The sequence below is a fragment of the Coturnix japonica genome, chromosome 2, assembly GCF_001577835.2.
Source record: "Coturnix japonica isolate 7356 chromosome 2, Coturnix japonica 2.1, whole genome shotgun sequence".
NCBI lineage: Eukaryota > Metazoa > Chordata > Aves > Galliformes > Phasianidae > Coturnix > Coturnix japonica.
In genome coordinates, this window is record NC_029517.1 from 114,280,132 (window position 1) to 114,422,642 (window position 142,511).

General features: G+C 43.9%; 5 protein-coding genes and 1 long non-coding RNA gene across 11 annotated transcripts in view; 3 read left to right on the top strand and 3 right to left on the bottom strand.

Moving 5' to 3' along the window:
• Positions 1-825: 825 nt before the first annotated feature.
• VIRMA (vir like m6A methyltransferase associated) lies at positions 826-25,947 on the bottom strand. Its single transcript, XM_015855902.2, has 24 exons — positions 25,799-25,947; positions 22,943-23,058; positions 22,630-22,716; positions 22,190-22,238; positions 21,389-21,557; positions 20,978-21,100; positions 19,988-20,272; positions 18,052-19,204; positions 16,513-17,004; positions 15,220-15,374; positions 14,036-14,118; positions 12,750-12,843; positions 12,088-12,632; positions 11,337-11,572; positions 10,490-10,742; positions 9,385-9,602; positions 8,404-8,536; positions 7,501-7,653; positions 6,382-6,542; positions 6,064-6,160; positions 5,119-5,285; positions 4,653-4,984; positions 3,635-3,778; positions 826-3,193 (listed from the first exon to the last, which is right to left on the bottom strand). The coding sequence occupies exons 1-24, from the start codon at positions 25,859-25,861 to the stop codon at positions 3,036-3,038; spliced, it is 5,466 nt and encodes a 1,821-aa protein (XP_015711388.1). The 5' UTR covers positions 25,862-25,947; the 3' UTR covers positions 826-3,035.
• Positions 25,948-29,259: 3,312 nt separating this feature from the next.
• Positions 29,260-60,178, top strand: ESRP1 (epithelial splicing regulatory protein 1). Of its 4 annotated transcripts, none has more exons than XM_015855981.2 (15): positions 29,260-29,781; positions 29,979-30,107; positions 30,930-31,043; positions 33,601-33,715; positions 39,541-39,639; positions 39,736-39,790; positions 41,656-41,766; positions 41,855-41,987; positions 42,076-42,118; positions 43,305-43,606; positions 45,207-45,425; positions 47,331-47,529; positions 49,348-49,516; positions 57,583-57,688; positions 59,096-60,178. In XM_015855981.2, exons 1-15 carry the CDS (start codon positions 29,650-29,652, stop codon positions 59,153-59,155), a joined length of 1,986 nt encoding a protein of 661 aa, XP_015711467.1. In that variant the 5' UTR covers positions 29,260-29,649; the 3' UTR covers positions 59,156-60,178. The 4 variants fall into 4 exon arrangements, with proteins under 4 accessions (XP_015711467.1, XP_015711469.1, XP_015711468.1 ...); XM_015855983.2 differs by having other exon boundaries at positions 29,261-29,781; positions 58,549-60,178; XM_015855982.2 differs by having other exon boundaries at positions 29,261-29,781; positions 47,331-47,517.
• Positions 60,179-68,338: 8,160 nt separating this feature from the next.
• FRAT2 (FRAT regulator of WNT signaling pathway 2) lies at positions 68,339-69,719 on the bottom strand. Its single transcript, XM_015855990.2, has one exon. The coding sequence runs from the start codon at positions 69,390-69,392 to the stop codon at positions 68,871-68,873; it is 522 nt and encodes a 173-aa protein (XP_015711476.1). The 5' UTR covers positions 69,393-69,719; the 3' UTR covers positions 68,339-68,870.
• Positions 69,720-83,425: 13,706 nt separating this feature from the next.
• On the bottom strand, positions 83,426-85,559 carry LOC107310353. The gene is made up of 2 exons (XR_001553568.2): positions 85,389-85,559; positions 83,426-83,583 (listed from the first exon to the last, which is right to left on the bottom strand). It is a non-coding gene; the product is annotated as an uncharacterized LOC107310353 (long non-coding RNA).
• A 25,232-nt stretch (positions 85,560-110,791) lies between these two features.
• Positions 110,792-137,652, top strand: DPY19L4 (dpy-19 like 4). Of its 3 annotated transcripts, none has more exons than XM_015855935.2 (19): positions 110,796-111,253; positions 113,232-113,339; positions 114,280-114,404; positions 115,029-115,119; positions 116,800-116,921; positions 117,686-117,831; positions 119,714-119,837; positions 120,389-120,523; positions 121,153-121,284; positions 121,373-121,471; positions 122,753-122,826; positions 124,171-124,329; positions 126,035-126,154; positions 127,274-127,394; positions 128,168-128,224; positions 129,504-129,586; positions 131,598-131,730; positions 131,991-132,149; positions 134,436-137,652. In XM_015855935.2, exons 1-19 carry the CDS (start codon positions 111,118-111,120, stop codon positions 134,598-134,600), a joined length of 2,289 nt encoding a protein of 762 aa, XP_015711421.1. In that variant the 5' UTR covers positions 110,796-111,117; the 3' UTR covers positions 134,601-137,652. The 3 variants fall into 3 exon arrangements, with proteins under 3 accessions (XP_015711423.1, XP_015711421.1, XP_015711422.1); XM_015855936.2 differs by lacking the exon at positions 110,796-111,253 and adding an exon at positions 111,328-111,732; XM_015855937.2 differs by lacking the exons at positions 124,171-124,329; positions 126,035-126,154 and having other exon boundaries at positions 110,792-111,253.
• A 1,733-nt stretch (positions 137,653-139,385) lies between these two features.
• Positions 139,386-142,511, top strand: part of LOC107310350 (neural-cadherin-like) — a 30,031-nt gene continuing 26,905 nt past the window's right edge. Inside the window, exons 1-2 of the mRNA XM_015855901.2 lie at positions 139,386-139,950; positions 142,393-142,511. The exon at positions 142,393-142,511 is cut by the window's right edge and continues 67 nt beyond it. Coding sequence (XP_015711387.1) covers positions 139,386-139,950; positions 142,393-142,511 — 684 coding nt within the window. The remainder of the gene's footprint in view (positions 139,951-142,392) is intronic.

A 142,511-nucleotide genomic window follows, 5' to 3' on the forward strand; every position in this document is an offset into this window, starting at 1 on the left:
CAGTAGGTCTATGGTCATCTAAGAACAGGAGAACTCAGAAGTTGTAAGCTAGATAGGTAGGTATGTATGTATGTTTGTATGATAGATACATTGGTCTGGTGGTTGGTGACCTTGCACGCAGCAGGGGGGTTGAAATTAGATGATCCTTATGGTCCTTTTCAACTCAGGCCATTCTAGGATTCATTCCATGATTCTATGATTTGCTTAAATACTAGCAGTCAGGATACAGGGCAATCTAGAGCATGATTTAGTTTCATACAGTGCTCTGCATTATCTTAAGTACATTCTGTTACCTGATGGGAATAGTTAGTTACCCAGCAGGGAAAAGGCAGAAAACTTGCATATGACAACTACAAATAGTATTTGCCCGTGTCTGGCAGATAACACACTTATCTGCCCAGGCACAACCATGTTTCAGGCAGTACAGGATAATTAATAATAAAGGCTGAAGCTGCTGAAGATTTTGGAAACTTGTCTCACCCTTGTCCTATAATATATGCATCTGACTGTGCTTGACTATTCCATTAACTGAACCAAGGCAATTCTTCCGCATTTCAGCTGTCAGAACAGCCATTAATGACCAACTCCTTTCCTTACCCAACTCCTGGCACACGGACTGTGTACTCAGCCCCAGGACTTAGGAGGAAGAATTGTGTTGCACTGTGGATCTGCTCCACATTCTTGCTCATCCCAAGCGTTCTTTTCATTGGATGGGTGTGCAACTACTGAAGAGTGTTTTGACACAGGCATTAGCTCCACATAGGAAACCACCTGAATGCCTATTTTTGGGCACAGTATAAACAGCTGAATTTAATGCTTAGAATGTTATTTACTCATGGAAGGATTCCAGTTTAATAGAGTCAAACCAAATAAAGAGCATTATTTCAAGTTGAATTTATCCAAGAAAGGAACCACTTTGCATCAAAGGGCTACAGAGTTCACTAACAAAAAGAAAAAAGACACACTTCTTTTTCAAGTTTAACTAAATTTACAGATTGCATAAATCTTAAAGAACTTTACCAACCCTTTGTTTCTTCCCAGTCTGAAAATGATTAGTGTGACATGCCGTATACTTTAAACTTTCAAGAACAAGTACTGTAAATGTACACATTTATTCCATGCCCGACACTTTTCATTTCAAATTCCCTGACAGAAAACAAATGATTCGTATCCCTGCTAGTTTCAAACACAGTAAAGGTTTCTTACAACATTGAAACCCTTTTAAAGACATGGTCTGAAGGGGTTGACTTGAAAAAATATTTACGCAGTGCTCCTTAAAAAAATAGCATTAATACCTGTAATGCCTGAGAGCTCCGCCCGTTTTAGTCATTACAACCGCATCAATAGTAGAATTGCATCTTGCTGTTATTTTCACCGTTCAGAAAACTCTGTGAGTTCCAATCATTTTGTTTTGTTCATGTTTGTTTAATTGATGACAAAAATACACATTTATGTGAATGAATACTGTTCCCTTTAAGTGCACCCAATCAGTCAATAGAATCTCACCGCTTCCTTAGGTTATGTCAACTGACTTTGTGCCAGCTCATCAGCTCGCAAACCATGGCACGTTATGGCCCAGAGCCTCCTGCAGCCAGTCTGTTCAACTGGGGCCTTCTGTGATTCAGCTAAAAACCATCCTGATTTAGCCAACCAGTACAAAGGCAGAAAAAAATAAATTTGAAGCGTGATCGTAATACAGAAACACTTGAAATAGGTTGTTCAATTTATGACACTAAGCTGATTAGCTGTCCCCAAAGGAAGTTACGATTACTTAAAACGTTACAACTGCACCTTACGTAACCAGATGAAGAGCCCTTTATATCACTTTTGTAACACCAAGAGACCAAAGCATTAGTGAAGGTCACGCCTCGGTTAATGGATAGTGAAGCTCATGAAGTTCATGGCCATTTAAAGAACTACTACTCCTCACTCCACGCAACTGAGAAGGAACGCAAATATGTAAACGTGTTCCATCAGTCTGTGAATATAACATGAAAATAAATTCAGAGGTGAATCTACTGGTAACACTTCTCCACAACTCCAACTTGCAAAAGTTTTGCTCTTTGCAATATACCTGCCTATGAATTACCAAAATAAAAATCCAAGCTATCTATTCAAAGGGAAGTTTTAGTATTACTGCTTCACTACATGGTTGTTCAGTCCTCACATGAATCTATGCCCTTCCTTCAGCTACGCAAGTCAGCAGATGGGTAGGCACCAATTCCCTCCAGGCTCTCTGGCAGTATGGGTATCCTGCTGTTGAACCACAAAGCATGGTCTGTTTTCCAGCAAAATAAACATTTATGCTCCTGAATGCATGAACTGGAATTATAAAGGGAATTCTAGGATGCTGTCATATTCTCACCCAAGTCAGTGACAGATTTTCTATGAACTTTAACAGGTGCAAGATCTTGCTCAAGTGTCTACTCACATTACCAAAAATGTACAAAAAAAAAACCCTATATAAATTAATTAATCCATGAAAGAATACAAATATAACTGTAATTTCAGTCCATCTTCTATCACCTGCTACAACTTCTCTTGGATGTACCTCAATCGTTAGGAACTGAGACTGGCTAAGGAAAGGGCTAGTGGCTCTAAACCTGAGAAAAAAACTACAGTTGTCTTACATACATTAATATAGCATTTTCTTGCAATAATAAGTCACACACAAAACATCTGTACCTTGCTTTTGGCACAAATAATATTTTAGAAGTCTTTCAAGGCTTAACTCAGCGAGGTTCTTTACCGAATAGTCTATGCTGTCCACCAAAAAATTTAAACATTCTTTCAAAAGGAACAAAAAAAAAATATACAATTGTACACCAAAAAAAAAAAAAAAAAAAAAAAAAAAGTCTTGAATTTTATTGAGATTTCAAGTCTTGTCTCAAACAAAAACGCTTCTCTTCAGACAAAAATATTCTCTTGGTGTCCTCCAGATACCCAGCAACTCTGAATTGGTCCTTCAGTGCCTCCGTTTGCTTTGTCATCTTCACAGGTGCCCCTGTGGTTGGGCTGTTCCATTAGGTGTCATTTTATCGTGTGAAGGAACGTACATGACGACCTCTTCCACTGCCTCCACTAACAAACTTCCCTCTTGAGCCACCACTGCTACTACTATTAGCACTTGTCCAAGATGGTCCAATTCCTCCGCGGCCTCTGGAAGCACGATCGCGAGGACTCGGTCGGTAGCCTTAAAGCAAAGAAAAGTATACTCAGTTGGAAAAAAAAAGGGGAAAAAAAAAAAGCCTAGGTGCAGCAGGTGCTGTGAAAGCACAGGAAACAAAACCAAGACGAGACACAAACCGGATTTGTTTTCTCCTTTTAATTTCCGCCTTTCTTTTTGATTGGTTCTAAAATTACCGTGTAGTTATGAAGACAACTGAATTGCAAAAATCGGAATGCAAAGTTAAGGTTCTGCCATCGAGTGTTCAATTCAGCAAGTTTTAGGGGTTACAGGACAGTTCGTACGAAAGCATGTATTTGACAGTCTCAGTGACAACTGTTCATATATGCTTAAAAAATTTGCTGAATTTCAGGGTGTCTGCAGCATCCTTGCACGGTTTCATTTGTAAAGCAAAAATGAAATTCAAGGAATTTTCTATAGTTCGATGCCCATATGAATACCATGTACCTGCTGAACTTAATGGTCTCAGTGGTGGCAGTGGACCCCTGTTAAAATTGCTTTGACCACCTCTACTGTCATTGTAGGTTCCTCGCGGCGTACTCTGTGCGCTCCAACTTGATCCTCGAGCACCCTCACGACGACTGTAGTTCCCTAAATGGGGAGAGAACAGCCCATATGCTGTAAAGCAAATCTCACATTTCTTTCACTTGAATCTTCAAAGTACTCAGTGGGTAAACACAATATTTACACCATTCAAATGGATAAAACTACTCTGCATTAACTCAGTATTGTAACTCAAAGCCCACAAATTATTTTCCCCTGGTTTAATGCATAGGACAGAATCTACCTTTCAGATGCGATCTCAAGTTTTAAAAGATAGGCGTTATCTGCTGTACAAAGAGACATTCCTAATGCTTTTTGTATTTGTCGTCAAGCAAATCCCAGTACCACTGACTTCTCTAAATGGAAGTATTTTCCATTTCCACTGTGGCGACTTGCCTTACCTACAGTATGGAAAGGAAAGGAATGCAGCCTTGGCTGAATAGGAAAAAAGTTTAACACTGCAGCTAGAATCTTCAGCTTCAACAAAACCGCATTTTGCTTTCATCAAAATCTTCCATCCTTTAATTCAAACCCCACTGAAATCCAGAGGCGTACTGTGATGCTTGATTGCAGGAACTACTATATCAAAATGGTAGAGAGACCATATTTCTCTGACTGCGTCTCTGAAACACTCCCAAGAGTTGCTGTGCACAAGAGCGTGACATCGAAAAGGAAACAGCTAATTCCTTTTGTGAGAGTGAGGGGCAGAGAGGCAACACGGGAACTTTCCACGCTTCTGTGGTTCAGTTCCATAGCACATGAGAAAACCTTTTCTAGCACCAAACAACTTCTTTCCCTCCTGGATACACGATGACAGAAACATCTCACACCAGGAATGATTCATTTGTGGAAAATGCGGCTACTATTACTGCAGCATTTTTAGCATTCATTTACTCAAAATGGAATAAAAAAGAAAGCATACCTTTTGAAGCAGGTGGGGTAAAGAACCTGTTCTGACTGTGAAAAGCTCCCCGTCCTCCACGATTCCCTGAGAACCCACCACGTGAAGAAATCTTCTGTGATACTTTTGGTGGCCTTTTGGCCGGTGGAATCCCATCTGGAGCAACCACTTCTTTGCTCTCTGCAGCAACAAAATCATCCACGTGCATGGAGGGTGGTCTGCTTGTGTTCTGCTTCCTCTGACGGAAGATATCGTGCGGTCGAATTCCTTGTCCAAATCCTCCCCTGCCTCTTCCTCTTGGTGGTGGCACAACGTGAGCTCTCTTTGCGGGCTCTATGTACTCAGATTTTCCACTGTCATGACAAACCACAGTTTCTTTCATTAATGTAAAAATTGGAACAATGCCATTTTACAAGTATCGTGCATTTTGAGGATATACAAAACAGTGCTAACCACACCAGCTGTTTACTCATTAAACTCGTCTTACCTTGAAGTTATGAAAGTCTCGTGCTTGTGCTTGCCAAGTTTGAAACCTTTTGTGGTTTTTGTCCGACCAGGAGATGAAGGTTCTGACAAAAATGACCTCTCCAGTTCCGCTTGCAAGTCAAAGTCACTGCAGCCTTTCTCTGACAGCTCAATTAAGTCAACTTTTACCTGTAGTAATAGTTTTATGTCAGCAATCATTATAATGAGTCCCACTAAAAAAAAAACCATGCACCAGGACGGAGGAGAATCAGCACAGATCCTAACCCGGCCCAGCTCTTTCTGCTAGTGCAAAAAGCTCCATCCTCCCCCTTTTAATGCAGTACTGTGGCTCAAATAAAAGCAGCAGAAACAAAACAAACAAAACAAGCAGCAGAGCTGCAGCAAAATTGCCCTCATGCCTCTGAATCTCTACAAAAGGTTTGAATTTCAAGCATTTCTCTGCTTATGTTACATAAATTTATTAGTGCTGCTTTTATATGTGAATCAATTATTTGGTCTTAAGGAATTAAACTGCTTCTATCTTTGCATGTAAACATGGCATTCCTCACTTTTGTCACATAAGAGCAAAGATGGTAACACAGAGGTGAGCTGCTTTGAATACTACTGCAGTGACAGCAGAAGAGCATGCAAAGGAAAAAATAAATCATGTTCTTAGTCTACATTTAACACAGATTACTGAAAAGCCCCAGCAGCAATACAAATAAAAGCAGGTTAGGACTGACACACAACTATTCCTCTATAGGAGAAGACTCGTACATAAGGAGCGCTGTGGAAGGTGCCAATTTTGTGTCTGTCTGTGTCAATCTGAAGGCATCTGATAATAACCCTTTAACAAATGTCAGCCATCCTGCATCTGGGTCAGTCGCCCACTTGCCCACGTGAATCTCTATCCCAGGTTAACCCTTACTTTTAAACCCACTTCAGTAACGTTAATGAAGCTTTTTACCATATCCAGATCAGTGTCTATTTCTTCAGCCTGAAAGGGTGAGAACCACATGGACTTCAACTGGTCATCCATTACATCAGCCAACACATACGTAGTCCTGCAACAAAATAATGCCAAATGGCTGCTTGTTTATGAACTGCAACCAACTGCAAGCATACGCAGAACCTCACAACCTGCGGTGAATACTGCTGCCTTATCCTTCACACCTGCATGAAACTAAATATAATGGTACTAGTATGAAGTAGCAAATGCAGTTCTGTTTAGATTCTGCCTGTAAGTAAATCACAGGCCACGAGCCCACACACTGAACCATTTTACCTGTTGTTAAACAAATTCTGAAGAGAATCTGGTGCCGAAAGGATAGGCTCTACATCCTGGTCACTTAGTGGGCAAGCATCGCCTGCTGATTCCAACATTTGCCTGACTCCAACAATGTTGTCCAGTAAGGATTCAAGGCCATCATCTTCCTTAGAATGTTCCTAAGTCAACATATGACAAGACAGAATTTGTTATTGTCCTCAAAGAAACAAACATTTTGTGTTACTTATTAAAAATAAAAGACTACACTGAACAATCCATCTGTCCACAAACAGTGAAGCTGAGACACTTCAGCATGCAAACTACGTCAGATTGCTTCTCAGTGTGCCACCAAACAGTCAATGCAAGTACAATCCTCACTACTAGATGGCGCAACAAGCTCTGTAACATGGCTCTGCAGCACATGTATTCTCATGTCGAAATTAACAAGCCCTCTGCTAGAGCATTCCAACATCCTAAGAGTCTGTTACTCTTCCTTCAGCACTGCTGTGGCTTTTAGTCTTTTACCACTGACTTGGAGGCAGGGATGAGGGACAGCAGGAGAGCACACTGGAAAGGCATTACTGACCAACAGGATGTGGAGCAAATTGTAGAGCAGCTGTTCTATGGACTCTTCTAAATTAGCTGCATACTGCATGACAGTCAGCAACGATGCAGAATTAGACTGGAATATTAGAATTTGGTCTTTAATTAGAATCACAGAAACGCTGGTTAGATGGGATTCTGCAAGTCCTCTACTCCAACTCCCCTGCTTTAAGCGAGACTGCCACCACAGCTGCATCAGCTCAGCCCTAACTTTATCCTCTGATAACCCAGCCCACAATGAGGCACGGGGCTGCCCTATTCTCACTGCATTTGGCCTCACGACCCACACAAGCTTTCTGCTAAACAAGTCCTAAAAAGTTTATTGAGGCTCAATGGTTCATCATTTCAGCCACTCCCTCAGCTTATCTGAAGATGTATCCATCACTTAGGTCTCGACCCTATCTGAAACTTATAAAGAGCAAAGCATACAACATACCACCCCCTTCTCATCAGATACCACCCCCTTCTTTAAAGGCACAGTCAGATACAAGACTACAAGATTATTCAGTACAGCAATACTCAAAACTCTTTTACCATCACGTGTTTTTCCAGATCAAGCAGTAGGTTTTCTGGGGTTTCCTCTTTGCTCTGCAGTAGATGTTTTAACTCTGCAGTGGTGAGACCCAGCGTCCTGCCTGGATGAGATCCATCTACTTCCATAAGGCTCCCGTCATCTCCACAACATCCCTAGAAAACATGAAGAGCGAGAAATAAGTATACTTAAATGTTCACTATACTTATAGACTGCAAACTCCTTTGAACTTAAATATACATGAGAGAAATCTAGCATAACAAGAGTGATTTCTCCTGATTTAAAGGCATATAATGCAGAATATTTTTAATAAGTATATTCCAATCCTGCAACAAGATGAATCCAATCTTTTCCCGTACAAACTGAGGTTTGTATCAGAGAACTGACAATTATTTTGGAGTTCTTTCTATACTATCCATTAACAGTTTTAATATACTGCACTATATAGAATGCTTTTGATAGTACATGTTAATACAGCAACTCTCTAACACGGCATAATTAATCCAAAACCTGGATGCAATAGCACACTACTCACCCAGGAAAGTCAATGAACTAACTGACGGGTTAGATTTTTACTCAGGTAAAACCGATGTTCCATAAGTCTTCCTTGAGAGGAAGCCGTTCTACCATGACTTTTTTTTTGTGCTGCCAACGTCATTCAACCTAAAGACTCAAGATGCCTCTTTTTTCCTACTGAAAGCTCTTATTTATTACACGTGTTCTGCCCAACTTTCACAGATTTCATTAAAAAAAGAAAAGCGGCCCCGATGCTGCTGATGGAAAAGCCTTGCAGTGCAATCTACGTAGTAGTCTGCTTTCTGAAACAGTAGCTCCTGAATGCATCTCACACTGCAGAGTTCAGAGAACTGCAGCTCAATTGGTCTGTTCGGCACACGGGCACTCACCATTGTATCAGAGTTGAGAAGCTGTCGCATAAAATCCAGGAAAGAAGAGGCCAGTTCACCGGTGTCTTTGCTGAAACTGGTTATGACACGCCTCAGCACAGTATACAAAGCACTGCTGTGCTTCCTTAGAGAGCTGCATTTTCAGTTCAGGTGGGGTTTTTTTTTTGGAAAAATGAAAAAAAACCACTGTATTATTGCATACATTGTGACCATCGCACCATCACTTATCATAACAACACGTTACAAAGTGAATTTGCTACGTTTCATCATTACTGAGTTTTGATTACAAAGCTGGAGCTTCACAATTTTCTCTGCAACCAACAGTTCTCACCAGTGCTGTCCACAGACTGCTCAGACACAGCCATACACAGCACAGCAAGACCTCACAAACCTGCATAGAATGGCATTTATGTCTCGTGGAGGAAAAGAGAATCACAGGAATCACAGAAATCCCTTTCTCTGCACCTTACTTCAGTGGACAGAATTCAGTCCAAATCCAGGACAGGGAAAGAAGTCACAGAACAACTTAGTACTGCCCGCTGCACGTATACCACAGCACTAATTGCTGAGTGGTCAAGACATGAGAACTGTATCTCATTCAAATCCTCCAGCCTTTTGATGGCAGATCAGAGAATCACAGAATGGTCCGGGTTGAAAAGGATCACAATGATCATCCAGTTCCAACCCCCTGCTATGTGCAGGGTCACCAACCACCAGAGCAGGCTGCCCAGAGCCACATCCAGCCTGGCCTTGAATGCCTCCAGGGATGGGGCATCCACAGCCTCCTTGGGCAACCTGTTCCAGTGACATTACAGTTTCACATACAGTGATATTACAGTGATACTGCAGTTTCATATTACATCTATGACTCCCAGACAGAGAAGTAGGAATTTAGAAGCCTTCTAAGTCTTTCTCTGATTTCATATTGCAAAAGATTTTACTAAAATTTTAAGCTGTCAGAGATATCTTAGGATTTCATACCTCTTTAAATGATAGAAGCCATAGTCATGCTCTGTAAGGAACATCATTGTTCGGATACATGTCAGCAGACAACTGTAACTGCTCTCAGAGTTGGTTAACGTTTCCATTAGACAGTCACAAATTGATGGCATCAGATCCTTGTTTGGCAAGGAATTGGAAAGCTGCTCTAATTCTGACACAGAGCCTTCTGATGAACTGGGTAAAATGAGTGCAATATCCTACAAAAAGTGGTTATTATGCACACTGTAAAAATGCATTTGAAATACAAGCAGCAAGTATAAACCACACATCACATCAGGAACATTAGGCTCTTTCACTACTCCTTTATCAGCATATTCCCATATTTGGCAGCTATTAATGACCAGTAACACACTAACCCAATGTACCCTTTCTAATTTGGTTCTCTTAAGGACTGCAAACTATCACTGATTTTTTACAGCATAAAAGATACAAAGGGTGAGAAGTGGCAGCAAAGCCACAACTCAATGCCAGACAGCAAGGGAGTAATATCTTATCCTTGCAATTATGCCTTTTGCCTGGGGAGTCAAACTGTCCCTTAGTCTCAAAACATTCATCAAAATTTAGATGCTGCAAGCTCCACTTAGCAAAGCTAACAGCTACAGCTCCTTCATGTTTTATGTAACGTAACGCAAGACTGATCTTCACAATGAATTTGCATAGGCAAAGACTCCTGCTTAAATGCAAGCGGCTGACTGATCTCCACCAACCAACAGTGCCCAAAAGGCAGTTGCATAAATGGATTAAACCAAACACATGCAACTAGTGAGATAAGCAAAGCCATGCAAACCTATGTATACAACCCATGAGAAACTCCCTGGCCTGCTCCAAGGATCAGTTCTCAGATTTCTCACTTTGTTCTGTGGGTGGGGCTTTTTGTTGTTGTGAGGGGGTTGGTTTAGAACAGTGGTAGAAGTCTATCATACATATCTTCAGACTTGGAGTGCTATGTTGAAGAGATTTCAATTAGACTGCTAAGAGACACATGATTCAGCTGGGTAAAAAGCAAAGAGCAACAGCACAAGTTTTGCCAGTGGCCCAAGTTCCAAACCATCAAAACACACCTTGCATTAAGCACAACAAATACCTGATCGCAGAGGGACTGCAAAATGGAAGTCACGTATTCCGCACTTTGTTGATGAGTAACGTTGTCTCCAACTGACCGCATTAAAGCCAAAAGCTCCTGGAAAACTTCTCCGTACTTCTCATCACCTTTAGTAGTTCCATTGATAAGATGCAAAATGGCCAGTTTACAAGCCTTATGTGAAGCCAGGGCATCCAACAAAGCAAGCAATCGAGTAGTCTGTCCAGTGTATTGTTTCTCTTTATCTTCTGTGTTGCTGAAAGGATACCAACGCACTTTGAATATATAGGAAAAGCTTTCTAAAGTGATCTAAAAATCTAGAAAACCAACCTTTGCAGGAGCCATAACTCTACGTTATAAACAGAACACCTGCTGGACGCATTTATACTTTATTTTCTTTAACTTTCACTGAATAACTTTCAGTTGCATCACAATGTGAGTATGCATTTAAAGTAAACTGTACTCCTTGCTTCCATCTCCTGCACCTGACAAATACCTCCATATTTCCCTGCTGATACGCAAATCCCACTAACATGAACTTATTTAGTTCAGATAAGTCCTTTAGAAAAAGTTCAGTGAATAGAAAAGTCTTTGAAGGGACAGCCTGAAAAAAAGCCTTCCTAAAATACCTTCCGTACATGCACAGAGTGAAACAGTAGACAGGTATGATACCATTCAATACCAACACTAAGCATCCTCAGGACACAGGATATACTATTGGACTGAGAATTCATTCCATTCATAAATAGTATTTATGAAAGTATTTTTCTCTGGCTGAATCTGCTGCACAGAACCTGGGAGAGATTAACAGTCCATTAAAGAAATCTTTGCAATAGAAAAATGAGGGTACCTTTGTAGGTCTTCCACAATTAGATCCAGTACGGTCCTCATGATAAGAAGAGCAGTAGGTGAAGCCAAGTCACACAGCTGAACGCAAATACGTCTCAACATGTGCTGAATAGGCTGGCAAGATGAACCAGAGAAGGATCGAACTATCTCTTGTATCAGTTTGGCCTGAACATGAAGATGCATGCTCCACAGCTTCCTAGTGTTGAGTGCCACTGAAATATCATGTGGCTCAATTACCTGCAGGAACAGAAGAACAGGACTTTGATCATAACAACTCAGTTCCACTACAAGGCATAAACAAATAGTAAGTACTGATATTGTCCTCAAGAAAAAAGCCACAGCGCTATTTTCATTAATGTCACTGAATGACAGAGTACAGAGCCGCAAGTTAAGTATTCCATTGGGAGCATGGACTGCCATGCATCTTTTATGCTTACTTAAAGATGACAAATCTAAGACGCATGCCTTAATACACTGCGAGCTGGCTTTACCAGCCATTATTTCATTAATACAACGGTACTGCAGATAATCCAGATAAGAAAAACAGATAACTTTTAACTAAAAAAGATGCTTCAATCCCCCTCCCACCCCCTGTGAGAAACATATCTCTAAAAAATCTACAAGAACATAAATGCCTTATAATAACTTTAATCCACCCTCTCGTGTATCCGTTAACCCACAGCCAGGAAAATGGTCTAAACCAGCTTCAGAGAACTGAAATTCTTTAAAAACTAAATAAATCTAAATGATACCTGAGTTGTCTGCATGGGCAGCGGAAGAGGCAACAATTCTGAAAGCAGTATAAGTCCAGAGAAAAAACCCTCGGGAATTCTCAAAATGGAGGAGAGAACCTCTTTGAGCATTAAAGACCAAGTGTTGTTTGCCAAAGTTTCTTCAGAAATGGTGAGCTTTTCATTAACACCCTGTGTAAAAGTCAGCAGGATATCAACAATGTCATTCTGAATTTTCTGCTCATCGCTATCTAAGCGGCCTGAGAGAGGAATGGAACACAGGAGCATGTGTAAAGAAACAAGCGCCGACGGAACACGCATGTCCTTGAATTCAAAAGATCCGCCTCTCAGAAGTTCTGTTAGCATGGTTTTAAGTAGTGTGAGAGTACAGCGGGCCATAGAAATAGTAGTAACTCTGTGAAGCGTGGTGCCCATGTTGACATGGAGTCGCCAAGGCTGAATAAGAATGCTGTTCAGCTTCTGGAGAACACGAATGAAAGTGTCCATCCCCTCAGAAGAAAACAGTTGAATTACTGCAAGATTCCATTTAAGGTCTTTCTGTTGACCTGTATGGAAAACAAAGAAGCATTTTCTGAATTTCTGTTACATTTTAGATGTGTTTAAGTAAAAGACTTGGGAAACTAAGATTTCTGTGTTAAACAGTACAAACGTATCTACCATACCTTCTACCATAGGTGGTGGACAAGCAACGTGACAAAGAACACGAAGTGCCGTAGGAAGACCAACTCCATCTGGGGTCATCAAACTGTCGATGTTCTTAAAACAAAATAATAATTAAAAAAAACCTTGTATTACAAGAAATGACTTCATATCAAATGTATTACTTGCTTTGTATTCTGACACTGCGATAAACAAATAGCTGGGTCATCAGAATCTTATACAGATTCGCTTAATTACACAGAGAAGAAAATGTAACATAACTTACAGAGAACACATTTCAATTCTATTCATTTTCACCTTTTTAACAAGTGGCACATTGTGCATAAATGCTGATAATTTGCAGTTACATGAAGGAGCTCTAATACAAATGGGGGACCAATGCATCAGACCAAACCCTGGAAAACTTGCTATGGACAAAAGCTTGTTAGTGTTTGTGGTATATACACCTATTATATACGTACATAAAGACACACACAGATATATTTATCATGCATCACTCACTGTCTACCAAGCTCTACCGAAGGGAATGGAGGTCTTCAAGACCGTTCTCCACAAGGGAGGTTTTCATTTAACAAAGTTTCTGCTGTTTCCAAACATATAAATGACTGTTCTATATTCTGTACTTCCAGTGCAGGTATTCTTCTGTTTGATGTTTTAAACAAGAAAGGAAAATGAACTGCTAATGCTAAAATCTATTGCAGTGAACTTAAGGGGAGAATTATTCTCTGGGAGTGAGCTCCAGGAGAAAATAGCTGGAAGTCTCTTTCTGCTTTGCTGGTGAAACCCTGAATTTGGCCTTTCTAAGTAACCAAAACTGCAAAATGAACAATTGCTGCCTGCTCAGTGCTGGTAAAAGAGCAATTTGTCTCTGCCTGCAAAATTACTTCCCGAGAATTGTCAGCTGACAGATCAACTTGCTATGCTGATCACACCTGTTGGCCCCAGGCTCCCAGTGCACACGACCTGGATACACACTTCAGTGTTGGGATTAAAAACTCAAAATCAAGAATAAGGATAGAGAAAGATAGATGTAAAAGAAGGCTATGTTAATTTTTACAGATTACACTCTGATTGTTTCTATGATGATAGAAACTTCACTCAGCTACCTGCAGTTTGTTTCACTAAATATAACTGAAAGCAAATATTGGCCTAGATCATCAAACTTTAATAGAAATACCTATTTTTAAATATCATGTTGGCATATACCCAAGATAAAGTATCAAACTAGAAGAAGGCATAAGCCTATAGAGTACAACTAAAGGAGAGTACCCATATGTATTTTACTAACCTGTTTGATATATTCAATAAGATTTGGAATACAATTTATTTCAAATCTAAGATTTTTCAAGGGTTCCAGCCACTTGCTGAGCTCTGGGGAAAAAAAACACAACACTTTTAGTAAATCGAGTAACTTGTCAGTGCATTTATGAATACAGAGTTTTATGCAATAAAAATGTACTCAATCTACACAGCGGGTACTAAGTCCAAGTGTGAAATCCACAAAGCATGCTCTGTAGCAAGGTGAAAAGCACCAACAAAAGCAAGACTTGAAAACAATCAATATGCCTCATGAACTTCGCTCGTCAACCTGAGCACTCAAATAATTCTCAGCTTGTTTTGTGTTATTCGTTAGTAAATGTGTTTTATAAAAGACCCAAAGGGTCACACTGTCAGATAAAGAAAAAGCCGTTAAGGAAAATGGGTCCTTGTTCTTGAGGTACATAACAGGTTATTAATAACTGAAAATAAGCATTCCATAAATGCCCAAACAGAACCAATCTCCACACTTATTGTCTCTGAAAGTCTTTACACAGTAAGTTCCTCTTTAATCAGAATAAGGTGAAACCCAAACCTTTGGTAGAGAGATTTCAAGTTATTAAACTCATTGCTCCTGAAAATAGGTAGAAAATAGGCCCTCAGCAGCCTTCATCCGATCAACCTCATTTGAGTCAGCACCACTGAGGGAAGATCCCATAGCACAACATGGAGGTCAAAAGATTTAGTTACAGAAACCTGACTATTCCACGCTAGTTGGCCCCTGTGCCAGGAAACGGTCCCAGGAATATTTCCTTTATTTTGCATATACAGACCCTATTAGTCTACATCGCCAAAGAAAACACCACAAGTTAAGAGTCTGCTCACTAACCAGTTAGTCCAACTCTGAAATTTGGTCTCCTAAGTTATTTTCAACACAAAAATAATGTCATACTTCCTGCAATCATCCCAAATTCATGGTAGTTAATATTACTTGAAAAATAATTCTAACTATACAGAATCTCCTATTAAACTCTCATTAGCAGGAAAAAAAAATTACACATAATATCTGTGAGTCAACTAATCAGATGCAGCTGGAGAAGGAATTTCATTATATACATTATCCAAACCAGATGATTGTGAAGTACCAATCAGCCACACATAAAAGGTTTCTTCCATGCATTCAGACAATTCAGCTGATAATGACACATACTGTACCTTGCAATTTGGTGTTATTTTCGTCTGCCTTACAAAGCTTCAGCAAAGGTGCCGAATGCTGTTCCAGCATTTGGACATCACTGGAAGACTGAACCACCAGCAGAACAAGGATGCAGGCATAATTATAAGCAACTGACTTCTTAGACTTGGAGTCTCTGAAACAACGATAAGAATTTTCTTTAGATCCCAGCTAATGCAAATTTGCTCCATTTTCATACTTTAACACCTAAAAGTCCGTGTACAGAACCTGCACTTTCAGGAAGGCTTTCCCCATATAACTACCATAAGTAAAGAATTCTCTCCTACACCTTTTGAAGTTTTCATTTACTTCACACATATTTTGGCATCCATAAAAAATTAGAGCTGAGGGCACGGATAAGAGTCATCTAAACAGCAAATCTTTTTCTCTCTAACTTTGTCTCTGCTTTTAAATTGTTGCCTGGAAGTGCTGCTACCTAAAGGAACAACTGCCTACCCAGAGAACATGACTACGTTTAACACACGCAAGAACTGAATGAACTACGAGATTCCCACCCCTGAGAAGTGTGCATCTCCAGACACATCTTCCTCTTGAATGAGAAGAGCCTGATTACTTATTTTTTCACATAGCCAAATGTCTGATCTATATAACACCTTTATGGATGACCCACACAAATTTGGGGCATTAAATACTTGATCACAACTGTGAGGCCTGATTTTCATAGAATCACAGAATGGCCCAGGTTGGAAGGAACCTCAAGGATCATGAAGCTCCCGCCCCCATGCTGCAGGCGGGGCTGCCAACCTCCACACATAATACTAGACCAGGCTGCCCAGGGCCCCATCCAACCTGGCTCTGAACACTTCCAGGGACGAGGCTTCCACAACCTCTCTGGGCAGCCTGTTCCAACACCTCATCACTCTCATAGTAAAGAACCTCCCCCTGACATCCAACCTAAATAATTCCTCCTTCCAGTTAAAACCACTTCTCCTTGTCCTGCCATTATCTATCCCTGTAAAGCGTTGACTCCCATTCTGTTTGTAGGCTCCCTTCAGGTACTGGAAGGCTGCAATGAGGTCACCCCACAGCCATCTTTTCTCCACGCTGAACAAGCCCAGCTCCTTCAGCCTGTCTTCGTAGGGGAGGTGCTCCAGCCCTCTGCTATTTTCAATAACATTGTTCTACTTAAGATATTTCCAACACATTCACGGTCTAAAACGAACAGGAATTATTTAGTTATCCTGAATTATTTTTAGAAGATAGATACTTCCTAAATGTAGAAATCTAAAGAATTCAAATACGTGCATAATTACCCTAAAGCTTCTTTGGAATAATACTCCATTAAAGTAATAAGACTTTGGAGGTTTTTCTCCAGACTGAAAACATGAGCCACAGCAGATCTTCCCACAGGGTTAAAGGTAATCAAGTACAGGTTGTGAAGCGTTCCCAGCAGATCAGAATGGTCGGTTTCCTCACTGGCTGTGCACCGCTGAAAGTGGCAGAATAATTCAGAAATGCACTGTAATGTCTGTGTCGAATGGAGGAGCCACAGGGCAAACGTGTCCTCATTTGCACCATCTGACTGGAGACCTTCCTCTTGATCCGGATCAGAAAACTGACAGAGTGCTCTAATCAGCAGGTTTGTCGCCTCGTACTCAGAAATGAAGAACAGGAGACCCTTCTGTGACTGCGCCAGGAAACGCAACAGATCTCGGATAGCTTGGAGCACACCTGGATGTGCACCTGTCACTGGAATAGACAGCAGCAAAGTGATGCATTCCAAGAAATGATGACTATGAAGATACCTGGGGAAAAAAAACGTACAGGACAAGAATCAGTAACATTACAATCATCTGCCAACACTGTGCAACAACAGAATGTAAGGCTACGTGCCTCCTAGCTTCAGTACTTAACTGCTCTGTAGGCTATGAGAAATAATAACTAATAAAGCAGTAAAAAATTTTAAGCATACAAAACATAACTGTTCTAATATTTACACAGAATGGTTTGGGTTGGAAGGGGCCTTAAAGACCCTCTGGTTCCAACCTCCTGCTGTGGGCAGGGCCGCTACCCTCCAGCTCAGGCTGCCCAGGGCCCCATCCAGCCTGGCCTTGAACAACCCCAAGGATGGGGCACCCACAGCTTCTCTGGGCAGCTGTGTCAGGGCATCACCAGCCTCTGAGTAAAGAGTCTCCACCTAACATCTAAGTTAGATCCCTCCTCTTTTAGTTTAAAGCCATTCCTCCTTGTCATATTGTTACTTGAAGACTGTCTGCTTATAGATATATTAGCTGTAACTTGTACTGCTATTATCAAAGAAAACTGCTAGCATTTACAGAAATACTTTCTAGATAATAACTTGCTAACAGAGAAATAACATGGGATCCTATAAATAGCTGAATACAGACAAGCCTGAACTCCCCTGCCCATGCTCTGGAACACTGAGCCAGGCTGACAGAACAGCATGTTGACTTATATCCTGCCAGCTCAGCGTAGTGAGAGAGGCAATTCCAAACTCTTCAAGTATATGCATAGACATTTTCCAGGTTGAAAAAGGGAAAACACTTTAGATCTGTAACAACTTCCAAATACGTAGTTGCACAGCACATATGATAACAATCCATTGATTATTGATGATTGATGAATGCAACTGACATGCTAGCACAGCATGTTGTAGCAAGAGGTCAGCTTGCTGTTATGTGCATGGTAGGCTTGACCGAAAGCCAACAAGGTAACAAGTACATTAGCCATCAAATTCTCTCAGAACAACCCAGAAACAAGGTCATGCCTAAAAACATCTACGCCAGGCTGGAAGAAACACCTTCTAAAAAGTGAACTTGAAAGTACCATACCTAAAAAGAACAGGATAAGGATCATCCCTTTCTGGAGGGCCTGTAATGCGTGCCATGGTTGGGAAGGATTTCACAGGCGGCTGAATCATTGTATGAGGAGCTGTCTCCATCAGGTGGAAGATTTCTTCAAGAAGACTAACAAGTTTTTCCACCTCTCCTTCACTTATATTAGAAGATTCCAAAAGATGATCCATATCCATAGGAGCCTCCACATCATTTTCATATTCTTGGTTGGCTCTGTCAAGTCCTGCCAAGTCCTGGTCCTGTTCTGTCTCCGTGTGATTAGGAAGAGGAGGAGTGTTCTCGGCTAACTGATCAACCACCTTCTTAATATCTGACAGGATCTCATAGAAGTGACACTTCTGGAGAATGGCAGAACCAGCAGTAACTACTCTCACAGTCTGATCTAACAGGATGAGTTCGAGCAGTTTCTGATAGCCACTTTTTTCATGTGCATCCGCACCACCTCTTAGAAACATTTCCATTCCCTCCGTTGTACTAATAACGCTATCCAAAGCTTTAAAAGCATTAAGTTTAAGGGAGGACGATACATGGTCTGCAAACAACAGTTCAAACAACACATTGATAACTCCTGCCTGCAAGAGTGCTGTTATTCCTTGAGTCCCACATTCTCCTAATGATGACACCAGTTTCGTCCCAGCTTTGAGCTGTCGGACATTCAAAGCAATAGGCTGCTTGAGTGCTACCTGAAGGCTTAAAGCTTGCAGGGTCCAGTCTACTAGCTGAGTAATATAGTCTTGTTTTGTGTCTTTAACCTGCAGATAGCTCAATCCTTTAACTATTAAACTTGGAATCTCCTCCAATGCAGTCACCCACTTCGCACCCCTTTCCTCTTGATATAATTCCAGCAGCTCTGTTAATTTAACTGAGGCCTCCACTGCTCCTGAATTCTCTTTTTCTGGGTCTAGGTCCTTTATTTTAGCAACTTCATTCTCAAATACAGTCTTGTAGGGGCAGCTGAAGTATAAAAGAGGTCCAAGCTCCCTTTCAAAAGGTTCGTATGTCACAGGAGGCACAGATGCCAGATCCTCTGGAGTATATTCAATATCAAAGCTCGGATATTTAAACGTTTCACGTTCCAGATCAGCAATTCCATCTTCATCGCTTGAAATCTGCTCATATCCATCATCTCCTAAGAAGAAAATAATTCAGTTAGGAGAGAACTCATGGATAACCCAGTTCTTTACCACTGAGAAGCTGCTCAAAACAAAATAATTACATATTCAATACAAACTAGTTAGAAAACAATCACACACCAACATACAGAAAGCTTCCTCCGTCCAGCAATAAGTGAAAGACCTGGCTGACAGACTATTTTATGTAACACGGGACGCACTTAAAAGAACATATAAAGCAAGTAGATCTTTCAAATGGATTACGTATTACTGCAAGAATACTCTCAAATTTTCTTCTTATGACTGTAGCTACCATTAAAGTTCTAGCTCAAGATTTTGCACAAGGATAGGTAGGGAATTTAAATAATTCAAGATGAAAACTACTGACATTATTATGAAAAAAAATTAGCATCTTGTTTGCTTCACAGCTCTCCTATTTCTTTCAAAATCACGTAACAGGATTCAGTGTTCATTTTTATCTATAAAATCCAACTCTGTTTTCCTCTTTTTATAGAGCTTGACAGGAGGATCATAAAATTATAGAATGGCTTGCATTGGAAAGAATCTCAAGGATCATCAAGCTCCAATCCCCCTAAAGGTTTACTATCGTGGAATAAATATCCCTCAACAAAAAACTGTTCTCCCCAAGAACCATGGGCAAGGCACACAATGGAGCAACGAGGGAAGCAAAATGAGATACAGTTCTCAACAGTACAAGTCCTTGTAGTATTACTAACATCAGAAGGTCAAAAAGCTTTTTCTTTAATTTTTTTTCAATTTTTATAAACTTCTTAACTCACCTTCACCTTCTTCCTCCTCTTCACCATCTTCTTCATCTTCATCTTCCTCCTCCTCTTCCTCATCTTCATCGGGAATACTCTCTACTGTATGTCCATCATCATCGTCCTCCTCCTCCTCTTCCTCAACATCCACATCTTCTTCATCATCTCCTTCTTCTGGTTGATCTTCTTCCACTTCTCCTTCATCAGAATACTGGCTTTCTTGGTGAATAGATGTTCTATCAGGAGAAATGGGCTCAAAGTAATCCTCCCTATGGTCCACGTCATCTTCTTTTTCTCCAACCACTAAAAAAAAAGACACCAAAAAAAACCCAAAGTTTAAGAAATCAGAGTTTCTGTGAAATCCAATGCTCTGTATAATTTCAAGATTTTTCACTACATATAGTGGAGGTGCAAAAAGAACATCTTGAAGAAAACCTTCAAATATTTTGGCAGAAAATAAGCAACAATCACTTAATTCAGCAAGGCTGTAAAATATGTAAAGTATGCAAAGAATCCTTGGCACTTCTCATCTGTACAGAGCCCGCAAAGCAGCAGACGCTGCAAGCAGTGAGATGCAGGGAAAGGACAGCAAGTAGCAGTCAACAGAAAATGTATATAGAATATGCACACTGTGATCGAGTAGTGTATTGATCAATAGCTGATATTGTTAAATATATTAACTTTTACATTGATACAACTTAACGTATCTGACAGATTTGAGAATCATAGAATCATAGAATTACCCAGGTTGGAAAAGACCTCGAAGATCATCAGGTCCAACCGCATATATATATATATATATATATATATATATATATATATATATACATAGTATCCTAACTCTAACAACCCTCTGCTAAATCATATCCCTGAGCACCACCGTTTTCTTTCCAATCCCTTCCCTCAAGTGGAAGCAGACAGGAAACCTCACACTGGACACGAAACACAATTCTGCCTCCACTAAGCAGTGGTACAGAGCAGACAAAACACAGCCTGTTCTCATTCTACCTGACACTGGCATAGGTTCATCCTCATCATCATCAGGAGGAGGAGGGCCTGGAGGTGTCCTTGGTCCCCTAGGTTGAGGTCTTGGAGGACTGCCATTGAACTGGTCTTCTTTCTCTCCATCAACTATATTTATTGTGAAAATGAAAGCTCACATTTAATGAAATCACAGAAATAGAAACAGCATATTTTAGTTTTTCAGCACTACTTTGGATAAAGAAGCACCTTAATTTCCCAACTATTATTTAATCTGTATTTTGCCTCAGCACAATATGTGAGGTTGTTTTCTGAAACCACTTATCATGTAAACAAGAATTACACTAATAAGCAAAGCTATTAACAATACAGATTATTATTTTTAATATAATGCAGGATTAAAATGATTGTGGTTCTTTTAACACTATCGAGGCTTACCGTGCTTTGGGGTTCTTTTCAAACCAGGCTGTTGCTGGGGAGGAGGAGGCGGAGGTGGGGGCGGAGGAGGGGATTCTCTGTCATGAGTGATTACTCTGTCAACTGAGCCATATATTGCCAAAGTCAGACAATTGTACCACCCCCTCAGAACCAATCCATCTGTGTTGACCTGTTTGAATTTGTTTAAAAAAGAAAGAAATCACTTTAAAAGAACACAGGATAAGAACATAAAAGTTAGTTTTTATATCACTGTAGCAGTATCTGCACAGAAGCAAAACCAAAGTGCTGAATATTGGAGTATCTCTCCAAAGTGAGCAAACTTAAAACATATAAATCACTACAAGAAATAAGTAATCCTCCTCTAAAAGCAGTCAATTACTTGCAATGTGTTGCCTATTTCATTCAGCCTGTATAATACCTCCAGTTAACAAAGGCAAGAAAAAGAACAACATTAACTACTAGGGGCCACACATGTACTCATCTGAATGAGACCAATCAAACAAAACTAAAGAGGATATGATTTGTTGTGGCCTGCAGCCATAACATCTTGATTCATCTTTGCTCATAACAGTTACTTCTATTGGCAATCTCAGTAAGATCTGTCAAGCAATCAAGTCTTCTACAACTTACGCCATTCGTGTAGCATCTGTAACACAGCCTAAAGTAGTAAGTACCTGAGCTACAGACAGGTTTTAGAATAACATCTTAAACAGTGAACACTTTACTCAGTTCCATCGCACCACACTTTAATACTGAGATGACAGGTGTGTAGAAAAGGAGGTTTAAATCACATTGCATTACCTTTGCATTGGGTCTGAAAATAATCGAAGTGTTTTCATCATATTCGAGGCTGTTAGGTAAAAAATACGGAATTATTTTTCCATTACTACAAAGCATTTCACAGAAACTAAACATGGCAGTACTAAACAGATAACCCAATGATGAAATATTGAACAAAAGCATACAATGAAAAACAGGAATGAAGAACCACTTATTTTCACATAATACTTTTCATTAACACATACGAGATACGGAAGTTTAAAAACAACAGCTCTTAAATATGAACCTCTGTCCTCTCACAAGAACTGGAGCAAATGGGCAAGGAGAATACAAAGTCCCTAGCAAAAGGCAGACCAAACAAGAAAAGAATGGGAGATGCAGATGTTCTGCACTCAGACCTTCTCAAGAAGAAAAAGGGAAGGTGGATAATCAAGTCTTGAAGTAATTATGTAAGCGCTTACCTCCCCAGCCTATCAAAAACAGGGGCACTTGGCTTGCTGACATTGTTGAAAAACAAGTCCAGTTGAAATGTGTGAGGGGATGTCTCTCTGGAAACACAATAAAGGTAAAAATTAAACCCATCCATCAACTTATCAGAATAAATAGGACTAACAAGGAAAAAGCCTTAATTAATACTGTTCAAGTGATTCCCCAAAATAATTACAAGAGCAACAGACAAGCAAATGCATTTTATCTTTTTAGACAGGAAGTTCTATTAAAATATGGAAGCTGAAGAAAAACTAACAGGAAGGTGTTCCTGAATCAGACACTTACCCGTAAGCCCTGTTGTCAGGTAAACTCGTGTGAGCTCTCACACCTGGAGGAATGACACGTACTTCATTTATGTAAACCACACACGGGAAACGAACCACATCTATATTGGTACTTTGCTGCAAAACAGAGAAGAAAGAAATGCAAAACTGTAAGGTCACCGAACTCCCATATAGTAACAGCCAAACAATTGACCTGCTGCCTTGAGAGGTGCTGGCAACACTGCAGCACATACAAAACTCTATGATGATGAGGCAGTGACTGCTGGGGCAACAGGGGAAGGCAATGGGGAAAATCAAGGGAAATACTTGGAAGGAACTAAGGAGTTACTCTTCAAGGGAGCGACAAGAGCAGCTGAAGTGCCTCTACTCCAGCTTTGGAAACAAACCAGAGATGCTGGAAGCTACTATGCTGCTTGAAAACCACGATATAGTTGTCATCACTGAAACCTGGTGGGATGATTCCCATGACTGGAATGTGGTTATCAACAGCTACAAGCTGTTCAGAAGGCACAGGTGAGGAAGGAGGGAGTGGGCATTGCTACCTACACAGGAAAGAACAGAATGTGAAGAGCTGTCCCTAAAGAACAGTCATGAGCAAGTCAAAAGCCTATGGGTGACACTTAGAGACTGAGGCAGCAAAGGGAGCCTTGTGATTGGTGTCTGCTACAGGCCACCAGATCATCCTGTCAATGAGGCCTTCAACCTGCAGCTACAGGAGGCATCACAATCACAAGTACTTGTCCTGCTGGGGGACTTCAACCACCCAGACATCTATGAAAAGTAGCACAGTGAGCTGTAGGCAATCCAGGAGGCTCCTGGAATGCATTGAGGATAACTTCCTGAGTCAAGTAATTGATGGCCCCACCAGGGGGATGCAATACTGGACCTGCTGCTCACCTATGTAAATGAAATGCTGGGTGACATCAGGATTGGAGGCTACCTGGGCTGTAGTGAACATGTTATGGTTGAGTTTACACTCTGGAAGGACATGAGAAATTAGGAAGATAAACTATAGGAAAGCTAACTTCCAGCTCTCTAGGAGTTAATCAACAAAATACCCTGGAAAACTACCCTCGTGGGCAAAGGTGCAGAGCAAAGCTGGCAGATCTTTAAGGAGACTTTCTTCTATGAGGACAGGCTGAGAGAGCTGGGGCTGTTCAGCCTGGAGAAGGCTGCAAGGTGACCTGATAGCAGCCTTTCAGTATCTAAAGGGGAGCTGCAGGAAAGAAGGGGACAGACTCTTTAGCAGGGTCTATGGTAGCAGAATAGGAGGAAATGATTTCAAGCTCAAAGAAGGTAGATTTAGGTTAGATATAAGGAAAAAATCCTGTGCAGTGAGGGTGGCGAGGCAGTGGAACAGGTTGTCCAGTAATGTGGTTGATGCCCCATCCCTGGAGACTTTCAAGGCAAGGCTGGACCAGGCCCTGGGCAACCTGATCTAGCTGTGCACGTCTCTGTTCATTGCAGGGGAGCTGGACTACATGGCCTTCAGAGGCCCCTTCCAACTCTGAGGATTTTATGATTCTATGATCTTTTAGAATGAACACAGGATCTTGCCCTAAGGACTGAGGCATTACCATTAGGAGGACAGAACAAAAGGAAACATGCTGTGACAGAGAGCACAGGTCTATTAAAGAACCAATGAGTGTGGGAATGCTTTGCTTTCAAAGAGATGTATTTGTCACATGTAAGGCTCAGAACTTCTGGAAGAAGCCATGCTGCCAACAGCACAGCCCAAAGACCCATCTCTGGTTAAATACAGGATACAGGGCTGCCATACAGCAGCCTCATCAAGATCACTACTGAGTCCAGTTCAGTCCTCCTCCAAAAAATAATAAGTAGAAAAAAGAAAAACAAACTGGATCTGAATTGCCCAGCACGTCATAGCGCCAAATAAATAATTTCACTAGAAAACTGAACAGTACTTTTCAAGATGAGAAAGTTCCAAGGCAAGGCAGAAGATTCATGTAACTGGAGAATTACTGTAACATAATGGTGGCTTTTCTACAATACGCAAAATGTATTTGATCCTCTTTATTATTTTTTCTTTAATGAAAATTCAGACTAGTTCAAGTTCAAAAAGCATCACTGGCAAGAATGAAAGTGCCAGAAAACAATATATACAATTAAAAGCCATTCAGTAAGAGAGCACACTGTCCTGAGAAGAAGGTGAATGGCAAGAACATTCTATTCAACACTATCTTAAACAGTATTAGAGAAATACAGCAATGTCCAGCTAAGAGTGGCAACTACAAAGGGCACCAGAACAACTTCTGGTTTATTGTTAATTGCAGCATCAGCTCAAAATGTTTTGGGCTCTTTCTCTCCCATCTGCCCCTGCACAGAATTTCTTCCACGAGCTGCACTGTGATTCACGTTTTCCCCCTCAAGGTCCTCTTCCTCCCTCCAGATGGGCACAAGGGGCTGAGCTATAACACAAGTGCATGTGTAAGCCCCCACTATGAAAACGGGGCTACAGCATTTGTTTTGTTGACGGTACAAACAGCTCCCACTGGATGCTACAAGGAATAAAGTCATCTAACGAGTACCCAAATCACGACTCCCAAACCCTGCACTTTCAGGTCGTTATCTCCAGGAAGGGCCGGCCAGTACCGGCTCCATTAACCTCGCCGGTGCTCGCCGAGACGCCGGCACAGCATCAAGAAGACCACGGCCCGGGCGGTGGAAGGAGGCGGGGGTGCTCTATTGAGCAGAGCTGAGCCACGCACCGCCAGCCTAGGCCGCCCACCAGAGCCTACCCCAGCCCCGCTCCTCCGTGCCTCGCAACGGGCTTTGAGGGCATCTGGCGAACAGGAGCTAAGCTACAGCAACCGAAAGGACGAGCCCACCGCGTTACCTCCGCGCTCTGATGCTTGAACGTGTCTAAAAACAACAGCTCGGTTGCAGTGTCCACCGCCATCTTGGCTGCGCCGAGGAGGGGAAGCGCTACCGGGACAGCGCCAGCGCTTCCGGGCCAGGGCGGCTTGTGAAGGGGGGCGGGTGGGGCGGCATCACCTCAGAGCCGGGAAGGAGCTGAGAGCGGCGGGGATCCTCAGCTGGAAGGGACCAACGGGGCTCATCGAGCCCGACGTGCTGAACGGTTCCTGGCAGCCATCCTGGAACCGTTCTGTTTTACCTCCGTCACAGAACGGCTGTCTGTGCCTTTTGGAGGGAGAAAATATATGGCAGGTCCTAACTGCCAGCCAGAGCTGCAGCCAAATCCCTCTGCTTTCCTTAGTGATACCTCGTGGTGGAGGTGTTCCAGACCTTCATTTTTATCTGCAGAGACTCCATATGGCTGGAAACAGCTGTGCCTCTGGGTGTGAGAATGTGACTTTAATTCTGTGTTCTGTGACATTAGGTTCAGATGGCGATGAATACAATATCATTTGTACATTATCCTTCCCATCTGCTCTGCCTTGGTGAGACCACACCTGGTATGATGTCCCGTCCTGGGTTCCTCTTCAAAAAAGATAGGGATCATCTAGAGAGAGCCCAGTGGAGGGCCACAGAGGTTAAGGGCCTCGAGCATCTTCTGTGTGTGGAAAGGCTGAGAGAGCTGAGGCTGTTCAGCCTGGAGAAGACTGAGAGAGGATCTTAGCAGTGTTTATAAATATCTAAAGTGTGAGAGTCAAGTGGATGGGGCCAGGCTCCTGTCAGTGTTGTGCAGCAACAGGACAGGGGGAAATGAGCAAAAACTGGAACACAAGTTCCAAACAAACATGCAAAAGAACTTATTTACTGTGAGGCTGACAGAGCACTGCAACAAACTGCTCAGAGAAGTTGTGGCATCTCCTTCTCTGCAGACCTGCCTGGGTGTTTCCTGCTCAACCTATTGTAGGGAACTTGCTTTTAGCAGGGGGCTGGACTAGATGACCTCTAGAGATCCCTTCCAACCCTGTGATTCTATGAAGCAGTCACATAGGTCTGTTTCAGTGGTCAGGAAGGCAGTGTTAAGACCAGCTTCTTGGCATGTGGGAAGATATGGATAGTTTCAGAAATTCCCTGAAACAGAATGTGATACAAAGTGATGGAGGAGTGAGGGGGAAAGACCTAATACAGAAAGGACAGAAAAACTGAGATTATGCCAAGATTAGCAAAGGGGATAAAAGTAACACACTGCAGGAGCAGAAGGCGTATGAGAGGGGAGAAGTACAGCAGGTACAGAAGTACAGGGAGAACATAGTGCTAGGAGGTACCATGAGAGGTTGTTGTGCCCCAGAACATCCTAGTACATTCCTGGAGGTACTAATACTGATGTCATCTGGAAGATGACATTTCACTCCAACACTATGCTTAACCAGGCCCAGGGATAACATACAGCCAGGGAGAAGCAACTGGAATGGCAGCACAGAAATGCTAGGAGCCTGGGCAACAAAATACAGGAACCTGACCAACTGGTGCATGCTGTCAGACTGGGTGCTGGAGGCATAGAAGAAGCAGGTTGGAATGGGAACTGTGACTGGGGAATAGGAATTTTAGGGGATGTGTTACCCAAGAAAGAGAAAAATAGAATGTAATGGCACTGCAGTAGCAATTAGTGGTAAGTGGCTTCAAAAATTAGCAAATAAATAAAATACTGATTAATCAAGAAGGTGGAGAAGACTGGAGAAGAGAGGGATCCAGGGAGACCTCACTGTGGCCTTCCAGTATCTGGAGGGAGTGTATAAACAGGAATCGGATGGCTGCTTACAAGGGTGGATAGTGATGGGACAAGCGGGAATGGTTTCAAACTAAGACAGGAGAGGTTTAGGTTAGATATTAGGAGGAAGTTTTTCATACAGAGGGTGGTGACACACTGGAACAGGTTGCCCAAGGAGGCTGTGGATGCCCCATCCCTGCAGGCATTCAAGGCCACGCTGGATGTGGCTCTGGGCAGCCTGCTGTGGTGGTTGGTGACCCTGCACATAGCAGGGGAGTTGGAACTACATGATCATTGTGGTCCTTTTCAACTCAAGCCATTCTGTGATTCTATGAAGAACCTGGGAGACATAATGGGAACTGAAAGTACCTTTAAGGTGCTGCTTAACCTATGAAAAAGGTTACTCAGCATCATGGTAGCTTGTTCTAAAAATGAGTTTGGGAGTCTGAGGTTCCTAGATGGAAAGAGGCAAGATAGATGAAATACAAACCCACAGAGAAAACGAGCGCAGTCAGATTGTTTCAGATGTTTCCTAATGTAGATTAACACATCGGATTTCAGCTTTAAAATCAGTAGGAACGCATTTGTTTAATAAAACGCATTCAGTCAGTGAATGCCATTATCAGAATCTTAAACCCCTTCCCAAAGTTGAAAACTCCAGGCAGCTTGCATTGTGCAAAGGCTGTCACTGGGGCACATCAGCTATTGAGCAGGACAGCTGACAGTCGCTGCAAGGAGCACACAGCAGCCAGCCCGACAAAACGCGTCAAGACAGGGCAGCCGGCACAACGTGAGTGGCTGGCAGGATCCCATGCCCAGCGCGCTTGCGAAACTCAGGCTGTGCTGCCAAACCATCCGTGTGCCCGCGGTAATGAGAGATGGTGCAAGCTGGGATCCTGCTCCGACACAAGGCGCGGCGATGGGCAGGAGTACAACGCGCACTGCCGTCCTAAGGAGCATCACAGTGAAGCCTGAAGTGTGCCATTGAGTTGTTAAAGAACTGGACGTGCTGTGGGATTTCACCGGGAAGAGTCAGTTATTTGTTTTGTTTTCAGCGAGCTCGCCTGCAGTTTTGTAAAGGAAAATCCCTTTCTGAGCCGTGTGCACGTAAGGCATCAATTTAGTAGTGAAAAGAAATAAATAATAATAATAATAATAAAGCCTCCTGGGAAGAAGCTGCCGTCACAGGGAACAAATCACCGCTGTTCATCTGCCCTCGAGGAAGAGCCGCGCTCACGGCGCCAGCGTTAGGGATACAGCAAAAGGCGGCCGGCTCGGGAGCGCCGGTGCAGGCGGGAGCCTCCGCTTGAAGCCCGGCAGCGGGAGAAGCCGAAGCGGCCGGAGCCCGCCCGGGGCACCCGGTGCTGCCGTCGACACGGATCGGGAGGGGCAGGGTGCGCGCTGCCCGCCCGCAACGTGTCCCGGCAGGAGCGGGCGCACCTTCCCGACAGCGGGAGGAGGGCGATGCCCGGCGGGGTGCGGGAGCTGGGGGCTGATGGAGGGGGGGGGATTCCTGTCGGGGCCTCCCGAACAGCCGGGGCGGCGTTGAGCGCTTCGCCCCCCGTCCGGTCCCGGTCCCGGCCCCGCCCGCAATCAGCGCTGCCCGCTCCGCCAACCCCCCGCCCGCGGCTGCCACGTCCCGGCGGTGCGGGGCCAATGGGCGGGCAGGGCCAGGTGTGTGCTACCTGCACCACGTGGGCCGGGGGGGCGGGCAGGTAGGGCCGCGGCCCCAAACAGAAAAGCCCGCAGCCATTGCGAGCTTCCCAGGGGTGCAGCCGGCGTGGGAGCGGCTGCCTCCCGCCCCCAGGAGAGGAGAAAAAGAAGGGGGGAAAGGAAAGGAAAGGGGTGCCCGAGCATCTGCCCCGTGCCAAGTCCCCCGGGAGCCGGGCTGCAGGTTGGGGGCTGTACCACTTGGGTCTTGCTTGGAAGCGCCTCGAGCGGGGAAAGTTTGTGGCCTCTTCTTTGCCTTCTCCATTCCCTCGTTCCCCCCCTCCCTCCCCTTTTTTTTTTTTTTTTTTCCTTTTTTTCTTCCTATTCTTTCCCACTTCCCCTGGCCCGGCGGCACCATGACGGCGTCTCCCGACTACCTGGTGATCCTCTTTGTGACCACGGCGGGCACCAACGGGGCGAGGCTGGGCTCGGATGAGCGAGAGCTGCTCCAGCTCTTGTGGAAAGTGGTTGACCTGAGGACTAAGAAGGTATTTTTCCTTCGAGCGAGGAGGGAGAACCCCGAGCTGCTGCTCTCCTTGTCCCCCTGCTGTGCTGGGTGGTCCGGGAGCCGGGCTGGCTGTGGGAATGCCGGGCTGGTGCAGGTCCTGGTGAAGGGCAGGGCTGGGGCTGCAGGTGGGAAGCTCAACCTGGGTGCTGACTCGCCCCTCCTCTGCTTTCCCTGGAGCTGGGGCACCCTCACGACCTGTTGGTCCGCCCCGACCACCCGGAGCTGACGGCTGAGTGCCAGGAGGTCACCAAGGTGGACGTGGAGAGCCTGGCGCTGGCTCCGTCGCTGGAGCAGGCGTTGAGACAGGTGATGCCCCACAGCCAGCTGATGGGTGCCAGTGCCCCTGGGTGGGAGGTGGAAGCCGTATTAGCATCCATTTACCCCATATCTTTCCCCCCCTGCCATCAGGGCAGTGGAGCCTGGCACACACCCACACGTGGGTAAGGCAGTGTGGCCTGTGGTGGGTGTTGTGAGGCTTTCTTTTGCTTTCCCAACTTGAGAGATATGGCCGAACCTGCAGGAGAGGAAAATGAGGGCTAGGCATCCCCCTGATCTTGTCTCCTGCCCTGCTAGGCCCTGAGTCACAGCTGCAGCTGCCTCTCCACTCATGGAAGAGGCCAAGCTGAGGTGCCCTGTGAAAAGATTGGGTGCAGGCAAGCCCTGTTAAGGCTCATAGTGTCTTCTCTGCTCTGGAAAGAATGTAGTACTACTGAAGCCTCTAAATAAGAAGAGGGGTGTATATGACTCTCACTGAGCTCAGGAGCGAAAGCCTTTCCCCCTTTTAGTGTGCCCAAGTGTGTTTTCTGTGAGGGTTTTCTGCAACTAGCTTTGTCTCATTGTAGAGTTCTCATAAATGCTTATGGAAAAATAATCATTTTCATGATGTGGGCTGTGTGTGTGACCATATATTGATAGAAGGGGGAAAGGGGGCACTTTCCTTATGAATATAATACCACAAGAGTCATCACACACTTAGCTAGTATGCAATATATCTGCAAAAGGTGCGTGAAAAAGAAATTCTAGCTGCGTAATCCTGCTGACCAGGTTTAATGCTATCAATTGGTGACACTTCCTCGTGCAGCAGCTCAGATCTCTTACATGTGTGTCTTTTGTTGTTCCTGCCACCAGTTTAATCAGTCTGTGAGCAATGAGCTGAACATCGGTGTAGGTACTTCCTTTTGTTTCTGTACTGATGGACAATTGCACATTAGACAGGTTCTGCATCCTGAAACTTCCAAAAAGGTATGTAGCTGTCACTTAAGTTTGCCTATTAATGTTCTCTGTATATTTACTTAAATAATAATAAGTTAAAATGTGTTGTTTGAGGGGAACCTCTGTAATCCAAATGTTATTTATTAGTCAGTATATAATTAGACAACTATGAGCCTGTCCACATGGGTGGCACAAGCAGTGGCGAATGCTAATGGTTGTGCAGCCCCCAGGTGCCTTTCGAGGATAAGCCAGAAGAATGTCTCTGAATTATGTGTTTGAGAAAAGAGCACTGTACTGACAGAATACTCTGTATCTGGTGATCTACTGCTGTGGGAGCTACGATGGGTTAACAAGTGGAAATCTGGGGATGCTGCCAAACAGTTCATGTTGAATATGGTTAACCACCTTTTGAAATCTGGCATTCCCTTTTAGCTTCGGATAAACCTTTGTATGTTCAGTTGGCCCTGTGAGGGCTGTACTTGCACTTGTGAGGAGCTGAGCAGTGGTAGGAGGCGTGCTGTAGGGATGACTAGTCCCATACTCTAGAGTTTTCTGTAACTTCAGAGTTGCCAAATTGCTAACAGCTTACTTTCCATTAGTGATAGGGTTGCAGCAATATGCGAAGACTTCAGGCCTGCATTAACTGCCTCAGTGTTAATAGCATCTTGTTTTCTAGCTTGCTATGGAGATGCACTGCTTTGCATCAGAGCTGTTCTGGTGTAAACCATTGGCTGCTGATCTCTGTGCCTGTCCTTTCACTGCCCCATCTTTGAAGGGATGATGCTGCAAGTCTGTGTTGTTCCAAAAGTGGTACTGAATGAGCTTTTTATTACTTGTTAGTGCTGTTACTATTTATACCTTAAAAACCTTAGAAGAGCCATGCATGTGGTTCATACCAATGGAATAGTCCTGTATGCATGTTGCTTTGTGTTAGAGTGTAACATAACTGGGAGGAAATGGAAGCAAGTCTTCAACAAATTTTCTCACTTAAAATGGTTGTATGTCTTAAATGTTTTAAGACACAGCTTTCCCATGCAGCTAAATGATGTGAACAGCAGAAGGGAGAGCTCTTACAGTAGTTTTGTATAGGCAATAGGGGTTCCTTTTTTTTCCCCTGTATATATCTCCAGTCTCGCTGATAGGAGTCAAATTGTCATCAGAATCTTCTGCTGCTGTTTTGCTACAAATTATTTGTTAGAAACTTGCTTTCTTCTGCTTCTAGGTTAAGGGAGACAGGCTCTTTTGAGACCTGTAGTAGTCTTCTGTTGAATGCCCTTACGCTGAGGATGGGGACGTGGATCAAAAAATGATTTGATTATAGAATCCTTAGAGCTGGGAGAGACCTTTAAAGGTCATCTAGTCTCACTCCCCTGCAGTGATCAGGGATATCTACAGCTAGATCCAGTTGCTCAGAGTCCCTCCAGCCTGGCCTTTGAATGTCCAAGCCAGATAAAATCCAGATAGGCAGAAATCCTAGGACTCTGGAATGTGTGTTTCTTTAAGGTGCCCAGTCTTAAGAACCAAGTCAAGTAGTTCTGACTGGGTTTGAGTGTAGAATTTGATCTCTGACAGAACAAGAAAACAGCCATGCAAAAACTAGAGCAGGCAGTCTTGGCAAGCATGTCTGCATTTCCATAAGTTTGTCTTTAAAGGCGATTGTTTGCCTAATGCACCTGTCTGTATGCTAAGGTAAGCTCTAATATTTTCAAGGCAGGACTTGCTACAGAGATTAAACTTCTCTTTGCTTTCTAAATGTACATCAGTGTATGCCATCATCCTGCTGTGATGACTAGTCATTAAAACTGCCCTCTGTCTAGAGAGGCAGTGCAGACCGCTGCCAAGCAGGGTGCTGAGCACTGTGTCTGTGAAGAAGACTGAAGGAGAGAGAGGGGTGTTTGTGTTAGTTGGAACAGTTTCCCCAGTTCTTCTTTCCTCATCTTGAAACAAACAAACAAAAGCATATTATAGGTGTAGTTGTGGGGCAAAAAGGATTTTATTGACACTTGCAACTGACTCCATGACTTGCTCCTTGCCTCATGCGCTGCAATTAAAGCAGGTAGCAAGCACAGGCTGATAATTTCTACACAATATCAAACCTTCATCTGCCCCAGTTTCCTTTTTACTAATGGAATAAATATTTGAAATGTGACTCTTCTCTGCAAACTCTGCCTTGTCTATTAACCAAGATGCCTTTTGCTCGACTTGCAAAATTTACTTGGCTCTGCAAACTGAAGCGAGTGCCCTCTGGCTTTTCACAGTAAAAATTGGAACCAAGAATTGATGATAAATGTCGCAATAGCATGTGTCTGCTCTCTTACATATTGGATCTGAGGCACTAGTAATAATAGCAAATGCTTCTCTGACACTGAAAAAGCACACTTCTCTTTCCTAAACCGCAGAGAGGACTCTGCTGAAGCAAAAACAAGTTGATAAACTTGCTTAAATGGCTGAGAGGAGCCAAATGCACTTCTCTACAGCAACAGCTGTTTTATTTTTGTTTATTTTCCTAGCCTTTATAAAGAAAGTTAGGTGCATAAAGTGAAATAAACTTGCCTGAGCTGACAGTTGCTACCTTGTCCTTCTACAGAATATCTTACTGCCTGAATGCTTCTACTCCTTTTTTGACTTGCGGAAAGAGTTCAAGAAGTGTTGCCCTGGCTCACCTGACATCAGCAAACTGGATGTTGCGGCCATGACAGAATGTATCCTTCTAACAGTGATGGTGTCTGCTACTGATACAGCTTTTCTTGAGTTTGGGAACAGATGTGAGTAGTGCTTGCAACGCATTTTTAGGGGTGATGGAACTTTAATGAGTGACTTTTAGCTGCACAGAGCCTTCTCATAAAGATTAACAAAACCCCTGAGGGTGCACGATGCCACAGGGAGAAGTTCTGGGTTTCTGCCTGACTTCTGAACACTTTCTTTACTACTTTTACAGATTGTCTTTAAACTTTATGGGTTAACATAACTAACATTTATCCAAATCACTGATGTGCATCTAAATTTAAAGTTGGTAGATTACTCACTGTAACAGTTAATGTTTTTATTTTAATGTAAAAGTGAATGTTGGGAGGGAGCAGTTGCTCTAGATGTGAACTGGTGGTGAGATTTTAATTCAGGAGTGTAGCAAAGGATGTTGCCAGTAAACATGATATCCAGCCTCAGTCTCGTGGAAGCTGCATGTGTTACACATCATGCAGTGAGATGTGGTCTATGTCATTTTTCAATTTAGTAGTAGGTATGTCCTAGAAACTACTTGCAGACCACATCAGATGATTCTGAAACCCAGTCCTGTCTTAGATCAGTTCTGTTTGAGTGCTATGAGCAGTTGTTGGAGCTGAAGTCAGTGCTACAAGCTAAGATGCAGTTCTTCTACTGAGAGGGCAGAAATCATTTTTTTTCCCCTTGCTCTGAAGCAAAGAAGTATGCTTTGTAAATGCTGGAGTGTGGACTTCTATGTAGAAAAACAAACTATGTATTGCAGTCTATAAGCTGGATGATGGGGGCTTCTTAAATCATGATGAAAAACTGAATATGCAACACGTGAGCTGAGGAAGTTAATGGCAATGAGCTTTGGTAGCTGTTCTGAAGAGATGCCTTTGCTTTCTCCCTTTGTGAATGTCTGGTGTGTGTATTGCAGAAACAGTTGTGTGAATGTAGACACCTGGAGACTCAGAGCTCAGCAGATGCATGGTGACTGACTGCACTCCTGTCTGCTGGGAGAGGAGAGCAGCAGTCTGGGCATTACCTATCACTACCACCTGGGTAGGAATTATTGCCAATAGTTGTTCCTCCAAGGCATCCAAGTGGTCTTAAGTCTGAGTTCTGGATCTGATGCACCTTTCTTTAGGTGTATGTGAGTCTAAATAACTCAATTCTGTTTTTATCTTTATGGTTTGCCTTGCTTTGTAACTGCTGATGCTCTCATTTATAAACTTGTTCTATTTGTGTAACATAGCTGGAATTAACTGTCTCTGCCTGTATTGCTCAGAGTCCTTGCAGAGGCTTAAAAGGAGGGTGTAGAGACCAAAAAAGTAAAACTTGTTAGTTTTCCTTTTATTGCTCAATATGGTAATTTCCCTTTCCCTCGCCTTGCTGAAATGTCCCAACTTACACACCTCCTGACACTGAGGAGATTAAGTTAATTGCACTTGGAGAGTATGCGTGTAATGCCTGCGATAAAGTTTTTGTTGAAATAGATGATTAAGTCTGAGGATTAGTTCCAACAACTTTGTGTATGGTGTTTTCTTCAAGTGAAACAGCTTTTTCTGTCACTGCTATGTAGCAAAGACAAGTCTAACTGAAAAGGGACTTAAATCTGAACTGGAAATGCTGGGGAGGTGGTGAAGGAGGGATGGATAAACTGGAACCCAATGGAGTGGGTTGAAATGAAGCTTCAGGCTACTATGCAGAACCTGATCTGTCTCTTGTTACTCTTCCAGGAAGTGAGTGTAGCTCTTCTACCCTGTAGTTAATTGGGCTCCATGGTGGGAATCCTTTGAGATTCCTTTGTACCATGAAGTCTGCAGTGGGCCACGTTTGTTAGCACTCGGTGTGTGAAGGTTTTGCTTAAGGGGTCGGATGCTGACCAGAGGTGCAGAAGAATGAATTCCCAGACTTGTGGGAGCAGGAGTAGAATGTGTTTGGGTGCATTCCTTGATGTGCTTAAATCTGCTGACCCAGATATAACGTGGTTGTGCTCAATGACAAGGAATTTGGGTGATGTGAAGGAGTTACAGGAAAGCCGGCTTTTGATGTACAGTTGGTTAAATCTGTAGGAGTCTTTCAAATGCCTGTATTTTGGTTGGTAGCACTGGATTAAACAAGTTAAGGGCTGATGGAGAGTGCCCTCCATGGCTCCCAGCGGTCAGAGGATTGCATCTCCTGCTACCATCATTCAGGAGGCATATTCCAGGCTGTAAAGCACTGGACAGCTGGTGCTTTGTTCTATACTTGGTGCTTGCCTTCTTTCAGTTTCTAAGTTTCTTGAAAAGACACATGGAAATATTAAACTAAGTATCTGGGTAAGTGACACTTCCTTCAGAAAGAACTTCTGGGACTTATTCCTTCAGCAAACTACTTGAAATTGTGTAGAGTAATGAATCCTTTCTGGATCTAAGAGCTTGGGTAAAAGCTTTGCATTGTGCCCTGAGCCCCCAAAGAAATGACAAAATCCACAACCAGCCCCTGATTTCTCTTAATTCAGGATGAGGAAATACTTCAAATGCCATCAGATCTGAGGGATAAAGGAAGAACTGAAACTAGTTTTAACTGTTACTTCTGCCACTACTTCTTAACTTCTGGTCTCCAGCGGTTTTCTGGTGCGGGAGGTGGGATTATGGCAGATTTCCTTTAGTCAGTGTTATGTAAGTCAGTATTATGGGGACAGCAGGACAATGATGAGAAATTCTGAGTAACAAAAAGCTTAGAAGAAGTGATCGTGTTCTGGCAAGGAAAGGAACTCTGTTCTGTTGAAATCTCTTTAAACATGTCAGTATACCAAAGAAACAGGGTTGTTCTTCTTGCATCCTCCCTACCTCCCAAACTTGCTGCACCTCTTGATTTGCAAAGCTTGCTGAGCCAGTTCTCACCCCTGTGAGTGCCTTCAGGGTGGAGCGAACAAAGCTTGCAAGACTATTTGGAACGAAGTCTGCAGAAGACTCATCCTTTGCCTCAAGATTGGGCGTGCAGAAGTCATTAAAAGGCAAATAGCTATTGCTTCCTCCACTGTATGGTTTGCTCCACTTGCTTCTCAGCTGGGTTTTGTGGGGATAGTTCCTTGCTTGTAGTACTGCTGGGTGTTGTCAGTAGAAACACAGGCATACTTCAGAACAACCTGTTTAATGCTATGGATAAGATCTGGATACTACAGTACTGAAACTTGCTTTATGACCTGGATGTCTTGAGAACCATTACGCAGAGCACAGTTATAACCACCAGTAACTCTAGCTAGCAAAACCCCACTAATGAATATTACCCAAGAATTTTGTGTACTGCTATTTGTGTATCCTGTGGTAGCACCCAGAAACTAGGTAGCATCAAGTAATGTTTTTTAATAGGTATTACTTGGATTAAGGTAACCTTCTGTTAGTAGAGATCTAAAGTAGCAGAAAGAGGGAGAAGCATCATCAGTACAAAGCATAAAGGTATTAGTAGTTCCTCTTCAGTTCATCTGAGCTAATTGAGTGTTCAGCTTCACTCTTGCTGTGGTTAAAAAGGGAGCTGAGACCCTGAGAAGTGGAAGAGAAGTTGTGGAGGAGAAGGGCTTGGAGGACACTGACAGTGGCTGAAGCTACAGCGAAGAATTGGGTAATAATTTACAAGTGTCTCCCCCTGTCTACAAGCTGATGTAAGATATGCCACAAACTGAAGGGTAGCACATTGTTTGTGGTGCTGCTGCTGTGCAACAAGGTTAGGAAAATGCTTGTTTCCTGTCCTGAGTGTACCTTTTGCCCCCTGCTTTGCTTACATGCAGTAACAGGATACATAGTCTAGTAGCTTTAGACAACCAAGTTCATTTTTCCTCTGCTTTAAATGTTGGCATATAAATCTAAATTTACAACAACTTTATTTTCCCTAGGATGGACAAGCTTTAAACATCAGTGTACACAAACACATGTGGCATCTCCTGTATCTTCAGAAAGCAAGTGCTGATTTTTCTAATAACTATCCCATTAGCTGTTGTTTGTTTTTTTTTTTTCTAAGCATCCTTTACTTCCAGTAACTTGGTTGGTAGAGATTCATCTGTCTGTAGATAAGCATGTTCATCAGAATTCAGGTTTTCATTTAGTTGGTGTTGGTGTTGTGAAGGAGTGCATTAATAACATGTGCAGAATGCAATCAGTTTTCTTCTCCAGCCTTGCCTGAAAGCCGTGCTTCCAGCTAATCAGAGGCAAAGGTGGGAGTGATGTCTCTTCTCTCACTCCTACTAATGGTGATGAACTTCTTCCTCCCTTCCCACTGTGCTTATGTTAATCTGGAGGGCTTTTTGCTTGACTGACTCACTGTGTGTGAACACCTGGCACCAGTTTCTGGTGGCACTGGGGCATTTCTGGAGGTATCTCCTGTTGATCAATGTTTTCAATGAAAATGTTTTCTGAAGAAAACATACATGGGGTGGGATTGTTTTTACCTTGTGTGGTGGCCTTGCTTCAGTGCCCCGTCCCATCTTCTAGGGCTCATCACTTGCAGAAATATCTAGCTTAGCAAGTGGCAATTATTAATGTGTCTTCAGTTGTGATAGTGTGGTCTGGCAGCAAAGCCGCTTTGTGAGTACATGGCTTAATTTATGTGGTTTGATTTTTGCCTCTTAATGTTAAACTATGGTAAGTCTTCTTACAGGTACATTTGAAGCTGATTAAGTGCTGTCCTCCCACATCCCATGCTTCAGTGCAGGCTTAAAACCAACAAAGTCTCAAAATCAAATTACTCTCAGAGCTTCAGTGCTGCATTTTTCCTGTTTTTGCTGTGGAAGAGATTTGTTACTCAGTCAATTACTTTTAGAAATTGTTTTAATCCTGAGATTTTAAAAAAGAAGGTGTTTTGGAATGACTTGCTGTCATATCACAAATAATGGGAAGACTTTATTCCTCAGTGATGTTTATACGCTCCTCCCCTACTACCTGTGTTGAGGTGATAGAACAAAGTGAGTGTGCGTTACCTGTTTATAACACAAATTGTTCCTCTACTCTGTCTCTCATGTAGACATCTGCCAACTTAAAATATGATCAACTCTAGGTGGAAAAAACCTTTTCTTCAAGAGATCTTTAATTGTTAAGATTTGTATCTGGTCAGTCTACAGCCTAAGATAGAACATTTCCTGCTCCTTATTGGCAGGAGAGCTTATCTTTGCTGGTTTTTTTTTCTGATCTGAAGGGTTGTGGAAGACCTTGTGGATTGTCAGACTCTGGTTTGTCTCTTGGTTATCCACAATGGTGCACTCTAAGCTGATTTTATTTATGGTATTCCCAACACTGCTTAACAGCACAAAGCTCAGGCTGGAACTTCTAATAGGTGAGATTTAGACAAAGTGCTGCTTGTGAATTTTATCAGAGTGGTAACACATTTACTCTACTTTAGGTAGACTACTCAATCATTTAGGAAACATGTATTGTGTCTCCTTCAGTTTCTAGTAGATGGTTTGTTTTTCTTTCATCCCTGCATCTTCCCCAGGAGATTAAAGATGATCTTAATTAAAGAGGACAGGACACCAGTCTCTTCTGCATGCAAGAGTGTTTCTGTCTTTCAGATATACAAAATGCATGAGTGTATTAAATATGTATATCCTTATTATGGGGTCCCGTGTCCCCAGACGCTTCCTGGATTGACCTCACACTCCCGCAGGTGGCAGTAGTTAGATGCCAAGGCAGCAGCAAACCCGGTGCAGCTGATGCATCCCGGCAGGAAAATGGATTAAATCTTCCCCTGAGAAGCGACTTACCATTAAGATAATGTCAAAGCTTTCTGCTTTAGTAGGAGACCAATTTGAAATCTATCTGGTGATGATTGCCTTAACTCCAGCACAAAGATTTAAATATTGACAAGAACAGTTCAGCACTCGCCTATGGAGCCTCTCGAGTTGAAGATATGGGGAACATTATTTTAACACTAATATCTGAACCATACAGTAAGTGTGATGAACTGGTCTTCTGTGTTGCTCGTTTCTTGCCTGCGTGTTTTGCCTGCTACAGCATAAGGAAATAATTTGTACTGTGTTTCATAGATCACAGGTTTTCAGATCCAGAAAGAGTGAACTACAAATTTGAAAGTGGCCCTTGGTATGTATCTTTTCCCTTTGCTCTTTTATTTTTTAAACCAGACACTGCTTATATAAGCTGTACTTTTCTGTATTAATTATTTGTGAATAGCTGTTGTTGTTTTTTGCTTATTCTGTCACTGCTGTGGGAATAAATTAGATGTTTTAAGTGGTGAAGGGAATTGAGAACTGCATCAGATGTAGGACTGAAGCCTGGCAGGAAACAGTTGCTTTTCAGGTGCAGGCACTTCTGATAAGTGCATATAATGGATGTTGAGTGTGCTGTGCTGTTAACAAGGAACTTAAGCGTTTTTTCAGGGGTAACCCTATTACTATTAACTCTTGCACTTTTCCTGCAGTTTGCTTCACAGTTGCTGAATACACATCATCATGACTTTTTCTTGTGTAGGAAGGGTGCATTTCCATGAAGACACATTGCCAAGCAATAGACTGCTAAGTAATTTGCTTAAGCTGCAATGATTGTCTCCTTCCCAGATATGTTTTAAACATAAAGCTTTATCTATGCCTGATGGCATTTAAAAAAAAAAAAAAGATGTAATCATTCACTTCTGTGTACAAATAAGGGTTTTTCCTCAGTGTTGCTGGATACTTGCTCTTGCAGTATGACAAGAGACCAATGTTAAACTGACGTTATTCAGATTCCCTTCTACTTACTTACCCCTTCCAGACTAATGAACTGCCATCAAACAAACTTTATGATATTGGCATTCTGAACCAAAGGAGGCAAGAGCAGAATGCAGCAATGCTGGCAGGAATTACCCAGTGAGATCAGTTCAGGCAACTTTTAGTTTTAGCACTGTTCTAAGTTTTTTTCCTTTCACTAATGAAATCCATTGATGAGGTCAAAGATTCTTGTCTTATTTATGATAATACATGAAATAGAGGCTTTGTTTGAACTGTAAAGGCATGTCATAGTAAAAGGTAACAAATGCATCTTATTTGCACGAACACGTGTACTAATTGATTAATTTTTCTTAAGGCAGAATATTCAGGTAGAGGATTGGGTGATATAAGCAGCAGTTTTGGACAGACATCTATGGGAAAGGTCACCTGAGAACTTAATACAACCTGAAATATGGCCCTCCTGCAGCAGTGCACAGCACAGCCCTCTCGCATGAGGGCAGGCAGCTGCTCCATCAGTACTATGGACTCCCTGTGGCAGCCTGTCCCTCCAATAGCCAGAAAGGCGGCTGTGGGTAGCTGTCAGTGTTTTGTTCTACATGGCATTTTGAACATGCAAGAGAACAAAAGAGGCTGTGGTAATGACCAATTAAATCTGGATCTGTGTGACTGAGCTATTCCTATGCTAAGCAGCCAGCCTAGCCTGTGGCTATGTTGGTCTCCAGTAGCACAGCAGTGGCCCAAACACTGAATGTTAAAGGCTAAACCCCTCGGGCAGGAGTCCCCAGCCTAAGTAAAATCCCAACCAAATCCAGTCTTAGTCTGTGACTGGCTCTTGCACACCATCAGACGCTAGCTTTGCTTATGTCTACCTGCTCTGTTTCAGTCTCCAGTTAGCCAGGATTAGCAGAGCAAGGATGTCACTTTGTTGTACTACTAACCTTGTTTGACTAGCAGGGAAGCACAGCATATCAGTATGTCATGAGGGGAGAGTGAATTGGAGTATGCTCAGGGAAAGGAGAGCTGAAGGAGCATGTGTGGTGCAGTGCAGAGGGGAGCTGGGAAAGAGCAGCCTGGGAGAGCTTGCTATTCACTGTGACTTTGTCATGGATCTAAGCCTTGGCAGTACCTTCCCCTCAGCCAGCAGACAGAAGCTTGTTGCTGGAGTGCAGGTGACGGGCAGTGGCTTGTTTGAGATGGATGCTGAAGCCCTCTCTACGTTGTTTCTTCTCTTGGTTCCTGCAGCAGCAAGATGGAGCTTGTGGACGACAACGCTGTCATCCGAGCAAGAGGGCTCCCTTGGCAGTCATCTGACCAGGACATAGCAAAGTTCTTCAAAGGCTTAAATATTGCCAAGTTAGTAGCAGAGACCCTACCTCTACCTCTGTAGTGCTTCACCTGCCTTAGTCATGGAGTGGTTATGTCTTCAACTTAAATCTTGCAGGGGAGGTGCTGCGCTCTGCCTCAATGCCCAAGGGAGGAGGAATGGGGAGGCTCTCGTCAGGTTTGTGAATGAAGAGCATAGAGATCTGGCACTGCAAAGACACAAGCATCACATGGGAAACCGATACATTGAGGTATGAACCGCTTGCTCTGAGGTCCTCTTCTCAGCAGGAGTGCAAACTGCATGTCAATCACATGTTCTCTCTTCTTCCCTTTCATTAGGTATACAAGGCAACAGGTGAAGATTTCCTGAAAATTGCAGGAGGTAATGTTTAAGGGATGAGAAGGAGGGGGTTTGTTCTATCAGCATCTGCAATTAACTTGGAGTTTTAAATTGCTCTTCTTGGATATAGTCTTTTGTTTCCTTGTGCTAACCAAGCTAGGTGGTTGGTGTGTATCTGCTAGCAGTCCAAGTTGCTCCATGACTTACCTGCCCACCTTTCTCTCTTCCACACTCTTGCCATTTTCAAGCAGCCCATCACATAGGGATTTGATCTGTCAAGATGATTTTAATGAGTTTTGTTTGGCAGGTCCTGTCATTTAGGAAGAAAGCCTAAATGTTTTTGGCTGCTGAAAACAAAAACATGAGTAGTTTTTCAAAACAATATGACTGCTGTTGCTTAGGAGACTTGTATGTAAAAGCAAACAGATACCACAGTGTAAGTAACAAGGGACTTAGGGAACTGATTTTGTGATTCTGTGTGTGATTTTCTTCAAATCAAACCATTGCTTTTAAATAACAGGGGAATTCAGGGGGACAGACTACTCTCCCCCTTTTTTATTACAATCAGAGAATGTGAGTTAAGACTGGATAAGCTGTTATGTATCAGCAGTACTGCCTTAAGAGCTTTTTGGTTCCTAACAGGTTTATAAATGACTAACTGAATACCTAAGGTGAAGGTTTTGGAATGAGAGAGGTTAAATTGTTGAATAGATGCCTATTTGATAGGTTTGGTAACAGTTACACCAGTCAAAGTAAAGACAAAGTTGGGAAAATAGTACATGTCTGGCATGAGTTAATTCTGTGTATCAGCTTTACAGAATGAATGAGCGGTAACTGAAAGGACTGTTATTAAGGTACAGAGTTGGTTAGCAGGTGGTTTCAGATAGGGCAGTGTAGACTTTTAACTGTGAACATCACCGGTCTTCTAATGATAGTGAAAGTAGAATTGTAGAGTTTGACTATTTTCTCAGGAATGGATGACATTCCTTCAGCATGCCCTTCCAGCCTTCTTTCCCAGCACGATAGTCTGGGTACTTGATTGCAGCTTATTGTGGCTTCGGTGCGTGCCAGAGGTCTAAGTTAAAAAGGTGAGGTGCACAGAGGCACTATTCATGAAGAAAGGATTCTGCAGGGAGGAGGAGGTAGCTATGCCAGACTTACTTGGGGTTTTATATGGCTGCCAAGACTTAAGTGCTTCTGTGTGTTTTGTTGTTTTTTCTTGCTAAAGGCACTTCCAACGAGGTTGCACAGTTCTTATCAAAAGAAAACCAAGTGATAGTCAGGATGCGAGGTCTTCCTTTCAACGTGACAACAGAAGAAGTACTGGCGTTCTTTGGCCAGCATTGCCCTGTAACAGGAGGGAAGGAGGGAGTCCTATTCGTCACATACCCTGACAGCAGGCCAACAGGGGATGCCTTTGTGTTGTTTGCTTGTGAGGAATATGCACAGAATGCACTGAAAAAGCATAAGGACTTGCTTGGAAAAAGGTACATTGAACTCTTCAGGAGCACTGCAGCAGAAGTTCAGCAGGTAGGTGAAAAGCTTGCAGACACCTTCTTGTATTCCAGCCTCCTATACTGAGTAGCATCAGCAAATGCTGCTGGGCCATGACTGAAAGCTCTTTTCCCTCTTCTCTTACTTCTGACAAGTGTTGGAACACATGTGGTCACTAATACTTACAGATACATACATACACACACACACGTGCCAATATAGATAGATAGATAGATAGATCCTTGATTTTGGCTTCTGATAGACTTGCAAGCAGCAGTTATACGTAATTGCAGATTCTCTGTTAAGTTCACTTAGCCCTATTCAAAAGAAGTGCTAGCAACAATTATTGATCTAAAAGTCACCAGCACAGAAAAACAGAGCATTTTGATCTTGTTGTCTTCGAAAGAACAACATGTCAAGAACATTTCAAGCTGTCTCCCATGACAGCTATCAGCCATCTCTTGACAGCACCAGCTACCTGGCAGAGGGTGGCAGAGCTGTATGAAATTGGGCTTGAGAAATGCCTCCTGCCACTCGCTTAGCTTGATGGACCATTGATTACGCTGTCAAGGGGAGGAAATAGGGCTAAGAGGATTGTGTGCTTCAAAGAACTTAGAGATTAGGCTGATGTCACTATTGTTCATGATGCGAGCCATAGCCTAGCAGTAGTCATTTCATTGTAACCAAGCAATGACACAGCTCTTCACCCCCAGATATGCAGAGACTTCAGTGCCTTGCTTGGAGGATGACACTAACAGTGAGAAAACATTAGCTGCAGCTCTTGTTATTGTGTTTTCCTTGAGTGTTCCCCCAATTCCTTTGTTTAGCAAAGCAAAAATTTTGCTTAAAAAAAAAGCTTAAAAACATCTGATACACATAGAATCATAGAATTACCCAGATTGGAAAAGACCTTGAAGATCATCAAGTCCAACTGCAGCCTAACCATAGTACCCTAACTCTAACAACCCTCCGCTAAATCATATCCCTGAGCACCACATCCAAACGGCTCTTAAACGCATCCAGGGATGGCGATTCAACCATCTCCCTGGGGAGCCTATTCCAGTGAATACATGAAAATATAAATTGATATTTCTGTTATTCAGCGATAGCTAAAGGGAAGTAATGGAGTAGGTGGTGAACACATGACAGGGCAGGATTTCTACTGATCAGATTACCTAAGGAAAAATCAGAGTGCGACTCTCGTTTCAAATTCTGTGACTCAGTAACATAAGCCTGCTTGGTAGTAAAATATGCTTCTAGTTTGGAGATTATCCTAATGCTTAGCAGAGGAGAAACGTTGGGTAGAAGTGGCCCCGTATAGCTAGTAAAATATTTTCAGATATCTTTCCTGATAAAAACACAGTGGAAACGTGGGCTCTGTGTTCTAGGGGATCTTTTGAGACTTGTGTTACAGTTCAAGCAAATTCTTCAGAATAAGCTGACTCTTCCTAAGATATACTGCAAAATGCTTCAGTTCTAACCTGCTTACTGCTGCCATTTAAGCCCAGAAAATGCCTCACATTTTGCTTAAAAATACTTCCCAGACTAAAAATAGATGGGATGGATGTTGCATTCAGTTGCTGTGAGTTGAAAAATAAGCAAGGTTTTCTGTAACCTTTGTTTCTGTCTTGCACAGGTGCTGAATAGGTACTCTTCCACACCTCTCATTCCACTCCCAACACCTCCTATTCTTCCAGTATTACCTCAGCAATTTGTGCCTCCAACTAATGTCAGAGACTGCATACGTTTGCGTGGACTTCCCTATGCTGCCACTATTGAGGACATCCTGGAGTTCTTGGGGGAGTTCTCTACAGACATTCGGACCCATGGCGTTCACATGGTGCTAAATCACCAGGTTGGTAGGTGCCTTATTGCTGGTTGGATACATGAACAGGCTCGGCATCATCACCAGTAGGGGAGAGCTTTTGGGACTGTCACCAATGACATTAATTTGCCTTGCTTCTAAAAGTGTACTGATAATGGATGAGTATATTTGAACCATGCTCTAACAGCTGCTGTGTTTTCTGTAGAGTGGTTTCTATCAGTGAGATCCATGTGTCTAAAAGCTAAGCCACAGTTTCTTAATATGAGGGGAGAGAGAGGTGTTCTCATAGCACTGACTGTGATCCTGCACTGTTGGAGGCTTGAACTGGAGAGCCCTGCTCAACAGGGTGCTTAATTCCCATTGAGAAAGGTGTAACTTCAAAACAAAACTGTGGTCAGTGTTACCTTCCAAAAGAGCGATTTGCCCCTGCTTTGGTGAACACTGTGCCTCAGGTAATGCATGAGTGACTGCGGTCTTCTAGAGGTGCAAGGATTTCCTATGGCACGAGTCCTTAAGCTTAGCTGAACCTTCTCATCTCCTGAACTGTGGTGTTACTTCCCTTAAATGGCTAAGGCCAAGTACACAGATTAACAGCTCTCTGCTCTGTATAGTTAGTCAGATATTTGCCATTGTTTGCTGGAGGCAATTTCTACCGAAACCTTTTAGACAAAGGCACATGTTATCTCCTTGTCCATCTGTGTAGTTTTTTGACTTAAGGGGAGAAGAAGGCAAATTGTCATACATGCTCCACAGAGATGCCTTGAATGGTTGTACTGATTACTGTGATGTAGAAAATGGTTCTAAAACTGCTTTGAGCAACGCTAAGACTACACTGAAAATGCAAAATGGTTTCTCTTCCTGGGGTGAAGCTTCTATATTTGAGAAGCTCAGGAAGAGAGTGAGGGCTACAGTGACTGCAGTACCTCTCTATCTTAAGATTTCTGTGTCTTTGAGAACTTGACTTAATCATAGGCTAGCCAAGACTGGATAAGATAAGGGATAAGCAGGGCTGGGGGAGCAAATAAGATGCAGATGCTAAAGCACAAGTAATGGTTTCTCCAAGCATCAACCCTTGAAATGATTAAAGAACCTGGAGGAAGAAACTGGATTGTGTGTATAGACCTGTGGGCTATCCATCATCCCTGCCCAAAGCTATCAGACATTTATTTTCTTTCCAGTTACCCAACTACTTGATTATTATCATTCTGAATATTCTACCTATTCCTGCTATCCCTGTTTCTGATGAAAGAGTCAGAACCAAGTATGTAAAGGATGGTGATATGGTCATTGTTCCCTCAGAAGTGAGGACTGGCCCAGAACTTAAGTCAGAACAGACTTCAGAGCTTTACCTCTGGTTTTGGCTACTTAGAGATAGCAGCAGTATGTGGCTCAAGTGATTCCTTGTTTATCTCACTCAGCTGTTTCTAAAGATGTACTTTTTCTTCCACGTAAGCTCACACCAAGCCTATCTAATTGATTAGGCTTCAGATAGTGCCATTGCAAAGTATTCTGGCCCATACTGGCCTTAATTTTATATATATGCGTGTGTGTGTGTATATACATATACATATATATACACACACTATATATAAACTATATATATATATATAGTTTAGTACTTGACTGTATTTGTTTTCTCAGTTAAGTTAGCACAAGAAGGAAGAAAGAACATGAGATGCAGTGGGCGGATCAGGATTCCCCTGTAATAGCGGGGAACCTCAGGGAGCATTTAAACACAGTGATAGGTGTAGGAGTCTGGGATGACTGGTTGTGCTTAACTCTGTACACAAATATTTCTATGATTGAACACTGCTTTGTTGTTGTGTTTTTGGTTGGTTTTTTTTTTGTTTTTTTTTTTTTTAATAACAGCAGAAATCATTAAGTTGCTAATCCATGGGAGCTCCAGAAACATCTCCTTATCTGTCTTGTTTGCAGGGACGCCCATCGGGAGATGCTTTTATTCAGATGAAATCTGCAGACCGAGCTTTTCTGGCTGCACAGAAGTGTCATAAGAAGACTATGAAGGACAGATACGTTGAAGTCTTTCAGTGTTCTGCTGAGGAGATGAACTTTGTGTTAATGGGGGGCACTTTAAATCGAAATGGCTTGTCCCCACCACCATGTAAGTTACCATGTAAGTTTTGCACGGGTCTTGCCAATGCTCTACGCTGTGTGTGGGTAGGTGTTGGAGCAGCTTTCTTGATTCTGATTTTCTTTCTTGGAAAAGAGTCTCAGATGGGGGTGGTAAAATAAGGCCACTCCATCTAAAATCAGCAGCAGCTTGCATTCACTTTTCCCTTTGGTTGTGGATTACTATGATTGAAGAACTACTTTAATGTTCTTCTTGCTTTTCTAATAGTAGACTTACCTTGCCCTTCTTGAAACTTAAACTGGCCAGAGTGAGCCATGCCAATGGAAAAAAATAATTTGACTGCCTAGGGCTTAAAGAAGTTTCCCATTTAAGCTGGTTTGTATTTACTTTTTTTATCACGGTGAAAGTGTCAAGTAAGTCTTTGCCCTTTCGCTCTCAAAACTTAATTTATGAAACCATTGGTAAGGCTCTCCTTTGGAGTTAACCTTGTGTTCTACATACCACTACTGGCTGAACTCTTCTTTAGCTTTCTGTTGCTCATACAAAACTGAGTTGCCTATGTGGAAGATAAATACACTTAGTTTTGGCCTCAGATAATTGCAGGAATTGTATTTCATGTATAGTTATGCTCTCCAGAGCTATTGGGGTGATCTAGACAAACATTTGGGGACAGTGCTTTAAGAACTTAAGGGTTTATGTATGCCATATAAATCTGAGCCTATGGGAGAAATTATCTTGGAAGCAATGTATTATAAATGGCAAGGCAGTTGGGTAGAAGCTTTCTCTTTCTCTCCTTCCATGCAGAAGCGTTACTGGTGACCGTGCCTTTTCTAAGAAACATTTTCTAACCCTGGATAGTCAGAGCGGCTAATCTGATAGTGAGCTTCCTGGGTGTGGTTTGTCTTGAGCTGTGAATAGACCTTCAGCTAATCATTAGGAGTCAAGCTTTACAATCTACCAGCACTTCTTGCAATGCGAGTATCCAAGGAGGGATCTGCAGTATGCAGCCCTGTATGTGGCAGGTATTCTGGATGGGAATTGGAAGCTTCTCCTGAGATTCATTGAATGGGTTACTAAACAGAAGTCCCAAAGTTTGGGGGCTCTTAGATAGTAGTGTTCCCATTTCTAATTACAGTGCAAGTGATTATGGTTTTGTTTTGTTTCCCCCCCATCCCACAGTACAGTGAGATGCTGACTGTTGCTTTAAAATAAGCTTCTGTCTGTTATTCAAGGCTATTTGAACTTCACTGTTATGGTACTGGAAAGAGGGGAGGAAAAGGGAGGAAGGAGGAGAGTGAACTCTTGGCTGTGAGGTCTCAGTGCCTTTCCTCCTGCTGAAACAAAGTGCTGTTGCTGTTTTTAATATTCAGTTTAAAAATAAAAATGAATAATGTGAGAAACTGCAAAGCCATGGCTTTTCCCACTCTACTGTTGTCAAAGACAGCTGTTTGGGGATAGGAAGTATCAGGATGAAATGATGTCCTCTGCACTGGGGGCATTAGGCACATCTCAGGCATTGCAGTTTTCTTCTTACAGTGGAGAACTGTCTCACTTGGCTGGAGACTATGCTAAAATCTGAGCCTAAACAAGAAAAACTGCTCTCCTTCTCATAAACAGACCCAACTCCCAGAGCAAGAGGTGGCTTTTTTGTGTCTTACTTTTGCTTTTGACAAGGGAATGAAAGTGCACGCCTTGGTCCTGGAGCCCATATCAGTGCCCCAGATTTATTTTCTGTGATGAGCAGGAAAATGAGGAACTTGTGAAAGCTCTTCACTTAGCACAGATTTGCTGAGCTAATGAAAGTCATATATATGCTGGAATTTGAAAGGTCTTAATCTATTCTCCATTTGTCTGCTTTAGGCCTTTCACCTCCTTCTTACTCCTTTCCGGCTCCTTCTGCAGTCGTGCCAACAGAAGCTGCTCTATATCAACCATCTGTACTCCTGAACCCGCGGACATTCCAGCCCTCCACAGCGTACTACCCTGCTGGCGCTCAGCTCTTCATGAACTACACAGCCTACTACCCCAGGTAAAACAGAGGAGAAATCAAGCAGGAACAAAGAAGTCTTTTTGCAGCAAACGCACGAAACTCAGAAAAGAACATTGTCTGTTATGCTAAAGAATTGTGCTACCGAGATCAGCTTGTTCAGTATCTTGTTCAGGGAAACAACTTCAGGCTATGTAGGACTTTCCCAAGTTTTAGAGTATTTCAGGTTGTGATGATTACTTTTATAAAATATAAGTCACATGGTTATAATGGGAATTTATTTTTGATGTGCCTCTTCAATTTGTTCGCATTGTTCCACCCTCTGTGTGTGTGGGAGTTGATGTGTGCAGTTTGCCTTCTCATGTCCATAAAGAAACCCTTGGCCCCTTTTCAGAAGGGGTGGATTGGGATCTGCCCTCATAACTTTTTCTGCCTCTTTGTTTTTGTAATAAAGTACAATTTGACCTTCATTGTGAAAATTCTCTTGTTTAGTTATTTATGAAATTATTGCTTTGAAGCATATGTGTATAAAATGCATATGTGAGGCATATGTGCCTTGAAGCATACATTCCTGACCCCATGAACACCTCGTACAAAGGGCTTTTGGCTCTTCTGGAGATGTTAGCTGCTTTCTGCAGAACAGACTCTTTGTGATGCTTATTCTCTGCAGTCATTAAAGAATCATGTTCCCTATAAGCCATATAAAACGCTCATCTGTCAGAGAACTTGATAAAGAACCCTAAGTTTTCTATAGGGTTCTGAGAAGAGCTTTTTACCTCTGGAAGAGGGTCCAAATAACTACTTTTGAAGTTCTTGACCAGTATGGGCTCTGTAGTACCTGTAAGATAAACTACTTTAAGCTAAACCAGTATGTCTGTGAGCTGCCTGTTTGTTCATTAAAATGTTTTCTGCACTCATGCATTAATTTTGTGATGCTTTCTTGACTGTCCTGTGGTTATGACTTGTTACCAAACTCAGCCTCTTTAAGATCAAGAAAAATAAAATTCCAAAACTTGCACTGGCAATAGAAAACACGTTTCTCAATAATAGCTCTGTATGTCAAGTGGTAGTTTGGGGTGACTTCAGTCTATTGTGTTTCTTATGGTGACTACAGACTTAGCACCAAGACCTACAGAGACCTCACACTGAGTGGGACCCCATGCGAGTCCCATTGCTGGCTGCTTGGGCTGCTGGTTATGTTGGTTATAGTCTGATCAATACCAAGTGGAAATATCCTTTTTATGTCCTTAACTAACTGATAGTTTCCAAATAGTTTTATAGCACTATGTAGTAATTCTTACGGAAATTAGAAGTATCTTTCTTCTTTGTATTATTCTCTCAAATGAAAAGATTACTGGAGTGAACTGGGATGCTTCCTATTTCATGACATCTGTTTGTGATCTGGAAATCATTTTTTCTGTCTAGAGTAAATATTTGATGTACAGACAATTTGTATATGACTCTCGTAGTAGCAATCCCTTGTAGCTGGTAACTTGCTAGAGAAAGCAATTCTTATTGGTTTATTTTTAATGCACATTCTCATGCTATATAAAGAGTGCAATAAGTAATCCATTCCCTTTTGTGTAGCAATTGGAATTTGTAAATGGATTTTTCTGGTTCTGAAGTTTAATTCTTCAAAAGTTAAACGTGCAGCAGTGAGGAATGGAGTATCCTCTGTAGTAAGTGGTGCATTTAAATGCATGTACATGGCAAGGCAATACGGAACTGGTGTCTAATGATCAGACAATGGTTCATAAATCTGCCTAGTGAATATTTATAGCAATAAGGGAAGTTTCTCTGACTTGCTGCCAAAAGGTTCTGCAGCTTGTGTTTTGCAGATTTGCAGGTCAGATTGCTTTATAACAGCCAGTTCCCTTCCCTATGCAGTCATCAGTGGAGTTGGGGTGGGGGAAGGATTGTTTTGGTTTTTCTGTCTATTGGAAACCACTGAAACTCTCAGACTATTCTTAATATTCATTTAACTTTGGTGATAAAACACAAGAATGTAAAGAAATGGAAGCTTTTTGTGCTAGTAAGAGCTTTGGTGAGCTACTAATGAAAAGGAGGGAGAGCAAGTTATTCTGAATCCATCAGTCTTTAATATCTCTGTTCATCTTGTAATTTTATCTAGCAATGTGTTCTGACAGCAAAGTTGTGGTCTCTATTGCTGTCTATTCCCAGGCTTCTGAGGGGTTCATGGGAGGGATGGGTTTCTTCCTTTACCTAATCCTGGACAAACAGGTATATAGAAATCTGTGAATGGCTGCATTGCGTGGCAACTGTTAGCAGGTGTGTGTAAACCTTACCATACAGCAAATTGAAAGTTAAAGCTATAAGCTTTGAAACAAGCTTAAGTTTTCGTGCATTTACTCAGTTCTAATTCCATTTTGATCAGTCTTAAGAAGTGCCTTTAAAATGTGAAGTTGACATAAAAATGCTTAATTGCAGGAACACACTTTATTGCTTTAAAAAGAATAGTTGAAGAGTGAGGCAGTTGATGTTCAGTAAGTAGTATGCTCATGAGTCTCATAGCTATAAAATGTTCTGGAGGCTGAAAACTGGTGTGGGTTCAAGCAAATGGAATAAACTCAAGGGTAGGTGAATGTGCAGAAATGGCATCTGGCTCAGGAAGTCATTTGAACTTGAGGTAACTGGAAGAATGTTCTTATGCTTGGTGTCCTGTGGTAAATGTGTGTGCTATTTAACTAAGTTGGGAAGGTGAGCTTATTCGTTAGCATCTTTGAAGTACTGTTTGTTTGAAGGAGAGATTGTTTCTGCTTTTGAGCACAGTGAGCTCTCATAACAAATATATGATTGTATCCAGACATGTTAAGTTAAATAACAGGGAAATAACTCTTTAACCCCATATATGTACAGCTCTGTCCATTGCAGTGATTTTAATTAGTGTCTTTGTATGTGGTAGAGAGGCGTGATTCTGGTACTTCCTACATGAGGAAGTTCAAGGTTATATGGTGGTCTACCTCCACGTTCTCTTGCTATGGATTGTTTTTAATCTATTTGCTAATTGTTGCATGCCTCCATAGTCATCATTTTCACCTGTAGATCTCAGTCAGGCTGTCTCAATGGCTGAAAGGCAGCAGAATCCTAATGCTTCGATCGATGGTTATCTTCCTTCCAAGAAGATTGAGTTATCTTTAGAGACAAAACCAAAACAAACAAAAACCCTCAAAATTCACAACACTTTAAAATAGCTGGAAGCAGTATCAGAGATCAGTGTATACCAACATGGCTGTCAGTGGTTGTTCTTAAGGATGTGAGCTCCTTTTGTTCATGGAATACACTGAATGTGTTAATGTTCAGTCAGCAGTTCTTACTGTCATCTTCTGACCCGTTCTCTGCTATCTAGTAAAACATTCAGGTTATTGGGGGTCATTATTTTCTATTAAAAAACTTATGCAAGATATGTGAGGAGACTGATTTGAGGGCAGCTTGTCCTTTTGCATGTTTATAATATGTTCATTGTTGTGAGAGATGCTTTTCCCTTGTGCCTTGAGGTACCTACATCATCCATGCAGGTGGCTGTGTTTTGTTTTCTTTTTTTAATCTTCACTGGTGGTGGCAATGTAATTTCAGGTAACTCAGAGAACACAGATGTTGCTGAATGCTTCTCTTTATGGCCTCAAGTTGCACCAGGATGTTAGAAAGTAACTTCTTTACAGAAGGATGTAGTATGTACTGGAATAGGCCTCCGCAGGAGGTGGTTTGAATCGCCATCCCTAGGTAGCCGTTTGGATGTGGTGCTCAGGGATATGATTTAGTGTAGGGTTTTTTGAGTTAGGGTACTGGTTAGGCTGCAGTTGGACTTGATGATCTTCAAGGTCTTTTCCAACCTGGGTAATTCTATGATTCTTTACACAGCAGCAGCCTTCTGCTGGGTCATGGGCTGCAGTTCCCAGCCCAGCTTAGGGCGAGCTGTTGTAATTTTGTGGCAGCCAGCATGTCTGGGTCTGTTCCATTGCTGCTTGTTGTCACTCTGCTGCCTTGTGTGGATGGGATGTAGCAGGCTGGTTAGGTCTGTTGAGCCTGCAGTGGGTTATCTGCTCAAGTGTGGGGAAGGCATCTCTGCCTAAGGAGCTTTTGGTGTCTAGAGGTGGAGGTGTTTGTCTTGGAATGCAACTCCTTAGTATTGAAAGCTTTGCTTATAAAAATACAAGAGCAGCCTATGAGAACAGTGTGTGATATTTGTCTGCGATTAAAGGACAGTCACAGGGATTTAAACTTTTCTGTTTGATTAACAGATGACCTTGTGATTTAGCACTCGTACTTCGGTATTTGTCAAGTTATATGGCTTTTCTTTCTTTAAATATGCATAAACAATCCCAGTCTTAGAAAAGAATTATTGTGGTTATGTAAATGCTTTGCTATTAGTGTGTCTTGTTAGTTATTTGAGAACAAAGTACCAAGTTAAAACTGACAACTCTGGTAATGACATTGCAAAATGTGCTGGTTTCACCTCACTCAAACTCTATGTGAATCACATTTTAAAAAAAAAAAAAAAAAAAAAAAGCTATACATTAAAGTTTTGTATCCTCCTGTTTTGGGGCTGTTTTCCAGTAATAAGCATTACAAGTATTATGCTGGAAGTTGGTGTATGCGCGTGCATTATAGCCATGATCTGTGCCAGCCCAAGAAGTAGTTGAAAATCCCTGTTGGTCACTGAAAAATATCCCCTTGTTGTAGGGTACCGGAGTGATCTATTTCCTCAGTTTGTTTGCTGCTTGCACGCTTCAGTACCACTGAAGTTGGGGGAAGTGTGTCACACCAGTAGACAGGTTCTACAGGTTGCTCTTCCCTGCCCGCTCTCTTTTCTTGTCTTTGTCAAAGCTTTATCTAACAGCGTTCCTCTGTGCAGTACAGTGAGGGAGGTGTTGTAAGACTTATCTGCAATACAGACCCTGGCCTACAGCATGGAAATTAATACAAACTGTCAGTCATAGCCTGATGTAAGGATATGCTCAATATCTGTTGTCACAGAGCAGAAAATAGTTAATACTTAACAACCTGAACCCTTTTTCAGGGCTACAGAGAACAAAGCTGTAGGAGAGATCTACAAGGAGGGAGCTGAAACCAGTGGATTGCGCCTATGCATGTACCTGCTCCTAAGTGCAAATAGTGCTGGCATGTCTGTGTTTCTATCAACTGACCTGCCAAATAGTTGGCAGAGGTCTGCAAATCTGCTTGGTTATGCATGCTGACTGCTCCCAGCTCTCACCTACTTTCAATATAAATCAGAGCTTCTTTCTGGATATCATTATCTATTAAGCAAATGCACAAGGGCGGGGGAGGGGAGAGATAGGAAATCAAACAGGAGGGGCAGCGATCCTCAAAGTTTTTCCATAAGATTTTAGTGATGAATGTTCAGGATCCTTTGAGGCATATAAATGCTGTCTGAATGCCAGCATCAACATGTAAGAACTTGTTCTTGCACCTTGAACTGATTTCTAAAGCTTAATTGTGTTTTATTTTGAGAGTCCTTGGAGAGTACTACAGTCTCAGAAATATTGATTTGGAAAAAATCCAATCTGGTTGTCGATTAGACCGAAGAAGAAAGATCAACCCACATGGAAAAAGGGCTGCATTGGGAAATGCTTCCTATCATGTTTGACTTCAAGAACTTTATGGATATGAAAAGAGTTGATCTTGCACTGCATCATAATATAGTGACATTCAGCTATTAGGAATGGCTGTGGAAATCGTCTCTGGCTCGGTATAAATGATGGCAGTATTTGCTTTTGGGCTTTGTTTAACTGATGAGTCACAGAATTGGATTGGAAAAGACATTAAAGACCATCCGTTTCCAACTCCCTGCTGTGTGCAGGGCTGCCCTCCACCTGTTCAGGCTGCCCAGAGCCCCATCCAACTGGCCTGGAGTGCTTCCAGGGATGGGGCACCCACGGCTCTCTGGGCAGCAGCGCTAGTGCCCCACTGCCCTCTGAGGGAAAAATGTCCCTTACATCTGATTGAAGTGTTCCCTCTTCTAGTTTAAAACCATTTGTCACATCATTATCAGACTGTGACAGCTTAGAACAGGTACTTACTTGTGATGCTATTAATGGCATCCTTTATCTGCTGCCTTTCTGTCTTGAGAGATCTCTGTTCCAGGTATTCCTCTGCTGTTCCTCCCAAAGGTTGACACCCTTCAGTTTGAGGAAATGCTGAAATGGCAAAAAGCAGTTCTGATAGTATCTTGTACTGGAACTCAGTGCTGATAGTGCTTTTAGCCCAACCTGTTACAGAAGCTGTTTGTGTCCAAGCTGGTGTTGTGAATTAGCAAGTGCTCTTAGAGCATTAGTACAAAGTGAGCACTGCCGGCAGCTGTGGAAAGCTCTCTCATTGGATGCATTTGGCAGGCAGCTGGTGGAGAGCACTGTCCTGGAGCTTCCATCCCAATGATGGATGGGTACATCTGCCTATAGGTTTATCTCTTTGCTGTTTAACAGCATCTAAAATTTTGTGATCGTGTACAGCATGATATGACAGTGAAGTCCAGAGCTGAATGGAGCACTGTTGGGCAGACTTATTTACTTATTTTCAATCCCTGTAATACCGTAAGGTGACCACTGAATCTTGTGTTTGAGAAGTTGTATAGTCTTACTGCGTTTTACTGGAAATTAGCAGAGTTAATAGCACTATGGAAAAGACATAAAAGGAACCATTAGCACCAGGTCTTGCTTTGTGATAAACTTGTGCTGGAGAGTAGCATCTTCACATAAAATCTTAACTCCCCACGGCTGTTTTTCTGACGAAAAGTTCTAAAGTGATGTAGGTGATTGCAAATGTCCCCTATTGGCATGAGTCCACCTCTGCTACCTAGTGGAGCCCTCAGTGATGAATCGTTGATGAAAGTACCCAGGAACACAATACTGTGGGAGTAAACAAGCGTTGTAAGTTGCTCCTATGGAAAACCATCTTTTCTGCCTAGATGTGGTTAGTAATTCACTCTTGAAGAATTTGTGAGTCCTCACTTATATTTACTTGGTGAAACCTCTTGAAGACCTTTGCCTGAGGAGAAACCATGGCTGTTTGTATGCTGTGTTCAGGAGCATCTGTTGTGTCGGAGCTGCTGGTTGTCATCTCTTGAGACTGAGCTGTCCACTCCAGCATAGTACTGAAGATGGCCAAGGAATTCACGAGCATTGGGAACTAAGGAGGGCAGGAAGCAGTAAGAACACATTTGCTTATAGATGTACCTAATGAAGGTACAGAAGAACTGGAGAAGACAAGGCAGTATAGGCTAACAGCACAGGACTCCCTTCTACTCCCCTGTCTCTTCTGCTTCAGAAAGTCTCTTGGGAGGGTGGCCTTGAAGCTACAGCTAGTATTCATGAGCATCAGTAGCTCAGGATTTATCACAGATGTAAGGAAATGAAGGACAGGCTGATAGTTCCTAGCAGAGACTTTTCCCATGCTATTTTTAGAGCCCTAGGTTTGGAGAACAAAAGTAGAGGTGATCTCGGAACTACTTTTACAGCGTGAAGGGGAGGGTGGACTAGTCCAAGTGGAAATGCTTCTGAAAATGGGAGGTGCTCAAAGACAAGCAGAGGAGACAGGAAAATAGTCAAGGTGGCCTTAAGCAAAAAAAGTATGAGGGTTTTTCCATGGTTTTCTTTCTTTCTTTTAATTCACTCTTTAATAATATATAGATGTTGTGGCATGTCCCAGTATTATCACAGTACTGAAGCAAACAGCCTTGGCTTGTGTCGACCCACCTAATAGCAAATGTGTTAACTTTAAACCTTTAGAGACCTGGAGAGTTTCTTGGCTCTGGTGGTTCAGGATCTGTGTTTGTGACTGAAGCCAGGGACTGGTTGTCGTGGCTGCTGGAGTCTGCACAGTTGCCTTGAAAAAGATACTGTGTGCACCCATGTGCTGAGCTGTTGGAGAGGCTACTTATCCCAGTGTGGTTTCTGTTGCTGAATGGCTCTTGATACCATGGTGATAGGCACATTACAAATGTCTAATTATGTAGCCTGAACTTTGATATCTGCCCAGAGCTTTAATAAAGGTTAAAGTAGTGCAGCCAGCTGCTAGCTCCCTCCTGTACTAGTTTGGCTTCTGATTGCTTCTGTCTTAACTTGTGTTTGTAGTATGCAGCAGAGGATGGACTTGTACGCACAAGTGATCCGGCCAGGAGAGTGTCCAAAGAATGGATTTGCACTTAAAGGTCCCAGCAGTTATCCTTCCTTAGAGAAGGTAAGGATAACAAACCCTATGAAGCAAGCCTGGGGGCATCATAAATGCTTGCTTCAGATAGGCATTGTATTCAACATCACTTTTCATTTGCTGCTCTCAGAATATTGTTGTTCTGTGCTAGGTCCAGAATGGCAACTGATTTCTAAGACCTTGGCTATGTTGAAGACACCTAAAAGGATTTTGACTGTTCCAGTGTTGTGGGTTGTTGCTTTGTGTACTTCCTAGGGCTCCAACTGCTTGCTGCCTTAAGATTTGGTGTTGGGGCTGAGAGCCTCGAGAAAGCTGTTCAGAGACTGTGCAGCGTGGGGATGTTAGTCTGCTAGTAGTGCACTGAAGCTTTTAGAAGCAGGATGTAGTGTTGATTAGATAGGAGCCGCTTTGCTTAGGTAGCTGCAAAGTCTAGTTCTAATCCTTGAACTTTAAACTCTATTGCTGTGAAACCGCAGCAATGGAATAGATGGTGTTTGTATAACTGGCAGCTACTTTCTTGCTTTCGTGAGCTTCCTGACAAGACCATTTCAGCCTTTCAAGCTCGGTTTACTTGATCCTCTGTATATGAGCAGTCAAAGGGTGAAGTCACCCAGAAAGCATTTGTGGAGGAAAACGCAAGTAGAACTGAAAAAGCAGCAAATAAAGCACTGTGTGCTTTGTTGTGCAGCAGTCTTAAGGGAGCATATGGAGGTATAATATAAACATACATACAAATTACATACATATTAACATACAAAAGTCCTTCTGTAATACCTAGCTTCTTAAAAATCATAGCCACAGACATGAGAAAATTGTCTTTTTTAGCATTTTTCTTTACTCTCTTTGCCTTTTCCTTGAAAAATAGCAATAAAAGAGCCCTCCTTTTTCAGGCTTCTCAGACACAAGGGCAGCTTCAGCCTCAGGCATAATCCACTTCTGGGCAACATCTTTACCTGCAGCTATCAGCTACTTGGAGACCTACAGAGTACACTGCAACATATCTGAGGACAAAAGTGACTGTCATCAGTCAACAAGATGTTTTTTGGCTGGGTTGATGAAGCTAGACCTCATCATACAACATCCCTACTATAGCTTGAGGCCATAGTTGGATGCTTACTAGCATCAATGTGATGGTGCACTGCATCCTATGCACACCTTGCTCTTTGTTCTGGATCTGGAAAGCTGTACCTGTTGAGAAAAGAGTTCATCTTTCAGGCAGTTTTCACCCAGTCCGGGTTGCTGAGTTTGAGGGAGGATGTTGGCATTGCCACTTTGGGGTCGGTGGTAACGCTGCATTCGATTTTCCACAAGTCTTTGGTTTTCAAACAGTGTGGCAGGAGTGGTTGAAATCTCAATGTATTTAACGTGAAAATCAAACTGAAAAATTCTTTGCTTTCAATCGTGGGGTTTGGTGACACGCAGCACTTTCTCATGCAGATTCCTCCGACTTTTCCGGTGGCTCAAAGAACTGCAGCAAGCCTAGAGTGGAGATCCTGATTATATTCCTTGGTTTGCCACTGCTCAAACTGGTTGTGCTCAAGAGAGAAGTCATCAGAAATGTGGACACTGTCATATGGACCTCTAAATCTTAGTGTTAGTGCTTGATTTTCACAGGTACACACATAGTCATCAGGTCACCAAGCCCTTCACTGAGAGCACAGATGCTGAACTTGCACAACTCATCGAGGTTTCTTGTTGAATAAATGAAGTATTAAGCTGTTCTTAATGTAGAAATAGTTTAGCCTTGACTTACAAACTCCAGTAAAAGATCCTTTGGGATATAAAAGAGCTTTTTAAACTAATCTTGCACAAACATCAAACTTCTTAAAATGTGTTTTTAAGAATAATTTTGTATTTGATATTTTTGTCAAATACTTTGTCTTGTACTTATTTGTCTCTGTGTGCGAGCGTGGTCTTTCGTCTTCTCCTGTTTAAGAGAAGGAACTGGGACCTGGTGTGAGGCCCAGCACCCAGCTTGTTTTAAGGAAGCATGGTTTATTTACATCCTTATTACACTGTTATGGGTATTGAAGAGTGGGGTCTGCTGCAGATGTTGAGCTTCACCTGGGTTCCTCTCCCTGCCATGCAACTCTTGCCCCCAGATGCCGTTGTGCTCTGCAGTGCCTGTGTGAGTGCTGGGGTGGGCTGTGTCCCTCTGCTTCATCTTCTGCAGCTACCTTCCCCCTAAAAGCACCAACAAAACAGAACCACCATCTCAGCAATCTAGATTTGTATTTTCTTCTGGGATGCTTCACGCTGTTAGAGTCTGATGTGTCTGAATACTTGTGCCCTTCCTTTAGGTTTTTGTAAGAGCTTAATGTTAAGAGTTGCTTAAATGGGCTTTTGTCTAACGCTGCTCTCTGTGGTTGATGGGCCAGTCTGCCTGACGTGATACAACGCTAGTCGACCAGGAACAGTACAATCTTGTTTTAATACTATGTTAAAAAGATAAGAGAATTCCATCACAAGTTGTTTTCTACTAAAGCAACACCTAAATAAATAAACTCTAAGTAAAATTTAGAGTTCGATTTTCTTAAGCAGAGTTCCTAAAACTCCCACCTAATGTTTTATTCTTCTATTGGCACTTTTGCACGAGGAGTGATGGAAGGAGGGCAGCCTCCACTGTAGCCCCTCACTCCAGCAGCCATGCAGGGCTGCGGGTGCTCCTTGGGGCATGCTGGTGGTGCCATGCTGCACTGAGGGCCTAGAAACATCCCATTGGCTTTAATGGGATCTGCCACTGCACATGGGAAATACTCACTTTTGTGAAAGAGCAGATAGAGCCTCCTTATCAGAGGGAAGACTGTTAGGCAGAGCACCATGGAAAAACACTGTTATCAGTTCCTATTTGGCCAGTTTTGATAACAGCAAAGTTTCTTATCCCACTTTTCCTACCATGCAGCTTTAGCCACCCAAACCAGGCTGTTTCTAAGCTATTGAACGCTTGAAGTGTTTCACTTCTATTTTGGTCTGTGGATGTGGGTTTTTCTTCTTTTCAAAGACTGCAAGCTGAAAGTAAATATGCATTGATTAATACAACTTACACATAAGTGCCCCAAGTCTGTGAGTGTGTAATTAGTATTCTCTAATTAAAGCTGCATCTGGTCTGATGCCTGACATCCCCATATCACTGTGCCCGGAGTGGGCTCAGCTCCCACCAAAGGAGCTGGGAGTATTCAGAGCTGTTCAAGCTGGCTTTGTCCCTCTTGCTTTCTTTTACCACCTCTGGTTTGTAATGGTCACAGAACAGCTTCTGCAGAGCAGCTTTGCAGAACAGGGCCAGGATGTGTCCTGGTCACAGGAGCACAGGCAGCTTTGAAATAAAGCCAGCTGGAGATTTGATGCTGTGCTGTCACCCCGATGATAACATAAGGACGCTGAATCAGCCTGCAGGTTAGTTCCAGTAATGCTTCCAGTGATAGGTGGGCAGATAGAAGACCAGCATGATGTTATGTGATCTCTTGCACCTGGAAACAAAGCTCCTACTGATCTATGAGCCTGAATAGACCACCAGCTGAAGCTGTCCAGGGTCCCTGGCCTTGAATGCCTCCAGGGATGGAGCATCCACAGCTTCTCTGGCCAGCCCGTGACCCAGGGCCTCGTATTCTTTATCTGTGGAAATGTTTCATTCCACGTGAACTGGCTTGCAAGGGAAAGAAGGATGCTACATGGGATAAATGGTTCCTATAAGTGATCGTAAGTGGGCACAAAGCTATGAAGTAACAACACTTCTAGCTCACCGCAGTGCTTGGGAGCCAGTTCTGTTTAGAAGACCCTTGCCACTATGGTAAAACAAATCATGGATGAGGTTTTTTACTGACCAAGAACTCAGATGAAAAATATAGTTCTGAACGGATGGAAAAATCCAGTAACAGGGAGCTGATAGAAAGGTTATAATACCTGACTGTGATGGCAGTGCACCTATTTGGGATGAAGGGGCCTTGCTGCCAGATCCCCAGCACTGAGGGCTGCCTGCTCTGCACAGCTCAGTGCCACCTTCTGCAGAGCCCTGTGACAGCCCCTGGGCATCCACGTGTCACCCTGTGCTTCAGCCAGCAAGCGGGCGGCTTCTGTTTGCTTTGGCACCTGTGGCCATCAGGAGTTATCTGCAAGTGGGAGAAAGTACAAACAGCTTTTATCACGGAGGAGCCAGGCAGTGTGCCCCCACAGCTGGGAGCCAAACACATCTGTCTGCAGGGTTAAAACTGCCGCCCATTTATCTGCAAAACCTCTCGCAACACAGAGACCCGCGATATCCTCTTATGGTCACTGAGACAAAGGCATGGGGCTGCACTCTCCAGTTGCATCCAAGCCATTCTGCAGCAGGGAGACGTGGGTGGCAGGAGGGCAGCCTGCTTGATAAACATCACCAGCATGGAGCAGGGAGTGCTGCAGCACCGCGAAGGGTCCTTCAGAGGAGGAAAACTGACGGCACTGTTGTGATTTGGAAGCTCAAATAATAAATGATTCAACAACTGTACAGTTACCATGGGGACGAATTCTCATTGAGCCTAAAATTACCAAGCTGCTGACAGGGACCTATTTTTAGTATCAGCAGATGTGTATCTTTAAAAACATCAGCACAAGCCTACTACTGTGTGTTTGGGTATGCATGCGTGCTCACGCGTAATTGAGTTTTCTGATGCTGACAACAGAAGCAGAAATAAGGGAATGTCTGATGGCAGCACAGACAATGCAGCCATTTGGGCAGGCGGTGGTGAGTGGGAGCTGCAATTAATACCTGATAAATAAAGCACGAAAAGCGGACAGGTTGCCAGTGTGTAACTAAACTGGTGAGCAGAGCCCTATCATTACCGCCAGCCAACATGCCGCTGTAATGGAGTGTCCGTGTGCAGTGTCTGCATGGCTCTAATGGGAACTGTCCGCATTGTCACAGCCCTGCTGCTCGCACAGGGGGAGGCACAGAGCCCACACAAGCTGCAGGCGCTCCTCCTGGCTCTCTGTGGTCCCCATCCCTTGCACACTCGAGATGTACCTACGTACACACACAAACTGGCAAGGCAAAACTCAAACACAGTGCATTACGGCAGAGGAGCGTAGTAGAGCATTACAGGAGACAGTTCAGCAGTTTAGTTCAGTGCTAGACAAGCTGTTCAGGTTTCCCAGAGGCAGGGATAGAGATGAGTGAGCGCCCTGTGGTGTGCAATAGCAGCCAGCAGTGACTGCTGCGCGGGTGCCGGATGTGCCTCGCACTGAGCAATGGAAAAGAATGGCAGCTCAGTGAAGAGAAAGAAGAATTAAGGGTGGAGAAAAGTCCTTCTGCTAGACATGTCTAGAGAAGCAAAAATAACTGTGAATGATGTTCTGTCTCATAGCAAATGATGTGAAGGGGCTTGATTAGAACATCCATCATTGCCCAATTTTGAGATTTAATTTAATTATTGGCTAGAGTTGGCTCTTCAATATGTGCTGGACATATATACTCTGCTCTAGAGATTCATGCCTCTATTACAGATGCCACTCGGCTCAGAAATACCATAACATTCCACCACCGCAGAGAACTCCACCCACTTTTTTGTATAACTGGGCTTGTAAAATTTGGGGCTTGAGGGAGTTTTGTTATTCCTGGAAGGAGCTGTCCCTGTGGCAGGCGGCCAACCAGTGCTCCAAAGGAGGTTTGGAGATGCTCTCATTCACAAAGACTGTCTGAGCAGTTTGGCCATGTTACTGAAGACTAAGCCAAGAGCACTGGAGGGCTTGGATAGCCAAATTGCCTGGGCCAGCCCTGTGCAAGGAAGGCCGTGCTTATGGGTTCCCCTCTGTGTTTCTGAAACCTCCTTCCTTGGGCACCGGGCTGGAACATATTCTGATAAGTCAGTGGTTCACAAGAAGCCACCTCATGATACAGAGGGTGTTGTCGGCTCTTGTTGAGTCCCAGGGCACTACATTTACTGAGACAACACCTGCCATTAGGAGCACAATCTTAACAATGTGAAGGATGGGTTCCTTCCATTCTGGAGGAGGGCTTTTTCTTGCTCTCCTGAGAACCAAAAATAACCCTTACCCTGGGGTGCACAATAACATTGCACCCATTTGTCCCCTCTTAAGTCCAAAGGTAACAAGGGGTGACCCAGATGTGAGCCGTGGGGGAATGACTGAGCACCGGAGTCATGAAGGTGACATCTGGTCCTTTCTCTCAGTGATGGCAGAAAAGATGCAAATCTGCCCAAGCAGTGTTGGCTGATCCCTGGATTTCCTCCCTGTGGTGGATGAGCAGCAGGCACCTGGAGAAAGGCTGTTCCTACCTTTGAGTCCTTGCAGATCTTAGTAAGGAAAATCAAAACCATGATCTTGGGAAGGGAAGGGCAGGTGGAAGAGCTGAGGCAGTGTTAATGGGGATTCAGATCTGAAGCACTGAGGCAACAAGCAGCACCAATACAGGAATAAGTATGGTAAAACCCTCAAATAATAGCTGTTTTGCTGGGCCCCGCAGGCCAAAAACTAGAGGCCAAAGCCCAACATCTCCAGAAGGGAGATGAAGTTGTGCTGACCAAGGGGAAGCCCAGCTGCCAGAGGCCTGAGGAGACCTGGGGCCGTTCCACCATTCAGTGGGCATGGAATAGCCGACCAGCACCCAGCTATGGAGCTACCAGAGCTCAGCATTACAGTGCAACGGTTGCCAGAGTCCTCCAGATTTAATTACATGGAACTGTCACTTATGACAGATCAGCTCTGGTGTCAGTCCATTAATCTCCTCTGCTGAGTCACAGACATTCAAATAAATTGGAGTGGACTACTTGCGGAGTTCTAATTGCCCACTGAACATCTTCTCTCTTTCCATTTACATTCAGAGGTGCTCAACATAGGATCATCAAATTGTTTAGGCTGGAAAAGAACTAAGTCCAAATATAATCATCAAATCCAACACCTGTAGCTCCTCTTAAAGGGAGAAAAACAAGGGGGAAGACAGCAGAAATGAAGAGGTGGGAGTTCCTCTCTCTTATTTCCATTCTGCTACTGGTCTGGCAGCCCCTTGTCTGCCATATCACTTTTTAATGAGAATTTCCTTGTCCTATGACTTGGCAGGAGGGACTTAGACCAGGTTGAGGATGGAGCAGAAGGTGACAGAGGAGGTTTGTATGGGAGGCCTTGGAGGAGGGAGGGCAGCTGTTGGAGCAGGCTGATGTGAGCTAATGGAGGAGCTACAGCAGCAAGATGGAAAATACACATTTTGTGGCCTTCCAAATGGGCACACAGACAACACAGCACATTGGCAGGGCATACCTGCATGCTGCCCGGCAGCTGGGCAGAACGCCAGCTGCTAAAGCTGCCTTGTGACAAGGAGAAAGGATTACACACCCCCTCGGTTTCCATCCTCCTGGAGAACCCAGGGACGCGCACACATGTGCTCTGTCATCTGCTGCAGAACCGCTTGGTTTCCTGTTGAAAACTGCTAGTTTTCTAAAACCAAAAAGGCATTTCAATGTGGATTTAAGAGCACTAGTAACCCAAATCTTCACCTTAACTGAGAGCCTGTGATTCTGCAGGCTTAAGCCTTGAAACTAGGGCAATTGTTGTGATACAGGCAGAATAAGTCTTGACCTCCTGTAGGAAAATGCTTAGAGCAGCAAATAAAGCCAACCAGGATCCATTTCCTCTAATTAAAACATTTTCACGTTGGTGCTGTTTCATCACACAGCACCAAACGCTGCTCCTAAACACAATGGCACTGAGCTGTAGGACTAAAACCTTTCCATCCAGCAGAGGCCACCAGGGACAAGATGGTTTTCAACCATTTGTTTTGATCACTGATGTCCTGACGCCTACAGGAGTGAAGAGTACCCTCGGCTAAGTGTATTACTCCATGAGAAACCACCAGATTAGATAAAGGGAAGCAAAAATAATACAGTTTAAAGCCAGGATATTGCATAAGGAGCCACTAATTCTCTCTGCCCCGGAGCTGATGAAGCCTGGCTTCCTGTAGCTGCCTCTGGTATGGATTGTGCAGCGTCTGCTGCCGTGCTGCCCACTGAGGGCACCAGCTCCCTCCCAACACACTGCCTTTCCCCACAGCTTTTGCAGAAGTTTCCCACTCAGATTAATTTCTAGTCACCCACACAGAGAAAGCATCGCTTTCAGAAGCATTTACAAAATACAGGAGGAAATTCCCACAGAAGCTGCGAGGAATTTTTCTGTCCTTTTCATCTCGTGTCACCGCAGCTGGGATTTCACCCCTGACTGCTGCCCTACATTGTAAAAGCAGGTATGAAAGGTACCTGCAACTCATCCTCCATATAACAGATATAGGAATTAAAAGAGACCTGGGCTGCCCAGAAGTGGCAAAGCTACGGTATATGAAGCCAGATGGAGAAACATCAAAAAATACTTCCTGAAAAGCAACAAAAAGGGCCCAGGTAAGGAGAGAACACAGATGAGGAGGGGAGAATCACAGGGTCAGAGAATGGGTGGGCACAAGGGACACCTTTCCAGTGGACAGAAGTATTCAACTTCAGGTCCACCCCCCAAATACACCCCTCCCCCCCAGACATCTTCACAAATGCATGGCCGTACCATACCACAAATGCCTCACAGGGTTATTTTTCAGCCCCAGCTCATACATGGACCTGCTGTAATATCTCTTGTTTGAACAGATTTTTCCTCATCAGAGGGAACAAAAAAGGTGGTGATAAAACGTAGCTCAATGCCTACTGTGAAAACACAACTTTTAACACAACACTTGCTTTTTCATTTACTAATGAAGACAAGCAGAACATACAGTGAAGGCCAAATGTAGCACATACCTGAATTTGCTCCTCCAGAAAGCAAGCAATGGGTAACTGAGGGTCGGGACAGGAGAAGCAAATGAAAGAACCCCCACTCCACAACACAGGTATTAAAGCTCACAGAAATGCCTGCTTCTCTGCTCAGCCTTTGGGCACCAGAGTCAATGAGGACTTCTGTATCAAAGCTGGTTTTCGTTCCATTCTCACAGAGCACAGCAACAGTATTTGAGACATTTTGCAATGAATCGATGGAAACCTTATGGTGGTATTTCCATCGATCCAACGTGGTGTCACACTTGGCTCCCAGCAGCAAAATAAAGCACGTTTGATGTGTTTCTCCATGCAGAAGCGACACGTGCACTGCTTTGAATGAGCCAGTTTTAAAGCTTTAAAAGGCAGATGTATATCAGGATGAAGGTTAGTGGTGTGAGCCGGGGATGTTCGTGTTACAAACGATGGAGACACATCACTGAGTTATCCCACACAAGTGCCCAAATCCCTGTGCACAACATCCCACACAGCATTGCATTGCGCTCACTGCAACCCTTCCCATACACACACCGCCCCGCCGCTCACAAAAGGAAAGTAAGAGCTATTTTGGAAGTAATTTAGGAAGCTTAAAAACCAGCCCGTCACCGTGAGATTTATTAGCATCTTTTCTAAGCCTCACTCCAACCGCCAGTTTATTGAGAAGTGTTATTCTAGTAAAATCCATCCAAGGAATGGCTCCGGGCTTTCAGCGACTACAAAGGACACTTGTAAAGTTAGCTGCTCTCATTAGTACACAGGGCTGAGGTCTGGCAGGGGGGGGAGGAGAGGGGAATGCAGAACCGATGCATAATTATCGGTAGGAAGAGACTGCGGGCGGCCCAGCGGATCCCAGCATCGCAGCTGGCAGCGCAGCCATCTGACAGCCCTACCGGCCCCATGCTGTGCCGCCAGCCCCCTCCGGCCCTTTGGGTGCAGGAATCCGAGTACTCAGCCCAAGCTCATCCCGCTGCCGGATCTGCCCGGCCATCCCCACGGCACAAGAGAGCCGCTACAGTTGTATTAGAGGCTGGGGTTTGATTCTGGGGTTGTGTTCCCTTAAAGTTTTCTTCCTGGATTAAGAAGGAAAGAGCAACACGGCACAGACAGCTCCTCTGAAGCGAGGATGACCTCTACACCGCATGATGTGCTCGAGGTGAAGGACACAGCACATCTGAGCCCATTCCAAACGCTGCAAAATGCCACAAAAGCAGCACAAGTTTGGAGAGGAAGGACTTCGGATGTCTATAACGAAGGAGGCTCTGCGAGGCGCTGAACTTCTTCCCATGCATTTCACACGCCTTGAGACTGAAGCGCTGCATTCTGCTTAGAACTGAACTGAGACAGGGGTAGCGGTAGCAGCGCGTCCCGCTCCCGGCATAGAGGAGCACGGCGGAGCGCCGGGCAGAGCGACACAACGCCAACAAGGGCACGGGGCGGACACGGCCCCTCGGACAAAGGCGCTGCCGTCCGCTCCCGCAGCCGGGGGCTGCTCCGCCACTCGGGGACCCTCTCGGGTTTATTCGCACCGGGTGCCGGAGCCCAGCGACACCGCGTGCTGCGCGTACAGCGTCTGTTCAAATAACGTGCCCTTCCCGCTGCCTCTCCCAGCGCCTCCTTTTGTCCTCTCCCCTAAAAGCCGGAGCCCGTCTATCCGCGCTGCCCTCGCTCTGCCCTCGGTGCGGCCCGATCGCCCGGCTCCGAACAAAGGCGGCCCGGCGGCGGCTGTTTTACGGATGGCCGTGGCCTTTTTGTTGTTCCGTTCCTCCCTCTGCAAAATGGGGGATGAAGGCACCGGCCGTTCCCTCCCGTCCCGCTTCTCCCCCCCCTTCTCTCCGAGCAGCCGCCGCGGGTTCGTCGGCCCGAAGCGGAACCGTGTCCCCGTTAACAATGAGAAGCGGAGCGCACGTACAAACACGAGCACGTTTATTCGGTACAGACAGGTTCAGTGAGACATCGTCCTGCGAACCAGGAACACATTGCACACACTCCGGTACGAAGCGCATAAATGGAACCAACAGCCGCATCCCGTAGCGGAGCCATTGAGAGTCTGTCGGGGAGGGGGGGATTTATTTTCCTTTTTTTTTTCTTTTTTTTTTTTTTCTTTGTAGAAAAGCCCGGTTCCGGCGGCCTCCTGGAACAATGAGCTCCGGCTGCAGCAACCGTCGGCCTCACAGGGTAAGTCCAGCTGCCTTCCTCCTCCCGTATTCACATTTGCCTTTCCCCCCCGAACTGCTTCATACAGTCATCAAGAAGGGGAGGGGGGGGGAAATAGATAGATAATAAAGTCTCAAAATAAAAAGCGATAAAAACCTCCCGCCGGTCCCTCCGGGGTTATTGCACGGGGCTCCGCGTTGCTGGAGGAGCGCTCCGTCGGCCGGGGGGCACCGGGCGGGGGCACCAAGCACCGGCCCCCTCGCCCCCCCCCCATATCCTCCCGCCTATTGCGGAGCCGCGGCCGCCGCCTCGCCGTCCCCTCCGCCGCTCCCCACGGCGGCGGCCGCCAGCTGCAGGCGCCGCACCGCCTCCTTGATGAGGTTCCCGGAGAGGATGAGCTGCTGCAGGAGCCGGTGCGGATCCTCCTCGTGCGGGTCGGGCGGGCCCGGCGGCGGCCGCCGCTGCTGCTTCCTCCTGCGGGCGGCGCTCCGCAGCCAGCCGCGGCCGCACAGCTGCTTGGCCACCCGCTGCTGCTCGGGCCGCGTCGCTCCGGGCGGCAGTGCGGGCGGCAGTGCGGGCTGCGGGCCGGGCGGGCAGCAGCGCGGCGAGTAGGGCGCGGCGCGGTCTCGGGCGCTGCCCGGCCCCGGCTGGTACTTGGGGCCGCGGGGCGGCGGCGCCCGCTGCGCGCTCAGCTGCAGCACCTCGCCCAGCTTGGCCACCAGCGCGTCCACCTCCTTGGAGCCCGCCGGCCCCACGGACACCGAGCGCTCCAGCAGCAGGAAGCGCTCGCCCGGCCGGCACGGCATGGCGGCCCGCCCGCCGGGACCGGCACCGGCACCGCCGCCAGCACGCGCGGCTCCGGCGGCTGCGGTGGAGGCTGGAGCTCGGCCCGCTGGGGTTGGTTTGTAAACAATGGGTGACGCGGGAGCCCGGGCACCTCCCACCGCGCCGGGAGGGGGGGACTCGGTCCCAACGCCGAGCCGCCCGCACCCCGCTCCCACAGCCGGGACGCGGCGCTCGGCCTCGGGCTGGATCCCGCCGTGCACCGCAGCGCGCTCCCGGTGCTGCGGGACGGGCCCCGCTCCGAGCCGCCCCCAGGGCCCACACCCCGGAGCAACGAACCCCCCCGTCTGCGCGGAGCGTGGAGCGGCCCGCGTTCAAACCCCGCAGCTCGGGGCGCGGGGCGGGGCGCCGTGATTGGCACGGGGCAGGGACGGGGCGGGGCGATACGAAGGCGGGATGGAGCGCAGGGCCTTGAGCCGCCTCACTCAGTGCACCGAAGAGTTACCAGCACCGGGCACAGCCTGTCATAAGAACCCCATGTCCTCAGCTCTCTTTTCATGCAGACCTTAGTGCTGTCCCCTTGGCAGCCGACCAACTAAATACCTGCTGGGTCTGTGAGGACTGAACCCACTGAGGATTTACCACCTCTACGGAATGAGTGTTGTAAATATGACCAAAGGCCATTTCAGTTTTGGTTCAATCCAAACCGACTCCAAGAGTGAGGTCTGCACTGTCAACAGCCGTGATCAGATGGAGGTGGCAGAGATCACAGCAGTGCCCTGTCAGCTGTGAGCTGATCACTCGTGTCTCGCTACCAGTAGAAGCAAGAACACAGAATCACAGAATTGTAGGGGTTGGAAGGGACCTCTAGAGATCATCGAGTCCAACCCCCCTGCCAAAGCAGGCTCCCTACACCACGTCACACAGGTAGGCGTCCAGACGGGTCTTGAATATCTCCAGAGAAGGAGACTCCACCACCTCCCTGGGCAGCCTGTTCCAGTGCTCCGTCACCCTCACCGTAAAGAAGTTCTTCCGCACATTCATGCGGAACTTCCTATGTTGTACTGTACACAAACAGTGAGTTGTGCAATGACGCAGCTGTCAAACAAATACGTGCCCCGATGCAGATTTTGTGGGCATAAATAACAGGGTTGGCTGCTGGGTAGAGGCCGGGGTTCCCTGTACTGCAGCCATCAAGTCTTTTGGCTGAGCCTCAGGTCAGCTCTAGCAAGTGCCCTTGGAAAACAGCCTTCACATTCAGACTGGGAGAATCCAAGTGAATGTCTTTTGCCTTCTAGTGCTGGTGGTGTGTTCTTGAGCTCTGCTTTTGCTTTAGCAGTTTAGCACAATAGTTTTCATTACAAAAGAAATAAAAGCCAAAACATTATGGATAGGGGCAGATTCATTTCAAAGTAAAAGGGTGAAGACAGCTCCCAAACTGTTGACAACGTTCTCTGACCACTAACAGCATTTTTGACTCTGCTTTTATTTTTTCCCCTGGGGTTGCTACAATTCTCTGCATTGTCTGCTTCTGTTTGGGGCTGCCCAAACTACCACCACAAACGGTCGTCTCAGTCATCCTATTAACCAGGTTGCACGTGATAGTGGGTTCCTTTCCTCTCACTGTTGAGGCTCACCTGCTCTCTTCTTTTGCATTCACCTGTTCACGTTAGAAAACAGTCTTTAAGCTATTTTTAGTAATCCTTGACTTTGAGATGATACCTCTGGCAGAGGCCGGAGCCTGCAGCTTTCGTAAACAAGCACTAATTGCATCCATTATGTGGCCACTGCCAGTTTTTACATCATTTTACAGGGTATCCCGGAGATGTGTTTTGTTTCAGAATGGCGAGGTCAGTTGATAAACCTTACCTATATTTGCGGTTCTGATACTGACAAGGTGGACCAGCAGGTGTGACCTGAGCTTTAAACCTATTAAGCACAAACAAAGAAAACCCTTAAATCCCGCGTGAAGTCTGCAATCCGGTGTAATCTCAGCTGCGTAAGTAGGAGTCCTTCCGCTGTGTGTTTGTATGTGTTCAGGATCATTCTGAGCAGTGACACAGAAACAACAACCCAGGCGACGTGCTGTGAGAAATACAGCAAGTTTGTGCAGGTGTTTACGTTTCCAACCCCTTTGTGCTGGAGCTGGTTGATCTCTGATCTCAGGCTTCAGTGTTGCGTGTTAAAATAAATCAGACTGATAAGTTCACGAAAGAGGCTGCGAAGTGTTGCATCATGATGGTCAAGTATTTATAGAGTTGTTTATGAAACAGTCGGAGGGCTTTGCCCTCTGTGAGCCCCAGGCCGAGGAGGTCCTTTCCAGCCCTTTGTTTCCATGGTCGTTTCTCATGTCTTTTATTTTCAACAGAAACTTCTGTCATATCTATTAAATATGCAGAGCTTCTCTTCGTAACAATAGATGCGGTGCCAGTGACTGATGCTTGTGCAAAGGAAATTAATTTCCTATGCACGCTTTACAATGCAGAATGGGGAGAGGCCAGAATGGCATCCAACTAAGGCGAGTTTAGATTCCCCAATAATCGTTTTGTAACCTGCCTTTATAATACATTTCCAAGAACAAAAGACATTCCTTTAGAAACAGCTGAGGTTGCTAAGTGACACAAATGTATTTACTGTGTCATAACTTGCAAAATCCAGCCACACTAGAGCCAGGCAATTAACAAGGAGAAATGTCATGAGTCTTGCACCGACTCCCAGTCAATATAAATACACTGGCCAACAGTTTTATGGGGCTTTGGATACCCAGTCAGAGACCTTAAGGGAAGCGGCATTGTCCACTTTGGAAGTGAAGGCTTTCACTCTTAAGAAACTGAACTATGCGTCATAGCACAAGAACCTTCATTCAGATCTACGGGATTTGTTTCTTTCATGCTCTGCTTCTGTTGATCCTCGTTCGGTTACCTGAGAATTCTCCTTTAGGGGTGTTGAATACCAGCAAGGCCATCGGTGTAGCCACCTCTGAGGCTTTTGTCTGAAGTTCCTGCTGTTTGTTCACCTTTAGCCAGACCAACCTGCCGTATCTGTGCACACAAGGCAAGAATGTGTCTCTAACTGGGAAGTATTGGTGATGGTTGGACTGGATGATCTTCTAGGTCTTTTCCAACCTTAATAATTCTGTGATTCTGTGATTCTACTCTGGAGAGACCAGAGAAGCCCCATCCTTCCCTTTCCCTAAGCTGCAAAACCTCCTCTGTATCCTCAGACATCCCACAAGCGCTTGTGCATCCCCTGTGCCCCAGATGTGCAAATGGTGTACAAGGATTGCTTCAGATCAGTGTGCCGAGCTACCTGGTTATTATGGGCTGCCAAGTTGCCTTGCACAACAGCCCCTGCTAGTTCAGGAATGAGGCAGCAGGCGTGGGAAAGGAGCCTTCAGATACCTCAGTGATGCACTAAACTACGGGGAGACCAGGTCTTTGTTTGTTTATTCACATAATTGACTCACTTCCAGCTTTCCTAATAACCAGAATACATTTAGTGTGTGACATTACATTACAGGCAATGGGCCGGCGCAGTCGGTTGTGTGGGATGTTATGGATTTTCCACATACATATTTCCTTTAAATAATTTCCATTTGTCTGATCTTTTCAATATTAAAATGCATGAAGAAGAGATGAAAACAAAACATTGAGCCTGAAATTCTACACAAACAGATTTCTGTGCCATCACTTGAAAAATACCAAAGATTCAGGAGAAAACCTCATGCATGTGTTGTCACAATTCTCAGTGCGTTTCTCTACCTCTTGACAAAATACCCTTGCTAACTGTTATACCTCCAATCCGTAATTGTTTGTTAACCAGACACGTCTCCTGACAGTTCTGTTAAAACAAGTCTATCTACAGCGAATACTGAAAAGCCACAATCAATAAACTAGTATATAATGATTACAAGTAATGTGTCTCACTTGGCATGCAGGCCAAAAAAAAAAGGGGGGGAGGGGGAAAGCCTCTTGTCTAATTGCGTTTGAAGTAGACTTGTCTAAAATTATGGGAGCTCTTGTCCCACAAGGACTGTAGCCAACTACGCTGAATCAATGGAACCTGGGTAAGACTGCCAGCTTGCTGTGCCTAAATCCTTCCTTCGTGCATCCTTTGGACATTAAGCTGTTAGGAAAAAAGATGAATGTTGTTTAAAAGGAGAAAAGAAAACACGGCAGCACCTGAGATCTGATAACCCCGCTTTGTGTTTTTAACTAGTTGTTTGTGTAATTCAGGGCCCAACGTGTTCAAGAAGCAGAGCCACTCCTCGGTGAGAAACATCCTGGTGCCATGGCTCTGCTTACGGATATGTCACCTTTCCTCCTCTCTGCTCACTGACTACATCTTGCCCAGCACCACTCCTTGTGGTGTTATTAATGTCATCATGAATTCCTCACTTCTCCCACTTGTTTTAGTCCTGGCCACCTCTACAGTTCATATCTGTTTTTCTAAGGCCCTCAGATGAAGACAGGTGGGTCTTGTCACAGCTTCTCTTTTTGCCTCTCAGCAACGATGCCTGTGACAGCCAAATCCCCTTTTAACACAGTCCTTTTGATCTGGTTGTGTTCCTTCTATTCCATTTTTTTCCCTATTAACACTTAAAAAATTCACGAGCATTTCTGAAGCAGTGACTTATTTCAAGCTCTTCTTTCTTTTTTTCAACCCTGGCTACATGTTTTTTCTTACAGTCACCTATTTGGTCAGCCTGATTTTCCCTTATTAAATCAAGCCAATATATTTAGACAGTGAATTTCCCAATAGAAAAGTCAACAAACAAGATCCGTAAATTATTACCCAGTAATAATTTCCATTGCATTAGCAACTGTGTTTTCCTGTATATTTTGTTTAGAGCTAAATTCACCCTCAGTGGATAATGAAAAACAGCCCTTTGGATTGCAGACCTTTCAGTGTTCGGTGTCCAATGTAATAGATTTCATGAGGTCCTTGGGTGCTGTTAAACATGCATAATTTAGAGTAAGTATCACAGGTCACGTCACTCAGCTTCTTCTGATGTACAATGCTCAAGACTTAGAGGGAAAAAAGCCCTGGCACAAGGGAAGATGCATGGAAACATTCTCGCCTCGTTCACATTTCCCCTCTTCAGGGTCCTGCTGAGCCGCCATAGTTCACAGCTAAGGGCACCAAAGTAAGTTGGCCGTGGTTTTCACTTTCCTCTACAGCAAATATAGACTTGTAGCAATTGTGGAGGTACAGAGGTGCAGGCTGGGCATGTTAAAATAACTTCCTGCTCTTCCTTCTTGCTAACATGTAAATTAAGAGCAAGTAAGTAAGTAAGACTGCTTTTGCCTGTGAAAACTTTACACTGTGAAACCATAGGCTGTGATTTCTGAGACCGCTTATGGCTCTGGTCAGCCCTGTTAGTGACTGAGCCATTACTTCTGGCCCAGGCATTAGCAGGATACTGCCAGGAATAAAGAAGGATGAGTGGGAAGGCATAGGAAGAGCAGCAGCATTCAAATGGTGCAAACCTGTGCTCACAATACAGAGTAGCTGACGAGCTGGGCTCACTGTCATACCAGCCCGCATCTTCCCGTTAGCCTTGCTGCCTCAAATGAAAAGCAACTTCAGACTCAGGCTTATTTTTCTTTTTCTAATGTAGAAAGGGTTCTGATTATAATCAAAACAAATTCTAAGTCAGGTTAGCTTGGCAGTGAAGTTAAGCCCAGAGAGCTTGTAAACAGAAAGCCTGATTGCAAAATTGATGTGAAACTCTATAAGGTAGGTCTGCTGGCACAATTCCATTTTAAAAATGAAGGCAGGACCCCGAAGGCCAACATTTCTAAGACAATTTGTCCAAGAAAGAAACATCCTTTTCCAGTTAATGAACCGCTTTATAAAACACTTAATATTATTTACTTTCATTATAGTTTTCCTTAGAAATACACATTAGATCATCATATTCAGCAAGGAGGGCATTACTCAGGCCATGTATTTCTGGTGTTTGGAGCTCATGCATTTCAGAAGTTCCCTCCTTTGGGCTTTTATTACATTTGTCTACATGATGATCCATTGTAAATGGTTCCTATTTTAAGTTTGTTTCTCTTTCTGAATGCCAAGCTTCAGGAGAAAACTCTCCACGGCATTTGCCAAGATTAATTGTTGTTACAACTTGGTGGGTTTTGCTACTTCCATTTAACACTAAGTTGACTATGAGAGTAAGCTGGGCAAAGCAGTGGTAAAACCAGGGGTTTCACCATGGTTTACAAGGATGCAAATGTATAAATGAGTTAGGTGCAAGGGAGTCTAGGCATAGTCTGCCAATGCGCTTGCAACTACATCCCTTTTACCTCAAAATCATACCTGATCTGAAGCTGTACGACACAACAGAACAAAAATAATTTTAAAATATCAAAGGCACTTCTGGCTTTTGATGACTTTTTCATCGCAGCTATCTTGCTCCTTGTATTCATGCAGATTCTTACTGACATCAGGCATTGCATAGCCTGGGACAGCAAATTGTGGTACACTGGAACAGGGATAGCAGTGTAAAAAAACAAAATGTTATTGATAATGATTAAGGTTTTCCTGGGATTTCCACATGTGCTGTCATGTTTTTCTAGGCAATCTCAGTATTTCTCAGGGGGTAGGTGTGTAGACAAGCCTCTGAAAGCCATGAGTGTCTGATGCAACCATTCAGCTTATAGAACTGGTGTCTGAAACAAGGATCAAGCACTAAAAAGAGCTATCTCTGTTGAATTTGGTGGGAGTGAGGTTTTTGGGCCCCTCCAGCTGAGGGTATTTGTCAAATACAGTATTTATGAAGCAATTTTTGTTTGGAGAATGTGGCAAAGTTCAAACAAATTATTCACTATTTTGAGTGAACTCCTTCTCCCAGCCTTAGATGTTTGGAATCACACAACTCACAATGAATGCCTCCTGTTGCTACAGCTCAGTCAGAATGTGTAGTGTATTTTGGCAGATCCTCTCCCACCCCTGTCAGTATCTAAAGGAGACTAATACTGCTGGTAAGAAAGCTATGAAGAGCTTTGTGCACACAGTTTCTCTTTTTGATAATAAGGTTCACATGAGTACAATGGAAAGCAACTTCCCTCTGAACTGATTGGTAGTACATGCATTGCTGTTTGGAGCAACAAAGAAGCTGTTGTAATACAAAAAAAGTCAGTCCTTAAGCAAAAGTTGTTGCTGCAGTTATCTGAACACATAAAAGAAGGTGCTGAGGAACTGCAAAACTCTCTAATATTTATTCTACAAAATGCTTGAATCCCATGCACACTTTCCCAGCCATGCACATGTTCATGTTTCTTGTATGTCACTTAATACGTGCCGCACTTTATAGCAGGGTCTGAGTAATACGTCACCTTGATTTACTGTATGATTTCCTGAGTATATAACAATCCAGAAATAAGTGCCTTTTTGTGGGTAGCAAAGATTTTGAATGCAGCTCGCCGCCTCCACTGCGTCAGTTAGATCTATTGCGCCATCGTTAACGGTGTGTTCAGAAGAACTACTCCACTACTGAAATTCTTCTAGTGCTGTTTTTAGCTTTGGCAAATATTCCCCACGTGTGTTTGAGTGGCAGTCCATCTTTGGGTGTTTATATTTGCCATCTGGAGACGTCAGCTTTGTTCTGCAGAACTATGAAATGGTGTAAGTAAATCTCAAGAAGTTGTAAAGAACATTTTTTAAAAGGTTTCCACACAAATATAGCCATAAAGAGCATAGAAAAAATGAAAGTTTTAGTCATGTGTAATGGTTTGGACGTGTATTTTTCCTAAGTTATTTTATTATCTGATTTTTATTTTTTTTTTGATCCTGTTGCTACAGATAACCCCTAAAGAATTGTAATTCACATGTATCACAGAAATAGTGAACATTCTCATTTTTAGCTTCTTAATTTTATGCATGCGATGGTATGTTCAGCGTGATCAGGTTCATGGTTCTTCCAGTGCTTCTATACTGTGGCAGATTTGCATGGTTTTTACACACAACAACTTTTGTGGAAAAGACTTGAACAAAGGATGATCCACTCATAAAATGCAACAAATCCTGGATTCCTTGGACAAGCAGTTGTGACTGTGCTTTGTTCTTATTGCTCTCTCTCTTGTTTTTCCTATTTGTGAAGATTCAAGTGTAGAATCTGTATTTCCTTGTCCTCAACTACAACTTAGATAGGCATCAGAAGTGATTAAATGTAACCACGTAAAGGATGTAACTTCCAGTTATACTGCATTAGGTTTTTTCTGCCACCAGCTACTGCCAGATAACCGCTAGCATGATGCTCAGGTCCTGGCAGGTAAAACATTTCCAGCTGAATGTCATCGTTTCCATAATGTGGAATATTTGGAATTATTGCCATGATAAACAGAACAAGACGCAGGCAATGGCTATAAAACACAGAACAATTAAAACTCAGTCCCTAGAAATGTATTAATGTTCTTTCTGGTTATTTACACAACCGAGATGGGCAGGGACGTCTACAGTACTCGTCTCTGTTTATACCGCTGGGAAAGGCTCTGCCATCTGCTTTTCTCTGTCTACTCTTTGCTCTTTGTAAGATGAACTCAGCTCCAATGTCATATTAAGATTTATTGCTAGCGATCTGCTTCAAGTTGTTTTCTGGTCACCAACAGCTTGTTTGGAATCCCTTTTTTCTTTGCTGTTGGCTTTTGCCTCTGTGGGACTCTGGCTTGTCAGAGTTATTTTATACATCATTAGCTCAGCAGTGCAGGGGACGATTACTTTCCCATAGAAAAGTAATTCTTTCTTGGAAGACACTTGTAAATCTTGGCTGTTGAGATGGTGGCTTTTGTAAATTTCCTTGAAAGCCGAATACTCGGGATTTTATTCTTCACAGCCTTGCACCTCGTGCCATCATTTATAGCTCTGCCAAGTGCTTGTAGAACACTTGCTGAAGCAGGGGGATCGGAGGCAGCCCGTGCTGTGCGTACTCGCCTTTGAGACTGCTTGCTTTGCCATCTCAGTGCCTTCGTACGTAAGTCTTGTTTACTTCTTCAGATGTGATTTCAGCTTCATTTCCTTTAATGATCATAAGTGGGCGGCACGGTTTAGCCCTGAAAAGGAGAGATCCCACAGCCTGCCTGCAGCAGGAGAGGAACTAGGGCAGAGGCCAGCTGGGCAGCGGCCAGGGCTGCGGCTGCTTCCCGGGATGGAGTGCTCCGAGGTGAAATACAATCGGCCACACTGGAAAACTAGAGGCTGTAAATAGAATAAAATAAATAAGTGCTTGGAAATAAACAAATAAAGAAATAAATATGAAAAAATAGAAGAAGAAAAAGAAAGGATGGCAAGACCTGGCCTCTTTCCAAACATTCTTCCTACTTTTTTTGATAGAGTCATCATTTCATTGTTACGGCGATGCATGGTCCAGTTCTCAACATTGCCTTTTCCACAGGGTGACACAGGGATAGGATCAGCATGGATACAACTCAGATCCCAGACCAATACAGGCCAGATTTTCTGTCATGTTCCTCCTTGTGATACAGTTTGCTGTAAGTCTCATGTGTGGTCCTTGCAGAGTGCGTGAGTTTAACCAGGTGCTATCAGGACAGAGATTCCTGCTTTAGGTTCTTCGGTGTCTTGCTGCTGACATTGGCATGCCTGGGGTTTAAATTACAGTATGTAAGATCCTCCCTGTCCTTCAAATCCGTAAGATCTCGGGACCCTCAGCACTGCCTTTATGTTTCTCCAAAGGTAGGGTCTGTATTTTAGAACAATTTCTCCTGTGTGCTGTTTGGTTTTCAGTTTGCAAGTAGCCAGGTAACACAGCAGTGCACACTTAGCACTATTCTAATTGCAGCAGAGCTGTGAGCCTTCCCTCCACACTCCGATCACTTCAAAGCCTAGGTGAGCCCATGTACATGCCAGTACTCATTAGCTCAGAGCTCTATTAACCAAGCTGTCAGCCTGACTCAAAGCATTTTCCATTCAGTTTTTATCTTCATGTTCCCCTACGCGTCCACCTTTAATTTCTCCCAGATGAGCCCTGTCCATCATTATCAAGAACAGCACTTTCTGGAGTAGATTAGAAGAACATCAGTGATTCCTTTGTCTCCCATTATTTCCATTTTATTTTAATTAAAACATTATTTTATTCTTCCTGCAGTGTAGCGGTATCACTGAAACAATGTACGTCCTACCAGATAATGGAGAATGGGTCCCCCCATTATTAATCTGTGTTATTTGTTAAATTCCAATAGTTTTTCTTTATTTAATGGCTGCATAAATTACCTCCCAAGGAAGGCTGCAGAGTTATTAAAGCTTATATCTCTTGGGCCTAATTTTCTCTTGGTTTCTTGCTAGCCATTTATACTCTTGCAAAGTATACATCAAATGCTAGGAGGAGTGTAAATTTGAGATTTAGTAGTATTTTATCTGCATCTGTGAAAGTCTACTGAGTCAAATGTTACGCCAGCACTATGACACTTCTGGGTGAAGGTCTCTTGCTGTGTTCCCACTCTTCCAGGTGGACACCAGACCACAGGTCCTTGTCAAGTTACAGCAGAGACACAAAATCCTTGTCACAGAATCACAGGATCATCTACGTTGAGACCTTCAAGATCTTCAAGTCCAACTATCGACCTACAGAGTTCCATCACTAACCACATCCCTAAGTGCCACATCCACACATCTCTTAAGTACTGCAGGGATGGGGACTCCACCCCCTATCTCCCTGGGCAGCCTGTTCCACTGCTTGACCATCTTCCTCACAAATAAACTCTGCCCAATGCTGGACATAAACCTTCGCTGACACAACTGGATGGAGGAGGAGGGCAGGCAGCTTGCAGCTTTGCTGCCCATTTGCTTGATGGTTGTTAAAGTGCATATCTGGAAATATATTCCAGTTGGAGCGGATTTACTGGGGGACTCGTGAGAGAATGGCTGTTTTGCAGGCAGCGTGTAAGGGTGAATTACTGTATAAAATGCATGGGAACTGTGGAATGAAATATCCAAATGTATGAGAGCCTCTGTTTATCCTTACAAGCACACTCAAGATTATTCCTTCATGAGAGGCTGCAAGAAAGAGCCCAGAACAAAAGGAGAAAAAAAACAGAATCATAATTCTTGTTGATTAGCCAGCAATGCAATATGTAAGGAAAAAAAATGCAGAGAATTTAGGAAGGCCAGCAGCACATGGCAGTCATTTATGCTTAGCACCAGCCTGCACCTATTCCTATATGTAGAAGAATAGCAAATAATTAACATAGAACTGGTTAGTTATTACTTGGGCCTGAAGCCAAACCATGTTATAGCTGAGGGTTTATCTGCACCAGCGCCGCTCTCCACCTGTGTTGGTGCCAGCTCCAGCTGCAGGAACAACTGCAGAAGCTCCAGTGGACCAGGCCTGGGCATTTTACTGCCGGGTGGCCTCATCTCATTGTGCACTCACATGTGTGCAGCACTGTGGATGGATGAGCGCTTTACAGCCTCTCCTTAGAAATGGCTTTAATATGCACACCAACAGTCTGCATATAAAAATCATTTCCATCGAGTGATTTCGGTTTATGGGGAAGACAGATTACAAGGCTTGTTATTATGCTACTGTGATGGGCTGTAAAAAGGAAACATTTTTCCTGGCATGTTGTAAATATCTCGTCATGACGTTGCAATCAGAAGATAGGAAACTGTTGCAGCTACGCATGAGAAAGTCAGCACCTCAGCTACAAAATCTCTCCTCTTCGGTCTTCCTAATGATGAGCTGCAAAAAGGAAAAGTCATTTATGCCCAAATATTTTAGTTTAAAAAAAAAAAGCTTGTTGTTTACTTCAGGCATTCGTACTTTGTTTATAGTCTGTTCTTTACTGTGAAGCACGTGAAAATGGAGCCAGCCCCTGCCTGGCAAGGCTCCTTGCTCACTAAGCTGCTCCATAGCTATGCTCTCAGAAGGACCCAAAATCAGGTTTGAGTGACTGAATACATGCCACTGTCTCAGAGGACTCAGGGATAGGGACATTTGGGAACATAAACCTAAATTTTGAAAAGTAAGCAAGGAGTTAAACAATAAGCCATATCAGGTAGCCTGTTTATTACCATATGGCTATTTCCACTCCTGTTCCCCATAAAGTTGTGCCAGCACTTTCATTTTAAACACTGTTTTTCATTAGTTTATATAACACAGCTGTAAATGTTTCTTTAGGCTGAAACTTGGCATCCAAAATCACAAGGGAGAAACTAGGAAGAAAGAAACCACCCCTGGCTAAACTGCTTCTGGATGATATGAAAGTGAAGTTGCTGGGAGCTTTTCAGGGAACAGGTATGTTCAACTCAATAAAAGCTTTGGATTAAGAAGTGAAGGAGATACAAAGCAGCCTCAGCAGAAGCTCTCCACAAAGCAGGGATCCTGGGAGAGGATGGCGCACGTGTTCATTGAGTCTTGAACTGGAATGGAACTACTCCATAAACAAAATACCGATACGGTGATGATGAAGAACATAATTAGTCATTGTGTGCTGGACTTCTGCTCCCTGGTGTTTACATTGTAAATGTGGATTGCCTCTTTCAAGCATGGGGAGGCCCATGGATGTGAATGCATGCCCTTTTGTAAGTAAAAGAGATTAAGGGCCTGATCACCTAGGCTGGAGAGATACAGGACGGCTGAGTAATCTCACAGTCTGTTGGAAAACTTTCCTCCTTGTTATTTTTAGTTTTCTGCCAGACTAGTGAGCTCAAACACCTCAGAAAGGCAACCAACAGATATGACAGTCATCACAAGCAGAGCAGTCATTTCCTAACACAGGTATCACACAGTTACACAAAGAATTTGGCTGGTGCAGCTCATGAGGCTGCAGGTAGGCTCCAGTGACTGGCAGGTTGGAATGTAGGACAAAGAATCATAAAATCATAGAGTGGCTTGGGTTGGAAGGGACCTCAAGGATCATCAAGTTCCAACATCGCTACTGTAGGCAGGGTTGCCAACCCCTGGATCAAGTACTAGATCAGATTGCTCAGGGCCCCATCCAACCTGGCCTTGAACATCTCCAGGAATGGGGCACCCACAACCTCTCTGGACAACCTGTTTCAGCACCTCACCATACTCTCAATAAAAAACTTCCCTCTGACACCTAATCTAAATCTTCCCTCCTTTAGTTTAAAACCACTCTGCCTTGTCCTATCATTATCTATCCATGTATAATGTTGATTTCCCTCATGTTTCTAACCCTCCTTTCAGTACTGGAATGCCGCAATGATGTCTCCCTGCAGCTTTACCTTTTCCAGAATGAATAAGCCCAGTTCCTTCAGCCTATTTCCATATGAGAGGTGCTTTACACTGACAGCTTATTGCCAGCTCCCCTAAAAGCCAAGACAGATGGGTCAGGATATCCATTAAAAGCTTTGTTGCATTCAATCAACATGGAAATCAGCTCCAAAACCCACTGAAGTTGCTCCAACACCTTGGAATTCACGCAGCAGGCCCTTCAGGCATGTAGCTCTTGTTTTTGGCATGATTATTAAGAACTCCTTATTTTTGGTTTGTTTTGGATCTAGGCGCCAAATATCCACTGTAAGTATCAAAGTTTTGTCCAGGAACTCCCAGAGTGTGGTGATACCAAATGACAGTTCTCTCACTGAGGGTGTTTGGCTCTTAGAAAGGAGCTCTCAGCACCCTGAGGAGAAATCAGATGGCACAGGGAGGAAGTTTCTCAGTTCTTATACCTGAAAAAATGTTCATGACTACACCTAACCTCAGAGAAAAGCTGCCGTGTGTGGAGAGCCCATTGGTGTGTATGAGGTTAGCACTGTTGCCTGGCAAGTGGCTGGAGTAGGTGGCCCAATATTTCAGCTGTGAGTCAATGAAGTTACATAATTTGAAGTACAGCTGTGCTGTGAATGCTACCTGCTATAAACAAACTGCACTATCATGTATTTACTAGGGAGGGTAAACTGGCTCAGCTAAAATAAGAACAGGAAAAAACCTGTGTCCTGCAGCCTTACCCTGTGTAATATCCAGCACAACCTGTCCTGGCTGAAAAGAATTAGCAGAAGCCTTTTTTTTTTTTCTTGAAGTCTTAATTGCTTAACTGGAGGAAAAAAAACCAACAACATAACCAACAACCTTTGAGAGAAACAAGTTTTTATGCAGCATTTCAGCCAAACTTCCCAAACTGAGCAGAGCAATAAATGTCAGGGACCAGCTGCTTCCTTTCGTACATAAGTCCATGCGGAGAATGTGTGATTCCCTGCAGATCTCCCTTTGGGGAATGCTGGCTGAGAGCACTATTTACAAAAGAAATAAAGGACGTTAGCAAACAGAGGTGGACTTTATATTCCCTTCTCATTTTCCTCTTGCCAACCCCACCTACTGCTCTGGCGGCCTTCAGGGGACTTGTAAAACCACTCATCCCATGGCCACTGGGTTCCACTGCTCTCTGGAATTACGTCCTATGTCCCACTGCTGTGTGGGAAGAAGTAGGAGCCAAGTGCTTAGAGCCCAGCACGCGCACTCAGCAGGCTCTGGTTGTCCCCTCACCCCATCCGCGGGGACACGCTATGTGTCCTGTGGCACGTCACCATTCTTGCACATGGTGTGAGGATATGAGGGCCTCATCCCCTCTGGAGAATGCTCCGAGTTCCTCAGTGCTATGTAAGTGAGTGATTATTAGAGAGAATTGCTTATGCAGTGCACAGCTCCAGACATCCTGAGATTGCAGTGCTTTCTGTGTTGTTTTGACAATTACCTCGCATTTATATTGCAGGAGCAATCAGATGTGCTAGAAATTGTACTTTCTGGTAGGGAAATTCAGTCTCTGTCACTAGGGGACACTTTTAAAAGAGAAAGAAGGTGGAGGCTGGGGGAAAGGAAACCTGTGTCTGTCTCAGACATAGAGGGAGGGAATGACAGGAGCTTCTGCACACACTTGGAGCACATGTAAAGAAATATGTGGGCAGGAGAACTGTAAATACCAGCTTTCCTGCTTGTGGTATTTGGTTGGAAATCCAATTTTGGAATCAGGGAAGACTTAGCATAGTAGAAGTGCTGGAGGGGAAGAGAGTTAATTGGGATAAGAAAGATAAATTTGGTGGAGGAAAAGGAACAGAAAGAATGGAATGGAAAAGATACAGAATCATAGGGTGGCTTGGGTTGGAAGGGACCTCAAAGTTGATCCAGCTATAAGCCCCAGCCATGGGCAGGATTGCCACCCACTAGATCAGGCTGCCCAGGGCCCCATCCAACCTGGATTTGAACACGTCCAGGGATGGTGATGTAGAAGGAGAAGGCCAATGGCATCCTGGCTTGTATCAGGAATGGTGTGCTGAGCAGGTCTAGGGAAGAAATCCTGCTCCTGTACTCGGCACTGGTGAAGCCTCACCTTGAGTACTGTGTTCAGTTTTGGGCACCTCAGTACAGAATGGACATGGAGGTGCTGCAGCAGGTCCAAAGGGCAACAAGGCTTGTGAAGGGCTTGGAGAATACGGCCTATGAGGAGAGACTGAGAGAACTGAGGCTGTTTAGTCAGGGGAAAGGGAGGCTGAGGGGAGACCTTATCGCTCTCTTCCAATACTTGAAAGGTGCTTACAGCGAGAGCAGGGTTGGTCTCTTCTCACTAATGAAAGGTGACAGGATGAGGGGAAATGGCCTCAAGGTCATGGTGCCAGGGTGGGTATTTCTCAGGTGTAAACTTTACAAGTAAGCCCTTCAAAGTCATTCCTCCCTGAACACTGTGAGGAAGCCACACCTGCTTTCCCCCAGAATACCATTTCTGACTTGTAGTTTCTTCCTTATCACACCAAAAAAGAGACATCACCTTTGCTCTTCTTATTTCTTTCTTTCTGCTTTCTTTCTGTTTCGCATACACCTGTAATCAGCTCCAGGAAGGCTTTGGGGTACCCTTACCAATGCCTCCTACACCCAACACCCTACAACCCCACACTGCTCCTTCAGCTGTGTTACTGCCACTGCTGCTGTGCCAGACAGCAAGCAGGATTGGTAAAACCAATGCCGGTTTGAGGTAATGCTGTGAAACTGGGAGGAGAAGGGAGGGAGAGGCAGGCTTATTTTTAACTTGGATCAATTCCCTTACCCGCTTCATGCCACAACCTTGCAGCCACTCGCATCTGCTTGCAGAGCAGGCAGTGACAAGCTGGTGGCTTGGGAGCATGTGCTGCTGGACCATTCCTTGCCAGCACAACCAGTGTCCCATGCTATGCTCTCTGCTCTGCTCAGCCCTTGCTTTCTATTGCTGTCACCTCAAAAACACACTCTTCATTGCTCTTTCCACAGAGCCGGACCCATTGCTCAGGTGGGTCCCTACAGCATTACCCTGAGTTCTGTGATGTCAGGAGGTTTGGTAGGGACTAGCTTCTGGAATCACACCATCACATGTGAACACATCTTCTTTTTCCTTCCTTTCCAGCTTGTGGCAGGAAAACAAGGGAAGCCTGACAGCACGACACAAAGGCTCGAGCATTTGACGGGCTGTAAAAAAACACTTCCAAAGTACACATTTTGTAAAATCTCATTATTTTCTGAGGGCTGATTTATGATGGTTGAATCGCCAGGCCCGGCAATATTCATATAATGCAGAAGAGCAATAAACATTACAGAAGTAAAAAGGCGCAGCTCTTCTATATCACACGCCAGCTGCAGCGACACTCCGCCTCAGCTGGATTTATTGTGGCATCCTCGAGCAGAGCGAGTGGCAAAGTGCTGCCATTACTTCTGATTATGAACGGATCGGGTGAGAGCATCGTGGCTATAAACACCCCCATTACATCACGGGCCACACAGTCCAACACCTATCATAGTAATAATGTGCATTTCTTCTGTTTCTAAAATAGAGCTCTCAGGAAGAAAAGAAACAGCATTCTAGTCTGACACCTGAGAGGAAATGGGGAAGGAAATAACTGTAACTGGCACAGCTAATAGCGGGCTATGATGTTACGCTCTGGGGAGCCAGGAGGAACTGTCCTGCACTTCAGACCGGAATCAGCCTGACTTCTTAAACTTGAATCTGAGTTAATCCTTATAAAAGTTAAAAAAGAAAGGGAACACCTGGTCCCCATCCTGCTAGAGGAGGGCCAGTGATCTGCTGACCTGTTCCACCCCCAGGCTCCCCACAGACAAGGGACATCCCAGTCACCCTTGCTCTCCACTTTGGGTGGACAAGGCTGGAGCAAGCTGCACTTTGGTACCTCTGCCAAATGTCATGGTGCCTGGAGGCCACAGCAATGAGGGCTCATCCCTCCACAGCTGCTCCCACGGCCCCGGGAAGCTCAGCTGCTCCTCTTGCACACCCCAGGAGTGTGCCCAAGTTTCATGGCTGGATGAGAAAGTGTGTTTGGTTTCACCTTGTGATTTATTTTCTTCTGATAGCAGAGGTCAAGATTCAGCCAGAAGGAGCGCAGAGACCTTAGGTATCACCAATGGATCTCAGAGTGGTTTTGGAGGTAGGCAGTTTTATGCTCCATGCAGACATGACACTGATAGCACCAAGTAGATGATTGATTTCCTGAAAATCACTTAGCAAATGACAGATCTGGAAAAAAATGTCAACTTCCAGTGACATGCTCACTTTATTACAGTAGAAGGGTCCTCCTTCTAAACTAAAGGTGGATCTCTCTGCAGAGGCCAACCTTCGCTAAACGCCTGCAACTACAACCCCCTGACCGAGAGGTAGTTTTTGAGCTGAGCCTGTCTTGCTCCCACTTAGAACCCTTCCACCACTCCAGTTCTGCATGAGGGTCCCAGCCTTCACCCATCCACCCACCCTGCAGAAGTGTGATGGAACACACCCAAGCTATGAGGCACCCCAGTTTACACACTGCAGGCTAAGGCTAATGTGGCAGCTTTGCTTAAGATATGCAGGGCTATGAACAGGCTGCAGCGGAAGGCTGTTGAAGCCTTTTTCCCCTTTCTTCTTTCAGACCAAGCAGGGCACTAGCACAGCTGAAGATCCAAGCTATTTTGTAGTAAGTGTAGATCAAATGAATCTGTCTGAACCTCACTTGTACAATGAGAGACTTCTTTAATAGCAGGAAGTTGGCTGTTCCCATATTCTTTGCCCAGACAAAAGTTCTGGCCACTGCTAGATGAGAAAATAGCGACAGCATTTTCTGAAGTGCCAAGGAAATAAAAACACAGAAGGAAGTGTTCTAAAGCCCTTCAATATAGCAAACTGTGTCGGCAAAGCAAAGATTACATCACCTCCCAAAACAAGGAAACAGTTCTGTGAAGGTAATTACAAAGTATGATGTAAACAGCTGGACAGGGGGATGTGTAAACACTGCAAAACTCAGAGAATACTGAGTGCATTATCCCAGGGAATCGAATGAGAGCATTTCAAGGCATGTGTTAATACACCAGATCTCACCATTATCCCTGAGAGATAGAGAGAGAGGCTGAGTTTCAGCATTGTCTGAGAAGCCGTGAACACCAAAGCACAGAGATGCACATGCACAACTGGGTCCAGAGTAAAGGATTTTACTCTGCAACGTGGTGTTTCAATACAATTACATCACAGACACCAGCAGGTAGGAGCAATCTGCAAATGGACACACAGCTTTTACTTCATGAGTCATTATTTCCACTGGGGTAAACAGAAGGAGGACACTTCAACAGGACACAGATGATGCCATGAGCTGTGATCCCACATCACCACAAGGTGCTGCTGGTTTGTGGGATCGCTCCTGTGGTACATGGTGGGGTAGGCAAAAAAAGCATAGCCAGAAGTCACTGATTTCCATTTAGATGCTCACCCTATTAAAACCTTATTATTTACCTTTTGGGGGTAGATGGTACCATTTTTTGAGTTCCAAAACAAACCACTGTGAACAAAGCAGCTCTCCCTGTGGTAGTTGGACCGGTCATGGCGCATATGTGGCAACCAGAGTGGTACATCAGGGTCAGACAGCGGGGGTTTGACCCAGGCACAACACTCCCACACCATTTGGCTGCCAATTTTCTGATTTCCTCTTCCTCACCTGCCATGATGCCAAAAGAATGAGAATGCAAATGAGGAGCAGAGGAGCTCAGTATGGCCGGGCAAGGTGCTCCCCTGGAGGAACTGTTCAAGCATCTTCCCCCCGGTCCATGTGCTTTCCACAGGAGCTGCTTGCAGGTGAGACTGCCATCACACTGCCATTAGCAGTGCTGGGATCTCTCGTTTTGTTTCTCCTGTCCGCAGGACCCTTAGCATCTCCCTAACAACCCACATCACACCAGCATCAGTGGCAATCTCCCGTGCTTGTGCCAGACAGCCCTCCTACACCTGGGCTGAGAGCAGCACCCCACACGGCCCTGACACAATGCCTGGGATGTGTGTCATGCTTTGTGGCACACAGCCTCAATGATGCAGCGGCATGACCTGCTGAGCTGTGTGGGACATTTGCTCTGTGATGAGGTGCAAGTTCTGCATGCTCGGAAAACCTTTGTTAATTTTAAACAGAACGCTGGATGTCAGTTTTCCTGTGGGAGATGTGTCAGCATTTGTTAACGCTCTCTGTATTCCTTTATTAATTTTTCATACAGTCATGCATACGCGTCTGCTCAGGGGAAACATCAACAGCAGGACAGCAAGTTTCCCCACAGGGCCCCATGTTGGGAGGCAGGGCTGGAGCAGAGGGGGAGCTTATCAGAGTGCCTGAGCACACTCACAAATGTCTAAAATCACGGAACTTAGAATAAGTGACAGAGATTGTTCTCTGGAAATCGCGGTTCTTTAACGTTGTGCAAAGAGAGTAAAGGCAAAAGGGTTAAGTTAAAGGAGCTGGGAGCTCCTGGCACCTTGTAGAGAGTCTCCCAGCATATGCAACCAGCTCTACCCATCTAGGAAACTGGGAAACTGGTGCAGCACAGCCCTCCAGTCTGTTGACAACACTAAAATGTGGCTCCACCTCCAACAACCATTTTTACACCAGTTCTTTGATCAGGAAGGGTCGTATTTCAGTCCTTGTACTTTGCTCCTCTCAGAGGATCATTTTCCATTCCTGCACGCTTATGTGTTTCTCGGAACTCAGATGACGTCACCAAACATTTCCTTCTTTGATTATCCCTTTTTTTCAATCTCCAGTCCTCCCAGTAAACCTCAGGCACAGATCTGGTCAAACTGGAGAAGTCACGGACAGATTGGCAGCTGTGATTCTTTCTCCATGGCAATGGAGTTAAGGGGGTTGGATCCACTGCCCCATGTCGAGGTTCCACCCGCAGAACCTTGCCCCACTCTTGGGAAACTCAGGAGCTTGGGGAACCCACTGAGACCCATATTACTGCTAGTGATGGTGAGGACTTGGCTGATGCTCTACTTGGAGAGAGAGATCACCAACAGATTTGGGATCCTGGGGAAGCTGGCCCAGAATTCCACTCTATGGACACCTAAAATGTAACTCCTTGCAACCCTGCTCTGACTCCACAGAGCCTTTAGTGCTGCTTTGCAATGAGTTTTAAGGCATGAGGAACCAAACAGACCAAAGCCTTCCTACTATAACTCTTCAAGGTACATCCTACTCAGACTTCACATGCTTATTCTGAAGGAGAAATACCACTTCAAGATATTTATGGACTGGGAATGCTCATCTGAGCTTTATAGTGTTAGAGAAGCCAGTTTGGTTTATGCACTACTGCATAAACCTCCTCTACTCATCCAAAATTTAGAAGTGGCTTTTCCAGTGTCTTGTTGGCTCTGCATGTAGCTAAGCAGAAAGCTGTGATGCCTGTGGCCCTATATTGTGCTGTAACAACCCCTGCCATATCTTGCATGGCAAGGAGACAAAGAAGGTGGATACAGCCCCACGTTACCTCAAATCAATGTCCAGCAGAGAAGTGTCCTAGCTTGGAATGCTCCTTGTAATGTACCTGGTTCCTGGCTGACCTTTCCCTTCCCTGTCTCGTCCTGTTCACTGTGCAGCATGGCTATGGAAGGGATGCTCTGCTCCCAAAGCTCACAGGAATGTTAATAAATGAAATGGTGAGGGGCTGGTCTTTGAGGTGCCTAAATGCTCCTCATCCGTCCCACCTTCAGGGGAGTGGTCCCTGTTTTGTATGTATCCCTCAAAATGGGCTAACCTGTAGTCTGGGCCAAAATCATGCCAGGAAGCTTGAAGTATTTTTGCTGTTCAGAGAGACTAAAGAGATACAACAAAGTCTGTTCCAGAAGGTCTTTGGAGTAAGGTCTCCAAATGTCCTGGCTGCTCCGCACAGATATTTGAAGGTCAGTTGTTCTCCAACAAGTGACATTGCCAGGCATTGTGGAAATCTTTCTAATCAACTCACAGATTCATATAGCTGATAAGGAAAATGTTTCCTTCCAGATTTTCCAGGTCAGGGCAAGCTCAGTCCTGGGAGACGAAGAGGCTTTCCCTGACTATTCTACCTGCAGCGGTGGGGGCTGCATAAGTCAGGTTCACAGGTCTGCAATGAACATGGACCTGGAGTAGAAATGTGCTGTCGTGGGTGAGGAAGTTCAGCAGCGCTAGCAGGCACAAACCGTAATAAAAAATGGTTTCATTGAGTGAATTCCCCTGAGGTGCCCAGCAAAACATCGATCAGCTACAAAAGGTCCATTTACTCACAAACACTGTTTAGAGTAAAACTCTGCTTTGAAGTTTTGAAGGCACTTTCGCAACGAAGGGGTTTGCCCTGCTGTCCTTGGCCAAAAATAGTCACTTCTCTTATTTTGGTCCTGCTAATGTACGCCAGCTGGCTGCCACCCTCCATTCCAGACACGGCTGCATTTCACTTCTGTTTGTGTCAAGTTTGCGCAGTATGATTTAGGGTCCTTTGGGATGAAATGTACCATGTAAACATAAACTTTTGTTTCCAAAGCATTTCTGTAGCCATTAAAGGCCCAATTCATCCTTCCAAGCACGGTTTACAACCAGCATCATCTGGCACCCAGCAGGTTCACCTCTGGAACATCCTCAAGTTCCTTCTGGAAGTAACACAGCGCTGCTCAGTGCACCAGCACTCAGGTTCAGTTGCTCTCACCAACAAATCCAGCCCTACTGAGGAGCTGTGACTGTTTGTGTGAGTAGTAAATCTGGTCCAGTGTGATTACATCTCTCTGCCTAGGACAAGCAGGAGCCTATCCTAGACTGTGCAACACATACCCACAACACAATGCAACATTTGCAACATAGCAAAGCAGATTATCTATAAGATACAGTTGCCTATTTAAATAAGTTAAAGTGCTCCTGAATATCTACCCATAGAAATTCCCATGTCCTTCCAGCTGCAGAGGGAGCGGAAAACTGGGGTCTTTCTAATACATCTGGACAAATACAGGCTGGTTAAATCAAGGGCATAGGGTAACATGTGCCAGATCAAGGGTATTCAGCCTCCACTGAATGCAGCAGAAATGACACTGAACGATAGATTTCCCTTAGTGTTTAGAATCTGCAAGATGTAAAGCAGAGCTCATGTGCCTTAGCAGCAGCTGAAGGTGTAGTTCAACCTGTGCCCAGCCAGCTCCAGCTGCTGCCAGACCAGACAAGAAAGCCCAAGCTACGTCTGGGAGGTGGTAAGCAGGGAAATCTGAAGTCTTCCAGCTTCACCTCTGGGCCAACTCAGCAGCACAAGCTTGAGTGCACTTCGTATCAGCACAGCAGCAGCCAGAGCAGCAGGAAATTGGGGAGCTGCCTCAAAGGAATGCTGAGGAGCATTGCCCTGTCAAAACTCAACCATGGGTGGAGAATTGTGGCTATTTGCTGCAGGGTGAGTTCAATGAAGACTAGAAGCAACACAGAGAGACCAACAACATGCCTCATGTCAGGGGCTGTGAGTGACAGGAGGAAGGTCTTGTCTGGCAGCCCTCTTTCCTTCTGAACACTGTAGTCATCAATAAGATCCTCACAGACACTGAATTAACATTTTGGAGATGGTAACTGATACCTGGGGACACACAAGGATCACTGAATCCAGCTCCTGGCTCGATACAGCACAACCCAACACTTAAACCCTGTATATGAGAGAGCAGACCAAACGCTCCCTGAACTCCGGCACTCGGGGCCGTGCCCACTGCCCTGTGCAGCCCGTTCCATGCCCACCACCCTCTGGTGCAGACCCTGTCCCTCACCCCCAGCCGCCCTTCCCCTGACTTCACTCCATGCCGTTCCCTCGGGCCCTGTCGCTGTCACACAGAGCAGAGCTCAGCGCTGCCCCTCTGCTCCCTGTCAGGAGCTGCAGCCGCCATCAGGCCTCCCCTCAGCTCCTCTGCTCTGGGCTGCACAAACACGGAGCCTCATGGCAGGACAAGCCCTCCCCTCACCCGCTGGCAGATTTGTGTGCACACAAATCCAAATTCAGAATCCAGCACTTGTTCTTGTTAAACTTGGTGCAGTTGGAAATTGCCCTGCTCTCTAATCTATCAAGATCTCTTGAGAGGCCTCTCCACCCTCAAGTTAGTCAACGGCTCCTCCTAATTTAGTATCATCAACTATCTTAATGTGCATTTGAATCCTGATTGATCATTTATAAAACTAAAGAGAACTGGCCCTCAAATTGAGCCCTGGTGCAGCTGAATTTACAAGCAGTATTCACCTGGGCATTTAGCAGGTGAAGGAGATGCTATCCACACCTCCCTTCATTTATAGGATGATACGCCTCCATTAGCCACTCCAGCAGAGCCTATCTCCTTCTAAACAAGAGACTCATTCCTGGCACTTCTCTGAGGAAGAAGTGACCACTGCAGAGAAGAAGCCTGGGTGTCCACACATGGACACTCCTTCCAGGACACCTCATGGGTGCCTGAGAGCTGCCAGTACACTGGGCTCATCAGGCCAAGGTGTAATGGTAGCAGAGGATCTTAGGATGCTTGAGGTCCTAACGGCTGATCTGTGAATTGGTAAAGAGCAGAAACTGACTGAAACAGTGATGCTTACAGGCCTCCAAAGATGGCTTGTCCTTGGACACCATGCTGGTCCTTTCACTGTCATCAGACACTGTGAAATGCCAGCATCCCTGGCATTAAAATAGAACAAGACAAAAAACAAAGCAGTGATGGACTCCTGCCATATGCAAAGAGAAAGATGAATGACTCTACAGCATATTGGGCCCTTACTGCTTCAAAGGTTGCTATTTCACTCATGGCAAGCACGTCACCGTAACTGAAACACAGGACCAGTGCCAATGTGACATCATTTTAGCAGAAGTACAAGAAGGGGAAACAACAAAAAAATAACAACATCCTCTTTGTATACCCAGAGCTCTCATAACTCACTTTTCCTCTCCATGGTTCACATTTTCTCATTGTGTTCCCCATATTATACTTCCATTTCGATGAAGACAAGTTCATGTTGTGTTGTTATTCCTGATGTGAGAGGAATGGCAGCAGAAGGTGCACCACAGGCTGGCAAAGGTGCCACCATGTGTAGTCTGCCATCTCCAGCATTGGCTTGGGATGAGTCAAGCAGATAAGTTAGGGAACAAACAAGTGGGAGAGGGAATGGGCCAGTCACTGGTGTGGCAAGGGTGCGCCTGTGGCTGACTCAGAGACCTAATCGATGCATTATCATTTCTCACGCATTCCAGCACAAAACCTCCAGGAGTTCTTATTGGGCTGATGAATTCCTCCTCCTCAGGAACAGGCAGCTGAGCCCTTTGTGTGGGAAACACTCGCATCCTGCCCGTGTGGCAGGAACATCCAGCCAGAGATTGTACACTTAGGCTAATGGATGGACACATGTACCCCAGCTGGTTGGATCTAGCTACATTATCCCTAGAGGCAACTGGTATCAGAAGTCCAAGGAAGATTAGATATATTTTCTAATGCAATTAGGTAATTGTAAGGGAAATAAAGCCTCAAAGGAAGAAGTTCAGACATCCTAAAGAACGTAAGCGTATTACGCATATTATGCTAAAACCTAAGTCTGATAGAGACAGTAAAGTCCTGTTTCACAAAATTTGGCAAATGCCTACAAAACCCCATAAGACCTTCTTTCAGAAGATCTCAATGTGTTAGGACTGCAATATGACTTCCCCCAACTGCATCTCATTGTACGGGGGGCTAAGGCAGCTGCAAAGCAAGATTCTGTAGCACCAGTCTTGAACAAAACACTCTTTGGCTCCTTGCATATGGACATCTCCCAAGGCTAATTGCCTTGTACTACCCTTTTCTTCACCTCTTTTCTGTGTCTCTTCCCTCTGGACAGAGTAACAGTGAATGTTAGGGGCTGCTGATCATTTGAGACAGCGTTCTCCCTTCCTCAAGGCTTGCGACCCCTCTCCATTTTGTGCCTGGCTGTAAATGATAGTCTTTCTTTCTGCTTTGCCTCAACTGGTCTCGCTGTTCTTCTCTGTCCTTCTTCCACGTTCTCCTAAGCACATCACCTACAATCTTTCATCTGCCTAGGGTGGGCTCCATGGGTATGCAATGAGCACATAAGCTAATTAGTGACTGATGCTTCAGGGTTTTAATTTGAACCTCGTGTTTCTGTCATGCTTGGAATGTAAATAAGGCACATGTTTTTGGGTGAGCATATGTGGTGTCGTTGGAGAGCTCATCAGTGGAGAACAACCTGCTGCTGAGGCCCAGGTGCAGCCTCTGCAAACGCCCTCTGAAATACTCAGAACACTAAGGCACTACTCACAGACTGTTATGAAAAATCCATCTCTGCTTGAACTTGTGACAAATTCCATTGGTAACTTCAACAAGTGACTTGCAACTGCACACGCGTGTGAACATTGTCAAATTTGCTATGTTTCTTTAGAGAGGTGACAGTGAGCAAAGTTTGAGGCGGTGGTCAAGCCTAGAGATGGCCAGCTGGCCTCCACTTCCAACCCTCCTCTGGTCCCCCATTCAACTAAAGTAAGCTCAACTTAAACAAGAGGAGTACAGTCAAGGCAAAGATGCTCATAAGGTTAAGCTATTAGCATGACAAAGAACAAAGCATTACAAGACAACAAATAAAAATCAAATAAATGCACAAAGATTATCTCAATAATCTCAAGAGAAGAACAGCTAATCGTTATAAATGTTAAGGAAGGACCTTTAGGAAGCAGCTGTCCTTTTGGTTACAAACATGCTGAAGTTAATTTAACATAGAAACTAGAGCTGCATAAATAGTTTAGTTTTGAGACATCACTATCTAATGTTCACATCAGAGAGCTAGTTATACAGCTGCCTTCTTAGATTTCCGTTCTCACAGAGTGGCTAACCCTTTCCTCTCCTCTGCAGGCATACTATATCAGAGATTGCAACAGAGCAACTCAGACATTATTTTGATGTCTCTTATTAATCTCTCTTATTATCCTGAAACTATGCAGGGCAAATTTAAGGGTTCTAGTTTTTTGTGTGTTTTCTTCTTCTTAAAAGTTTTTATCTTAATGAACCATCACTTAAACCTAAAATATTTTCTGAATGGTGCAGATTTTAGGAATGGACACTTACAAGCACACACACAGCAGTACTTCTGTGATGCAGTGTAAAGTCTAAGAAAGCCCAGACATTTCCCACAGGACTGGGTCTGGAGCAGCAGACATCCCCTTGGCTCAACACTCCTCTTGAGAAGTCCTTGCTTGGGGGCTAGCAGAGAGGCAGGGGGCAGGAGCAACGCAACCAGAAGAATTTTGGCTTCTCTTTGATGAGACCGTGCTTGGAGAGACTGTAGAGTCAGTCTGCTCTTAACAGCCTTGTTGACCTTAAAGGTGAGATAGCACTGACTTGTCCTTCAGGTCCCTGAACTTTTCTTATTCTGCCTGGTGACATCTCCCTTCTCAGCCAGCAAACAAACTCTGTGCAAGGGCAAACTTGGAGCCACCCCAGATCTGAACTTAGCAAGCGGCAGACTTGGAAAAAGTCCCATTTACATCTCCAGAATAAAAATTGGTTGGTGTCTTACAGAGCAGACACTGTGTGTCTGCAAACATTCCCCTGAGCTTTCATTCTCCTCTCTCCCTCCATTTTTGTCGAGAAAAAATTAAGCAACCAAGATGTTTTCTGAGCATTTTGGCATGGCCTTATCTGGATAAAAGGTCTCATGACAGCCCTGTTGCCAACTTATAGAAATTTCAACAGAAATCTATCCTATAAAAATAGCTGCTTGCCAGGGTTTGTTTTGTTTTCTTCCCAACCACCTCTCAGCATTCATCCATCTGCAAACTCAAAAATAAATGTGCACAATTTATTACTACTGTCATCATTCTTTTCCTAAAGAAAGCAACTTATAGTCATTGTTCTATTTTGGAAATAAGCTAGAAGTCAAGTAGTTTGTCTCTTGCCCTCATTTAGAATAGAAAAACCTGCCAGCTATTTCTTTGCTGAATTGGAGTGGTGCTGGGGTATGATGCTCCCACAGCTGGTGCCTTCTTGGTCTTCTCTACATAGCCTTCCTCCCTTCCCTGTTTTGGAAGGGTGGTGAAATTGATACTGCTGCAATGCTGGAGAGGGCAAGGCGAAGAGGCCCAGAAGGGTTGGACTTGGCTATGTGGGCTGTGATAGGGATGGCGCCTTTCCTACAGCAGCCTCTATTTCCAGTAGATGTGGCACCATGGAGCAGGATGTCTATTTAAAACCATGAGCAGTAGAGTGAAAACTAAAAACATGAACCCTGTGGCTTGCTGCCAGAGAAAAATGGCAAGTGCCATTGTTAACTGTGGCTCAGCATCTTAAGAGAGAGTTATGAGGGACACAGCTCAGCACTGGTTTAGCTATTTATGTTCATTAGTTTATAGTAAATAGTAGCGCCATTATGTATTTGTGTTCTGGACTTGTGTGTCCTTGGTCCTGCACAGCTACAAGAAAACCTCACCCCCAACACAAGAGTTTGAAAACATAGGCAGAGCCACTGGTGAGACTGTGAGAATCCCCTTGTTCCTTTGCTCTAGCTTTCCAGAGCTAGAGAAACACTCAGTTGGCTTTTCCTTTGAAAATTTGACCCTAAACCTCCTGTGCCCAAACTCTCAATCTTCAGTTGTGATAGAATATTTCCCTCATAGCACAAGAGTTGTATCAAAAACTGTATTCCTTTTTGAAAAGCAGTTAGTGGCAGGGCAGACAAGTGTCAGGCATGGGGATCTCCGCTGATGGAGACTGAGGTTCTGCTGCTTTATGATGTGAGTACATCCCTCCACATGGAGCCAAGAGTGGTAGAAGCTGAGCATCAACTGGGTCTCATGGCACTTGGAAAAGGAGCCATGCCTTTTGCCTCTAAAGAAGAGCAGGCTTAGACCCACTTGCCTGATATAAACATTAAAAGGATTTTGCATGCTTATACTTCTTTCCTCAGAGACAAATTATCCTGCTCTTTGTTGCCATGGTTTCTGGTTTCCCTGGCTACCCTGTGATATGGGGTGGGGGACTCAGGAAGGTGAGGGTAGAGGAGGAGTCCAAAAAGGATGAGAGCCAATTGCAAAGACCCTGAGCAACACAAATGACATCAGCAGAGCTTTCTTTTTTATCCCCGGGAAAAAGGACAAAAAGCTGAATGGATGTCTCTTGGCAAAGACAGTGGCTATATTTTGTGCTCTTTGATGTTTCATAATTCAGCAGTGGAAACAGTGTGCAACAAAATTAATCATCAGCAAAAGCGTCTAACCCAGTATCCTGTATTTCCTTACAGTTAGCGATAAGAAAATGAGTGGGGAAAAGAAGGATGGTAAGGAACACAAGTGATGGGCGAAGATTAGGCCATAGATGAGCTGGCATGTGAGGCAAGTGGGATGTGCCACCTCCCATGGCTGGCCAGATGATAACAGCATGAAACTAACAGAGCGGCTCTCCTCAGCAACATCCCGTACAGACTAATACAACATCACAGCCAAGGACTGACCTCCAACCCCCAGCAAAAGCCTCCATTGTTTTCCAGCATGTGGCCAAGCCTTGAGCAAGGGCTAAGCTGAAGTGGCATGAGCCCCTTTTATACAGCCACATGTTTTTGCTTGGGCAAGAAACCCAATCTGATCTCAGTGGCAGCACACCAAGAATTCTCTCACCTTTCTCTTAATATCCTGTGACTCAGTGATAGATGTCAGGCCATTTAAGCCCAGGCAGTGAAGTTCTACACCAATTATATTGAGTAGATGGGGAGACACACTAGTTGAATGGGAAATAGGTCAGAGGAATGACTTGACTAATAAATTACATTAATGAAAAGTTCTTTAGAGAGCTGTTGGGTTTATGGTTCTGCACTGAAATCAGCTTCATGTGGCACACGGAGTGATTCAGAGATACCTGAACTCATTCACATCAGGAGGAAAATCACTGCTTCAGCTGAGCTCTCTGCCCAGATCACAAAAGCCAGCATTTCAGCAAGGCTAATTAGTCAGGATTACCAGCAGCAATTCCAACCTTCTATCCTTGTAGAAGCTCACCTAGACCCATCCTGGGTGTCTTCACCTGGCACTATCTTTGCCATACAGAAATATCCATGAGCCTGTTCAGAATCCATTGACGTCAAGTCTTGCCAGTGCTGGCCTCGGAATCCAGCCCAATTCTGGTGTCTAGAAATAGAGTTAGCAGAAAATGAGGAGCTTGCCAGGAACACATAGTATCCTTGTGTTGCCTTTATTAATGGTTCAGTTTGAAATGATTCTTGAAGACTAATTTGCTGTGCTCTGATTTGGAAATTGAGGGGAGGATTTCAGCAGGTTGAAAGGAGCAGAAATTCTTCAACTTCCTGCAGGCACTCATGGATGTATGTCTCTTGCCTGAAGACAAGTTAAGTCAAGACAGGGTTTTGAGGGTACTAATGGCAATTCATTAAACATCCTACAGGGAGTGCAGAGCATTACTGTGTGTTGAGTAAAATTGACAGTGTTGAGTAAACACGGTCCTTTGGAGCCCAGCCATCACCTGTGATAGCAGTGATAACTTCAAAGTGACATTCTCATCACAGCCAACTCAGGCCTAGAGATGTGTGACAGGCCTGGGCTGAGGTCAAATCTCTTCTGACAGTACCTGTTTCCTTCCCCTTCTCAAACAGAAAGCCCAGACACGTAACACCAGGTGCCTCATTCCTGGCAAGTGGACAGACACCACCTGTACCTCCCCAGGGCTGCTGTGGTGAAAGCTGTGTTCCCTCTGCCCAGAGCTCCTGCCACCCCAGCAGCTTTCCCCTCAACAGGAAAGCAGCCCTTCTTCCTGGACAAAATTCATCAGAATATTCTTTTTCAAAGCCTGCCAGTGCCTGCTGGCCAGGAAACAATGCTTCTTTTTCAGTTGTCTGTATGCAATGTACTTTGTGATCGCATGCAGCCCTGGATCGTATTGCACGCACCTGAATTAGGGCCTGCAGGCCTTGGGGTGCTACTGGAACATCTGCCTGGACCAGCAATGCCCTGCACACTCAGGATGACTTTGGCCAGCAGGCAGAAGGCTGAGCAAACCCTGACATCCGTGGGATGACGTTGAGCTGTCAGGGGTGGTGGCCATGGCTGTGGGTTTTGCAGATCAGTATCACGCTTCAGTTCACCCCTTCAGCTCCTTCTGTGCCTCCCAAGGAGCAGTCAGAGGAGACTAACAGCATGCAGTAAAGCTCAGACAGCAGCAGCAGCCCATCCTGCACCCAAATGGAGCTGAAATGGGGAGAACTGGTGGAACACTGTGATAAAAAACAACTGCAGTAGACAGAGGCTTAGATGCAGGCATCAGTGTGCTTTACTTGCCCTATAAAGATGCTCCTTGGGCCCCAGAAGTTTGACCTTCTGGTTTCTCCCTCTCTGCCATACAAGACCCAGTACATAGAGTCATTTATTGCAGGTTTGTGCTGAATTTCATATAGGGCTGATGCTGAGCAAACAGCAGAAACTGGACCTTTATCAGAACTTGCTGTTATTTTTATAGTGGTGTTTGAAGAAGTTCTACAGCACTAACAGTTTAAAAATAATCTTAAGCATCCACGAGATGTTATAAATTGGGGCTTTTATGTATTTAGAGACAGGGCAATAAATGCCAAAGTGGATTTATTGGTTATTGCTGCTCTGATAAAAGGGTCATTAAGAGTTGTAAAAGTCCAAACGATAATGGGGGGATGCTATAAATGCAGTAAGTGAATAGAATGAAAGAACATGATATACTTGTCAGCTGAGGTCACTTCCTAATAGATTATAACCCTCTGCTAAGCACTAAAGAGAAGCCTGGCTTTGCCTGACCAGGAGACTGAAAATGCAAATCAGTTTCTCCTCTGGGATCCCAAGCCTCCCACCCAGCCCCTTTCTGACCAGCCCCATGGAGTGAGCCTAGTCCATGTGAGGATGGCGGGATGGTGGCACAGGGCACATTGTTCATCACACACGGAACAGTGCCAAGGACCTTCCATCCTCCTGAATGCACAGGGAGTTCCACTGGCAGGCTCCCGGGGGACTGATGATGACTTCACAAGTCTATTTTCTAGATTGACCCTGCACGCAGCACCTGATCAATGAGCCCCATCAACATTTAAATGTGGAAATGATTTTACAATGAGCACCATCAATTCCCACCGCTTATTACAAGCAGGGGTGTGGACAACATCTGTTACTGAGGTCTCCATCATGCTACATTAGAAGCCTTGTTTTCTGTTGCTTACAGTTTTGTCAAACATTAGACAGTATTTTAGTTCCAGATCTCTGTCTTCTATTGAATTATAATTTCAGGCAGATCAGCTTCCTGTCCAGCTGTGAGGGAAAGAGCCGTCATTAAAACAACCAGCAGTGACTCCTTCTTTGAGGAACCCTGATTTCTTTGCTGTTAGAAGATGGTAATGGAAACAGCCTTTTTTAGTGATCTACTTTTTGCTGTTCCACAGGAAAATCGGAGAAATCTGGTGAATTTTCTGGGAGCAAAATGAATCAGTTGATGCAGCCAGGTGGAAGGGCAGACTGATTTGAATGTGGAGAGTTTAGGATCTGATATACCATATAGAGAGTGGTCAGGCACTGGAATGGCTGCCCAGGGAGGTGGTGGAGTCGCCATCCCTGGCAATGTTCAAGAGGCGTCTGGATGAGGAGCTACGAGATATGGTTGAGTGGCTTGTGGTAGCAATGGTAATGGGAGGATGGTTGGACTGGATGATCTTGTAGGTCCTTTCCAACCCTTTGATTCTATGATTCTATACAGGCTACAGAGAGAATTAATGCGAGGAAGGAGGCAGGAGACAGATGAATTTCAATCCCATACCAGAAAATCACCATCAGATTGATTTTCCCGTCCCTCACCACTCTGTAGCAAAGGAACAATATTGCAGTTGCCAAGCCAAGCACCCGAAGGTGGGAAACGTTTGAGCCGAGTGAGCTACTCTGGAGATCTGATCCCATGAAAACCTGACTAGGAATAAATAGCTCTGTTTTCAAAGCAGGCTGAGGAGTGTACAGTAAATATGGGCTGGGCACACAGCATGGTGTAAACAAACAGCTCATCCTCTGCACAGCAGAGGGGGAAAACTGTGGGCAGTCCTGTGGCTGGAGATGGTATCAGAGTAATTTGGCACCGAGAGACAAATTACAGTTGAGCAAGTGTCCTTAATTCTGGCATTTCTTAACTTTTGAGTGTTTGCCTTTGCAGCCTAACCACATTTTTAACTCCCGTGATACACACGATAGCATGGCACTGCGTATCGCCCAGCCATTGCAGTTCCCTCTGACCTAGAAGGAGAGGCACGTCAGATTACTTCATGCAACAAAACCTGACCAGGCACATTTCCACAGTGTTCTCTGCAGCAGATGATCTCAGGAGCCAGGCATTTTACCTGCCCTCAACTCCCTCCTTTGGTGCAGATCATTGGAACACAGAAGCTTCACTGGCTGCATCTTGGTCAGCAACTGATTTGCTCTGATAGGTACCAGAGCACCTTGGAGTATCAATTTCACATGAGTAAACCGATCTGAAGACTATTAAAAGATTGGCTGGCATTTGGGCAAACAAGATAGATATTTTTTCCTAGTGTGAGTCATCTTCTTATTTGACAAATCAGACAGCTTTTGGATAGTAGGGAAAGTATGTCAGAAGAATGTACTTGTTTTAATCAAAAGGGCATTGCTGTTGATTACACCTGTTTTCAAAATGTCACATTTTCCAGTTAGGAGCAAGCACAAGGATGCAATTATTTTATGGCTTAGCTATAAACTGCAAGTGACCAGAAGCAGGGGATTTCTAAACGTCAGATGAAATGAGAAGGCAGTGCCTGAATCACCTGTAGAACACTTGCAAATAATGGATCAGTGGTGGGAAGATGGAGGCCACGGTGTATACTTGAAGAAATTCATCAATAAAATAGTGTGAACAACTGCTATTGTAAACAACATCTTAAACAACATTATGAGAAAGAGTAAAAGCGAGCTCTGGCAGAGAAGGCTTCTCAGATACATATTTTAAAACAATTGGTGATGTTACTCAGATAAAAGCAGTCCGGTCCCAGTCCTACAAAGACCTGAGCAATTATTTTTTGTGAGGATAACCTCATTTCCAGGGCACGGTTGAGAACAGACAGGCGTGTTTGTTTTGTTTTCCATTCCGTTTTCATCTTCTCGTTGTTGTAAAGGGCATGCTGTTGTTTCAGCTTCCAGCATTATGGTTAAGCTGCTTATATATACAGCATGACTGCAACGTCACTCATGGAAATCATGGTGGGTTTATTTACAAGATTACTCGTGTGTAACTGAGTGGTGAATTCTCCTTCAGCCTGAGTGTTCTTGCCTAGCATTCCTCCTTGTTTTTAATAACATATAATATGCATGCTAATACATTTAAGAGCTTTGCTCATGAAATCTACATTTGCAGTGGGCTTGTAATTTACAGCTTGAATGTTATTGTTCACTTGCTTCTTTCCAATAACAAAGCACTACTGCTGTTCCCGATGTTGTCAGAGGATCTGAACGTTCCCTGGGTGTGCTACGTGAAGCTCATCCCGTGACAGCACCTTCCTTGGGGCTGGGGTGGGACAGCCCTGCCTTGTCCTGCTCAGCACATCCCTGCTGAGCATCCTCTGTACAAAGCCTGTGGGGCCCCGAGGGAGGGTCCTTGTCTGAAGCAAAAGAAGAGAGGTTGGTTCCAAACCCCACTCTCTCCAACATTCCCACTTCTTAACAGAAATGCAATCCACCTCTTCCCCCCAGTTTCTAGCTGTGATGCTTGTTTCTTCGATTGCTTACCCAGCAGCATGGCTTTCATCAGGCAAAGCATAGCATGTGCCTAGCATACACTAGCAAATCACAAATCAAGAGCTTAACTCAGAAGTCATTTGATTCCTTTTTTATAAAGCAATGCATTGGGTACAGATTTGCTGCAAGGTTTTGTGTCTTTATGTTTCCATGTTCCTATTTCATGGTGAAGGTTGGGGATAAGCTTTAAAAGAAATAATAGAAAAACACAAAACAGAAACAAAACTGAAGGAGAACAGTTTCTTCCTCAGACACGTGACTTCTGGAATGTGAGTTAAAACCAAAACATAAAACAAACAGAAAGCTTTAGAAGCCACGAGAAGCAGAACCACAGAAAAGACAGATCTTTGCATGGCTTTTATTGTGCCACATGAGTAAATAAACGATGAGGTCAAACAGCAAATAATGACTGTGATATATGATCTACACTGTAAAAAGCTCTATGTTTGGCCTGGATTTATAAACAAACTAAACAGTTCTCAGAAAAACCGTATTTCATATACTTGTACTTTAAAAGCTCTTTTACTCCGTGGCACTATGTGAAATAAATAAGAATCTGACTCTGCATTTACATGCAGTAAATGTGCACAGTGATGTTTTGAAAAGGACGAGAGTTAATAATGCATGAAGGGTGATACAGAGGGAGGTGAAGCATTGGACTGGCTGCTTAAAACTTCTGAGGTGCAAAGGGAGCCACGTGGGCCCTATGGTGGGTTTTCTTGGGTCAAATCTGACTTGAACCAATGGAACAATAAATACTAAAGGGGGATGCTATTAGCAGTAAGAGAAAGAGCAGGAGACTGGCTGAATTCTGTCCTGGTACATCTAACAGAAAATGAGCAGCAATGTGACACTAACAAAGATGCAGTGAACATAAAGAGTTGTCCCACAGAGGCTGGCACCAGCATGGCAGCCCAAAGCTGGGTCAGGTAGGCATGCTGGCTGCCCTTCTCCATCCCTAACCTATTTGTGGACAAATTGTTAAACTCCACATCCCAGAAGACTTTGGTATTTCAGCCTGACTCTAAGCTCCCTCTTTGCCGAAGAGCTGTTTATCAGTGCTAACTATAAACGATATTGTGGAGTGAGTCTTTATCTCGGCTGATATACTGTGTTCATAAAGGCTGATGTAACAAGGGTCAAAAATGTCATGTGATAAATCTCTTCCATCCTCTTTAACCCCCATGTGAAATCAACCTTCACGTATCCTAGCTTTTATACTGCTGGGCAAGGAGACAGCGTCTTGGCACGAGTGTGTGCAAATCCCTCAGGTGCTGGGAATGAGAAGCAAAGATTCATTACAGTAATAAACTTTCAGCCTTCTAGGGATGAGGTCAAATGAGAGCAGCAGAGGGCTGGCAAATGGGGGCAGAAACTTCTGTACACGTGAGTGATAAATCAGCCTTCCGACTTGGGTTTGCTTCACTCTGCTGAGTAAAAATATCCTCACCACAAAGTAAGAAATGTCCATCGATCAGTGCCATAGAATGGTTTTGTAGCTGAATTTGCATTTTTTGCTTGTTTATCTTTGAGCCTGACTGCCAAGTGATGGGCCATGTCCATTTCTGTGTGTCTCACACCAATGGGAGAGCAGTACAACACAAAGGTGTGTTGAACAATTGGGTATTTGCTGAGTGCTGTTCATTGTAATGGAAGAAATCCAGCATTTGGTGTAAGAGCTGCTCCCTGTTGGAAGCAGGAATGGTGCACTCCAGCATGCTACCCTCTTCTTTCAAGTCATTTAAAACACATGTTCCTGTTAATACATTACCACGTTATCTGTGTTTTGTTATGGAGTAGAAACTACTGATCCAAGTGACAAAGCAAACTGAAAAGCATGAGGCCTACCGACAATACGACATGTTGCCATAACATTTCCAACAAACAGGAGCCTCCCTGGTGTGCCGTGGGTGGCACCGCACACCTTTGGGCATGGCTGAACTTATCTGCAGCTGGGATGGCCTTCAGCTGGGCTGTGTTCTCATAACATCCTGAACTCCCCTCACAGATCCCTGTTGAGGACAAAGGCAGCAGCTGAATTTTCCCAGCGCTGCTTTCACAAACAACCTGCCCCTCTGTGCAGCTCAGCGCTGTTACATGGAGGCACGCTGGCTTGCATTTGGCTCCAGATTGCTGCAAGTGCCAACTGCAAACCTACAGTGAGGAGGAGGAGGGAAGAAAACCCTGTAAGCAAATGTAATACAGCTGATACATACACAAACTTTCCTAAGGAAAGGCAGGAATACTGGCTCTCTAGCAGTCTACCAGTTTGCTCTCCTCTTACTTATGTACCCTCTAGCCTGGCTATAAAATGTTTAGCACAAGAATTTATTGCAGGGGACTGGTTATTGATTTGCAACCACGCACATCTGGAAAACATGAACCAAATAAATCGTCATTCTTGAAATGAAAATTTAATGAAAATATAAACTCAATACTAAAAAAAAAAATCATTTTGGTATAACCAATGTTTTGAATGCTCATCATATAGGCTTGGTTCTCATTTATCATCAAAAGCTCTTAGAGGAGGTCCAGTGAAGCTTTGTGGGGCAGTTTGAATGGTGTTAAGCCACACGAGGGCCTTACAGAGATGATCTACACTGTTCTGAAGTATTCTAGGGAAGGATTACGTGATGGCTGTTCCCAGGGTCAGTGGGATTCACGCTGTGGTCTCCCACGAGACCTCCCTGATGCTTTCTGTGAATGAAACAAGCCAGCCCGTGACCAAGCAATTCAGCAAACTTTCTCTCTGGGAGGGAATCCAGGTTCCCTCTGTGTCTCTTTTTGTTTCATTCTTTCCCATCTCTGCCAAAAATGACGAGTTCAAGGACTAAGCCTGAATTTCCTGCCAATTCCTGTCCAGCCATTGCCATTGACGTGCCGACTCACTGAATGGGGAGGTGTTATCTGCCTCTGTCAACAAATACCGTTCTCTTTGCAATTCCCAGGGCAGGACCAAACTCTTCACCTGTAAGGTCAAAGTTACGTAAGCCTGGGAAAGCTATTTAGTAAATGAGTCCAACTCTGATACATGCAGGAAGAAGCAGTGCAGCCAGCTGAGCTGAAACGCAATGCCTCCTTTCCCATCGCAGGAGCCATGTGAATGCTTGGCACTTTCACTAGGAATATGAACCAACATGAAAAATGTTTGCTCATCTGAACTCTTCGTAAATGAATCTCTTCACAAATTACTCACTAATGACAGATCTCAGCCCAGATAGCTGTTTTACCTGTGCAGAAAGCACTTGCATAATCCATTAAAAAACCAACAACATCACACAAAACAAAACTGAACATAAAAACCCCACAGAACAAAAGACCCAGAAAAGTCTTATAAGCAAAGAATGTACCTTTTGTTCTGAGATCACTGTATTCAGACCAGATGTCCAGTTTTCATACTGTCTGCTTGAAGCAAACCCATGGCTTTTGTTCCCTCCCTTTACCTATATTTGCCTCTTCCTTAAGCACCGAAATAAGGTATTACAGTAATAACCATTATAACACCACTAATAACACTGATAATAAATATCTAGCATTGAGACAGTGCCTTTCCTCTGAGGCTCACACTGTGCTTTAAAACATCAGATTTGGCTTTTCTTCCACAGCTTCTGTGTGAATGGAATAAACTGAGGTCTCTGCCCATCATGCTCCTCTCTTGTGCACTGCTTCTCTTTGTGGCATTGCTCCTCTCTTTGTGGCATTGCTCCTCTCTTTGTGGCATTGCTCCTCTCTTTGTGGCATTGCTCCTTTTGCTGCCATCTCTGTCTCAGCAGTTCATTCAACACAACGAAGTCTACCCAGAGCAAACTGAATGGGCTAAACAAGCTGTCATGGGTACCAGAAATGTTATGGCTACTTCAGCTGGGAGCAGAGCACAAATCCAAGCATTGCTGTAACAGAGTTGTGCTGCTCTCTATGCTCAAGTTTTAATAAACTTTATGTGTGTCATAAGCTCAGGTAGGAGCAGAGATGGTTGGTGGCACTATTAGAGGAGAATTACACTGCAGAAATGAATGAGAGTAACATAAAGAGAAAACTATGGAGAGTTTGGATGAAAGAGGAACAAAAGAGCTAAATCATAGCTCATGTGTTTATATCTGTTATCAGAGCAGATAGAAATACACCTGTGTGGAAGAGAAATCGTTTGTAAACAAGGCAGTGATGTTCTAGTAACACTGTGAGCTTTGACATGAGGGTGAATCACTCCCATCAGTCATAAACCTTCCTTAGAAGACCCATCTTTATCATGCATCCATCTCTCATCATCATTAATTGCTAATGAAATTGTAGGCATTTGCTTTGGAACAAGCAGGAAATAGATTGTCTTGAATGAGTACCTCAACCAGTCCAAACATGACAGCAAGGCTTGCTTCCGTCATGGTGATTCCCCAGGAAAAGCACTTATGTAACTGGAGAGTTATGCATAATTATAAAGCAAGTCCTGCCCACTTGTCAGATGTGTTTGTTCCATGCGTTTTTCATAATGCATCACATCTCATAAGAGCAGCTATATGGAATGATGTAGGTGCCAGTAAAAGCAATGATTTCCAATGAGGCCATTCAACTTGCATGAGTCTGGATTTGGGAAGCACCGGTTCTGGGACTGATGTTCAAGCACAGCAATGCTGAGAATGGGTCAGGGAGAGAACAAAGTGCAGATGAGTGCAGATCTTCAAAACATCCAAAAATTACTGCTGTGATTATCAGTGATGCTTGAGAGCTGCAAATCAGATCCCCGGGTAGAAGTTGCATTAAAGAGCAGCGCATTGCCTGAGCCACCTCTCCTGCTGTCTAGGAAATTCTAGCAGCCAACAAACAGCTCAGTAATAGGTGCAGTCCATAGCCGGACTGTGCTTTGCCCTTGCTGCAGTCTGCTCCTACTCAATCCCCTGAAAAGCAGCACCAGCTGCTGAGAGCTGCTCGAGTCCTTTAGTAATATGAGATGCAACTCTCCAGGAGGGATCCGGTGTCTGCTTCACATCAGTGCTATTGGTTGTTTTCCTGATTTATAATGTCAGGACAAACAGCTTAAATCTGGAAACCCATCAGAAGCAGTGTTAGTGCCCCTCCTTCTGTGAGCAGAAAGGTGGGCTGGTGGGCCAGCACCAGGGAATGGGGGTGCAAGGAAGGGAACCTGTGTAAGAAGGGAACCTGTTGGTACCTTTAATGAGACACCAATATATGAATATGTGAAAGATGGCGCTGCACCTCTTCTCTGACAAATCCTTCTGTGACAATGGACAAGCACAATATTCCCAGAGCAGCTTCCTGGCTGCAATCAATCATTTCTGCTAGTGGCAGTGCCAGGAATGAGGTATTAGCAACTTCCAGCCACGTCAGCCCTGCCCTGCACAGACAGCACAGTTATTGGGAAGTGACCTGGATTCTTTGTTTTGCACCAGCTGAAGTGTTTGCCGAGACCTAATCACCTGCACCTGTGAAACGCCACCAATTGCACCATCATCCCACCAGTGTCACCAGGAGCTGTTCCAGGCCAGACAGCTGCTGAAGGGGCAGCGTTGCTGCACAGGGGGGCAAAGGGCCAGGCTGCCTCTTTCCTTGCAAATGCAGCCCTTACAGTAGGGAGGAGAGACCCCCAAGGCTGTGCAGTTTGCAGGGGATGGGTAGAACAGAGTGGCTACCAAATAAACCCGCAGGCAGGGAGATGGGAGCCACCAATAAAAAACCAGCATGAAAAAGCTCTGAACCGAAAGAAGTGATAGTGAAATCAGAGAGATGAGTTGTGTGAGTGTCGTCATCAGCAATAAAAAAGAAATAAAATATAGCAGTTTCGTAAGAGCTGACCAATGTCCAAGGTGGCAAAGTGTGAGTCAAAGGAAGTGCCGAGCTGTGAGTCATCCACCTCAAAGGCCTTTATCCTTGGATAAAAGTCAAAGCGAATGCCCAGAGAGAAAAGGCATGTGGGGAGGAACAGAGGTGATGGCAAGGCACCGAGTCGTCTCACAGCACAGAGGCCAGGCAAAGGGCAAGGTTGGTACCGGCCCCTGGTGCTGCCTTAGAGCTATTTCTGGCCATGAGCGAGGAGTCGCTTAAGGTGGTACAAAGAAATGATGAAGATGACTTCAACAGACTGTTAGAGAGGCAGAACAGAACACAAACAGGACGAGAGGCTGCACAGCACCCCACAGACCTCAACACCAGTTGGCTTGGGAAGTTGTCCTACATTACATGGAAGCAGCAGGAGTGGCAAGGAAAGGAAAGAAAATGAGCACGCTAGATCTGCTGCTTCAGAAATGGCATTGGAAAAGTCATCACTGAAGACATGGCAAGCGCAAGAGGTGGGATAGAAAGCAGAAGAGGAAGGTAGTCTTTGTAATCACATCAGCAGCACCTGCTTTGGTGGAGAGTTGGTACAAAGGATAAGCAAAAAAGGCCCTGGTAGAAATCAAACCACAGATTTACAATTAGAGGACTCAAGCAAACAGAGAAGAGTGTTAGAAGCACATTTCTGGGTGCCCAACTGGTTTCACTACTGCAAATGTAAATAGGCTCTGTTGATTTACTTAGTTTTACAATGAAGCAGACGTCAGTAGAATCTGACTTACTCACACCCTGGGCAATGAAGGAATAGCTGAAGTAGTCGGGCCCATTTGTGCTGAGAGGAAGAAACTCGCATGGAAAATGATCTTTGATTCTCTTACCTTCCATTTTCCCATCTTGGAACACAATGACAAACCATTGAGCAGGTGGGACACATTGCAGCGCTGTATGAGAAATGGAAGAAGGGACAGAATGAAACAGTGATACAAAGAGGGCTTGAGAAGACCAAAGATCACAGCATAACTGTACAGCCATTTGCTTTGCTCCTGTCCATGTATTGATGGTCTGATTACAGAACTGCTTTTGTTGTTTTGATTGCGATGATTATTTGTGCTCATTCCAGTAACTTATAAGGGAATCAAGCTATGAAAAAAATCAAACAGATAAAAACCAACTCCATTAAAAACGCAACGGGTAATTTATGGATCATTACAGAATCACAGAACTATCAAGGTTGGAAAAGACCTAGAAGATCATCTAGTCCAACCATTACCAATACTTCCCAGATAAATCATATTCATCAACACAACATCCAAACGTTTCTTGAACACTCCCATGGTCGGTGACTCCACCACCTCCCTGTGCAGTGCATTTCAATGACTGACTACCCTTTCCGAGAAGTAATACTTCCTAATGTCCAGCCTGAATCTCCCCTGGCACAGCTTAAAACCATTCCCTCTAGTTCTGTCATCGATTACACAAGAGAAGAGGCCAACCCCAAACATTACAAACATAAGCAACTCTTTTAACTATCCAATAAATCAACAATTGCAGGAGTACGTTCAATTTTATTAAAAAACCCAGGAAACCTATAAATCTCATTTTACGCTCCAACAGGACACACAAATTGCTTTAGTTTCTCCTTTCATCTGCCCGACAAGGAACCCAATCAGCTTCCCAGCAGCTGACGGGGCACCAGCCTGTTCCACTGCCGCCTCTGTGAGGACCGTCCCCCGTGTCCGCAGCCGGGCCGCCAGGCGGAGGCGGCAGAGCGCAGCACTGCGCTTCCCATTGCCATAGAGCTCCGGGAACACCGAGGGGCAGCGCCTTCCCCCGGAAGCGGGGCAGAGCGCGCCGCCTGCCTCGGTACCGCCTCGGTCCGCCACCTCCCTCGGCCCGGCCGCCACCGTTCCCCCGCGGCAGAGGCCGCCCGGCTGCGGCGCCAGGAAGCGCGGGGCCGTGGTATGCGAGAGCGCTGCCGCCCGCGGGGCCGACGAGAGCCGGGCGGCGGCGGACGGAGCGCGGGGGGGGCGGCATCGCCTCCCCGCACGGAGCGGCGCGGGGCCCCGGCGGCGGGAGGCGGCCGCAGGATGGAGGAAGGTGAGGGGCGGCGGCGCGGGTGTCACCCCCAGCACGGCCCGGCCGCCTCCGGGTGACGGGGGGGGGAAGGAGGGCGGCGCGGCCCGACGCCAAGAGGTGAATCCCGCTCCCCCCTCGGGGCCGCTCGGTCTCGCTCCTGCGCCGAGCTCAGCCCTCCTGGCGCGGCCCCTCGGCCCCTTCCGTCCGCCGGCGCTGCGGGTGCTGCTCGGCTCCGCATCCCCTCCGTTTCCCCGCTGTTACGTTTTGCAGCTCTTGGCTCGTTTTCCGCCGTGTCTCTCCTGGCCGTCCCCCTCTGTGGGGGTTGAGATGGCGTTCAGCTTTCCAGTGAGCGCTGTGAGAAACGCAAGAGGGAAACGCACGCCCCGCGCTGTCCCGCTCCATCTCCCGGCTGTCCCAAGCTGGCGGTGATTTCCGTGTGTTCTGAAGTCTTCGGCTCGTTGTGGGGCCGTGTGAGCTCTTCATGCACGGAGCACTCCTTGGTAGGAACACCCACAAGCCGGCTCCGGTATCCTCATGTGAGGAACAGGGCTGTACGCAGATATCTGTCCCATCAGCTTTGCAGAGCAACGATAATATCCTAACCTGCGTGCTGAGCTTTGTATGGGAGCCATCACACGCACCTTTCATTGTTCTTTTGGTCCTTCTCTGAACGCTTCCCCCTTCTCTGTCTGTCTTTCGATGGCAGAACAGGAACTGCAGACAGCAGAAGCTTTGCAGGCAACAGATGGATCACTGGAGTGGCTTGCAAGAGCAAGGAGATACCCACGACTAAGTGGAGTGTGTTCTCTAGGCAAGAGTTAAGAACGTATTGAGAACTTGCAGGGAACTAAAGAGCAATGTTGGATGATAAATTGCTTGCTGAATAGAGAGGTACCAGACAGAGGCTGTGTCATCAGTTCGGACTCCTACATTATTTTTAGTCATCACCTTGTTTGACTTTAATTTCACCCCATGTAAAGGATTCAAAGAAGTGGAAACAGCACTTTACTTGTTGGAGGCAGCTGCAAATGAAACAAATGGCATGTTTGGACCTCTTGTTATTACTGTTGGGGGTGGGGGGTGGGGAGCTACTGAGCATTATTTGCTGACTGAGGTGTAGCCGCTTCAGAACTAGGATTTTACCTTAATTTCTCTTTAGAAGTTTCCTGTTGCTGCTGCTAACCCTGGCCTTTACAGGCGTCCTACGCTCCCACTTTGCCTCACTAATGTCCTAAAGGAATGAAGGAAATGCACTTTCCCCCAGTGTTTTCGCTCCATAGCTTTGCTTGTAACCAGGATGACAAGGCCGTGTGGTTGGCTTTGCAAGCAGTTCTGGTGATCTAAATACTTTCTCCAGCATTATCTTGTGTGATACAAGTGATTTCCCATTGCAGCACACTGTGTTTGAGTTGCTGATTGACTTAATGCACAGCACACGGAGAGGTACCAGTGTGTCTTTTGGTTTGGTTTGACATCATGGCATATGTATTACTGCCTCGTTTCTAACTTATAAATCCAGGCACCGGGATTTAAAAGCAGACCCATTTTGCTGTGAATATACCAGCGGAGTCTTTATCAGCTTTACTGGGGGTTGGAAGATAGACACTGCAACTGAAAGTGGAATGGCTGTGCGATGGGGGAGCACTGTTTGGAGTTCTGTAACCACTGTTGGGCAGTAGATCAGTGAGATGATAATGCTGGAGTGTCATTACAGTTTAACCTGAGTGGAAGTGGCACTGATTTGTCCCAGTGTCTGTGCCAGCTTTACCTGCTCTTCCTATTTCCTTCCCTTGTGTAACATGTTGACCAGGGAGTGAAACAGCTCGCTTCCTGTTTGAGCTATGGGCAATCCCAGAGTCTGGCCTCTAGAGAAACCCACTGAGTTTTCAAAGGGATAGCATCCAAATTGACCTCTGCATTGTTGCACTGTGCACTGTGGATTTCTCAGGGTGCGATTTTAGCAGTACCATTGCAATAACATCCTACCAAATGTCCTCAGGGGCAGCAGACCTGCGACAGAGAAGGAAACAAAACTGCACTGAATCTGACAAAATGGCTCCAGAGGAGAGAAACAAAGAAAACTCGAAGCTGGGAAGATCGCCAAAATGTAAGTACAGAATTTTCAGCCGAGTTCTGATTTGATTTTATTTTCATTCTTTTTTTTGACATTTTATAGGAATATATTTCTAGCGCAGTAATTTAGAACAGGCTTATTCAAAAATCTAACGCAGAATGTTTTGAGAGAAACTGGCATTCGCGTTAGAATTCTTTAATGATGACATGTTATGTACTGCAAAGTGCTGTTCCTGGGTTGTTTCACTCGAAGGGAGGGTGTTATGGACCTGATCGTTGTCTATTTGAGCACGTATATATATTGTAATTGCATCTGGAGTAATCTTTGTGTTGACAAGCTGGAAAGTATGAAATAACCGCACTGAAACAAGCATGCACAGAGAGTACCTACAGCTTGTCAAGGCACAGAACTAAGGCCAGGTGTAATTTCAGGCAAAGGCCCATCGAGCTACCAGAAGCTTTTAAGTTAAAAGCACATACTGGCTTGAGGGAGCTACAGGGGGAGTAGATACCAGTTGAATGAAATGGGTAAAATTTGGTTCATTTTTACATTTGAAAAGCAGAATTGGGAACAGAACATCTCAGCACTGATGTTAAATGTGGCACTGAGACCTTTTTCTGTTGACGTGTGTAAGAGTTCTACAGTGTTTTGAGTGAATCCCGGAGTTTTCTCTCTTTACTCGTAATACATTTTCCGCTCTCGAAATTCCTTTACAATTGAAGCTTGTTAGAAGGGTGATAAATTCACAATGCAGTGTGTGGGTACTTCATGCTAAAGGCCCACGAGGTAGCGGCAGTAATCAAGAGAGAAAACTGGGGCAAAGGAAGAACAATCCAGTTCTAAGTGTATCTGTGCTGATAATTCTGATGCCGGTATGTTCACTTGCTCTTCAGAACAAGTCGTGCTTAGGACACGCTCTTTGTTTTTCTTAAGTCCTCTGGACTATTTTAGCTTTTTCCCTGTCCCTTTTCAGGTATGTTAATTCAGCGTTTTGCGAAGCTGTTCTTTGGCTGCCTGGCGGCAGTCACTAGCGGGATGATGTACGCCGTGTACCTCTCCACATATCATGAGCGGAAATTCTGGTTTTCCAGCAGGCAGGTAAAGAAAAAGTTAAACTACCGAAACAAAGGCCAAATTGTGTCCTTGAAATCAAAGCTGATCTGTGCCAGCTTGGAACTGCTTGCTTTCACAATCCTGTGCCTTTCTACTCGGGGGCCTCTGTCTTTGAAATAGCTCTTTAAAACCTGGTGTTTCTGCTGCTTACAGCGGTTCTGCGTGGTCATGTTTTTATCTGATTTTCCTTGTTGTCATGATTAGATGAAATAACTTCTCTAAAATTTGAAGGGGAAAAAATATGCGCTGGGATAAACTATGTTTAGTACAAGCTAAACGTCAGGGATGTGTGCTGTAAGAACTGTTAGTGAATTAGAGAAAGTCAAGTGAAATTCAGGTCTGTGACTATGAAGTGATCTTGTGGGTCTCCTACTAACTTTCTATGTGGATTTGAGTTGCTCTCATTCTGAGCATGCCTGCTAAGTTATAGAGTGTTATATATCTGACAGATGAGCTGGGAAGATTAATGTTCTGTGAGATACTTTGGAGATGTACAGTGGAGTCATAACCATGTGCAGTATTACAAAACCAGACTATCTAAAAATGTATGGTTTTCTATGAGAAGAGATTGTAGGTGAATATATATCTATATATATTTTTTTTCCCTAGGAACTTGAACGAGAAATTACATTTCAAGGTGACAGCGCCATTTATTATTCATTCTATAAAGAACTACTAAAGGCTCCTTCCTTTGAAAGAGGTACAAAACTGTTTGTTTCCTTAACCTTAAGAGGTCTCGTTTTCCTTTTGAAGACAAATACTCTTGTAATTGTTTAGGTTAACTAACAACTGCGCACTGACCAAACTTCAGAGAGTGAGATTTATGTGATGCTGATATTGTCTTATAGTTATTGTTAGGTTTGCCTATGTTGCACAGTGGATTTTTAGTCCTGTAAGCATTATATATATTTAATTTGGAAATATGGGATGGAGATTCCTGTTTCGTCCCATCAGAAGATAGAACAGTTTCTGTCAGGAGTTTATCTGCTCAGTGCTGTCCTTGCCAGCTGTTCCTAAACCTGACAGCTCTAATTTATAGATGGTGATGAGGGTTGAGAAAGGAGGACAGAAGCCACAGGGGAGGAGAAAAAGCCGGTTGTGATGGTGTCTCTTCCCTTCGTGCCTCAGCACTCTGTCCTGCACTGGCTCTGGAGCTCTCCCATCCATAATCTGGGTCATGTCCTTGAACCAGTGGAAGATTAAAACATTGAAAAGAAGCTTGAACAGTGTTTTGCTGTTTTAGTGACTCCAGAAGAGCACCAGGGTTAGCTCAAGGGGAAAGGTGAGAATTCAGGGAGGGAAGAAGGAGCAAACAGCTCTGCCTTGTAGAATTAAGCCACCGAATCAGTTCAGTCCTCTTATGAAACTAAATCTGAAGCCATTTGAACTTTATAGGTATAGTCTTTTTGGTAGCAGTTTCCCAGCTGATGTGCAGCATGTGTCTGTAGGGTACAATAGGGCTTCGGTGTAGTTAGTTTCTCATCATCTCCAGGAAGTTTAATGCTGCTGTGGGCAGATGGGCTGCCCTATTCATGGGCATTCTGCAGCTGGCTCTGCAAAGCCTGTAGGTCTACTTGGTATTTTGGAGGTGCATGGTTTACAGAGGTGTGTCATGGCAGTGCTGAGAGTGGCTTTTTGTGCTCTGTTAGAACAAGGTTGGCCCGCAGAGAAGCAGCTGCAGACCACACATCAGGATATGTTTGGAGCTGGAAACAGTGATCTTATTTTGCTGTTTCATTGTTGTTGGGATTATTGTTCTTTTTTTTTTCCTTTTTTTTTTTTTTTCTTTTTTATAGTTGAAGTATTATTCCCCTTCCTTCCATTGTCCGAAGTAATGACAAGTTATTGTTTCAGTTATAATGTCTCTGAGAGTGATGTATCCTACAAGTATGCCAACTTTATCTCAGTCCCATACAGAAGTGTATTGTGTTGAGAGATTCGTGGAAGTCTCACAAACGCAGGGCTGAGAAAGCCGTCATATCTGACTTCTTTGTGTATGCAGGTTTAATGCATCCTGCTCATCCTTTATAGATCTTTGTGTCGCTTCTGAAGAACCTCCTGTAAGGTGACCTATAGGTAGCTTGTTCCAGAACTGCATGTGTGTGTTGTTTCTGAAAAGACTATGTTTTTTTATGGGGAGGGGTTGACCTTCTACTTAAAGACTAGTTCAAAAAACATTAGTAATTTAATTGCAGCATCCATAGGATGCACTGACATCTAAAACAGTAATTTCTGCTTCCTTTTAAAATTAGAAATGTTAAATCAGTGAGTAGCTTCAGTGGTCAAATCTGTTTCCCCCAACCTTTGAATATACATGCTCCCTTCCAAGAACAACAATAGTAAGTGATTCCAAGAATAACATATTTTCTTTGGTCTATAGGTGTTTATGAGTTGACACACAACAATAAGACGGTATCGCTGAAGACCATAAATGCAGTCCAGCAGATGACCTTGTACCCCGAGTTGATTGCCAGTGTATTATATCAAGCATCTGGTAGTGAAGTATGTGCATTTCTCCTGCTTCTTCTGCTTTCACTGTGTGCATATGTGCCTTTCTCTGTTGTATACAGTAAATACATGCAATTTTTGTTGAATGAATTTAGCTAAGCCTACCACTTCTCTTCAGTTCTCATCAGCATTTGGAGTAGGATTTTGTGGGAGCTTATATGCACTACACTTTTCTGTCTGTTATTTCTTTGCTTCTACAAACCACTTAGAACTGTTGAGAATAACTGTGCTACTCATTCAAAATAAATAGTTAGATCCTTCAGAGTACTGACATTTCCTACAGCAGTACCTGTCTCTATCCGTTCAGTGTGGGTAAAAGGGAAAAACATTTTTGTATATGCACCTACTGTCTCTCTCTGCTCCACGTGGGCTTTGTTCTGCTTATGCTGCACACTTGTGTTCTACCTTATACTCTCTCATTTATCTCTTTAGTTTTTTTCTTATGTATGTGTCCTGTAAACTTATACCTCACTGCAGTATGATTTTTCAAACCTGACACATACAGTGTTGGTGCTATAGCGCATGCACAAGTCATAGCAGTAGCAAGCTGAATTCTGCATGTGCTGTCAGCAGACACTGCTTTGTCCTCCTGAGCCCCAATAAAAGCGTGATTGATTCTTTCTTAGGATAGAAACTGTCTCTTACCTGTTTGTAAAGCATCTAGCACACTGTTAGCAGTATGCAAGCAGTAAATAGCAATAATTTCCAGCTTCGGCTCAGTTGCTGCTATCTCTCTTCATTTTTATTTGTAATTTCAGGAAGTTATTGAACCAGTGTATTTCTACATTGGTATAGTTTTTGGACTGCAGGGAATTTATGTGACTGCATTGTTTGTAACCAGTTGGGTTATGAGTGGGACTTGGCTGGCAGGAATGCTGACTGTAGCATGGTTCATTATTAACAGGTAAGAAAAACATCTTTATACAATCTAGTTTCTTAATAAGGCATTTGAAAATATTAGAGTGGAATAAAATGCTTGTTATTAAACTTGGTGTTGTCATTGTGAGAGCAACCTCTTGTACTGAATACAGAATGTTTCCCACTGACTCCATTGATGCTTTTGGGGCCTTCTGCTGTCCAAACAAGCCACGCTGACAATTGGCCTGAGTTTATGAGCATGTGTGAATACATGAATATGTTCACACAGTTCCATTTTGCAAAAGTGTTCATCAGAAGGTTTGGGTTTTGTTCTGATGAAGGATGAAAACAAATTGCTGATGTTGCTGCAAACGGAGTTATTGTCTGTGGCCAGCTCTAAACATTGTGACCATTATTTTGTTGCTTTGAAGGAAATGACCAAGCACATTTTTTTCTGTAACAAGACTTTGATTGTTTTTTGTTCTTTTTTGGTGGCATTTCTCTGTGCAGTGTGGAATCTTCTTAAATGATTCTGAGCTCAAGAGTTTTTTATCTTACAATGTTTTGTTTGCATGAAAGTATCTCTTCCTTTTATGAAGCACCACAGTGGTAGGGAACTTCATTTAGGCAATGACAACAGTTGTGTTCTGGTTCTTGCTTTGTCACCAGATAGCTCTGTGAACTTGAGAGCACTTATCATAGAATCATAGAATGGCCTGGGTTGAAAAGGTCCTCAAAGATCATCTAGTTTCAACCTCCCAGCCGTGAGCAGGGTCACCAACCACCAGACCAGGCTGCCCAGAGCCACATCCAGCTTTAACTCCAGCACTTATTAATTCTAAAACAATGTTGAGGCCCTTTAAAATAGAAGAGCTATGGACAAGCAAAATATTAGAGATGTACCTTTAAAGCTGAACTGTTGAGAAGCATCTTTGCATCTTTTTGGAGTGTGAAGTCATCATGAACAAACCTATATAGGTAATAGATAAAATAGGTAAAAACACTGCTCACCAACCTGATGTGAGCAGTGAAAAGTAGGAAAAACTGTGAATAAATCTGTCTTTTTCCTTTTTTCACCAGCAAGGAATATTAAGCACTTAAACAATTGAAAGATCCAGTAGTTTAAAGCTCCAGATACACCTCTGTGAGATACTTCAGAAGTAAAAATGAAAGGTGACGCTTTCAAATATCCAAGTGATAAAGGAGCTTGAAGCTCCTTTTTGAAAGCATAGTAGACACAAAGAAAATGATGTATCTCTGAAACCAGTGCCTTTGATTACATGCGAAAGCGTCTCTTGTCCTTCTGAGTCACTGCAGCACTGTATAACTTTCTGCTGTAGCTTTAATTGTGCAGGTACTGTCAGGTCATCCCACAAGAAGACTCTGCTGCTATTCTGTCCCATGCTCCCCATCCATCTTTAACCTCTTGTTTTACTGGCCAGGGTTTTCTCTGTAGACAAAGTATCTGCTGGTGCTGCACTGCTTTGTATTCCAAGTATGCTGCACTCTGCTGCCCAGTCCACTCCTAAAACATCTCCTGTGAGAACTGGAAGAACTCTTCTCACTCAGCAGATGTTCACGTTAGCATGAAAAGCTGCTGTCATGTCCATAATGGGACTGTCACAATGTGACATTTCCTGTGGAGGTAGGGAAAGATGGCTGGAGGTTCTGCTTCTTGGCTTCGGTCCTGTAAATGCCTCCTCATTAGGAGTTCTGCTTAATAAGCGAGTAAAGATCAGACCTTCTGTGCTGATATTAAATTTGTGACCTGTATCAGCAGCAAAACTGTATTAATGTTACTTTGAACCTTTTACAGGAATAGCTTGCTTGCAAGGCCACGGTGCTAACTAAAAATAACGTTTAGGCTTTCCTTGATATTTTTGCTCCATAAATCTTTAATAATTGTGTTTGTCTGTACTTTATTCTAGGACAGATACAACAAGAATTGATTACTCCATACCATCAAGGGAAAATTGGGCTTTGCCATATTTTGCATGTCAAGTAGCAGCTCTCACAGGCTATTTAAAAAAAAACCTAAATTGTTCTGCAGAGGTAAAAGAAAATTAATTTCTTAATAAAGAATTGGTGATAGAACTGTGCTCTAGAGTAGTTACCTGCAGAAAACAGATGTTTTGTTTGCTCTTTTCAAAACAGCCTCTTGGCTTTCAAGTAGGCGTGTGTGGGTTTTGCTAAGCAAAAGTGCCCTGCCCTGTTATGCCCCCAATGAGGGTTAAGAGAGAACAGTGTGGTAATTAGCTGTGTGCTGCCTTTTGAAGATGAACAGAAGCCAAATTTCTCTCAATGTTTAAGCTATTCTGTTGTTTTTCTTGTTGCTGGGAGAAGATGGTGGTAGCTTCCTCTCTCCAACAAAGGCGTTTCTTCCGACTGGCTTTGAATGCTTTTGAATGTTTCAGTAATGACTCTTTTTTTCTGTCTGAAGTGTTAAATACGTCTGAGTTCTGTATCTGAATTATTTCCTAAAATAGTGAATTTCTGTAATTTCTGATGTAATGACCTCTCACTTGCTTTGTGACGGAGATCCATAGGTAGCAAATTGAAGTGCTTTTTCTTTTTTTCTTTTCTCTCGTTCTTTCTCCCTCTAGAAATTTTGTTACCTTTTGGTGAGTGCTTCGACATACACCTTCATGATGATGTGGGAGTACAGTCACTACCTCCTGTTTGTCCAGGCCGTGTCTCTTTTTCTGCTTGACAGTTTTGCCCTGGCACAGTCAGAGAAGGTATCAGAACTCGTCAGCCTACCTATAGCTAAGGGCTGAAATACAGCCTCATACTGCTCCAAAGTGCATCACTTGGGTGTCTCATGGCCTGAGTCCAGCTGAAGTGCATGTCCTGACCACTGGGGGAATGTAATAGCTTTAAACTTGTTCTGAAGAATCAAGTTTTGAAATGTATGAGATCTGCTTATCAATTAGTAAATAACAAAGTGAGTGTCAGTAGCAGAATATGTATTCCTTAGGATAAATGAACAAGTTTTTTGTGAGGACAGGTAAAGGACATGTTGACAGTAATCACCTCCTCCCCTCAAACTGTGTTTTCATGCTGTTACATTGTGGTTACTGCTACAGCACAGTGCTACAGAACAAAGAGCCCTTGTAAAACACTACTACTACGTCTGGTATTTTTCATATTCCCTGTGGAGCAGTGGTGTGTTAGTTACTGAGGCTGACCAGGGTTGTTTTGGTATGAAAGACTTTTCATATCCAGATGGTACCCTGGTAGCCTCCTGAGCTGGAGGATTGAAATGTATCCGTTAATCTCCTGATCAGCAAGGAAATGGACTGAACTGTCTACTGCTCTAGGAAGCAGACTGTGTATCCATTGTAATTTTATCTTTTCTTGTTGACAGGTGCATGAAGTGTACAAAATCTACATGTTTTCTCTCTTCCTGGGGTATTTATTGCAGTTTGAAAATTCAGCCTTACTAGTGTCACCATTACTGAGTCTTGTAGCAGCTTTAATGCTCTCTAAATACCTTCAGGTAACAAGACTCTCCTCTAACTCTGAATGCAGTTTTTATTACTTAACTGAACTCCAAGTGATACAGCATTCTTAAACTGTTTTTGCAGATGAATGTGAAGAAAGGTACATTTATGTCAAGATTGCTGAAAATTATGTACATATATTTGGTACTGACAGTAACACTGACACTAAACTTATTACTAAAGGTAAGATTCTGCTGTACAAAGTCATTTTAATTGTTATAATCTAAATGGAAAGCAATGGCTATATATTGGAAATATTATTTGACATGCTGCTTATCTACATGCTTGGAAAGCATTCAAGGCCAGGCTGGATGGGGCTTTGAGCAACCTGGTCTAGGAGGAGGTATCCCTGGCTATAGCAGGGGGTTGGAACCAGGTGATCTTAAAGATCCCTTCTAACCCAAACCACTATGTGATTCTATGGTACTGATCTGAGAGGTAATAGCTTAATTCATAGCAAATTGAAATACTGAAGACTGAGTAATTTTGTGTCCATATATTTATCTAAAAACATTTTATCTAACAACTCAAGCAGCTGTTTTTCATTTGGGGTTTGAAGTTTTTGGATTGAGATTAAAGCATAGTATTGAAATATTCTTTAAATCACACACTAGTTATAAATGTGTTTTTTGTTATAACTTGGATCACCTCTACCATTTGGGTTGAATATTAAATCAGTATTTCTGTGCATGGAAAAGAGCTAGTAGTTTTAAAGTAGATTATAGTTTTCAATGGGATTTTAACCTGGTCTTGCATTTTGATTATTAACTCCCACTTATCTGCCCTTGCCTTTTGCATAATTAGTGCTTTCCCCTTATGTCTCAAGCTCACCTTGGTTGTATTAATAAACAGTGTCAACATATACATTCAGAACGTAGTGAACCCTAAAAAACGTCGAGACAATGCTCAAACCTGATGTTTTCTTGCACCATTCAGATTAGGCAGCTTTGCTGTGTATCCAGGAATATAAAACCTAATCTTGAAAAATATGACTTAAAATGTGTAGACAGTGCAGAGAACTTTGGCAGTTCAAACAATTTATGTGATGATTACAAATGCTCGTAACTCCTGCTAAGCTGCAGTCCTGTTGCTTAGGAGAGCCAAACACAGTGTTCTTTGGCTTGCTCAGGGGTAAATGTAAGTCCGTTTTCCACGGTCCTTTTCACATAACTCAGTAACCTTCCAACACTTTGCTGACAGCTTTCATTTGCCCTCTCTTTGGGGTGTATGTATGAAATGCAGTGTATGGTGGTCTCTAGGAAAACCTAAAGATAGATTCATTTAAGTGAAGATTTACGGTACCATATTGGTACCTTAACTGATGCACTTAATCTAATTTATTCATTCTAACTAAATCTCAAATAACCAAATTTTCCCTGCCATTTTGTAACCTGAATGAAGTGAGTAATGAAAGCTGCTTCCAACACTTGATAAGATTTTTTTCTCTGCTAAATTAATTTTCAGATGTTTGTTCCTCATAAAGAAAATGAGCATTTGCTGAAGTTTCTTGAGATAAAACTTGGCTTAAACACAACTAAGTAAGTTTATTTACTTTTTTTTTTACACCCTATAAGATATTCAAACTTCTGAAACTATTCTGAGAAGTCTAAAATTTCAGTGGCTTGTCTGTATTTATAGAGGAATTAGAGAAACTTTACCTTTTTCACTTGGTCTTACAAACGAGTTTTAAGAGATGCATATGTAGAATTTACTCAAGGTCTGGAGGTTTCTGAGGCACTTCAGTATTTTTCATCCCCTGGGAGTGAAAACTTTACATAGATTTTTGCTTTATGATGAAGGGCAACAACATCTTCTACCCCAGCTGATGTTTCTAATGAGACTTGGAAGCAGAGATAATACAGTCAGGGTAGTGGTCTTAACTTCTCATGGCTGGAAAACAGGGCTCTGAAGGGTGTAATTAATTCTTAAGTGTTTTGAACAAAAATTCAAGGCTGCCTTTGGTCAGGATTTTGGTTATTTCAGCCATCAGGTATTGCAGATATGTTTATTTCCCCAACAACTTGCTACATGTTACTCTCCAGGCTGTGCAACCCTGTATTGAAGGTGGTGATTGAAACAAACTGGATGCAGCTACCCCTGGAAAGTTGTGTAACTAAATGCTGGAATTGTGGTTTGCAGCATAAAAACTTCAAGATTTGTCTTTTAAGGCTTTTAACATGCTCAGCTGTTAATCCTAAAACTGGTTCTGTCTAACTGAAAGTGGTAGAATTCTCTTGTCTTCACTTGAGGTTAAAAGAAGAGGGGGAGGAAAGCAGAAGAGAATAAGACAAGAATGCTTTCATGACATGATGTGTCACATCAATTCCTGTTGAGAATATGCACTGATAGAACTTCTTGGCAGAGTTTGTTGTCTTTTTGCTCATTAGCTGAGAAAGAGGAATGATCAAGTGGGATCAGTTGCAGGATTAGAATTTCAGCATTGTGGATTCCATCCTTGGCGATGCTTTGGGCTCGTGTGTGATCTCCGATGACCACTTTCCCTTTGGAATGAGGACAAGCATACCTTCTTGTATCAGTATCGCTAGAATCTTAATCCACTGTGACAACGAAGTTCTTTGTGTTCTTCATAACAGTTATACAGGAGGCTGGGTTTTTGTGACATAGAAGAGTCATAGTGTGGCCTCTTCAGATCACAGGCTCTTTTTTTTTTTTTTTTTTAAGATAAGCTTTTGACAGTTACTGTAAGGAGTACTTATAAAGCAGTTCCAAATTATAGAATATCACTTTTCAAAGATGAATTTCAAATAGTTTCCTGTGACATGAGTAGATGAAAATGTGCTTGCTTGTCTACTATTTTTTTTCCCTTCCTAATCTATGTGGCATTGTTATTGGTTTTTAATGGGATGTTTTTGCCTTACTAGGAATTTTACAATGAATTGGCTCCTTTGTCAAGAATCTCTTCAGGCACCCTCCCAAGACTTTTTTTTGCGGCTAACACAGTCATCGCTGTTGCCTTTCTATATTCTAGTATTAATTATCTGCATTTTTTCTGTAACTCAGGTCGTTTTTAGGAGAATTTGGTAAGTAACTTATTTTTATTGGAATATAAGAGGTTAGAGATAAGACCTGCTTGGATATAGAAGTGAATGGCCAATTGTGTAAGTGGCCGAGGCCTTAGCCTAAGTGAGGACCCACTGCACCACTCAGCTTGTAAGGCTGTGGGCAGCAGTGGAAAGCCCTAAGGCTTCTGCAGAAAGTTTATTAGTGAGGAGCTTCCTGAGCATCCCTCTAGTGAGGACAGGGAATTGTCTCTGGTTTTACTTTCTTTTTTTCTTTTGTTTTCCAAAAGGGAAGTTCCTGCAGAGATCTGGCTTTCAATTTTGTCACATGTTTATGTCTCTTACCATTGTGAGAAAGAGGTTTTGTCTGTTTTCCCTTTCCAGCAGCAGTCACTGGATTGTTGCTGGAGGACTTGTCACTCTCTTTTTTCTTTTCTTTCTTTGGTTTTGTGGGGTTTTTTTCCCTTCAAGTTTTCATATTGCAAAGAATGAGAAGGGCGGAGTTGAGAGGATTTCCAGTTTGGATGCTTCCATGTTATTTATTTATTTATTATGTTTACCGTGATCAGGTTCATACCTCTTTGCTGCTTGAAACAGAGCTGAAGCTGCACGGACTCAATTATTTGTAGTTTCACAGTGATTTACAGTTCCCTTGAGAGAAGGGATACTGGAACTGTCCACGTGCAGACTCAGAATGCAGCACTGTGTAAATCCCAGCATAATTTATCCTGGAACTGAATGGCTGGGAAATTACATCTCCCTGGTAGGAGATAAATAGTATAAGTGCTCAGGTTTTAAGGCAAATTTCTCACTTTCCAGCAGCAAAAATCAATAACTTTTTTTTTTTTTTTTCCCTTCTTTTCAAGGAGTAAGACTTTCAATAGATACAGATTATAGTGGTGTAAGTGAAAATGTATGTCATGTTGGAGGTGCGATGATAAATTCAAAACAAGAAAGCAGACTCTACCGATCTTTGCTGTTGGCCCTATTAGCTGCATAATGTTTTGTGAAGTGCAGTAACTTCATTATATCCTATGGGTTTTTAAGAAGAGTTTAAAATAAACTTTCTCCCTTCTCAAAAGAAAAACTTCCTGATTTACAAGCAGTTAATTGCTTATTACAACTTTCTAACTGGTATTGCTTAATGGTGGAACAAAATGTATGTCACGTGTCTTGCTATCTTGTTTTCAGAAGAACATTCATTGTAAGATTTTGGTTGTGATTGGCTTTTTATTTGCAGTTTATTCCTGTAAGTTCTAGTACTGTGACTAAAAACTGGTTTTGTAGTCTTATTTGTGATAAGATGGTGTGTATGTAGTAATATGGGTTCTGAATTTTTTCAGCAACTTAATGACATGAAAGAACTTAGATGAAGCACTCTGTAGATGTATTTTAAGTGTTTGTGGTGTATGTGTGCTCTTCAATTAGGTTGAATCTTGTTGCTGAAGCACCATAGATAGAATTTACGGTCCTAGATGATGACCCTATTGTATTAATTCATAACTGTTGCTCCAAAGAAGTTGTAGTCCAATACAAGGGACTGCAGGTCCCTATAGATCACTGACAAAGATCAAAAACCAATTAAGCAGTGCAAACAGTAGTTTATGATATGAAACTGAATGATCTCAGTGTACTGCTTACCTAATGGTCATAAAAATATTTTTATTGACACCTTTGCCTGAGATAATGTCTGAATTAAGTGATGTCTCATTTTCTCCAACTGCAGTGGTGAACCACTGAAAGAGACAGTTAAACTTGAGGATGGTCGAATTGGAGAGAGGCCAGAAATAGTTTATCATGTAATTCACACAATTTTACTTGGTTCTCTAGCGATGTGTTTGGAAGGGTAAGTCTTGTTTTGATGTATCTCTTTTGAAAGCAACAGTGATCTCTTAACTGGATGTGATGGGCTATTTACCCCTTTCAAATGTATCTACAGCTCAAAAGTCTTTTCAGAAATATATTTGGCATACAGTGGTACACGTTGGTAGGGGAGGTAGCAAAGAGAATTTTCACTGCAAATCAAAAAGAGGAGTATGATGAATTGTGCTTGGTCTCTTTAGTGCATTCTGTAAGCTTTAATGCAGCCAGAATCCAAGAAATTAATTAGAGGAAATTGAATCCCTCTCCTTATGGTATTTAAGCACAGAAGTGCTCTATCGTTCTTTGAATGTTGTATTCTAGTGAGATCTCGTGCAGTGTTTGAATGGATAGTGTGTGTTCTCGAATGTTCTTCAAGGTGTGGAAGATTTCTCAACCATCTTATTGTATGTAGACAAGCACTGAATATACCTTTGCCTGACATGTTAGGCAGCAGTGAAAACATCATCAAAAATATTGTTGAGTATTAGTTCTTAAAGCTACAGGAACTTGTGCTTGGATAACCATTTTGTTCCAGTCTAGCTCTCAGCCAAATCAGCTGGAAAGTGGCAGTTGTGTTTATACATTTACATTAATCATCCTAATATCTGAATATGCATAAATTATTAAAGTGAGCAAACTGTTGTGTTGCCAAATATCTGTCTTGACTCATCTATCCTCAAGAGGCAGAAAAAAACCAACAAATAGTAAATTGTTTATTAAATATTTTCCTTTCCTTTCTTCAGGAAATCCCTTATAATACAGTGTCTGTACAACTTTGCTGGATAGCTGCTTTTTTGTCCTTATCTGGCTGGAAAGCTGTAACAGCCAAGTGACTTCACAAGTCTTGTTTGTTTTATTTCTTTCATCCTCCCCTGAACTCTGTGAAGGATTTTGTTATCTGGGATCATACCTCTACATCTTACAGCAAATAATCAGGTGCCTGCTCTTCTGCTAGAAATTTCCTTTGCCCTCTGATGCCACCAGATTTGATCTTGGATTGACTTGTTTGGAAAAAGCCAAAAAAAACCTGTTTTTTTTTATAAGTAGCCTGAATACGATGATGTGTGCAAAGTGCCAATGTAGTTCTTGCAATCTTTTTCAGAATGAAATACCTGTGGACTCCATATGTTTGCATGCTCGCTGCATTTGGTGTTTGTTCTCCTGAGCTTTGGATGACGCTCTTCAAGTGGCTGCGACTGAAAGCTGTGCATCCGATACTGCTGGTGAGCTGCTGTCAACGATGTCTTGGAAAGTGAAGCTCACTGTCATATCACTTTTCCAACGACAATTACTTAAGACTTAACGAAAAGCCCACTAAAAGGACGTGTAGTTCTGTAAACAGTAGATCTTGTTTTGCATTCCTAACTGCGTGTTTTCCCATGTTCTCTGGTACCTGGTGATAAAGCAGAGCCTTTTTCTCATGAGGAGCAGAGCAATCTTTATCCCTCTTTCTCAAACACATTTAATTTCTTTTAATAGATCTTTGAGACCTCAAGCCCTCTGTCGTATTTAGTTGAGACTGGCCAAGAAGGTCAAGTGTTCTGTAGAAAAAGCACACAAGAAAAAGTACAGGCATGCAGACATGCATTGACATAAGCCTTGTTTCACTAGGAAATTTGACTAAAAGGTGGTAGGTATTTAATCAGTGAGAGTAAAACAACTTTCTAAGAAATAGTAGCTGCAGTGACTTTGTGTTGGATGTGTTCTGGTGTAGCCATTTCAGAGAAGTGCTGTTCTTAGATGAGCAGTAATTAACAGTCACTAATATTGGTGGTAAATATAACATGGGTCAAATCAGTTACACAGTGCTAAGTTAGACAGATTATTTTTTGCAGAAAGCTTTTTCCTGCTAGAAAATTGCAATGATTCACCTGCAATCACTCTTAAGGTTTCAGGCATAAACGTAGCCTGCTGCTATACAAACAGCAACAGCTTAGTTGAGGTTGGAGAATGGAGAACAATCCATAATCCTTTTCTTCTAACATCTGTTTTCTAGGCTCTCATTCTGAGTATGGCAGTTCCCACAATAATTGGATTCAGCTTGTGGAAAGAGGTAGGAAACATACTGTTCTGTATTTTGTTTTGTCTTTAGGCAGCATATGAGTCAAAACACTGAGCAAACGTAACGTCAAGGTGAAATAAAAGCTGGCATCCTCTGAAAATGTGCTGGCTTTTCTATTTTATTTTACTTCATTTTGTTTTTAAACAAAATTGTTTATGTTTTTCAGTATGAGGTATTTAACAATTCAGCTTAGTAACAATGACTTCCTGTAATTAAGAAGCATTTGAATTTAAATGAAAACATTATAATGTTCAGCTTTTATGCTTTGAATACATGCACTAACTCAACAAAGAAAATATTGCCAAATAAATACTTGGAATACTGAAAAGCAAGTTGTGTGTCTATCTTCTTTTTAGTGAGAACTTACATGGAAATAAAATTACGGAAGGTCATAGGCAAACAATGTGTTTGAAAAGCTGTCAAATTATAGCAGAGTTAAAGCCTTACACACCAATACAGGGAGGAAAAATCTGCAGATTTAAGTATTTTTTACAAGGCATCGAAATATATAAGTCAGTCTTCACTGACTGTACTTTAACAAACTGTATAATGCCTGTCATTAATAGATTTGTTTGCAGCATAAACTGGCTCCTACCAGAGTAACAGATAATTCTCCTGAGGGGGGAGGAAAAAAAAGCTAAAGATGCTCAAAATTATGCAGTCAGTTACAATAAAGAAAATTCAATTGACAGAAGAATTCATCTACAGATTATTTGTTAGTAATAGCAGTGTGGGGATTTGGACTCTAGAGGGCTTCATCCCTTGGAAATCCCACTTCTGCTTTTAGTAGTGAGCATGTCCTCTCTGGGTTCTTAACTCACCCCCGCGCTTGGAAAGTTTGATTAATAGGATGAGGGTAGTGCAAATGGCCTGAGACTTGTACTCTGTTACTCTGGCTTTAAAGAGATGAGTGTACAGCTCAGCATCTTTCTACTTGGCTGCCTTCTGTCTCAGTCAGGCATAGTCCCTCATCTGCTACATTTTTCTAAGGGCTCTGAGTGATCTTGATCTGAGTGATCAAGATCTCTCTCTCTTTCTGTTTCTGAGATGGTGCAGGTATATGTATAACAGCTCCTATGTGCTAGAACTCTCATATTAACATGGGACAGCTGTTATTGTGCTACCTTAATTTGTCTGACTGCTGACTGGTAACGGGGGTAGAATCTCCTCAGCTAAGAGCAGGTTCCCATTTCCAGATATCATACCTACTATAGGTAATAAGTTGTCTCTTTAGTCTGCCATAGTTGTAACCAAATAACATTTCCATCAGTTTTTCCCTAGGATAATGACAGAGCTTTCAGAACTACAAGAATTCTATGATCCTGATACAGTAGAACTTATGACATGGATAAAGTAAGTATGAATTCCTGCACTTCTATTTTAATTCTTTGCCCGGGTACTTATATCTCAGTATATTGTGGAGCTACCTATATTAATCCGAGCTTTCCCTTGCCAAGTCATTACATGATGTAGGGGGAGATGGGAAGATAAATGATTACTTTAGGCTTGGTATTCCTCCCATGCAAAGTAGCAGGAATTTATCATTGGTTACAAGATCCTGAAACGTGCAATCCACTTATCTTTAGTATCATTACTAGATATGATTTCCAAAGAAAGATGAGCATCTATTACATCCTGATTCTTTACATGCTGACTTTTCAGCAGGTTAGAAGACTCATATTGACTATAATGCCACAAGGGAGAGAAACAATGAAATTTGTGTGTATAGGAGCCAGTGAAACACATGCCTGATGTAAAGATTTAGAGATTTTATTCAAGGAACGTGGAGTGTAATGTGGAATTCAAACTTCCCTTTTAAGCAGAAGGCTGCAGTGGATCTTATCTGGCTGACTGGGTAGGGCACAGCAAATGCTGAGCTTAGAGTCAGGATATTTTCACAGATATATTTTTATCTTCATCCAAAGTTTCAGAACTAGATTCTGGTCTCATTCAATTTAATTTGGATCTGTGTCATTACTAACTGCACTTCTGTGAAAATGAGGTCCCCTGCATTCAAATAACTTACTTACCTTTGAATGCATTTATTAAAGAATATTATTTTCTGTATTTATGGAGTCTTTAATGCCAACCTGTTCATCTTCAGGAAAGACAAGGCTGGTAATTATGGTGTTCCAGCCAATTTCTTCTTTCTGTTAATAGTAGTGTATGTTGTTTGTCACTGCTGCAGCTTTTGAAGGCAGCAAGTGGAATAATGCCAAGTATCCTAATGGCTTTTACATTAGTCTGCATATATTACACTTCAAGTACGTAATTAATCATGGTGAATTGCACTGAGATTCACTCAGCTAAGAGCAATTTGACTACCCTTATTTGTAGCAGCTGTTCATATTTTTAATGAAAAGGATTTTTTAGTGCTTATGCCTAGATATCCATATTGGAATTTTAATTGAATGTCATTATTATAAGTAAACTTCCCTATGATTTTCTCTCTGATAAAATGAATTTACTTGAATTTTCTCTATGGGAAAAGTTGCTGGAGATCTGTAATAAGGTGTGATAATGGTTGTTTTCTTTCACTAACACTGCAATATGAATACAAAATCAAAATCTCGAAACGTAATTACTGTAGATGTTATTCTGTAGGACAGTATTTACTCATAAATGATGAAATATCTTGTCCTACGTATCAAATAAGCATAACCACAAGTCTTTCACTTACAAGATAACATCATGCTGTTCTGCTGTCTACCTGCCCTCCATCTCAAGCTTATTTTGTCACAAGGCAGCAACCACTCAGAAGAGCAATAGTTTGATCCATTCTGGGACCATTCTGAGTGGTGCTTCATGAATTACAAGGAGAGGATGGCCATCAGCTCTTAACCCAGCAGACCTTCCTTGCAAATTCCTCATTGCTGCCAGTCTGTGCTTTTCCTGGTAGGGAAAGCAATGCTACTGGAGTGTTAATGCCAATTGTAATTAGACCCCCAAAGATCACAGAGTCATTTGAGTTGGAAGGGGTTCTTAAAGATCATGTAGTACAACTCCCTGCATGAGCAGGGGCACCTGCAGCTTGATGAGGTTGCTCAGAGCCCCATCCAGCCTGACCTTGAATATCTTCAAGGATGGGCATCCCCCACCTCACTGGGCCACCTGTTCCAGGGCCTCACCACCCTTATTCTAAAGTACTTTTTCCTTGTATCCAATCTAAATGTCCCCTTCATTTCCCCTTGTCCTATAATGGCAGACCCTGCTGAAGAGTCTGTGCCCTTATTTCTAGGTAGTGTCATGCAAGCCAGTTCTTGCCATAGCATTTGCAAAGATTTGTACAGTTATTAAAATTAGAAGTATAATTTTGGGAAGTGGGTCCTGCACTCAGACATGTATTTTGATGTTGCTTTTGCAGAAGACAAGCTCCTGTGGCTGCTGTGTTTGCAGGCAGCCCACAATTAATGGGTGTGATTAAGCTTTGTACTGGATGGATGGTGTCAAGCTTGCCTTTATATAATGATGATGATCTTCTAAAAAGAAATGAAAATGTAAGTATCCAATTCTATAAATATGTGTGTATTACCAATGATTTGTAGACTGTTCCATCCTGTAAGACTCAAGTACCTGATTGAGATGTGTGGGAGTACTGTGAACATTCATAAACAGATGTTTTATAGCTTGGCATCTACATATAATACATATATAACTTGTTATTAAAGATAAGTCATCCTTTGCTCACCACCGTTTTCACGATATTAAATTTTCCACTGATCTTTACCATGCATTAAAACGTGTTCTTAATTTATAGATCTATCAAATATATTCAAAAAGGTCAGCAGAGGATATTTATAAGATTCTCACATCTTACAAAGCCAATTTTTTGATCATTGAAGATTCAATTTGCAATGAAGTGGGACCTGTAAGAGGATGCAGAGTTAAAGATCTACTGGATATTGCCAATGGTCATGTAAGTAACAGCAATGCAAAAGTGAGTGTCTGAATGTGTAAATAATTCATTTTAAAGGAAACATTCTTGCAGTGTTGATCTTACTTTTCTAATTATAATGGGTGTGTAGACAAAGACTTATAAGACTTCAAAGTGATCCATTCGGTTTTGAGGTGTCTGTTTCTTAAGTAACTGTAATCTTACCTCATTCTATTCCTTACCTGTCCTAATTCCTTCTCACAGTATCACAGTCTGGTGCGGGTTGGAAGGGACCTTAGAGATCATCGAGTCCAACCCCCAGGATTCGAGCCTCTGTGCAGCAGAGCGGCACTTCTACCACTTGTGCCACAGGGGGGATACGAACCCCTAATACATTAATATCAAGCATTGCTGCTTTTATGCCAATCATTAAATACAGTTTAGGTATATATATCTGTTTATGACTGTAATACCTGCGGAAGTTATTACAAAATCAGCAAAGCCATTCCTTAAAGGTCATTCTTCACTGGCTATAAAGATGAAAACCTTTACAATGGATAAACTCTTCTTCTGAAGCTTTACCAGGGAGCATACTGGCATGAAGTCCAGCCTACTGCTCAATTCAGTACAGCCTCTTTGCTACTGATCAGGCTGTAAGTCTGTTTGATCCAGTCTTTTGGGCTAGGTTAGTCACCCCTTAGGTAGACTAAGCCAGAGCTGGTAGAAAGATTAGTTCAATAAACTGTGGGGCTGTGAAAATATACTACTGACATCAACATGCCATGTCTGTTCTGAATGCCATCAGTGTTGTTGAAGTAGGAAACAGGGTGGGTTTTGTCAAGTGCTCTCATCACCTGCTTCCTGAAAAGCCAGTTGAAGTTTTGACCTTAAAGACAGGAGTGGCTCTAAACTCACACAGCTATTCATTATTTATTCTCAGGTCAATAGAGGAGATAGTGCCAACAGTTACTTCTGAGCAATCATAGGTTAACTTGTCTTCATTATTTTTTTTTCCCTGGACAGGAAATGCAAGCATGTTTGACATTTCAACCTGTTATGTATTAACTGTACCAAACTGATCCTCAACTTGAGTACTTTTTTATTGGTTGGTTGATTTGTTTTCAATGGGGAAGATAAATTTCATGTATATAGTCTTATATGTCATTCTTGGGAAAAGGAGAGGACGCTGAGAGGGGTCTATGGATCTTCATTGCTGTGTGCCATGTGTGCTGTGTGATCTCCTCCTTGGGGATGTTCAGAAGCTGCCTGGCCATGGGCCTGGGCCCCCTGCTCTGGCTGTCCCTGCTGGAGCAGGGGTGGGCCTGATGGATCCAGAGGTCCCTGCCAGCCTCAGCCACCCTGGGGTTCTGTATTTTCCACATTGCCATCCTTTAGGTGAGAATGTAGGTACTGCATTCTAAATTGGACTATAAAATTGGACTATTGGACTATAAATGTAAGTTGCCCGGTATCCTATTTCTGACCCTGGCTAAGAGCTTTTATGGTTTATACGGAGCAAGACAGAAATGTTCTCCAGCAGTCTGATGCTGAAGGTCTATCTCACTGAGAGAAACTATCTTGGTGTTTTGGGAGGAGGGCAACAAAGCTGGTGAGGGGTCTGGAGCACAGGCCATATGAGGAGAGGCTGAAGGAGCTGGGAATGTTCAGCCTGGAAAAGAGGAGGCTCAGGGGTGACCTCATTGCTCTCTATAACTTCTTGAAGGGAGGTTGTAGTGAGCTGGGGGTCGGCCTCTTCTCTCGTGTCATTAGTGACAGGACCAGAGGGAATGGTTTTAAGCTACTGCAGGGGAGATTCAGTCTGGACGTTAGGAAATATTACTTCTCAGAAAGGGTGGTCAGGCACTGGAATAGACTGCCCAGGGAGCTGGTGGAGTCACCAACCTGGGATGTTCAAGAAGCAATTGGATGTTGTGTTGAGGCACATGGTTTAGTGGGAGCTATTGGTAATAAGTGAACGGTTGGACTGGATGATCTTTTAGGTCTTTTCCAATCTTGGTGATTCTATGAGACATTGAAAGATTTGTTTATTTACATTTCTGCATGAATTCATTCTATCACTTTTTATTTTTACTTTATTTTATCCCTGCAAACTTCTGCAATTGGAAAGGGTAGAAAAGTGATGTATTAATTCACAAGGCTGTTTTAGATGGTAAAACCAATTGTAAGGGAGTATAATTCATACCTTACTGGAATCGTACAGTATGGAAATAAATATCTGGAGTGTCAATGAAATAAATGAATGTACAAAGTTGCATCCTGCAGTCATTTATCTTCAGTGTTTTAATCATTTTTCTTCTTTCCTGACAGGTGGTTTGTGAGGAAGGTGACAGTTACGCCTATTCAAAATATGGACGATTTTGTCATGAAATCAAAATGAACTATTCTCCATATGTGAACTATTTCACTCGAGTCTACTGGAATAGATCCTACTTTGTGTATAGGATCAACACTGTGATATCCTTCCAGTCGTGAAAAAGCATGCAAGCTTCTTTTTGAGGATTGACTGTGGTGGAATTCAGTTGGAAAAATTCCTGTTGATTAAGAGAATGATTTCTACAGACATGTGGGTGCAGCGGACTGACCAGGTTTTGGAGTTTTGCTTTTTTTCCACCAAACTGGAACTGTTTGAACTCTACAGACCAACTGTTACAGATACCTTCTTTGAAGGAACCAGGAAAATCAGACCATTTTACAGTCTCTACAAGAAAGCGTGACAGTCTTCCATGTTCTTGCATTTGTCTTCCTGTTGTAAATCATCTTAATCTTCATTTAACAGGCATTTCTAACTTCAGCATTAGAGAGCTGATGTGGATAGACTTTGGCAGAAGTTATGTTGAAGAGCTCGTTTGAGTCATGTAGCTTCTATTTCTAGTAAGAAATCACGTGGTGTATCCTAAGTCTTCAAGTGTTTTGGTTTGTTTAATATTTCTAATATTTTTCTTTGGTTCCTGTGTTGTTTTTTTTAATTCTTCCTGTTTTCCACTATAAACAACACTACATTTATCGAACACATTCACACGCCTTATGTGTAGGTGAAGTATTTGTGTAATTCAAGTAAGGAAGATGTTATTTAAACAATTCCACAGATCGAGGCGCTGATCTCTGCATTGTTGGAGACGTTTTGGTGGAAGTGCTTGGACTTGGATGTACCTGTAGGAGCTGACAAAGTCAGATTTCCAGCTTGGAAAGAACTTGACTTCAGGATTCTTCCATGCTTACATATGTGTGTATTTGTGTTTTAGCAGCCATCAGAATGGGCCAGTATACAACACTATGCTGTACTTTAGACAAGTGTAGCAGGACGACTAGGTTTGCTGCTGAGATTGCTGCTCTTCACTCCTGTGTGCGAGCTGCTGTGTGCGTGTGTGTGTGTGGCAAGGGATGGGTGATGGTCATTTCATTCAACTTAATATTTCGTGATGGATTAAGGTAGTCATAACTGTACTTTTAAACACCATCATCGCCATCATTGATCAGTTACGGCACAGTAGTTCATAGCTTTTTATACATTAATTAGTCAACTATGCTGGCAACTCTGAAAACGTGGGAAAACACTCTGTTATCTTGCTTCCCTCCAAAATTTGCCTTCATTATGTGACCCCATTTGTCTCTACAACTTCCTTAAGTTTTTCTGTTCATCCTGTTTTATTGCTAGAGAATGAACAATTCTTTAATTCCAGCTCTGGGCCTAATCCTGGTGTTGTGAATGGGAAGCTCCACGAAAGGTAGTCTTAACTTTGCTGACGTAGCTGCAGCTGGACAGAAAGCCAGGACTGAAGTTCCACCAGGAGCTGCATGCAGTTATGGATTATTGTCACATCTGGCCCAGAGACCAGTCTGCCAGGCATGTGGGAATGATTCTTTGGAGTCGATGTCTTTAAAGAAACATCTGGCTTAATAGGATGAACCTTCAACTGAACAACCAATGAAAGCTGCAAAACTATCCCATCCCTACTGCATTTGTTGGCTAAAATGCAAATTCAGAGGGACTGACCCTGAAATTGTTAGGAACTGCAATGTGGTGATGTATATACACGATTCCTATCTGCTGTATGCAGATACGGTGTTTACACTAAGAGATAGCGCAGAGGTTTCTAAACATCTATTATCACTATTGGAGTGATTTAAAAGAGGAAAGCTTTACTGTTGTAAATGTCAACGAGTCTGTAATCTGTTTGTTTTTCCTTATAATCTGGCTGTATTTTTAGGCCTGCGAGTTTAGACCAAGTATTGAAATTATTCCTTCTATTTGAAACCAGTGCTCAGCTAAACCCATCGAAAATATCCGATGCGATCATTGGGGGAAACATCTATTAGTGTAACTGGGTTACAAGTTAGGAGTAAATATCCTTTCTAGGGATGCAGTCATTGTGCTGAGGGTAGCATGCATATCTCTGGCTGAAAGCAGCCTGGTTATTTCCTTATGCACAAGTCTGTATGTTTTGTTGCACTGTAACAGTTTCAGACTTTTCAATTGCAATATCAAGATAAGTTTGTAAACTAACGTGGATTATGGCAAGCAATCAGGAACCTTGTATGTGCTATGGAGTCAATAATTGGAAGTAAGTGTAGAGTTCCATATACAACTTACGTTTGTTTGAATCACTGTGTGGAATTACATGTCTACGTGTCAGTGATCCGCTCTCTTGAAGCTGATTGTTCACAAGCACCATTTCATACCAGCAATAAGGCATTCCAGGTACCACATTTCAGGGTTACAATTGCACTTGGGTGGATGAAGCCGCTCAGCTTATGGCTTCTTGCCTTATAATGCCACACCAATGTGCAGCGTTCAACTATCCTGGACTGCCTGTTGTGTTTTACTGCGACGCTGTGTGTATGTGTGACCACATGGAGCGTAGTTTGAATACTTACATGCAGAACACATGTGTTAAGAAAAACACAAATGAGGCCAACCGTACATGTAAGGAAATGACATATGTTGTAGCACATTAGCCTATATACATGTTTGAATGAACGTGTTGAGTTTTATTTGAACTGTGACATAGTTGTTATTAGTTTTATCATAAAGATGTATTCTTGATACTCCAGTCGATTCTGCATTAAGAGAATCAGTTAAGATTTTTACCTTGCTTTTATATTAGAGAAGATTGTACAGCAGCAGCCTTAAGTAACAGAGAAGGAGCCTTTTGTTGGGAGAAACGTCGCTGTCGTCATGGAACAACATGGAAGATTCGTATCTTGTGAAGAAAATGATATTCTTGAATTTCTTATCCAATTACGGATTAGCAAAAATACTGTTGTATGCTCTAATCTCCACCTTCCGTGGGCAAAGATGGCAGCAGTAAGTTGTGTGATATCCCTCGGAAGGACAACCATGGAGCATAACCACATCTGACTGGTGCACACACCCCCAGCTCGGTTATCAACCCAGGTGGTGGGTTTCAGTTCCTGAGAGGGCTGGGGGAATGATTTGCAAACCTGGATCTGTTTTGCTGTAGATGTTGCAATTCAGTTGAAACATGTGCCTTGCGAGCTTTGATTAAACAGACAAACGACTCCATTGGTGTTTCTCGTTGTGAAGGTGCTTCCATAAGAAATTCCCGTGCCTTTGATTCCTATGGCTTCTGCTGTGTGGGTGGCTATTTTATCAAAGGGATGTAGCAATAGTGGATGATAGTGAATATTTTTCTCTTGCGACAAACTTGCATTGCCAAAAAATAATGTGGACAGATGTGGCTCTGGGCAGCCTGGTGTAGTGCTTGGACACCCTGCACAAAGCAGGGGGGTTGAAAGTAGGTGATCGTTGTGGTCCTTTTCAACCCAGGCCATTCTATGATCGTGTGATGTCTGGGACACAAACCATTTTATGCTTTCTTTGCCATTCTGATACCTTTTTGAGAAAAGAAGACAAGAGTTTAATAGTTCCTAATGAATGAACCTTTCTCTATTGCTGTAATAAGACAATGTTTGTATCTGTGCTGACTATTTTGTAATCATGTACTATATAACAGTATGAAAACCTTGAGATTATGATAGCTGAAGTTTCTAAAGATGGTAAAAAGATCAGAAAAAATAATTGGTCATACAACCAGCCTGTTCTATAAGATGAGAGTGAATGTAGAACCACTGTGGCACTCGCACCTCATTCAGAAGGCTGGTAAAGGACAGGCAGGAGTGTTGCTCCTCTTCTGTGCTACACCATAGGAAGCTCCATCAGAGCCCGGGCCTCAGAATGGGGTATGAGGAACAGCTCATGTTTGCTAGATAGGAATCCCAAAGATGATTTCACTGTGATCTTTCAGCACCAGGAGCTGGCCATTTATTCCTTCCCTGTTTCCTATCTGAGCAAAGAGCCACTATCACCGCCAAGTGCACCTCCACTGCGCTTGCATCTCTTCTCACTGTAGAGTGGGATTTGTGTCCACCAATATATATGTGCACGTATATCTGTTGTCACTGCAATGACTTTGTGCAATCAAGGGTTGAAAATAACGTGTCTAATGCTCAGGATGTGGCTGGCTCAGATTAAGGACTACAATTTAGTTTTCTTCCTGGTGCCTTTCTGAGGTCGGTTATTGTTCATGTTCATTTTAGGTGAATGTACAGGGGACGCACTCAAACCTTGGGGCAGTGAGTTGCCCCTTGCTGGATCCTTATGGCCAGCTCTGTGGCATTAGAGCAAACCACTGCTGGAAGTGGTTGGGTTCCTAAGCTTTCCCTTGGAGAAGGCAGATATTGTGCTTCATGTTAGCAGGAATGGGAGGCTGCTGGGACCCGTGCTTGGAGGAAATGTGTAAATGGGTGACCCTCCTTTTGATGAGTGGTGGGAAGTGGTTGGCTTGGGGTCACACTTCCAGCAATAGGATGGGATGTAACGGCCTCAGGTTGTGCCAGGGGAGGTTGTGCCTGGCTCTGTGGGACTGCTTCAGTACCACCCGTGAGCAGCACGTTGTCCACCCCCCGGGATATCCCTCCCAAAGACTGAAAGGTAGTTGGCGTGTTGCGCTGATCCCGCTCGGATGCCCGTCCTTGGAGGTGTTCAAGACCAGGTTGGACGGGGCCCTGGGCAACCTGATCTAGTAAAGGTGTATGTTTGGTGGCCCTGCCAGGCAGGGGGTTGGAACTACATGATCCTTGAGGTCCCTTCCAACCCGGGTCATTCTGTGGTTCTGTGGAGCTTCCCATAGGACGCGGCTGCCGGCAGGGCTCCCCGGCCCCTCCTATAGCTGCAGGGGGGGCGGGCCGGGCCGCACGTGGTTGTGGCTCGGAGCCGCGGTGCGGCAGCTGGGCGCGATGCTGGGTGCGGGCGGGCTGCTGCTGGCCCTGCCGCTGCTCTGCGGGGCGGCGGGGCTGGGGGCTCCCCGCCCGCTGCGCTTCTCCGGCCAAGTGCCCGAGAACAGCCCGGCGGGGACGAGAGTGCGGGGCCCCGCGGAGCCGCCCGCCCGCTGGGCGCTGCGAGGGGACGGCGCGCACCGCTTCGTGCAGCCGCGGCCGGGGGGCGAACGGGGGGCGCTGGAGGCGAGACGGCTGGACCGGGGGATGCGGCCCACGTCGCGCCGCCTCCGGGTGTGGGCGCGGGACCGAGGCCGTCCGGGCGCGGCGAGGAGGCGGCGGGCGCGCTCGCTGTCCCCCGTCCCCCGGCGGTACGCGGCGCGGCTGCCCCCGGGGGCGCGGGTGGGAGACACCGTGTTCACGCTGCCGCGGGGCCGCGAGTCCGACGCGTGGTTCGAGCTGGCGGCACCCGGAGCTGCGCAGCTCGGCGTGGACCGCGCGTCGGGGCGGCTCTACCTGCGGCGGGAGCTGCCGGCCGGGGGCGGCGCCGAGGCGCTCGTCAAGGTGCATCGCGGAGGGGGGACAGGTAAGGGCGGCCGGGAAGTGGGGAGGGGGCTGGGCTGGGCTGTCGGGGTGAGGCACGGGGTGAGCTTATCGCTCTCTGCTACTGCCTGGAAGGAGAGTGTGGCGAGGAGGGCAGCTGCCTCTACTCGCAGGTGGTAGCCGTAGGATAAGAGGTATAACGGCTTGAAGTTACGCCGGGGAGGTTCAGGCTGAATATTAGGACAAATCTCAGGAAGAGCACGGGCTGCACAGGGAGGTGGTGGAGTCAACGTGCTGCCTGGCGGCCTTGCTTATTTTGAACGCAGCAATTAACCTTGTGAGCGATGTTGTGTAAATCAGACATTCTGTCCTCTCCAGTGCAGCGCTGTGCCATGTATTTGCACTCACATCCGTGCACAAATAACATATTGACACGGGATGAGCCTCGGGGAGAAAGGAGTTCGATGGACAATTGGGGCAAGGTCGTTTTGGTGCTCCTTTGAGCTGCTTTTAAAATCAAAACTGTTCTGTAGCTTTGTCCAGGGATGAACTGAGGATCTCGTATGTTACGTGATCAGAGCTGGAGGCTCTGAGCTGCTTTCACTTGTGTCTGCTTGTCATTTCTCCTTCCTTGTGCCCCTTGCCAAGTATAATTAACAGCAGGTGACTGGCAGCCTCAGGTTGCCCAGAGATGCGGTGGGTGCCCCATCAGTGGAAACACCCAAGGACAGGCTGGAGGGACTCTGGGCAACCCAATGTAGCTGTAGGTGTCCCCGCTCATTGCAGGGGAGTTGGACCTGATGGCCTTTAAGGGTCCCTTCCAACTCATCAATTCTGTGATTCTAAGACACAGCACTTGTGCTGCGCAGCTGAAATACTGACATGTGTTCTGTGTGTGGAGTGCCACAACCTCCTGCTTCCCAACTGGCTCGGTAGCGCTGATGGACATGGGGTGCGAGGGCTCCATAGCTGGCCCTGTGGAAACACAGCCAGTAAGGACCATTTACAGCTGTCAGTGAACCCAAAGGAAATAGACCATAGCTCTGAGCAAGGAGCCCACTGCTCCTGATTTTGGGGTGGTCCTGTGTGGAGCCAGGAGCTGGACTCAATGGCCCTTTCGAGTCCCTTCCTTATCCTTATTTGTAACCAAGGGATAATGCTGAAGCCTTGGGGACATGCTGGTATATCCATGAAAATCAGCTCCTTAATTTTGACTGCTGGCTGGATCTTACCAAAGCTCTTATTCAATTGCATGGTTTCAATCCCAGTGTTTTATCCCATTGTCTTCTTCACAAGCTACAGAGCCTGCTTTCCTGGATTGCTTGTTTTCAGCAGATGATTCATATTGACAAAACGGGTGAGCTGTTGTGTTTGGAGTTGATAGGATGCTACAGTTGTGACAGGGGAAAAATAAAACATTATTGATTTCAATGACTTGATCTGTTAATGGTTTTCCAGTTCTGACAGCTGAAAAACCAATACAAAGCTGGAAGATCTTTTAGGTCTTTTCCAACCTTGGTAATTCTATGATTCTATTGGGAGCTATTAGTAATAGGTGAATGGTTGGACTGGATGATCTTTTAGGTCTTTTCCAACCTTGGTGATTCTATGATTCTATGAAGAAAATTATCTTCCTTGCTGGGACTGGTTTTGTTGTATGCCTGTACATCTGTCAGGCAGAAGCTTTGTGTGGTTGTGTGGCATCTGCTTTCTTTGGACTCAGACCTGGAGAAAAGATGGGCCTGAGACCTGAAAGCAGCTCAAATGCTGAGCAGGAGGGACTGAGGCAGGAAAACTTAGCTAAGAACTGCTAAAGAGATCTGCACACCTCAGGTGCGGGCCTTAGGCCTATGCGTGCACCCACAGCCACGACCTGAGCATCTTCCATGGTCCAGCATTCTAAACACAAAGTGCCTCATCTTTGCTTTGTTTGTTTGTTTGTTTGAACTTATTATGTGCATTTAATGATCCCAGGACAGATATAAACTGGGCACAGAATGGACTGAGAGTCGCCCTGAGGAGAGAAACTCATGGGTGTTGGTTGATAAGTGCTCAACATGAGCCATCAGCGTGTCCTTACAGCAACCTGTGTCCTGGTCTGCATCAAAAGTGGTGTGACCAGCAAGTGGAGAGATTTATGCTGTATCAGTTGAAAATAAAATGGTCAGGTTTCACCTGGCTTTAGATAAATGTGCATTTAGAACTGTTTGATGGCCAAGTGGTATAACTGGCGCAGTGTTTAACATGCATATCTAGTTAATTTATATCTATTATTGTAAGTACTTTTAGGTAGTTGTTAACTGTACTCAGTGCTCATCAAGCTGAGAAAGTCCATGTGTAAACTGAATTCTTCATGCATGCAGTAGGATGAGTGTGATGGGTGATTCAGCTTGGTTCACAACTGCTGAAGGATCTGACCGTAAACGCTGCTGTGATGATGAGAGTTTGTGAACAATCTGCCTGGCAAGGTGTGCATCTTTTGCAGATGATGACTGGTACCTCTGCCACGTGACTCTTCTGGCCCCAGAAGAGGAGCTCCTGTCCTGGGCCATGTACCCTTATCCCTACCTGGCACGCGTTGATCCGGATGCACGGAAAGGGACT

What these genes read in the sequence shown, in the direction of transcription:
- ESRP1 (XM_015855981.2), top strand. Translation starts at nt 29,650, where the DNA reads ATGACGGCGTCTCCCGACTACCTGGTGATCCTCTTTGTGACCACGGCG. An exon ending in ACATGGTGCTAAATCACCAG is followed by an intron (nt 45,426 to 47,330) that starts GTTGGTAGGTGC and finishes TCTTGTTTGCAG; the next exon opens with GGACGCCCATCGGGAGATGC. An exon ending in GTTATCCTTCCTTAGAGAAG is followed by an intron (nt 57,689 to 59,095) that starts GTAAGGATAACA and finishes TTTCTCATGCAG; the next exon opens with ATTCCTCCGACTTTTCCGGT.
- VIRMA (XM_015855902.2), bottom strand. Translation starts at nt 25,861, where the DNA reads ATGGCGGTGGACACTGCAACCGAGCTGTTGTTTTTAGACACGTTCAAG. An exon ending in GAAAAGAACCCCAAAGCACG is followed by an intron (nt 21,101 to 21,388) that starts GTAAGCCTCGAT and finishes CAATAAATATAG; the next exon opens with TTGATGGAGAGAAAGAAGAC. An exon ending in GAGACCATTAAGTTCAGCAG is followed by an intron (nt 3,194 to 3,634) that starts GTACATGGTATT and finishes CTTTGCTTTAAG; the next exon opens with GCTACCGACCGAGTCCTCGC.
- FRAT2 (XM_015855990.2), bottom strand. Translation starts at nt 69,392, where the DNA reads ATGCCGTGCCGGCCGGGCGAGCGCTTCCTGCTGCTGGAGCGCTCGGTG.
- DPY19L4 (XM_015855935.2), top strand. Translation starts at nt 111,118, where the DNA reads ATGCGAGAGCGCTGCCGCCCGCGGGGCCGACGAGAGCCGGGCGGCGGC. An exon ending in GCATGGTTCATTATTAACAG is followed by an intron (nt 117,832 to 119,713) that starts GTAAGAAAAACA and finishes ACTTTATTCTAG; the next exon opens with GACAGATACAACAAGAATTG. An exon ending in CCCTGGCACAGTCAGAGAAG is followed by an intron (nt 120,524 to 121,152) that starts GTATCAGAACTC and finishes TCTTGTTGACAG; the next exon opens with GTGCATGAAGTGTACAAAAT.